A 144,179-nucleotide genomic window follows, 5' to 3' on the forward strand; every position below is an offset into this window, starting at 1 on the left:
CCTATCCTATCCTCTATCCTATCCTATCCTCTATCCTATCCTATCTTCTATCCTATCCTCTATCCTATCCTATCCTCTATCCTATCCTATCCTGTATCCTATCCTATCCTCTATACTATCCTATCCACTATCCTATCCGATCTTCTATCCTATCCTATCCTCTATCCTATCCTATCCTCTGTCCTATCCTATCCTCTATCCTATCCTATCCTCTATCCTATCCTATCCTCTATCCTATCCTATCCTCTATCCTATCCTATCCTCTATCCTATCCTATCCTTTATCCTATCCTATCCTCTATCCTATCCTATCCTCTATCCTATCCTATCCTCTATCCTATCCTATCCTCCATCCTATCCCATCCTCTATCCTATCCTATCCTCTATCCTATCCTATCCTGTATCCTACCCTATCCTTTATCCTATCCTATCCTCTATCCTATCCTATCCTCTATAATATCGTATCCTAAATCCTATCTTATCCTTTGTCCTATCCTATCCTCAATCCTATCCTATCCTCTATCCTATCGCATCCTCTATCCTATCCAATCCTCTATCCTATCCTATCCTCTATCCTATCCTATCCTCTATCCTATCCTATCCTCTATCCTATCCTATCTTCTATAATATCGTATCCTCTATAATATCGTATCCTGTGTCCTATCCTGTCCTCTTTCCTATCCTATCCTCAATCCAATCCTATCCTCTATCCTATCGTATCCTCTATCCTATCCTATCTTCTTTCCTATCCAATCCTCTATCCTATCCTATCCTCTATCCTATCCTATCCTCTATCCTATCCTATCCTCTATCCTATCCTATCCTGTATCCTATCCTATCCTCTATCCTATCCTATCCTCTATCCTATCCGATCCTCTATCCTATCCTATCCTCTATCCTATCCTATCCTCTATCCTATCCTATCCTATATCCTATCCTATCCTCTATCCTATCCTCTATCCTATCCTCTATCCTATCCTATCCTCCATAATATCGTATCCTCTATAATATCGTATCCTGTATCCTATCCTGTCCTCTTTCCTATCCTATACTATATCCTATCATATCCTCTATCCCATCCTATCCTCTATCCTATCCAATCCTCTATCCTATCCTATCCTCTATCGTCTCCTATCCTCTACGATATCCAATCCCCTATGTTATCCTCTATCCTATCCTATCCTCTATCCTATCCTATCCTGTATACTATCCTATCCTCTGTCCAATCCTATCCTCTATCCTATCCTATCCTCTATCCTATCCTATCCTCTATACTATCCTATCCTCTGTCCTATCCTATCCTCTATCCTATCCTATCCTCTATCCTATCCGATCCTCTATCCTATCCTATCCTCTATCCTATCCTATCCTCTATCCTATCCTATCCTATATCCTATCCTATCCTCTATCCTATCCTCTATCCTATCCTCTATCCTATCCTCTATCCTATCCTATCCTCCATAATATCGTATCCTCTATAATATCGTATCCTGTATCCTATCCTGTCCTCTTTCCTATCCTATACTATATCCTATCCTATGCTGTATCCTATCCCATCAACTATCCTATCCTATCCTCTATCCTATCCTATCCTATCAACTATCCTATCCTATCCTCTATCCTATCCTATCCTCTATACTATCCTATCCTCTATCCTATCCGATCTTCTATCCTATCCTATCCTCTATCCTATCCTATCCTCTGTCCTATCCTATCCTCTATCCTATCCTATCCTCTATCCTATCCTATCCTCTATCCTATCCTATCCTCTATCCTATCCTATCCTTTATCCTATCCTATGCTGTATCCTATCCCATCAACTATCCTATCCTATCCTCTATCCTATCCTATCCTATCAACTATCCTATCCTATCCTCTATCCTATCCTATCCTCTATCCTATCGCATCCTCTATCCTATCCAATCCTCTATCCTATCCTATCCTCTATCCTATCCTATCCTCTATCCTATCCTATCCTCTATCCTATCCTATCCTCTATAATATCGTATCCTCTATAATATCGTATCCTGTATCCTATCCTGTCCTCTTTCCTATCCTATCCTCAATCCAATCCTATCCTCTATCCTATCGTATCCTCTATCCTATCCTATCTTCTTTCCTATCCTATCCTCTGTCCTATCCTATCCTCTATCCTATCCTATCCTCTATCCAGTCCTATCCTCTATCCTACCCTATCCTTTATCCTATCCTATCCTCTATCCTATCCTATCCTCTATAATATCGTATCCTGTATCCTATCTTATCCTTTGTCCTATCCTATCCTCAATCCTATCCTATCCTCTATCCTATCGCATCCTCTATCCTATCCAATCCTCTATAATATCGTATCCTCTATAATATCGTATCCTGTATCCTATCCTGTCCTCTTTCCTATCCTATCCTCAATCCAATCCTATCCTCTATCCTATCGTATCCTCTATCCTATCCTATCTTCTTTCCTATCGTATCATCTATCCTATCCTATCCTCTATCCTATCCTATCCTCTATCCTATCCTATCCTCTATCCTATCCTATCCGGTATCCTATCCTATCCTCTATCCTATCCTATCCTCTATCCTATCCGATCCTCTATCCTATCCTATCCTCTATCCTATCCTATTCTCTATCCTATCCTATCCTATATCCTATCCTATCCTCTATCCTATCCTATCCTCCATAATATCGTATCCTCTATAATATCGTATCCTGTATCCTATCCTATCCTCAATCCTATCCTATCCTCTATCCTATCGCATCCTCTATCCTATCAAATCCTCTATAATATCGTATCCTCTATCCTATCCTATCCTCTATCCTATCCTATCCTCTATCCTATCCTATCCTCTATCCTATCCTATCCTGTATCCTATCCTATCCTCTATCCTATCCTATCCTCTATCCTATCCTCTATCCTATCCTATCCTCTATCCTATCCTATCCTCTATAATATCCTATCGTCTATCCCATCCTATCCTCTATCCTATCCAATCCTCTATCCTATCCTATCCTCTATCGTCTCCTATCCTCTACGCTATCCAATCCCCTATGTTATCCTCTATCCTATCCTATCCTCTATAATATCCTATCCTGTATACTATCCTATCCTCTGTCCTATCCTATCCTCTATCCTATCCTATCCTCTATCCTATCCTATCCTCTATACTATCCTATCCTCTGTCCTATCCTATCCTCTATCCTATCCTATCCTCTATCCTATCCTATCCTCTATCCTATCCTATCTTCTATCCAATCCTCTATCCTATCCTATCCTCTATCCTATCCTATCCTGTATCCTATCCTATCCTCTATACTATCCTATCCACTATCCTATCCGATCTTCTATCCTATCCTATCCTCTATCCTATCCTATCCTCTGTCCTATCCTATCCTCTATCCTATCCTATCCTCTATCCTATCCTATCCTCTATCCTATCCTATCCTCTATCCTATCCTATCCTCTATCCTATCCTATCCTTTATCCTATCCTATCCTCTATCCTATCCTATCCTCTATCCTATCCTATCCTCTATCCTATCCTATCCTCCATCCTATCCCATCCTCTATCCTATCCTATCCTCTATCCTATCCTATCCTCTATCCTACCCTATCCTTTATCCTATCCTATCCTCTATCCTATCCTATCCTCTATAATATCGTATCCTAAATCCTATCTTATCCTTTGTCCTATCCTATCCTCAATCCTATCCTATCCTCTATCCTATCGCATCCTCTATCCTATCCAATCCTCTATCCTATCCTATCCTCTATCCTATCCTATCCTCTATCCTATCCTATCCTCTATCCTATCCTATCTTCTATAATATCGTATCCTGTGTCCTATCCTGTCCTCTTTCCTATCCTATCCTCAATCCAATCCTATCCTCTATCCTATCGTATCCTCTATCCTATCCTATCTTCTTTCCTATCCAATCCTCTATCCTATCCTATCCTCTATCCTATCCTATCCTCTATCCTATCCTATCCTCTATCCTATCCTATCCTGTATCCTATCCTATCCTCTATCCTATCCTATCCTCTATCCTATCCGATCCTCTATCCTATCCTATCCTCTATCCTATCCTATCCTCTATCCTATCCTATCCTATATCCTATCCTATCCTCTATCCTATCCTCTATCCTATCCTCTATCCTATCCTATCCTCCATAATATCGTATCCTCTATAATATCGTATCCTGTATCCTATCCTGTCCTCTTTCCTATCCTATACTATATCCTATCATATCCTCTATCCCATCCTATCCTCTATCCTATCCAATCCTCTATCCTATCCTATCCTCTATCGTCTCCTATCCTCTACGATATCCAATCCCCTATGTTATCCTCTATCCTATCCTATCCTCTATCCTATCCTATCCTGTATACTATCCTATCCTCTGTCCAATCCTATCCTCTATCCTATCCTATCCTCTATCCTATCCTATCCTCTATACTATCCTATCCTCTGTCCTATCCTATCCTCTATCCTATCCTATCCTCTATCCTATCCGATCCTCTATCCTATCCTATCCTCTATCCTATCCTATCCTCTATCCTATCCTATCCTATATCCTATCCTATCCTCTATCCTATCCTCTATCCTATCCTCTATCCTATCCTCTATCCTATCCTATCCTCCATAATATCGTATCCTCTATAATATCGTATCCTGTATCCTATCCTGTCCTCTTTCCTATCCTATACTATATCCTATCCTATGCTGTATCCTATCCCATCAACTATCCTATCCTATCCTCTATCCTATCCTATCCTATCAACTATCCTATCCTATCCTCTATCCTATCCTATCCTCTATACTATCCTATCCTCTATCCTATCCGATCTTCTATCCTATCCTATCCTCTATCCTATCCTATCCTCTGTCCTATCCTATCCTCTATCCTATCCTATCCTTTATCCTATCCTATGCTGTATCCTATCCCATCAACTATCCTATCCTATCCTCTATCCTATCCTATCCTATCAACTATCCTATCCTATCCTCTATCCTATCCTATCCTCTATCCTATCCTATCCTCTCTCCTATCCTATCCTCTATCCTATCCTATCCTCTATCCTATCCTATCCTCTATCCTATCCTATCCTCTATAATATCGTATCCTGTATCCTATCCTGTCCTCTTTCCTATCCTATCCTCTATCCTATCCTATCCTCTATCCTATCCTATTCTCTATCCTATCCTATCCTCAATTCTTTCCTATGCTCTATCATCTGCTCTATCCTCTCCTATCCTCAATCCTATCCAATCCTCTATCCGATCCTATCCTCTATCCTATCCAATCGTATATCCTATCCTCTATCCTCTCCTATCCTCCATCCTATCCTATCCTCTATCCTATAATATCATCTATCCTATCCTATCCTCTATCGTCTCCTATCCTCTATGCTATCCAATCCCCTATGTTATCCTCTATAGTATCCTATCCTCTATCCTATCCTATCCTCTGTCCTATCCTATCCTCTGTCCTATCCTATCCTCTATCCTCTCCTATCCTCAATCCTATCCTATCCTCTATCCGATCCTATCCTCTATCCTATCCAATCCTATATCCTATCCTCTATCCTATCCTATCCTCCATCCTATCCTATCCTCTATCCTATAATATCATCTATCCTATCCTATCCTCTATCGTCTCCTATCCTGTATGCTATCCAATCCCCTATGTTATCCTCTATCCTATCCTATCCTCTATAATATCCTTTCCTCTATCCTATCCTCTCCTCTGTCCTGTCCTATCCTCTATCCTATCGTATCCTCTATCCTATCCTATCTTCTTTCCCATCCTATCCTCTGTCCTATCCTATCCTCTATCCTATCCTATCCTCTATCCCATCCTATCCTCTATCCTACCCTATCCTTTATCCTATCCTATCCTCTATCCTATCCTATCCTCTATAATATCGTATCCTGTATCCTATCTTATCCTTTGTCCTATCCTATCCTCAATCCTATCCTATCCTCTATCCTATCGCATCCTCTATCCTATCCAATCCTCTATAATATCGTATCCTCTATAATATCGTATCCTGTATCCTATCCTGTCCTCTTTCCTATCCTATCCTCAATCCAATCCTATCCTCTATCCTATCGTATCCTCTATCCTATCCTATCTTCTTTCCTATCGTATCCTCTATCCTATCCTATCCTCTATCCTATCCTATCCTCTATCCTATCCTATCCTCTATCCTATCCTATCCTGTATCCTATCCTATCCTCTATCCTATCCTATCCTCTATCCTATCCGATCCTCTATCCTATCCTATCCTCTATCCTATCCTATTCTCTATCCTATCCTATCCTATATCCTATCCTATCCTCTATCCTATCCTCTATCCTATCCTCTATCCTATCCTATCCTCCATAATATCGTATCCTCTATAATATCGTATCCTGTATCCTATCCTGTCCTCTTTCCTATCCTATACTATATCCTATCATATCCTCTATCCTATCCTATCCTCTATCCTATCCTATCCTCTATAATATCCTATCGTCTATCCCATCCTATCCTCTATCCTATCCAATCCTCTATCCTATCCTATCCTCTATCGTCTCCTATCCTCTACGCTATCCAATCCCCTATGTTATCCTCTATCTTATCCTATCCTCTATAATATCCTATCCTGTATACTATCCTATCCTCTGTCCTATCCTATCCTCTATCCTATCCTATCCTCTATAATATCCTATCCTGTATACTATCCTATCCTCTGTCCTATCCTATCCTCTATCCTATCCTATCCTCTATCCTATCCTATCCTCTATACTATCCTATCCTCTGTCCTATCCTATCCTCTATCCTACCCTATCCTCTATCCTATCCTATCCTCTATCCTATCCTATCTTCTATCCTATCCTCTATCCTATCCTATCCTCTATCCTATCCTATCCTGTATCCTATCCTATCCTCTATACTATCCTATCCACTATCCTATCCGATCTTCTATCCTATCCTATCCTCTATCCTATCCTATCCTCTGTCCTATCCTATCCTCTATCCTATCCTATCCTCTACCCTATCCTATCCTCTATCCTATCCTATCCTCTATCCTATCCTATCCTCTATCCTATCCTATCCTTTTTCCTATCCTATCCTCTATCCTATCCTATCCTCTATCCTATCCTATCCTCTATCCTATCCTATCCTCCATCCTATCCCATCCTCTATCCTATCCTATCCTCTATCCTATCCTATCCTCTATCCTACCCTATCCTTTATCCTATCCTATCCTCTATCCTATCCTATCCTCTATAATATCGTATCCTGTATCCTATCTTATCCTTAGTCCTATCCTATCCTCAATCCTATCCTATCCTCTATCCTATCGCATCCTCTATCCTATCCAATCCTCTATCCTATCCTATCCTCTATCCTATCCTATCCTCTATCCTATCCTATCCTCTATCCTATCCTATCCTCTATAATATCGTATCCTCTATCCTATCCTATCTTCTTTCCTATCCAATCCTCTATCCTATCCTATCCTCTATCCTATCCTATCCTCTATCCTATCCTATCCTGTATCCTACCCTATCCTCTATCCTATCCTATCCTCTATCCTATCCGATCCTCTATCCTATCCTATCCTCTATCCTATCCTATCCTCTATCCTATCCTATCCTATATCCTATCCTATCCTCTATCCTATCCTCTATCCTATCCTCTATCCTATCCTATCCTCCATAATATCGTATCCTCTATAATATCGTATCCTGTATCCTATCCTGTCCTCTTTCCTATCCTATACTATATCCTATCATATCCTCTATCCCATCCTATCCTCTATCCTATCCAATCCTCTATCCTATCCTATCCTCTATCGTCTCCTATCCTCTACGATATCCAATCCCCTATGTTATCCTCTATCCTATCCTATCCTCTATCCTATCCTATCCTCTATCCTATCCGATCCTCTATCCTATCCTATCCTCTATCCTATCCTATTCTCTATCCTATCCTATCCTATATCCTATCCTATCCTCTATCCTATCCTCTATCCTATCCTCTATCCTATCCTATCCTCCATAATATCGTATCCTCTATAATATCGTATCCTGTATCCTATCCTGTCCTCTTTCCTATCCTATACTATATCCTATCATATCCTCTATCCCATCCTATCCTCTATCCTATCCAATCCTCTATCCTATCCTATCCTCTATCGTCTCCTATCCTCTACGATATCCAATCCCCTATGTTATCCTCTATCCTATCCTATCCTCTATCCTATCCTATCCTCTATCCTATCCGATCCTCTATCCTATCCTATCCTCTATCCTATCCTATTCTCTATCCTATCCTATCCTATATCCTATCCTATCCTCTATCCTATCCTCTATCCTATCCTCTATCCTATCCTATCCTCTGTCCTATCCTATCCTCTATCCTATCCTATCCTCTATCCTATCCTATCCTCTATACTATCCTATCCTCTGTCCTATCCTATCCTCTATCCTATCCTATCCTCTATCCTATCCTATCCTCTATCCTATCCTATCTTCTATCCTATCCTCTATCCTATCCTATCCTCTATCCTATCCTATCCTGTATCCTATCCTATCCTCTATACTATCCTATCCACTATCCTATCCGATCTTCTATCCTATCCTATCCTCTATCCTATCCTATCCTCTGTCCTATCCTATCCTCTATCCTATCCTATCCTCTATCCTATCCTATCCTCTATCCTATCCTATCCTCTATCCTATCCTATCCTCTATCCTATCCTATCCTTTTTCCTATCCTATCCTCTATCCTATCCTATCCTCTATCCTATCCTATCCTCTATCCTATCCTATCCTCCATCCTATCCCATCCTCTATCCTATCCTATCCTCTATCCTATCCTATCCTATCCTCTATCCTACCCTATCCTTTATCCTATCCTATCCTCTATCCTATCCTATCCTCTATAATATCGTATCCTGTATCCTATCTTATCCTTAGTCCTATCCTATCCTCAATCCTATCCTATCCTCTATCCTATCGCATCCTCTATCCTATCCAATCCTCTATCCTATCCTATCCTCTATCCTATCCTATCCTCTATCCTATCCTATCCTCTATCCTATCCTATCCTCTATAATATCGTATCCTCTATCCTATCCTATCTTCTTTCCTATCCAATCCTCTATCCTATCCTATCCTCTATCCTATCCTATCCTCTATCCTATCCTATCCTGTATCCTACCCTATCCTCTATCCTATCCTATCCTCTATCCTATCCGATCCTCTATCCTATCCTATCCTCTATCCTATCCTATCCTCTATCCTATCCTATCCTATATCCTATCCTATCCTCTATCCTATCCTCTATCCTATCCTCTATCCTATCCTATCCTCCATAATATCGTATCCTCTATAATATCGTATCCTGTATCCTATCCTGTCCTCTTTCCTATCCTATACTATATCCTATCATATCCTCTATCCCATCCTATCCTCTATCCTATCCAATCCTCTATCCTATCCTATCCTCTATCGTCTCCTATCCTCTACGATATCCAATCCCCTATGTTATCCTCTATCCTATCCTATCCTCTATCCTATCCTATCCTCTATCCTATCCGATCCTCTATCCTATCCTATCCTCTATCCTATCCTATTCTCTATCCTATCCTATCCTATATCCTATCCTATCCTCTATCCTATCCTCTATCCTATCCTCTATCCTATCCTATCCTCCATAATATCGTATCCTCTATAATATCGTATCCTGTATCCTATCCTGTCCTCTTTCCTATCCTATACTATATCCTATCATATCCTCTATCCCATCCTATCCTCTATCCTATCCAATCCTCTATCCTATCCTATCCTCTATCGTCTCCTATCCTCTACGATATCCAATCCCCTATGTTATCCTCTATCCTATCCTATCCTCTATCCTATCCTATCCTCTATCCTATCCGATCCTCTATCCTATCCTATCCGCTATCCTATCCTATTCTCTATCCTATCCTATCCTATATCCTATCCTATCCTCTATCCTATCCTCTATCCTATCCTCTATCCTATCCTATCCTCTGTCCTATCCTATCCTCTATCCTATCCTATCCTCTATCCTATCCTATCCTCTATACTATCCTATCCTCTGTCCTATCCTATCCTCTATCCTATCCTATCCTCTATCCTATCCTATCCTCTATCCTATCCTATCTTCTATCCTATCCTCTATCCTATCCTATCCTCTATCCTATCCTATCCTGTATCCTATCCTATCCTCTATACTATCCTATCCACTATCCTATCCGATCTTCTATCCTATCCTATCCTCTATCCTATCCTATCCTCTGTCCTATCCTATCCTCTATCCTATCCTATCCTCTATCCTATCCTATCCTCTATCCTATCCTATCCTCTATCCTATCCTATCCTCTATCCTATCCTATCCTTTTTCCTATCCTATCCTCTATCCTATCCTATCCTCTATCCTATCCTATCCTCTATCCTATCCTATCCTCCATCCTATCCCATCCTCTATCCTATCCTATCCTCTATCCTATCCTATCCTCTATCCTACCCTATCCTTTATCCTATCCTATCCTCTATCCTATCCTATCCTCTATAATATCGTATCCTGTATCCTATCTTATCCTTTGTCCTATCCTATCCTCAATCCTATCCTATCCTCTATCCTATCGCATCCTCTATCCTATCCAATCCTCTATCCTATCCTATCCTCTATCCTATCCTATCCTCTATCCTATCCTATCCTCTATCCTATCCTATCCTCTATAATATCGTATCCTCTATAATATCGTATCCTGTGTCCTATCCTGTCCTCTTCCCTATCCTATCCTCAATCCAATCCTATCCTCTATCCTATCCTATCTTCTTTCCTATCCAATCCTCTATCCTATCCTATCCTCTATCCTATCCTATCCTCTATCCTATCCTATCCTCTATCCTATCCTATCCTGTATCCTATCCTATCCTCTATCCTATCCTATCCTCTATCCTATCCGATCCTCTATCCTATCCTATCCTCTATCCTATCCTATCCTCTATCCTATCCTATCCTATATCCTATCCTATCCTCTATCCTATCCTCTATCCTATCCTCTATCCTATCCTATCCTCCATAATATCGTATCCTCTATAATATCGTATCCTGTATCCTATCCTGTCCTCTTTCCTATCCTATCCTCAATCCAATCCTATCCTCTATCCTATCGTATCCTCTATCCTATCCTATCTTCTTTCCTATCGTATCCTCTATCCTATCCTATCCTCTATCCTATCCTATCCTCTATCCTATCCTATCCTCTATCCTATCCTATCCTGTATCCTATCCTATCCTCTATCCTATCCTATCCTCTATCCTATCCGATCCTCTATCCTATCCTATCCTCTATCCTATCCTATTCTCTATCCTATCCTATCCTATATCCTATCCTATCCTCTATCCTATCCTCTATCCTATCCTCTATCCTATCCTATCCTCCATAATATCGTATCCTCTATAATATCGTATCCTGTATCCTATCCTGTCCTCTTTCCTATCCTATACTATATCCTATCATATCCTCTATCCTATCCTATCCTCTATCCTATCCTATCCTCTATAATATCCTATCGTCTATCCCATCCTATCCTCTATCCTATCCAATCCTCTATCCTATCCTATCCTCTATCGTCTCCTATCCTCTACGCTATCCAATCCCCTATGTTATCCTCTATCCTATCCTATCCTCTATAATATCCTATCCTGTATACTATCCTATCCTCTGTCCTATCCTATCCTCTATCCTATCCTATCCTCTATAATATCCTATCCTGTATACTATCCTATCCTCTGTCCTATCCTATCCTCTATCCTATCCTATCCTCTATCCTATCCTATCCTCTATACTATCCTATCCTCTGTCCTATCCTATCCTCTATCCTACCCTATCCTCTATCCTATCCTATCCTCTATCCTATCCTATCTTCTATCCTATCCTCTATCCTATCCTATCCTCTATCCTATCCTATCCTGTATCCTATCCTATCCTCTATACTATCCTATCCACTATCCTATCCGATCTTCTATCCTATCCTATCCTCTATCCTATCCTATCCTCTGTCCTATCCTATCCTCTATCCTATCCTATCCTCTACCCTATCCTATCCTCTATCCTATCCTATCCTCTATCCTATCCTATCCTCTATCCTATCCTATCCTTTTTCCTATCCTATCCTCTATCCTATCCTATCCTCTATCCTATCCTATCCTCTATCCTATCCTATCCTCCATCCTATCCCATCCTCTATCCTATCCTATCCTCTATCCTATCCTATCCTCTATCCTACCCTATCCTTTATCCTATCCTATCCTCTATCCTATCCTATCCTCTATAATATCGTATCCTGTATCCTATCTTATCCTTAGTCCTATCCTATCCTCAATCCTATCCTATCCTCTATCCTATCGCATCCTCTATCCTATCCAATCCTCTATCCTATCCTATCCTCTATCCTATCCTATCCTCTATCCTATCCTATCCTCTATCCTATCCTATCCTCTATAATATCGTATCCTCTATCCTATCCTATCTTCTTTCCTATCCAATCCTCTATCCTATCCTATCCTCTATCCTATCCTATCCTCTATCCTATCCTATCCTGTATCCTACCCTATCCTCTATCCTATCCTATCCTCTATCCTATCCGATCCTCTATCCTATCCTATCCTCTATCCTATCCTATCCTCTATCCTATCCTATCCTATATCCTATCCTATCCTCTATCCTATCCTCTATCCTATCCTCTATCCTATCCTATCCTCCATAATATCGTATCCTCTATAATATCGTATCCTGTATCCTATCCTGTCCTCTTTCCTATCCTATACTATATCCTATCATATCCTCTATCCCATCCTATCCTCTATCCTATCCAATCCTCTATCCTATCCTATCCTCTATCGTCTCCTATCCTCTACGATATCCAATCCCCTATGTTATCCTCTATCCTATCCTATCCTCTATCCTATCCTATCCTCTATCCTATCCGATCCTCTATCCTATCCTATCCTCTATCCTATCCTATTCTCTATCCTATCCTATCCTATATCCTATCCTATCCTCTATCCTATCCTCTATCCTATCCTCTATCCTATCCTATCCTCCATAATATCGTATCCTCTATAATATCGTATCCTGTATCCTATCCTGTCCTCTTTCCTATCCTATACTATATCCTATCATATCCTCTATCCCATCCTATCCTCTATCCTATCCAATCCTCTATCCTATCCTATCCTCTATCGTCTCCTATCCTCTACGATATCCAATCCCCTATGTTATCCTCTATCCTATCCTATCCTCTATCCTATCCTATCCTCTATCCTATCCGATCCTCTATCCTATCCTATCCTCTATCCTATCCTATTCTCTATCCTATCCTATCCTATATCCTATCCTATCCTCTATCCTATCCTCTATCCTATCCTCTATCCTATCCTATCCTCTGTCCTATCCTATCCTCTATCCTATCCTATCCTCTATCCTATCCTATCCTCTATACTATCCTATCCTCTGTCCTATCCTATCCTCTATCCTATCCTATCCTCTATCCTATCCTATCCTCTATCCTATCCTATCTTCTATCCTATCCTCTATCCTATCCTATCCTCTATCCTATCCTATCCTGTATCCTATCCTATCCTCTATACTATCCTATCCACTATCCTATCCGATCTTCTATCCTATCCTATCCTCTATCCTATCCTATCCTCTGTCCTATCCTATCCTCTATCCTATCCTATCCTCTATCCTATCCTATCCTCTATCCTATCCTATCCTCTATCCTATCCTATCCTCTATCCTATCCTATCCTTTTTCCTATCCTATCCTCTATCCTATCCTATCCTCTATCCTATCCTATCCTCTATCCTATCCTATCCTCCATCCTATCCCATCCTCTATCCTATCCTATCCTCTATCCTATCCTATCCTCTATCCTACCCTATCCTTTATCCTATCCTATCCTCTATCCTATCCTATCCTCTATAATATCGTATCCTGTATCCTATCTTATCCTTTGTCCTATCCTATCCTCAATCCTATCCTATCCTCTATCCTATCCTATCCTCTATCGTCTCCTATCCTCTACGCTATCCAATCCCCTATGTTATCCTCTATCCTATCCTATCCTCTATAATATCCTATCCTGTATACTATCCTATCCTCTGTCCTATCCTATCCTCTATCCTATCCTATCCTCTATAATATCCTATCCTGTATACTATCCTATCCTCTGTCCTATCCTATCCTCTATCCTATCCTATCCTCTATCCTATCCTATCCTCTATACTATCCTATCCTCTGTCCTATCCTATCCTCTATCCTACCCTATCCTCTATCCTATCCTATCCTCTATCCTATCCTATCTTCTATCCTATCCTCTATCCTATCCTATCCTCTATCCTATCCTATCCTGTATCCTATCCTATCCTCTATACTATCCTATCCACTATCCTATCCGATCTTCTATCCTATCCTATCCTCTATCCTATCCTATCCTCTGTCCTATCCTATCCTCTATCCTATCCTATCCTCTACCCTATCCTATCCTCTATCCTATCCTATCCTCTATCCTATCCTATCCTCTATCCTATCCTATCCTTTTTCCTATCCTATCCTCTATCCTATCCTATCCTCTATCCTATCCTATCCTCTATCCTATCCTATCCTCCATCCTATCCCATCCTCTATCCTATCCTATCCTCTATCCTATCCTATCCTATCCTCTATCCTACCCTATCCTTTATCCTATCCTATCCTCTATCCTATCCTATCCTCTATAATATCGTATCCTGTATCCTATCTTATCCTTAGTCCTATCCTATCCTCAATCCTATCCTATCCTCTATCCTATCGCATCCTCTATCCTATCCAATCCTCTATCCTATCCTATCCTCTATCCTATCCTATCCTCTATCCTATCCTATCCTCTATCCTATCCTATCCTCTATAATATCGTATCCTCTATCCTATCCTATCTTCTTTCCTATCCAATCCTCTATCCTATCCTATCCTCTATCCTATCCTATCCTCTATCCTATCCTATCCTGTATCCTACCCTATCCTCTATCCTATCCTATCCTCTATCCTATCCGATCCTCTATCCTATCCTATCCTCTATCCTATCCTATCCTCTATCCTATCCTATCCTATATCCTATCCTATCCTCTATCCTATCCTCTATCCTATCCTCTATCCTATCCTATCCTCCATAATATCGTATCCTCTATAATATCGTATCCTGTATCCTATCCTGTCCTCTTTCCTATCCTATACTATATCCTATCATATCCTCTATCCCATCCTATCCTCTATCCTATCCAATCCTCTATCCTATCCTATCCTCTATCGTCTCCTATCCTCTACGATATCCAATCCCCTATGTTATCCTCTATCCTATCCTATCCTCTATCCTATCCTATCCTCTATCCTATCCGATCCTCTATCCTATCCTATCCTCTATCCTATCCTATTCTCTATCCTATCCTATCCTATATCCTATCCTATCCTCTATCCTATCCTCTATCCTATCCTCTATCCTATCCTATCCTCCATAATATCGTATCCTCTATAATATCGTATCCTGTATCCTATCCTGTCCTCTTTCCTATCCTATACTATATCCTATCATATCCTCTATCCCATCCTATCCTCTATCCTATCCAATCCTCTATCCTATCCTATCCTCTATCGTCTCCTATCCTCTACGATATCCAATCCCCTATGTTATCCTCTATCCTATCCTATCCTCTATCCTATCCTATCCTCTATCCTATCCGATCCTCTATCCTATCCTATCCGCTATCCTATCCTATTCTCTATCCTATCCTATCCTATATCCTATCCTATCCTCTATCCTATCCTCTATCCTATCCTCTATCCTATCCTATCCTCTGTCCTATCCTATCCTCTATCCTATCCTATCCTCTATCCTATCCTATCCTCTATACTATCCTATCCTCTGTCCTATCCTATCCTCTATCCTATCCTATCCTCTATCCTATCCTATCCTCTATCCTATCCTATCTTCTATCCTATCCTCTATCCTATCCTATCCTCTATCCTATCCTATCCTGTATCCTATCCTATCCTCTATCCTATCCGATCCTCTATCCTATCCTATCCGCTATCCTATCCTATTCTCTATCCTATCCTATCCTATATCCTATCCTATCCTCTATCCTATCCTCTATCCTATCCTCTATCCTATCCTATCCTCTGTCCTATCCTATCCTCTATCCTATCCTATCCTCTATCCTATCCTATCCTCTATACTATCCTATCCTCTGTCCTATCCTATCCTCTATCCTATCCTATCCTCTATCCTATCCTATCCTCTATCCTATCCTATCTTCTATCCTATCCTCTATCCTATCCTATCCTCTATCCTATCCTATCCTGTATCCTATCCTATCCTCTATACTATCCTATCCACTATCCTATCCGATCTTCTATCCTATCCTATCCTCTATCCTATCCTATCCTCTGTCCTATCCTATCCTCTATCCTATCCTATCCTCTATCCTATCCTATCCTCTATCCTATCCTATCCTCTATCCTATCCTATCCTCTATCCTATCCTATCCTCTATCCTATCCTATCCTGTATAATACCCTATCCTCTATCCTATCCTATCCTCTATCCTATCCGATCCTCTATCCTATCCTATCCTCTATCCTATCCTATCCTCTATCCTATCCTATCCTATATCCTATCCTATCCTCTATCCTATCCTCTATCCTATCCTCTATCCTATCCTATCCTCCATAATATCGTATCCTCTATAATATCGTATCCTGTATCCTATCCTGTCCTCTTTCCTATCCTATACTATATCCTATCATATCCTCTATCCCATCCTATCCTCTATCCTATCCAATCCTCTATCCTATCCTATCCTCTATCGTCTCCTATCCTCTACGATATCCAATCCCCTATGTTATCCTCTATCCTATCCTATCCTCTATCCTATCCTATCCTCTATCCTATCCGATCCTCTATCCTATCCTATCCTCTATCCTATCCTATTCTCTATCCTATCCTATCCTATATCCTATCCTATCCTCTATCCTATCCTCTATCCTATCCTCTATCCTATCCTATCCTCCATAATATCGTATCCTCTATAATATCGTATCCTGTATCCTATCCTGTCCTCTTTCCTATCCTATACTATATCCTATCATATCCTCTATCCCATCCTATCCTCTATCCTATCCAATCCTCTATCCTATCCTATCCTCTATCGTCTCCTATCCTCTACGATATCCAATCCCCTATGTTATCCTCTATCCTATCCTATCCTCTATCCTATCCTATCCTCTATCCTATCCGATCCTCTATCCTATCCTATCCGCTATCCTATCCTATTCTCTATCCTATCCTATCCTATATCCTATCCTATCCTCTATCCTATCCTCTATCCTATCCTCTATCCTATCCTATCCTCTGTCCTATCCTATCCTCTATCCTATCCTATCCTCTATCCTATCCTATCCTCTATACTATCCTATCCTCTGTCCTATCCTATCCTCTATCCTATCCTATCCTCTATCCTATCCTATCCTCTATCCTATCCTATCTTCTATCCTATCCTCTATCCTATCCTATCCTCTATCCTATCCTATCCTGTATCCTATCCTATCCTCTATACTATCCTATCCACTATCCTATCCGATCTTCTATCCTATCCTATCCTCTATCCTATCCTATCCTCTGTCCTATCCTATCCTCTATCCTATCCTATCCTCTATCCTATCCTATCCTCTATCCTATCCTATCCTCTATCCTATCCTATCCTCTATCCTATCCTATCCTTTTTCCTATCCTATCCTCTATCCTATCCTATCCTCTATCCTATCCTATCCTCTATCCTATCCTATCCTCCATCCTATCCCATCCTCTATCCTATCCTATCCTCTATCCTATCCTATCCTCTATCCTACCCTATCCTTTATCCTATCCTATCCTCTATCCTATCCTATCCTCTATAATATCGTATCCTGTATCCTATCTTATCCTTTGTCCTATCCTATCCTCAATCCTATCCTATCCTCTATCCTATCGCATCCTCTATCCTATCCAATCCTCTATCCTATCCTATCCTCTATCCTATCCTATCCTCTATCCTATCCTATCCTCTATCCTATCCTATCCTCTATAATATCGTATCCTCTATAATATCGTATCCTGTGTCCTATCCTGTCCTCTTTCCTATCCTATCCTCAATCCAATCCTATCCTCTATCCTATCCTATCTTCTTTCCTATCCAATCCTCTATCCTATCCTATCCTCTATCCTATCCTATCCTCTATCCTATCCTATCCTCTATCCTATCCTATCCTGTATCCTATCCTATCCTCTATCCTATCCTATCCTCTATCCTATCCGATCCTCTATCCTATCCTATCCTCTATCCTATCCTATCCTCTATCCTATCCTATCCTATATCCTATCCTATCCTCTATCCTATCCTCTATCCTATCCTCTATCCTATCCTATCCTCCATAATATCGTATCCTCTATAATATCGTATCCTGTATCCTATCCTGTCCTCTTTCCTATCCTATACTATATCCTATCATATCCTCTATCCCATCCTATCCTCTATCCTATCCAATCCTCTATCCTATCCTATCCTCTATCGTCTCCTATCCTCTACGATATCCAATCCCCTATGTTATCCTCTATCCTATCCTATCCTCTATCCTATCCTATCCTCTGTCCTATCCTATCCTCTATCCTATCCTATCCTCTATCCTATCCTATCCTCTATCCTATCCTATCCTCCATCCTATCCTATCCTCTATCCTATCCTATCCTTTATCCTATCCTATCCTCTATCCTATCCTATCCTCTATAATATCGTATCCTGTATCCTATCGCATCCTCTATCCTATACAATCCTCTATTCTATCCTATCCTCTATCCTGTCCTATCCTCTATCCTATCCAATCCTCTACCGTCTCCTATCCTGTATCCGATCCAATCCCCTATCCTCTATCCTATCCTATTATCTATCCTATCCTCTATCGTATCGTATCCTCTATCCTATCCTATCCTCTATCTTCTCCTATCCTCGATCCTATCCTATCCTCAACCCTATCCTATCCTCAATTCTATCGTATACTCCATCCTATCCTATCCGCTATCCTATCCTATCCTCTATCCTATAATATCCTCTATCCTATCCAATACTCTATCCTATCCTCTATCCTATCCTCTATCGTATCCTATCCTCTATCCTATCCTATCCTCTATCCTATCCTATCCTCCATCCTATCCCATCCTCTATCCTATCCTATCCTCTATCCTATCCTATCCACCATCCTATCCTATCCTCTATCCTATCCTATCCTCTATCCTATCCAATCCTATATCCTATCCTCTATCCTATCCTATCCTCCATCCTATCCTATCCTCTATCCTATAATATCATCTATCCTATCCTATCCTCTATCCTATCCTATCCTCTATCGTCTCCTATCCTCTATGCTATCCAATCCCCTATGTTATCCTCTATCCTATCCTATCCTCTATAATATCCTATCCTCTATCCTATCCTATCCTCTGTCCTATAATATCCTCTATCCTATCCTATCCTCTATCCTATCCTATCCTCTATCCTATCCTATCCTCTATCTTGTCCTATCCTCCATCCTATTATATCCTCTATCCTATAACATCATCTATCCTATCCTATCCTCTATCCTATCCTATCCTCTATCCTATCCTATCCTCTATCCTATCCTATCCTCTATCCTATCCTCTATCCTATCCTCTATCCTATCCTCTATCCTATCCTATCCTCTATCCTATCCTATCCTGTATCCTATCGTATCCTCTATACTATCCTATCCTCTATCCTATCCGATCTTCTATCCTATCCTATCCTCTATCCTATCCTATCCTCTGTCCTATCCTATCCTCTATCCTATCCTATCCTCTATCCTATCCTATCCTCTACCCTATCCTCTATCCTATCCTCTATCCTATCCTATCCTCCATAATATCGTATCCTCTATAATATCGTATCCTGTATCCTATCCTGTCCTCTTTCCTATCCTATACTATATCCTATCATATCCTCTATCCCATCCTATCCTCTATCCTATCCAATCCTCTATCCTATCCTATCCTCTATCGTCTCCTATCCTCTACGATATCCAATCCCCTATGTTATCCTCTATCCTATCCTATCCTCTATCCTATCCTATCCTCTATCCTATCCGATCCTCTATCCTATCCTATCCTCTATCCTATCCTATTCTCTATCCTATCCTATCCTATATCCTATCCTATCCTCTATCCTATCCTCTATCCTATCCTCTATCCTATCCTGTCCTCCATAATATCGTATCCTCTATAATATCGTATCCTGTATCCTATCCTGTCCTCTTTCCTATCCTATACTATATCCTATCATATCCTCTATCCCATCCTATCCTCTATCCTATCCAATCCTCTATCCTATCCTATCCTCTATCGTCTCCTATCCTCTACGATATCCAATCCCCTATGTTATCCTCTATCCTATCCTATCCTCTATCCTATCCTATCCTCTATCCTATCCGATCCTCTATCCTATCCTATCCCCTATCCTATCCTATTCTCTATCCTATCCTATCCTATATCCTATCCTATCCTCTATCCTATCCTCTATCCTATCCTCTATCCTATCCTATCCTCCATAATATCCTATCCTCTATAATATCCTATCGTCTATCCCATCCTATCCTCTATCCTATCCAATCCTCTATCCTATCCTATCCTCTATCGTCTCCTATCCTCTACGCTATCCAATCCCCTATGTTATCCTCTATCCTATCCTATCCTCTATAATATCCTATCCTGTATACTATCCCATCCTCTGTCCTATCCTATCCTCTATCCTATCCTATCCTCTATCCTATCCTATCCTCTATACTATCCTATCCTCTGTCCTATCCTATCCTCTATCCTATCCTATCCTCTATCCTATCCTATCCTCTATCCTATCCTATCTTCTATCCTATCCTCTACCCTATCCTATCCTCTATCCTATCCTATCCTGTATCCTATCCTATCCTCTATACTATCCTATCCACTATCCTATCCGATCTTCTATCCTATCCTATCCTCTATCCTATCCTATCCTCTGTCCTATCCTATCCTCTATCCTATCCTATCCTCTATCCTATCCTATCCTCTATCCTATCCTATCCTCTATCCTATCCTATCCTCTATCCTATCCTATCCTTTTTCCTATCCTATCCTCTATCCTATCCTATCCTCTGTCCTACCCTATCCTCTATCCTATCCTATCCTCTATCCTCTCCTATCCTCAATCCTATCCTATCCTCTATCCGATCCTATCCTCTATCCTATCCAATCCTATATCCTATCCTCTATCCTATCCTCTATCCTATCCTATCCTCCATCCTATCCTATCCTCTATCCTATAATATCATCTATCCTATCCTATCCTCTATCGTCTCCTATCCTCTATGCTATCCAATCCCCTATGTTATCCTCTATCCTATCCTATCCTCTATAATATCCTTTCCTCTATCCTATCCTCTCCTCTGTCCTGTCCTATCCTCTATCCTATCCTATCCTCTATCCTATCCTATCCTCTATCCTATCCTATCCTCTATCCTTTGGTATCCTCTATCCTATCCAATCCTCTATCCTATCCTATCCTCTATCCTATCCTATCCTCTATCCTATCCTATCCTATCCTCTATCCTATCCTATCCTCAATTCTTTCCTATGCTCTATCATCTGCTTTATCCTCTCCTATCCTCAATCCTATCCTATCTTCTATCCGATCCTATCCTCTATCCTATCCAATCCTATATCCTATCCTCTATCCTATCATATCATCTATCCTATCCTATCCTCTATCGTCTCCTATCCTCTATGCTATCCAATCCCCTATGTTATCCTCTATCCTATCCAATCCTCTACCGTCTCCTATCCTGTATCCGATCCAATCCCCTATCCTCTATCCTATCCTATTCTCTATCCTATCCTCTATCGTATCCTATCCTCTATCTTCTCCTATCCTCTATCCTATCCTATCCTCTATAATATCGTATCCTCTATAATATCGTATCCCGTATCCTATCCTGTCCTCTTTCCTATCCTATTCTCAATCCTATCCTATCCTCTATCCTTTGGTGTTCTCTATCCTATCCAATCCTCTATCCTATCCTATCCTCTATCCTATCCTATCCTCTATCCTATCCTATCCTCTATTATATCCTATCCTCTATCCTATCTTATCCTCTATCCTATCCTAACCTCCATCCTATCCTATCCTCTATCCTATCCTATCCTCCATCCTATCCTATCCTCTATCCTATAATATCATCTATCCTATCCTATTCTCTATCCTATCCTATATTCTATCCTATCCTATCTTCAATTCTTTCCTATGCTCTATCATCTGCTCTATCCTCTCCTATCCTCAATCCTATCCTATCCTCTATCCGATCCTATCCTCTATCCTATCCAATCCTATATCCTATCCTCTATCCTATCCTATCCTCCATCCTATCCTATCCTCTATCCTATAATATCATCTATCCTATCCTATCCTCTATCCTATCCTATCCTCTATCGTCTCCTATCCTCTATGCTATCCAATCCCCTATGTTATCCTCTATCCTATCCTATCCTCTATAATATCCTATCCTCTATCCTATCCTATCCTCTGTCCTATAATATCCTCTATCCTATCCTATCCTCTATCCTATCCTATCCTCTATCTTGTCCTATCCTCCATCCTATTATATCCTCTATCCTATAACATCATCTATCCTATCCTATCCTCTATCCTATCCTATCCTCTATCCTATCCTATCCTCTATCCTATCCTATCCTCTATCCTATCCTATCCTCTATCCTATCCTCTATCCTATCCTCTATCCTATCCTATCCTCTATCCTATCCTATCCTGTATCCTATCGTATCCTCTATACTATCCTATCCTCTATCCTATCCGATCTTCTATCCTATCCTATCCTCTATCCTATCCTATCCTCTGTCCTATCCTATCCTCTATCCTATCCTATCCTCTATCCTATCCTATCCTCTACCCTATCCTCTCCTCTATCCTATTCTATCCTCTATCCTATCCTATCCTTTATCCTATCCTATCCTCTATCCTATCCTATCCTCTATAATATCGTATCCTGTATCATATCGCATCCTCTATCCTATACAATCCTCTATCCTATCCTATCCTCTATCCTATCCTATCCTCTATCCTATCCAATCCTCTACCGTCTCGTATCCTGTATCCGATCCCATCCCCTATCCTCTATCCTATCCTATTATCTATCCTATCCTCTATCCTATCCTATCCTCTGTCCTATCCTATCCTCTATCCTATCCTATCCTCTATCCTATCCTATCCTCTATCCTATCCTATCCTCCATCCTATCCTATCCTCTATCCTATCCTATCCTTTATCCTATCCTATCCTCTATCCTATCCTATCCTCTATAATATCGTATCCTGTATCCTATCGCATCCTCTATCCTATACAATCCTCTATTCTATCCTATCCTCTATCCTGTCCTATCCTCTATCCTATCCAATCCTCTACCGTCTCCTATCCTGTATCCGATCCAATCCCCTATCCTCTATCCTATCCTATTATCTATCCTATCCTCTATCGTATCGTATCCTCTATCCTATCCTATCCTCTATCTTCTCCTATCCTCGATCCTATCCTATCCTCAACCCTATCCTATCCTCAATTCTATCGTATACTCCATCCTATCCTATCCGCTATCCTATCCTATCCTCTATCCTATAATATCCTCTATCCTATCCAATACTCTATCCTATCCTCTATCCTATCCTCTATCGTATCCTATCCTCTATCCTATCCTATCCTCTATCCTATCCTATCCTCCATCCTATCCCATCCTCTATCCTATCCTATCCCCTATCCTATCCTATCCACCATCCTATCCTATCCTCTATCCTATCCTATCCTCTATCCTATCCAATCCTATATCCTATCCTCTATCCTATCCTATCCTCCATCCTATCCTATCCTCTATCCTATAATATCATCTATCCTATCCTATCCTCTATCCTATCCTATCCTCTATCGTCTCCTATCCTCTATGCTATCCAATCCCCTATGTTATCCTCTATCCTATCCTATCCTCTATAATATCCTATCCTCTATCCTATCCTATCCTCTGTCCTATAATATCCTCTATCCTATCCTATCCTCTATCCTATCCTATCCTCTATCCTATCCTATCCTCTATCTTGTCCTATCCTCCATCCTATTATATCCTCTATCCTATAACATCATCTATCCTATCCTATCCTCTATCCTATCCTATCCTCTATCCTATCCTATCCTCTATCCTATCCTATCCTCTATCCTATCCTCTATCCTATCCTCTATCCTATCCTCTATCCTATCCTATCCTCTATCCTATCCTATCCTGTATCCTATCGTATCCTCTATACTATCCTATCCTCTATCCTATCCGATCTTCTATCCTATCCTATCCTCTATCCTATCCTATCCTCTGTCCTATCCTATCCTCTATCCTATCCTATCCTCTATCCTATCCTATCCTCTACCCTATCCTCTATCCTATCCTCTATCCTATCCTATCCTCCATAATATCGTATCCTCTATAATATCGTATCCTGTATCCTATCCTGTCCTCTTTCCTATCCTATACTATATCCTATCATATCCTCTATCCCATCCTATCCTCTATCCTATCCAATCCTCTATCCTATCCTATCCTCTATCGTCTCCTATCCTCTACGATATCCAATCCCCTATGTTATCCTCTATCCTATCCTATCCTCTATCCTATCCTATCCTCTATCCTATCCGATCCTCTATCCTATCCTATCCTCTATCCTATCCTATTCTCTATCCTATCCTATCCTATATCCTATCCTATCCTCTATCCTATCCTCTATCCTATCCTCTATCCTATCCTGTCCTCCATAATATCGTATCCTCTATAATATCGTATCCTGTATCCTATCCTGTCCTCTTTCCTATCCTATACTATATCCTATCATATCCTCTATCCCATCCTATCCTCTATCCTATCCAATCCTCTATCCTATCCTATCCTCTATCGTCTCCTATCCTCTACGATATCCAATCCCCTATGTTATCCTCTATCCTATCCTATCCTCTATCCTATCCTATCCTCTATCCTATCCGATCCTCTATCCTATCCTATCCCCTATCCTATCCTATTCTCTATCCTATCCTATCCTATATCCTATCCTATCCTCTATCCTATCCTCTATCCTAACCTCTATCCTATCCTATCCTCCATAATATCCTATCCTCTATAATATCCTATCGTCTATCCCATCCTATCCTCTATCCTATCCAATCCTCTATCCTATCCTATCCTCTATCGTCTCCTATCCTCTACGCTATCCAATCCCCTATGTTATCCTCTATCCTATCCTATCCTCTATAATATCCTATCCTGTATACTATCCCATCCTCTGTCCTATCCTATCCTCTATCCTATCCTATCCTCTATCCTATCCTATCCTCTATACTATCCTATCCTCTGTCCTATCCTATCCTCTATCCTATCCTATCCTCTATCCTATCCTATCCTCTATCCTATCCTATCTTCTATCCTATCCTCTACCCTATCCTATCCTCTATCCTATCCTATCCTGTATCCTATCCTATCCTCTATACTATCCTATCCACTATCCTATCCGATCTTCTATCCTATCCTATCCTCTATCCTATCCTATCCTCTGTCCTATCCTATCCTCTATCCTATCCTATCCTCTATCCTATCCTATCCTCTATCCTATCCTATCCTCTATCCTATCCTATCCTCTATCCTATCCTATCCTTTTTCCTATCCTATCCTCTATCCTATCCTATCCTCTATCCTATCCTATCCTCTATCCTATCCTATCATCCATCCTATCCCATCCTCTATCCTATCCTATCCTCTATCCTATCCTATCCTCTATCCTACCCTATCCTTTATCCTATCCTATCCTCTATCCTATCCTATCCTCTATAATATCGTATCCTGTATCCTATCTTATCCTTTGTCCTATCCTATCCTCAATCCTATCCTATCCTCTATCCTATCGCATCCTCTATCCTATCCAATCCTCTATCCTATCCTATCCTCTATCCTATCCTATCCTCTATCCTATCCTATCCTCTATCCTATCCTATCCTCTATAATATCGTATCCTCTATAATATCGTATCCTGTGTCCTATCCTGTCCTCTTTCCTATCCTATCCTCAATCCAATCCTATCCTCTATCCTATCCTATCTTCTTTCCTATCCAATCCTCTATCCTATCCTATCCTCTATCCTATCCTATCCTCTATCCTATCCTATCCTCTATCCTATCCTATCCTGTATCCTATCCTATCCTATCCTCTATCCTATCCTATCCTCTATCCTATCCGATCCTCTATCCTATCCTATCCTCTATCCTATCCTATCCTCTATCCTATCCTATCCTATATCCTATCCTATCCTCTATCCAATCCTCTATCCTATCCTCTATCCTATCCTATCCTCCATAATATCGTATCCTCTATAATATCGTATCCTGTATCCTATCCTGTCCTCTTTCCTATCCTATACTATATCCTATCATATCCTCTATACCATCCTATCCTCTATCCTATCCAATCCTCTATCCTATCCTATCCTCTATCGTCTCCTATCCTCTACGATATCCAATCCCCTATGTTATCCTCTATCCTATCCTATCCTCTATCCTATCCTATCCTGTATACTATCCTATCCTCTGTCCAATCCTATCCTCTATCCTATCCTATCCTCTATCCTATCCTATCCTCTATACTATCCTATCCTCTGTCCTATCCTATCCTCTATCCTATCCTATCCTCTATCCTATCCTATCCTCTATCCTATCCTATCTTCTATCCTATCCTCTATCCTATCCTATCCTCTATCCTATCCTATCCTGTATCCTCTCCTATCCTCTATACTATCCTATCCTCTATCCTATCCGATCTTCTATCCTATCCTATCCTCTATCCTATCCTATCCTCTGTCCTATCCTATCCTCTATCCTATCCTATCCTCTATCCTATCCTATCCTCTATCCTATCCTATCCTCTATCCTATCCTATCCTTTATCCTATCCTATGCTGTATCCTATCCCATCAACTATCCTATCCTATCCTCTATCCTATCCTATCCTATCAACTATCCTATCCTATCCTCTATCCTATCCTATCCTCTATCCTATCCTATCCTCTCTCCTATCCTATCCTCTATCCTATCCTATCCTCTATCCTATCCTATCCTCTATCCTATCCTATCCTCTATAATATCGTATCCTGTCCTCTTTCCTATCCTATCCTCTATCCTATCCTATCCTCTATCCTATCCTATTCTCTATCCTATCCTATCCTCAATTCTTTCCTATGCTCTATCATCTGCTCTATCCTCTCCTATCCTCAATCCTATCCAATCCTCTATCCGATCCTATCCTCTATCCTATGCAATCGTATATCCTATCCTCTATCCTCTCCTATCCTCCATCCTATCCTATCCTCCATCCTATCCTATCCTCTATCCTATAATATCATCTATCCTATCCTATCCTCTATCGTCTCCTATCCTCTATGCTATCCAATCCCCTATGTTATCCTCTATAGTATCCTATCCTCTATCCTATCCTATCCTCTGTCCTATCCTATCCTCTATCCTATCCTATCCTCTATCCTCTCCTATCCTCAATCCTATCCTATCCTCTATCCGATCCTATCCTCTATCCTATCCAATCCTATATCCTATCCTCTATCCTATCCTATCCTCCATCCTATCCTATCCTCTATCCTATAATATCATCTATCCTATCCTATCCTCTATCGTCTCCTATCCTCTATGCTATCCAATCCCCTATGTTATCCTCTATCCTATCCTATCCTCTATAATATCCTTTCCTCTATCCTATCCTCTCCTCTGTCCTGTCCTATCCTCTATCCTATCCTATCCTCTATCCTATCCTATCCTCTATCCTATCCTATCCTCTATCCTTTGGTATCCTCTATCCTATCCAATCCTCTATCCTATCCTATCCTCTATCCTATCCTATCCTCTATCCTATCCTATCCTATCCTCTATCCTATCCTATCCTCTATACTATCCTATCCTCTATCCTATCCTATCCTCAATTCTTTCCTATGCTCTATCATCTGCTTTATCCTCTCCTATCCTCAATCCTATCCTATCTTCTATCCGATCCTATCCTCTATCCTATCCAATCCTATATCCTATCCTCTATCCTATCATATCATCTATCCTATCCTATCCTCTATCGTCTCCTATCCTCTATGCTATCCAATCCCCTATGTTATCCTCTATCCTATCCAATCCTCTACCGTCTCCTATCCTGTATCCGATCCAATCCCCTATCCTCTATCCTATCCTATTCTCTATCCTATCCTCTATCGTATCCTATCCTCTATCTTCTCCTATCCTCTATCCTATCCTATCCTCTATAATATCGTATCCTCTATAATATCGTATCCCGTATCCTATCCTGTCCTCTTTCCTATCCTATTCTCAATCCTATCCTATCCTCTATTCTTTGGTGTTCTCTATCCTATCCAATCCTCTATCCTATCCTATCCTCTATCCTATCCTATCCTCTATCCTATCCTATCCTCTATTATATCCTATCCTCTATCCTATCTTATCCTCTATCCTATCCTAACCTCCATCCTATCCTATCTCTATCCTATCCTATCCTCCATCCTATCCTATCCTCTATCCTATAATATCATCTATCCTATCCTATTCTCTATCCTATCCTATATTCTATCCTATCCTATCTTCAATTCTTTCCTATGCTCTATCATCTGCTCTATCCTCTCCTATCCTCAATCCTATCCTATCCTCTATCCGATCCTATCCTCTATCCTATCCAATCCTATATCCTATCCTCTATCCTATCCTATCCTCCATCCTATCCTATCCTCTATCCTATAATATCATCTATCCTATCCTATCCTCTATCCTATCCTATCCTCTATCGTCTCCTATCCTCTATGCTATCCAATCCCCTATGTTATCCTCTATCCTATCCTATCCTCTATAATATCCTATCCTCTATCCTATCCTATCCTCTGTCCTATAATATCCTCTATCCTATCCTATCCTCTATCCTATCCTATCCTCTATCTTGTCCTATCCTCCATCCTATTATATCCTCTATCCTATAACATCATCTATCCTATCCTATCCTCTATCCTATCCTATCCTCTATCCTATCCTATCCTCTATCCTATCCTATCCTCTATCCTATCCTATCCTCTATCCTATCCTATCCTCTATCCTATCCTCTATCCTATCCTCTATCCTATCCTATCCTCTATCCTATCCTATCCTGTATCCTATCGTATCCTCTATACTATCCTATCCTCTATCCTATCCGATCTTCTATCCTATCCTATCCTCTATCCTATCCTATCCTCTGTCCTATCCTATCCTCTATCCTATCCTATCCTCTATCCTATCCTATCCTCTACCCTATCCTCTCCTCTATCCTATCCTATCCTCTATCCTATCCTATCCTTTATCCTATCCTATCCTCTATCCTATCCTATCCTCTATAATATCGTATCCTGTATCATATCGCATCCTCTATCCTATACAATCCTCTATCCTATCCTATCCTCTATCCTATCCTATCCTCTATCCTATCCAATCCTCTACCGTCTCCTATCCTGTATCCGATCCCATCCCCTATCCTCTATCCTATCCTATTATCTATCCTATCCTCTATCCTATCCTATCCTCTGTCCTATCCTATCCTCTATCCTATCCTATCCTCTATCCTATCCTATCCTCTATCCTATCCTATCCTCTATCCTGTCCTATCCTCTATCCTATCCAATCCTCTACCGTCTCCTATCCTGTATCCGATCCAATCCCCTATCCTCTATCCTATCCTATTATCTATCCTATCCTCTATCGTATCGTATCCTCTATCCTATCCTATCCTCTATCTTCTTCTATCCTCGATCCTATCCTATCCTCAATTCTATCGTATACTCCATCCTATCCTATCCGCTTTCCTATCCTATCCTCTATCCTATAATATCCTCTATCCTATCCAATACTCTATCCTATCCTCTATCCTATCCTCTATCGTATCCTATCCTCTATCCTATCCTATCCTCTATCCTATCCTATCCTCTATCCTATCCTATCCTCCATCCTATCCCATCCTCTATCCTATCCTATCCTCTATCCTATCCTATCCACCATCCTATCCTATCCTCTATCCTATCCTATCCTCTATCCTATCCAATCCTATATCCTATCCTCTATCCTATCCTATCCTCCATCCTATCCTATCCTCTATCCTATAATATCATCTATCCTATCCTATCCTCTATCCTATCCTATCCTCTATCGTCTCCTATCCTCTATGCTATCCAATCCCCTATGTTATCCTCTATCCTATCCTATCCTCTATAATATCCTATCCTCTATCCTATCCTATCCTCTGTCCTATAATATCCTCTATCCTATCCTATCCTCTATCCTATCCTATCCTCTATCTTGTCCTATCCTCCATCCTATTATATCCTCTATCCTATAACATCATCTATCCTATCCTATTCTCTATCCTATCCTATCCTCTATCCTATCCTATCCTCTATCCTATCCTATCCTCTATCCTATCCTATCCTCTATCCTATCCTCTATCCTATCCTCTATCCTATCCTATCCTCTATCCTATCCTATCCTGTATCCTATCGTATCCTCTATACTATCCTATCCTCTATCCTATCCGATCTTCTATCCTATCCTATCCTCTATCCTATCCTATCCTCTGTCCTATCCTATCCTCTATCCTATCCTATCCTCTATCCTATCCTATCCTCTACCCTATCCTATCCTCTATCCTATCCTATCCTCTATCCTATCCTATCCTTTATCCTATCCTATCCTCTATCCTATCCTATCCTCTATAATATCGTATCCTGTATCATATCGCATCCTCTATCCTATACAATCCTCTATCCTATCCTATCCTCTATCCTATCCTATCCTCTATCCTATCCAATCCTCTACCGTCTCCTATCCTGTATCCGATCCCATCCCCTATCCTCTATCCTATCCTATTATCTATCCTATCCTCTATCCTATCCTATCCTCTGTCCTATCCTATCCTCTATCCTATCCTATCCTCTATCCTATCCTATCCTCTATCCTATCCTATCCTCTATCCTATCCTATCCTCTATCCTATCCTATCCTTTATCCTATCCTATCCTCTATCCTATCCTATCCTCTATAATATCGTATCCTGTATCCTATCGCATCCTCTATCCTATACAATCCTCTATCCTATCCTATCCTCTATCCTGTCCTATCCTCTATCCTATCCAATCCTCTACCGTCTCCTATCCTGTATCCGATCCAATCCCCTATCCTCTATCCTATCCTATTATCTATCCTATCCTCTATCGTATCGTATCCTCTATCCTATCCTATCCTTTATCTTCTCCTATCCTCGATCCTATCCTATCCTCAACCCTATCCTATCCTCAATTCTATTGTATACTCCATCCTATCCTATCCGCTATCCTATCCTATCCTCTATCCTATAATATCCTCTATCCTATCCAATACTCTATCCTATCCTCTATCCTATCCTCTATCGTATCCTATCCTCTATCCTATCCTATCCTCTATCCTATCCTATCCTCTATCCTATCCTATCCTCCATCCTATCCAATCCTCTATCCTATCCTCTATCCTATCCTCTCCACCATCCTATCCTATCCTCTATCCTATCCTATCCTCTATCCTATCCTATCCTCTATCCTATTCTGTCCTCTTTCCAATCCTATCATCAATCCTATCCTATACTCTATCCTATCCAATCCCCTATGTTATCCCCTATCCTATCCTATCCTCTATAATATCGTATCCTCTATCATATCCTATCCTCTTTCCTATAATATCATCTATCCTATCCTATCCTCCATCCTATCCTATCCGCTATCCTATCCTATCCTCTATCCTATAATATCCTCTATCCTATCCAATACTCTATCCTATCCTCTATACTATCCTCTATCGTATCCTATCCTCTATCCTATCCTATCCTCTATCCTATCCTATCCTCTATCCTATCCTATCCTCCATCCTATCCCATCCTCTATCCTATTCTATCCTCTATCCTATCCTATCCTCTATCCTATCCTATCCTCTATCCTATCCTATCCTCTATCCTATCCTATACTCTATCCCATCCTATCCTCTATCCTACCCTATCCTTTATCCTATCCTATCCTCTATCCTATCCTCTATAATATCGTATCCTGTATCCTATCTTATCCTTTGTCCTATCCTATCCTCAATCCTATCCTATCCTCTATCCTATCGCATCCTCTATCCTATCCAATCCTCTATAATATCGTATCCTCTATAATATCGTATCCTGTATCCTATCCTGTCCTCTTTCCTATCCTATCCTCAATCCAATCCTATCCTCTATCCTATCGTATCCTCTATCCTATCCTATCTTCTTTCCTATCCTATCCTCTATCCTATCCTATCCTCTATCCTATCCTATCCTCTATCCTATCCTATCCTCTATCCTATCCTATCCTCTATCCTATCCTATCCTCTATCCTATCCAATCCTCTATCCTATCCTATCCTCTATCGTCTCCTATCCTCTACGCTATCCAATCCCCTATGTTATCCTCTATCCTATCCTATCCTCTATAATATCCTATCCTGTATACTATCCTATCCTCTGTCCTATCCTATCCTCTATCCTATCCTATCCTCTATAATATCGTATCCTGTATCCTATCGCATCCTCTATCCTATCCTATCCTCTATCCTATCCTATCCTCCATCCTATCCCATCATCTATCCTATCCTATCCTCTATCCTATCCTATCCTCTATCCTATCCTATCCTCTATCCTATCCTATCCTCTATCCTATCCTATACTCTATCCTATCCTATCCTCTATCCTATCCTATCCTTTATTCTATCCTATCCTCTATAATATCGTATCCTGTATCCTATCCTGTCCTCTTTCCTATCCTATCATCAATCCTATCGTATCCTCTATCCTATCCAATCCCCTATGTTATCCTCTATCATATCCTATCCTCTTTCCTATAATATCATCTATCCTATCCTATCCTCTATCCTATCCTATCCTCTATCCTATCATATCCTCTATCCTATCATATCCTCTATCCTATCCTATACTCTATCCTATCCTATCCACCATCCTATCCTATCCTTTATCCTATCCTATCCTCTATCCTATCCTATCCTCTATAATATCGTATCCTGTATCCTATCGCATCCTCTATCCTATACAATCCTCTATCCTATCCTATCCTCTATCCTATCCAATCCTCTACCGTCTCCTATCCTGTATCCGATCCAATCCCCTATCCTCTATCCTATCCTATTATCTATCCTATCCTCTATCGTATCGTATCCTCTATCATATCCTATCCTCTATCTTCTCCTATCCTCGATCCTATCCTATCCTCAACCCTATCCTATCCTCAATTCTATCGTATACTCCATCCTATCCTATCCGCTATCCTATCCTATCCTCTATCCTATAATATCCTCTATCCTATCCAATACTCTATCCTATCCTCTATCCTATCCTCTATCGTATCCTATCCTCTATCCTATCCTATCCTCTATCTTATCCTATCCTCTATCCTATCCTATCCACCATCCTATCCCATCCTCTATCCTATCCTATCCTCTATCCTATCATATCCTCTATCCTATCCAATCCTCTACCGTCTCCTATCCTGTATCCGATCCAATCCCCTATCCTCTATCCTATCCTGTTATCTATAATATCCTCTATCGTATCGTATCCTCTATCCTATCCTATCCTCTATCTTCTCCTATCCTCGATCCTATCCTATCCTCAACCCTATCCTATCCTCAATTCTATCGTATACTCCATCCTATCCTATCCGCTATCCTATCCTATCCTCTATCCTATAATATCCTCTATCCTATCCAATACTCTATCCTATCCTCTATCCTATCCTCTATCGTATCCTATCCTCTATCCTATCCTATCCTCTATCCTATCCTATCCTCTATCCTATCCTAACCTCCATCCTACCCCATCCTCTATCCTATCCTATTCTCTATCCTATCCTATCCTCTATCCTATCCTATCCTCTATCCTATCCTATCATCTATCCTATCCTATCCTATATCCTATCCTATCCTCTATCCTATCCTATCCTCTATCCTATCCTATTCTCTATCCTATCCAATCCTCTATCCTATCCTATCCTCTATCCTATCCTATCCTCTATCCTATCCTATCCTCTATAATATCGTATCCTGTATCCTATCCTGTCCTCTTTCCTATCCTATCCTCAATCCAATCCTATCCTCTATCCTATCGTATCCTCTATCCTATCCTATCTTCTTTCCTATCCTATCCTCTATCCTATCCTATCCTCTATAATATCGTATCCTGTATCCTATCTTATCCTCTGTCCTATCCTATCCTCAATCCTATCCTATCCTCTATCCTATCGCATCCTCTATCCTATCCAATCCTCTATCCTATCCTATCCTCTAACCTATCCTATCCTCTATCCTATCCTATCCTATCCTATATCCTATCCTATCCTCTATCCTATCCTATCCTCTATAATATCGTATCCTCTATAATATCGTATCCTGTATCCTATCCTGTCCTCTTTCCTATCCTATACTATATCCTATCATATCCTCTATCCTATCCTATCCTCTATCCTATCCTATCCTCTATCCTATCCTATCGTCTATCCCATCCTATCCTCTATCCTATCCAATCCTCTATCCTATCCTATCCTCTATCCTATCCTATCCTATATCCTATCATATCCTCTATAATATCGTATCCTCTATAATATCGTATACTCTATAATATCGTATCCTGTATCCTATCCTCTATCATAGCCTATCCTCTATCCTATCCTATCCTCTATCCTATCCTATCCTCTATCCTATCCTATCCTCTATCCTATCCTATCCTCTATCCTATCCTATCCTCTATCCTATCCTATCCTCTATCCTATCCAATCCTCTATCCTATCCTATCCCCTATCCTATCCTATCATCTATCCTATCCTATCCTATATCCTATCCTATCCTCTATCCTATCCAATCCTCTATCCTATCCTATTCTCTATCCTATCCTATCCTCTATCCTATCCTATCCTCTATCCTATCCTATCCTCTATCCTATCCTATCCTCTATCCTATCCTATCCTCTATCCTATCCTATCCTATATCCTATCCTATCCTCTATCCTATCCTATCCTCTATCCTATCCTATCCTCTATAATATCGTATCCTCTATCCTATCCTATCTTCTTTCCTATCCTATCCTCTATCCTATCCTATCCTCTATAATATCGTATCCTGTATCCTATCTTATCCTCTATCCTATCCAATCCTCTATCCTATCCTATCCTCTATCCTATCCTATCCTCTATCCTATCCTATCCTCTATCCTATGCTATCCTCTATCCTATCCTATTCTCTATCCTATCCTATCCTCTATCCTATCCAATCCTCTATCCTATCCTATCCCCTATCCTATCCTATCATCTATCCTATCCTATCCTCTATCCTATCCAATCCTCTATCCTATCCTATCCTCTATCCTATCCTATCCTCTATAATATCGTATCCTCTATAATATCGTATCCTGTATCCTATCCTGTCCTCTTTCCTATCCTATACTATATCCTATCATATCCTCTATCCTATCCTATCCTCTATCCTACCCTATCCTTTATCCTATCCTATCCTCTATCCTATCCTATCCTCTATCCTATCCTATCCTCTATCCTATCCTATCCTATATCCTATCCTATCCTCTATCCTATCCTATCCTCTATCCTATCCTATCCTCTATAATATCGTATCCTCTATAATATCGTATCCTGTATCCTATCCTGTCCTCTTTCCTATCCTATACTATATCCTATCATATCCTCTATCCTATCCTATCCTCTATCCTATCCTATCCTCTATCCTATCCTATCGTCTATCCCATCCTATCCTCTATCCTATCCAATCCTCTATCCTACCCTATCCTCTATCCTATCCTATCCTATATCCTATCATATCCTCTATAATATCGTATCCTCTATAATATCGTATCCTCTATAATATCGTATCCTGTATCCTATCCTGCCCTCTTTCCTATCCTATCCTCTATCCTATCCTCTATCATATCCTATCCTCTATCCTATCCTATCCTCTATCCTACCCTATCCTCTATCCTATCCTATTCTCTATAATATCGTATCCTCTATAATATCGTATCCTCTCTAATATCGTATCCTCTAAAATATCGTATCCTGTATTCTATCCTGTCCTCTTTCCTATCCTATCCTCAATCCAATCCTATCCTCTATCCTATCGTATCCTCTATCCTATCCTATCCTCTATCCTGTCCTATCCTCTATCCTATCCTATCCTCTATAATATCGTATCCTGTATCCTATCGCATCCTCTATCCTATACAATCCTCTATCCTATCCTATCCTCTATCCTATCCTATCCTCTATCCTATCTTATCCTCTATCCTATCCTATCCTCCATCCTATCCTATCCTCTATCCTATTCATTCCTCTACCGTCTCCTATCCTGTATCCGATCCAATCCCCTATCCTCTATCCTACCCTATCCTTTATCCTATCCTATCCTCTATCCTCTATCCTACCCTATCCTTTATCCTATCCTATCCTCTATCCTATCCTATCCTCTATAATATCGTATCCTGTATCCTACCTTATCCTCTATTATGTCCAATCCTCTATCCTATCCTATCCTCCATCCTATCCTATCCTCTATCCTATTCATTCCTCTACCGTCTCCTATCCTGTATCCGATCCAATCCCCCATCCTCTATCCTACCCTATCCTTTATCCTATCCTATCCTCTATCCTATCCTATCCTCTATAATATCGTATCCTGTATCCTATCTTATCCTCTATTATATCCAATCCTCTATCCTATCCTATCCTCTATCCTATCCTATCCTCTATCCTATCCTATCCTCTATAATATCGTATCCTGTATCCTATCGCATCCTCTATCCTATACAATCCTCTATCCTATCCTATCCTCTATCCTATCCAATACTCTATCCTATCCTCTATCCTATCCTCTATCGTATCCAATCCCCTATCCTCTATCCTATCCTATCCTCTATAATATCGTATCCTGTATCCTATCGCATCCTCTATCCTATACAATCCTCTATCCTATCCTATCCTCTATCCTATCCAATACTCTATCCTATCCTCTATCCTATCCTCTATCGTATCCAATCCCCTATCCTCTATCCTATCCTATTATCTATCCTATCCTCTATCGTATCCTATCCTCTATCCTATCCTATCCTCTATCCTATCCTATCCTTTATCCTATCCTATCCTCTATCCTATCCTATCCTCTATAATATCGTATCCTGTATCCTATCGCATCCTCTATCCTATACAATTCTCTATCCTATCCTATCCTCTATCCTGTCCTATCCTCTATCCTATCCAATCCTCTACCGTCTCCTATCCTGTATCCGATCCAATCCCCTATCCTCTATCCTATCCTACTATCTATCCTATCCTGTATCGTATCGTATCCTCTATCCTATCCTATCCTCTATCTTCTCCTATCCTCGATCCTATCCTATCCTCAACCCTATCCTATCCTCAATTCTATCGTATACTCCATCCTATCCTATCCGCTATCCTATCCTATCCTCTATCCTATAATATCCTCTATCCTATCCAATACTCTATCCTATCCTCTATCCTATCCTCTATCGTATCCTATCCTCTATCCTATCCTATCCTCTATCCTATCCTATCCTCTATCCTATCCTATCCTCCATCCTATCCCATCCTCTATCCTATCCTATCCTCTATCCTATCCTATCCACCATCCTATCCTATCCTCTATCCTATCCTATCCTCTATCCTATTCTGTCCTCTTTCCAATCCTATCAGTAATCCTATCCTATACTCTATCCTATCCAATCCCCTATGTTATCCCCTATCCTATCCTATCCTCTATAATATCGTATCCTCTATCATATCCTATCCTCTTTCCTATAATATCATCTATCCTATCCTATCCTCCATCCTATCCTATCCGGTATCCTATCCTATCCTCTATCCTATAATATCCTCTATCCTATCCAATACTCTATCCTATCCTCTATCCTATCCTCTATCGTATCCTATCCTCTATCCTATCCTATCCTCTATCCTATCCTATCCTCTATCCTATCCTATCCTCCATCCTATCCCATCCTCTATCCTATCCTATCCTCTATCCTATCCTATCCTCTATCCTATCCTATCCTCTATCCTATCCTACCCTCTATAATATCGTATCCTCTATAATATCGTATCCTGTATCCTATCCTGTCCTCTTTCCTATCCTATACTATATCCTATCATATCCTCTATCCTATCCTATCCTCTATCCTATCCTATCCTCTATCCTATCCTATCGTCTATCCCATCCTATCCTCTATCCTATCCAATCCTCTATCCTACCCTATCCTCTATCCTATCCTATCCTATATCCTATCATATCCTCTATAATATCGTTTCCTCTATAATATCGTATCCTCTATAATATCGTATCCTGTATCCTATCCTGTCCTCTTTCCTATCCTATCCTCTATCCTATCCTCTATCATATCCTATCCTCTATCCTATCCTGTCCTCTATCCTACCCTATCCTCTATCCTATCCTATTCTCTATAATATCGTATCCTCTATAATATCGTATCCTCTCTAATATCGTATCCTCTAAAATATCGTATCCTGTATTCTATCCTGTCCTCTTTCCTATCCTATCCTCAATCCAATCCTATCCTCTATCCTATCGTATCCTCTATCCTATCCTATCTTCTATCCTATCCTATCATCTATCCTATCCTATCCTCTATCCTATCCAATCCGCAATCCTATCCTATCCTCTATCCTATCCTATCCTCTATCCTATCCTATCCTCTATCCTATCCTATCCTCTATCCTACCCTATCCTCTATCCTATCCTATTCTCTATAATATCGTATCCTCTATAATATCGTATCCTCTCTAATATCGTATCCTCTAAAATATCGTATCCTGTATTCTATCCTGTCCTCTTTCCTATCCTATCCTCAATCCAATCCTATCCTCTATCCTATCGTATCCTCTATCCTATCCTATACTCTATCCTATCCTATCCTCTATCCTGTCCTATCCTCTATCCTGTCCTATCCTCTATCCTATCCTATCCTCTATAATATCGTATCCTGTATCCTATCGCATCCTCTATCCTATACAATCCTCTATCCTATCCTATCCTCTATCCTATCCTATCCTCTATCCTATTCATTCCTCTACCATCTCCTATCCTGTATCCGATCCAATCCCCTATCCTCTATCCTACCCTATCCTTTATCCTATCCTATCCTCTATAATATCGTATCCTGTATCCTACCTTATCCTCTATTATATCCAATCCTCTATCCTATCCTATCCTCCATCCTATCCTATCCTCTATCCTATTCATTCCTCCATCCTATCCTATCCTCTATCCTATTCATTCCTCTACCGTCTCCTATCCTGTATCCGATCCAATAACCTATCCTCTATCCTACCCTATCCTTTATCCTGTCCTATCCTCTATCCTATCCTATCCTCTATAATATCGTATCCTGTATCCTATCTTATCCTCTATTATATCCAATCCTCTATCCTATCCTATCCTCTATCCTATCCTAACCTCTATCCTATCCTATCCTCTATAATATCGTATCCTGTATCCTATCGCATCCTCTATCCTATACAATCCTCTATCCTATCCTATCCTCTATCCTATCCAATACTCTATCCTATCCTCTATCCTATCCTCTATCGTATCCAATCCCCTATCGTCTATCCTATCCTATTATCTATCCTATCCTCTATCGTATCGTATCCTCTATCCTATCCTATCCTCTATCTTCTCCTATCCCCGATCCTATCCTATCCTCAACCCTATCCTATCCTCAATTCTATCGTATACTCCATCCTATCCTATCCGCTATCCTATCCTATCCTCTATCCTATAATATCCTCTATCCTATCCAATACTCTATCCTATCCTCTATCCTATCCTCTATCGTATCCTATCCTCTATCCTATCCTATCCTCTATCCTATCCTATCCTCTATCCTATCCTATCCTCTATCCTATCCTATCCTCTATCCTATCCTATCCTTTATCCTATCCTATCCTCTATCCTATCCTATCCTCTATAATATCGTATCCTGTATCCTATCGCATCCTCTATCCTATACAATCCTCTATCCTATCCTATCCTCTATCCTATCCTATCCTCTATCCTATCCAATCCTCTACCGTCTCCTATCCTGTATCCGATCCAATCCCCTATCCTCTATCCTATCCTATTATCTATCCTATCCTCTATCCTATCCTATCCTCTGTCCTATCCTATCCTGTATCCTATCCTATCCTCTATCCTATCCTATCCTCTATCCTATCCTATCCTCTATCCTATCCTATCCTCTATCCTATCCTATCCTTTATCCTATCCTATCCTCTATCCTATCCTATCCTCTATAATATCGTATCCTGTATCCTATCGCATCCTCTATCCTATACAATCCTCTATCCTATCCTATCCTCTATCCTGTCCTATCCTCTATCCTATCCAATCCTCTACCGTCTCCTATCCTGTATCCGATCCAATCCCCTATCCTCTATCCTATCCTATTATCTATCCTATCCTCTATCGTATCGTATCCTCTATCCTATCCTATCCTCTATCTTCTCCTATCCTCGATCCTATCCTATCCTCAACCCTATCCTATCCTCAATTCTATCGTATACTCCATCCTATCCTATCCGCTATCCTATCCTATCCTCTATCCTATAATATCCTCTATCCTATCCAATACTCTATCCTATCCTCTATCCTATCCTCTATCGTATCCTATCCTCTATCCTATCCTATCCTCTATCCTATCCTATCCTCTATCCTATCCTATCCTCCATCCTATCCCATCCTCTATCCTATCCTATCCTCAATCCTATCCTATCCTCTATCCTATCGCATCCTCTATCCTATCCAATCCTCTATCCTATCCTATCCTCTATCCTATCCTATCCTCTATCCTATCCTATCCTCTATAATATCGTATCCTCTATAATATCGTATCCTGTATCCTATCCTGTCCTCTTTCCTATCCTATCCTCAATCCAATCCTATCCTCTATCCTATCGTATCCTCTATCCTATCCTATCTTCTTTCCTATCCAATCCTCTATCCTATCCTATCCTCTATCCTATCCTATCCTCTATCCTATCCTATTCTCTATCCTATCCTATCCTGTATCCTATCCTATCCTCTATCCTATCCTATCCTCTATCCTATCCGATCCTCTATCCTATCCTATCCTCTATCCTATCCTATCCTCTATCCTATCCTATCCTATATCCTATCCTATCCTCTATCCTATCCTCTATCCTATCCTCTATCCTATCCTCTATCCTATCCTATCCTCCATAATATCGTATCCTCTATAATATCGTATCCTGTATCCTATCCTGTCCTCTTTCCTATCCTATACTATATCCTATCATATCCTCTATCCTATCCTATCCTCTATCCTATCCTATCCTCTATCCTATCCTATCCTCTATAATATCCTATCGTCTATCCCATCCTATCCTCTATCCTATCCAATCCTCTATCCTATCCTATCCTCTATCGTCTCCTATCCTCTACGCTATCCAATCCCCTATGTTATCCTCTATCCTATCCTATCCTCTATAATATCCTATCCTGTATACTATCCTATCCTCTGTCCTATCCTATCCTATAGGATAGAGAATAGGATAGGATAGAGGATAGGGGATTGGATCGGATACAGGATAGGAGACTGTAGAGGATTGGATAGGATAGAGGATAGGATAGGATAGTGGATATTATAGGATAGAGGATAGAATAGGATGGAGGATAGGATAGGATAGAGGATAGGATAGGATAGAGGATAGGATATTATAAGGGATAGGATAGAATAGTGGATAACATAGGGGATTGGATAGCATAGGGGTAGGAGACGATAGAGGATAGGATAGGATAGAGGATAGGATAGGACAGATGATATTATAGGATAGAGGATAGGATAGGATGGAGGATAGGAGAGGATAGAGCAGATGATAGAGCATAGGAAAGAATCGAGGATAGGATAGGATAGAATATAGGATAGGATAGAGGATAGGATAGGATTGAGGATAGGAGAGGATAGAGCAGATGATAGAGCATAGGAAAGAATCGAGGATAGGATAGGATAGAATATAGGATAGGATAGAGAATAGGATAGGATAGATGATGTTATAGGATAGAGGATAGGATAGGATAGAGGATAGGATAGGATAGAGGATAGGATATTATAGAGGATAGGATAGGATAGAGGATAACATAGGGGATTGGATAGCATAGAGGATAGGAGACGATAGAGGATAGGATAGGATAGAGGATAGGATAGGATAGATGATATAATAGGATAGAGGATAGGATAGGATGGAGGATAGGATAGGATAGAGGATAGGATATAGGATTGGATAGGATAGAGGATAGGATCGGATAGAGGATAGGATAGGATTGAGGATAGGAGAGGATAGAGCAGATGTCCGAGCATAGGAAAGAATTGAGGATAGGATACTATAGAATATAGGATAGGATAGAGAATAGGATAGGATACATGATATTATAGGATAGAGACTAGGATAGGATAGAGGATAGGATAGGATAGAGGATAAGATAGGATAGAGGATAGGATAGGATAGAGGATAGGATAGGATAGAGCAGGATAGGATAGAGGATAGGATAGAGGATAGGATAGGATAGAGCAGGATAGGATAGAGGATAGGATAGAGGATAGGATAGAGGATTGGATAGGATAGAGGATATTATAGGATAGAGGATAGGATAGGATAGCGGATAGGATAGGATGGAGTATAGGATAGAATTGAGGATAGGATAGGGTTGAGGATAGGATAGGAAAGAGGACAGGATAGGATAGATAATAGGATAGGATAGAGGATAGGATAGGATAGAGGATAGGATACGATAGAGGATTGGATAGGATAGAGGATACGATAGGATAGAGGATAGGATAGGATTGAGGATAGGATAGGAAAGAGGACAGGATAGGATAGAGGATAGGATAGGATAGAGGATAGGATAGGACAGAGGATAGGATAGGATAGAGGATAGGATAGGATAGAGGATAGGATAGGATAGAGGATAGGATACGATAGAGGATTGGATTGGATAGAGGATACGATAGGATAGAGGATAGGATAGGATAGAGGATAGGATAGGATAGAGGATAGGATAAGACAGAGGATAGGATAGGATAGAGGATACGATAGGATAGAGGATATGATAGGATAGAGGATAGGATAGGATAGAGGATAGGATAGGATAGATGATATTATAGGAAAGAGGATAGGATATGATAGAGGATACGATATTACAGAGGATAGGATAGGATAGGGGATAACATAGAGGATTGGATAGGATAGAGGATAGGATAGGATTGATGATAGGATAGGAAAGAGGACAGGATAGGATACACTATACGATATTATAGAGGATATGATATTATAGAGTATAGGATAGGATAGACGATAGGATAGGATAGATGATAGGATAGGATAGAGGATAGGATAGGATAGGATAGAGGATAGGATAGAATAGAGGATAGGATATAATAGAGGATAGGATAGGATAGATGATATTATAGGAAAGAGGATAGGTTATGATATAGGATACGATATTATAGAGGATAGGATATGATAGAGGATAGGATAGGATAGAGGATAGGATAGGATAGAGGATAGGATAGGATAGAGGATAGGATAGGATAGAGGATAGGATATAGGATTGGATAGGATAGAGGATAGGATCGGATAGAGGATAGGATAGGATTGAGGATAGGAGAGGATAGAGCAGATGATAGAGCATAGGAAAGAATTGAGGATAGGATAGGATAGAATATAGGATAGGATAGAGAATAGGATAGGATACATGATATTATAGGATAGAGGATAGGATAGGATGGAGGATAGGATAGGATAGAGGATAAGATAGGATAGAGGATAGGATAGGATAGGGGATATTATAGGATAGAGGATAGGATACGATAGAGGATAGGATAGGATAGAGGATAGGATAGGATAGTATAGGATAGGGGATAGGATAGGATAGAGGATAGGATAGGATAGAGGATAGGATAGGATAGGGAATAGGATAGGATAGACGATATTATAGGAAAGAGGATAGGATATGATAGAGGATACGATATTATAGAGGATAGGATATACGATAACATAGGGGATTGGATAGGATAGAGAATAGGACAGGATAGAGGATAGGATAGGATAGAGGATAGGATACGATAGAGGATTGGATAGGATAGAGGATACGATAGGATAGAGGATAGGATAGGATTGAGGATAGGATAGGAAAGAGGACAGGATAGGATAGAGGATAGGTTAGGATAGAGGATAGGATAGGACAGAGGATAGGATAGGATAGAGGATAGGATAGGATAGAGGATAGGATACGATAGAGGATTGGAAAGGATAGAGGATACGATAGCATAGAGGATAGGATAGGATAGAGGATAGGATAGGATAGAGGATAGGATAGGATAGGATAGAGGATAGGATAGGATAGATGATATTATAGGAAAGGGGATAGGTTATGATAGAGGATACGAAATTATAGAGGATAGGATAGGATAGAGGATAGGATAGGATAGAGGATAGGATAGGATAGAGGATTGGATAGGATAGAGGATGCGATAGGATAGAGGATAGGATAGGATAGAGGATAGGATAGGATACAGGATACGATATTATAGAGGATACGATATTATAGAGGATAGGATAGGTTAGAGGATAGGATAGGATAGGATAGAGGATAGGATAGGATATAGGATAGGATAGGATAGAGGATAGGATAGGATAGAGGATAGGATAGGATAGAGGATTGGATAGGATAGAGGATACCAAAGGATAGAGGATAGGATAGGATTGAGGATAGTATAGGATATAGGATAGGATAGGATAGAGGATAGGATAGGAAAGAGGACAGGATAGTATACAGGATACGATATTATAGAGGATACGATATTATAGAAGATAGGATAGGATAGAGGATAGGATAGGATAGAGGATAACATAGGGGATTGGATAGCATAGAGGATAGGAGACTATAGAGGATAGGATAGGATAGAGGATAGGATAGGAAAGAGGACAGGATAGTATACAGGATACGATATTATAGAGGATACGATATTATCGAGGATAGGATAGGATAGAGGATAGGATAGGATAGAGGATAGGATAGGATAGAGGATAGGATAGGAGAGAGGATAGGATAGGATAGAGGATTGGATAGCATACAGGATGCGATAGGATAGAGGATTGGATAGCATACAGGATGCGATAGGATAGAGGATAGGATAGGATAGAGGATAGGATAGGATAGAGGATGCGATAGGATAGAGGATAGGATAGGATAGAGGATAGGATAGGATAGAGGATAGGATAGGATAGAGGATATTATTGGACAGAGGATAGGATAGGATAGAGGATAGGATATTATAGAGGATAGGATAGGATAGAGGATAACATAGGGGATTGGATAGCATAGAGGATAGGAGACGATAGAGGATAGGATAGGATAGAGGATAGGATAGGATAGATGATATTATAGGATAGAGGATGGAGGATAGGATAGGATAGAGGATAGGATATAGGATTGGATAGGATAGAGGATAGGATAGGATAGAGGATATTATAGGATAGAGGATAGGATAGGATGGAGGATAGGATAGGATAGAGGATAAGATAGGATAGAGGATAACATAGGGGATTGGATAGGATAGAGGATAGGAGACCATAGAGGATAGGATAGGATTGATGATAGGATAGGAAAGATTACAGGATAGGATACAGGATACGATATTATAGAGGATACGATATTATAGAGGATAGGATAGGATAGAGGATAGGATAGGATAGAGGATAGGATAGGATAGAGGATAGGATAGGATGGAGGATAGGATAGGATATAGGATAGGATAGGATAGAGGATAGGATAGGATAGAGGATAGGATAGGATAGAGGATAGGATAGGACAGAGGATAGGATAGCATAGAGGATAGGAGACGATAGAGGATAGGATAGGATAGAGGATAGAATAGGATAGATGATATTATAGGATAGAGGATAGGATAGGATGGAGGATAGGATAGGATAGAGGATAGGATATAGGATTGGATAGGATAGAGGATAGGATCGGATAGAGGATAGGATAGGATTGAGGATAGGAGAGGATAGAGCAGATGATAGAGCATAGGAAAGAATTGAGGATAGGATAGGATAGAATATAGGATAGGATAGAGAATAGGATAGGATAGATGATGTTATAGGATAGAGGATAGGATAGGATAGAGGATAGGATAGGATAGACGATAGGATAGGATAGATGATAGGATAGGATAGAGGATAGGATAGGATAGGATAGAGGATAGGATAGAATAGAGGATAGGATATAATAGAGGATAGGATAGGATAGATGATATTATAGGAAAGAGGATAGGTTATGATATAGGATAGGATAGAGGATAGGATAGAGTATTGGATAGGATAGAGGATATTATAGGATAGAGGATAGGATAGGATAGCGGATAGGATAGGATGGAGTATACGATAGAATTGAGGATAGGATAGGGTTGATGATAGGATAGGATCGAGGATAGGAGAAGATAGAGGATAGGATAGGATAGAGGATACGATACGATAGAGGATAGGATAGAGAATAGGATAGGATAGAGGATAGGGGATTGGATCGGATACAGGATAGGAGACTGTAAAGGATTGGATAGGATAGAGGATAGGATAGGATAGTGGATATTATAGGATAGAGGATAGAATAGGATGGAGGATAGGATAGGATAGAGGATAGGATAGGATAGAGGATAGGATATTATAGAGGATAGGATAGAATAGAGGATAACATAGGGGATTGGATAGCATAGGGGATAGGAGACGATAGAGGATAGGATAGGATAGAGGATAGGATAGGATAGATGATATTATAGGATAGAGGATAGGATAGGATGGAGGATAGGAGAGGATAGAGCAGATGATAGAGCATAGGAAAGAATCGAGGATAGGATAGGATAGAATATAGGATAGGATAGAGGATAGGATAGGATTGAGGATAGGAGAGGATAGAGCAGATGATAGAGCATAGGAAAGAATCGAGGATAGGATAGGATAGAATATAGGATAGGATAGAGAATAGGATAGGATAGATGATGTTATAGGATAGAGGATAGGATAGGATAGAGGATAGGATAGGATAGAGGATAGGATAGGATAGATGATATTATAGGAAAGAGGATAGGATATGATAGAGGATACGATATTATAGAGGATAGGATAGGATAGAGGATAGGATAGGATAGAGGATAGGATAGGATACAGGATAGGATAGGATAGAGGATAGGATAGGATACAGGATAGGATAGGATAGTGGATAGGATAGGATAGAGGATAGGATAGGATAGAGGATAGGATAGGATAGAGGATAGGATACGATAGAGGATAGGATAGGATAGAGGATAGGATAGGATAGTATAGGATAGGGGATAGGATATGATAGAGGATAATATATTATAGAGGATAGGATAGACGATAACATAGGGGATTGGATAGGATAGAGAATAGGACAGGATAGAGGATAGGATAGGATAGAGGATAGGATACGATAGAGGATTGGATAGGATAGAGGATACGATAGGATAGAGGATAGGATAGGATAGAGGATAGGATAGGATAGATGATATTATAGGATAGAGGATGGAGGATAGGATAGGATAGAGGATAGGATATAGGATTGGATAGGATAGAGGATAGGATAGGATAGAGGATATTATAGGATAGAGGATAGGATAGGATGGAGGATAGGATAGGATAGAGGATAAGATAGGATAGAGGATAACATAGGGGATTGGATAGGATAGAGGATAGGAGACCATAGAGGATAGGATAGGATTGATGATAGGATAGGAAAGATTACAGGATAGGATACAGGATACGATATTATAGAGGATACGATATTATAGAGGATAGGATAGGATAGAGGATAGGATAGGATAGAGGATAGGATAGGATGGAGGATAGGATAGGATATAGGATAGGATAGGATAGAGGATAGGATAGGATAGAGGATAGGATAGGATAGAGGATAGGATATAGGATTGGATAGGATAGAGTATAGGATAGGATGGAGGATAGGATAGGATAGAGGATAGGATATAGGATTGGATAGGATAGAGGATAGGATAGGATAGGATAGAGGATAGGATAGGATAGAGGATACGATATTATAGAGGATAGGATAGGATAGAGGATAACATAGGGGATTGGATAGCATAGAGGATAGGAGACGATAGAGGATAGGATAGGATAGATGATATTATAGGATAGAGGATAGGATAGGATGGAGGATAGGATAGGATAGAGGATAGGATATAGGATTGGATAGGATAGACGATAGGATAGGATGGAGGATAGGATAGGATAGAGGATAGGATATAGGATTGGATAGGATAGAGGATAGGATAGGATAGAGGATAGGATAGGATAGAGGATATGATAGGATAGAGGATAGGATAGGATAGAGGATAGGACAGGATAGAGGATAGTATAGGATAGAGGATAGGATAGGATAGAGGATAGGATAGGATAGAGGATAGGATAGGACAGAGGATAGGATAGGATACAGGATACGATATTATAGAGGATACGATATTATAGAGGATAGGATAGGATAGAGGATAGGATAGGATAAAGGATAGGATAGAATAGAGGATAGGATAGAGGATAGGATGGAGGATTGGATAGGATAGAGGATATTATAGGATAGAGGATAGGATAGGATTGATGATAGGATAGGAAAGAGGACAGGATAGGATACAGGATACGATATTATAGAGGATATGATATTATAGAGGATACGATATTATAGAGGATAGGATAGGATAGAGGATAGGATAGGATAGAGAATAGGAAAGGATAGAGGATAGGATAGGATAGAGGATAGGATAGGATAGACGATAGGATAGGATAGAGGGTAGGATAGGATAGAGGATAGGATAGGATAGAGGGTAGGATAGGATAGAGGATAGGATAGGACAGAGGATAGGATAGGATAGAGGATAGGATAGGATAGAGGATAGGATAGGATAGAGGATAGGATAGAGGATAGCATAGAGGATTGGATAGGATAGAGGATATTATAGGATAGAGGATAGCATAGGATAGCGGATAGGATACGGATAGAGGATAGGATAGGATAGAGGATAGGATAGGACAGAGGATAGGATAGGATACAGGATACGATATTATAGAGGATACGATATTATAGAGGATACGATATTATAGAGGATAGGATAGGATAGAGGATAGGATAGGATAGAGGATAGGATAGGATAGAGGATAGGATAGGATAGAGGATAGGATAGAGGATAGGATAGAGGATTGGATAGGATAGAGGATATTATAGGATAGAGGATAGGATAGGATAGCGGATAGGATACGGATAGAGGATAGGATAGGATAGAGGATAGGATAGAGGATAGGATAGAGGATTGGATAGGATAGAGGATATTATAGGATAGAGGATAGGATAGGATAGCGGATAGGATACGGATAGAGGATAAGATAGGATAGAGGATAACATAGGGGTTTGGATAGGATAGAGGAGAGGAGACCATAGAGGATAGGACAGGATTGATGATAGGATAGGAAAGATTACAGGATAGGATACAGGATACGATATTATAGAGGATAGGATAGGATAGAGGATAGGATAGGATAGAGGATAGGATAGGATAGAGGATAGGATAGGATATAGGATAGGATAGGATAGAGGATAGGATAGGATAGAGGATAGGATAGGATTGAGGATAGGATAGGATTGAGGATAGGATAGGAAAGAGGACAGGATAGTTTACAGGATACGATATTATAGAGGATAGGATAGGATAGAGGATAGGATAGGATAGAGGATAGGATAGGATAGAGGATAGGATAGGAGAGAGGATAGGATAGGACAGAGGATAGGATAGGATAGAGGATAGGATAGGATAGAGGATAGGATAGGATAGAGGATAGAGGATAGAGGATAGAGGATAGGATAGGATAGTTGATAGGATAGGATAGGATAGTTGATAGGATAGGATACAGGATAGGATAGGATAGAGGATAGGATAGGATAGAGGATAGGATAGGATAGAGGATATGATAGGATAGAGGATAGGATAGGATAGAGGATAGGATAGGATAGAGGATAGGATAGGATAGAGGATAGGATAGGATAGAGGATAGGATAGGATAGAGGATAGGATAGGATATAGGATAGGATAGGATAGAGGATAGGATAGGATAGAGGATAGGATAGGATTGAGGATAGGATAGGATAGAGGATAGGATAGGATAGAGGATAGGATAGGATAGAGGATAGGATAGGATAGAGGATAGGATAGGATAGGGAATAGGATAGGATAGACGATATTATAGGAAAGAGGATAGGATATGATAGAGGATACGATATTATAGAGGATAGGATATACGATAACATAGGGGATTGGATAGGATAGAGAATAGGACAGGATAGAGGATAGGATAGGATAGAGGATAGGATACGATAGAGGATTGGATAGGATAGAGGATACGATAGGATAGAGGATAGGATAGGATTGAGGATAGGATAGGAAAGAGGACAGGATAGGATAGAGGATAGGTTAGGATAGAGGATAGGATAGGACAGAGGATAGGATAGGATAGAGGATAGGATAGGATAGAGGATAGGATACGATAGAGGATTGGAAAGGATAGAGGATACGATAGCATAGAGGATAGGATAGGATAGAGGATAGGATAGGATAGAGGATAGGATAGGATAGGATAGAGGATAGGATAGGATAGATGATATTATAGGAAAGGGGATAGGTTATGATAGAGGATACGAAATTATAGAGGATAGGATAGGATAGAGGATAGGATAGGAAATAGGATAGGATAGGATAGAGGATTGGATAGGATAGAGGATGCGATAGGATAGAGGATAGGATAGGATAGAGGATAGGATAGGATACAGGATACGATATTATAGAGGATACGATATTATAGAGGATAGGATAGGTTAGAGGATAGGATAGGATAGGATAGAGGATAGGATAGGATATAGGATAGGATAGGATAGAGGATAGGATAGGATAGAGGATAGGATAGGATAGAGGATTGGATAGGATAGAGGATACCAAAGGATAGAGGATAGGATAGGATTGAGGATAGTATAGGATATAGGATAGGATAGGATAGAGGATAGGATAGGAAAGAGGACAGGATAGTATACAGGATACGATATTATAGAGGATACGATATTATAGAAGATAGGATAGGATAGAGGATAGGATAGGATAGAGGATAACATAGGGGATTGGATAGCATAGAGGATAGGAGACTATAGAGGATAGGATAGGATAGAGGATAGGATAGGAAAGAGGACAGGATAGTATACAGGATACGATATTATAGAGGATACGATATTATAGAGGATAGGATAGGATAGAGGATAGGATAGGATAGAGGATAGGATAGGATAGAGGATAGGATAGGAGAGAGGATAACATAGGGGATTGGATAGCATAGAGGATAGGAGACTATAGAGGATAGGATAGGATAGAGGATAGGATAGGAAAGAGGACAGGATAGTATACAGGATACGATATTATAGAGGATACGATATTATAGAGGATAGGATAGGATAGAGGATAGGATAGGATAGAGGATAGGATAGGATAGAGGATAGGATAGGAGAGAGGATAGGATAGGATAGAGGATTGGATAGCATACAGGATGCGATAGGATAGAGGATTGGATAGCATACAGGATGCGATAGGATAGAGGATAGGATAGGATAGAGGATAGGATAGGATAGAGGATGCGATAGGATAGAGGATAGGATAGGATAGAGGATAGGATAGGATAGAGGATAGGATAGGATAGAGGATATTATTGGACAGAGGATAGGATAGGATAGAGGATAGGATATTATAGAGGATAGGATAGGATAGAGGATAACATAGGGGATTGGATAGCATAGAGGATAGGAGACGATAGAGGATAGGATAGGATAGAGGATAGGATAGGATAGATGATATTATAGGATAGAGGATGGAGGATAGGATAGGATAGAGGATAGGATATAGGATTGGATAGGATAGAGGATAGGATAGGATAGAGGATATTATAGGATAGAGGATAGGATAGGATGGAGGATAGGATAGGATAGAGGATAAGATAGGATAGAGGATAACATAGGGGATTGGATAGGATAGAGGATAGGAGACCATAGAGGATAGGATAGGATTGATGATAGGATAGGAAAGATTACAGGATAGGATACAGGATACGATATTATAGAGGATACGATATTATAGAGGATAGGATAGGATAGAGGATAGGATAGGATAGAGGATAGGATAGGATAGAGGATAGGATAGGATGGAGGATAGGATAGGATATAGGATAGGATAGGATAGAGGATAGGATAGGATAGAGGATAGGATAGGATAGAGGATAGGATAGGACAGAGGATAGGATAGCATAGAGGATAGGAGACGATAGAGGATAGGATAGGATAGAGGATAGAATAGGATAGATGATATTATAGGATAGAGGATAGGATAGGATGGAGGATAGGATAGGATAGAGGATAGGATATAGGATTGGATAGGATAGAGGATAGGATCGGATAGAGGATAGGATAGGATTGAGGATAGGAGAGGATAGAGCAGATGATAGAGCATAGGAAAGAATTGAGGATAGGATAGGATAGAATATAGGATAGGATAGAGAATAGGATAGGATAGATGATGTTGTAGGATAGAGGATAGGATAGGATAGAGGATAGGATAGGATAGACGATAGGATAGGATAGATGATAGGATAGGATAGAGGATAGGATAGGATAGGATAGAGGATAGGATAGAATAGAGGATAGGATATAATAGAGGATAGGATAGGATAGATGATATTATAGGAAAGAGGATAGGTTATGATATAGGATACGATATTATAGAGGATAGGATATGATAGAGGATAGGATAGGATAGAGGATAGGATAGGATAGAGGATAGGATGGGATAGAGGATAGGATAGGATAGAGGATAGGATATAGGATTGGATAGGATAGAGGATAGGATCGGATAGAGGATATGATAGAATTGAGGATAGGATAGGGTTGAGGATAGGATAGGAAAGAGGACAGGATAGGAAAGAGGATAGGATAGGATAGAGGATAGGATAGGATAGATGATAGGATATGATAGAGGATAGGATAGGATAGAGGATAGGATAGAGGAGAGTATAGAGGATTGGATAGGATAGAGGATAGGATAGGATACAGGATAGGATAGGATAGTGGATAGGATAGGATAGAGGATACGATATTATAGAGGATAGGATAGGATAGAGGATAGGATAGGATAGAGGATAGGATAGGATAGAGGATAGGATAGGATAGAGGATAGGATAGGATACAGGATAGGATAGGATAGTGGATAGGATAGGATAGAGGATAGGATAGGATAGAGGATATTATAGGATAGAGGATAGGATACGATAGAGGATAGGATAGAGGATAGGATAGAGTATTGGATAGGATAGAGGATATTATAGGATAGAGGATAGGATAGGATAGCGGATAGGATAGGATGGAGTATACGATAGAATTGAGGATAGGATAGGGTTGATGATAGGATAGGATCGAGGATAGGAGAAGATAGAGGATAGGATAGGATAGAGGATACGATACGATAGAGGATAGGATAGAGAATAGGATAGGATAGAGGATAGGGGATTGGATCGGATACAGGATAGGAGACTGTAAAGGATTGGATAGGATAGAGGATAGGATAGGATAGTGGATATTATAGGATAGAGGATAGAATAGGATGGAGGATAGGATAGGATAGAGGATAGGATAGGATAGAGGATAGGATATTATAGAGGATAGGATAGAATAGAGGATAACATAGGGGATTGGATAGCATAGGGGATAGGAGACGATAGAGGATAGGATAGGATAGAGGATAGGATAGGATAGATGATATTATAGGATAGAGGATAGGATAGGATGGAGGATAGGAGAGGATAGAGCAGATGATAGAGCATAGGAAAGAATCGAGGATAGGATAGGATAGAATATAGGATAGGATAGAGGATAGGATAGGATTGAGGATAGGAGAGGATAGAGCAGATGATAGAGCATAGGAAAGAATCGAGGATAGGATAGGATAGAATATAGGATAGGATAGAGAATAGGATAGGATAGATGATGTTATAGGATAGAGGATAGGATAGGATAGAGGATAGGATAGGATAGAGGATAGGATAGGATAGATGATATTATAGGAAAGAGGATAGGATATGATAGAGGATACGATATTATAGAGGATAGGATAGGATAGAGGATAGGATAGGATAGAGGATAGGATAGGATACAGGATAGGATAGGATAGAGGATAGGATAGGATACAGGATAGGATAGGATAGTGGATAGGATAGGATAGAGGATAGGATAGGATAGAGGATAGGATAGGATAGAGGATAGGATACGATAGAGGATAGGATAGGATAGAGGATAGGATAGGATAGTATAGGATAGGGGATAGGATATGATAGAGGATAATATATTATAGAGGATAGGATAGACGATAACATAGGGGATTGGATAGGATAGAGAATAGGACAGGATAGAGGATAGGATAGGATAGAGGATAGGATACGATAGAGGATTGGATAGGATAGAGGATACGATAGGATAGAGGATAGGATAGGATAGAGGATAGGATAGGATAGATGATATTATAGGACAGAGGATGGAGGATAGGATAGGATAGAGGATAGGATATAGGATTGGATAGGATAGAGGATAGGATAGGATAGAGGATATTATAGGATAGAGGATAGGATAGGATGGAGGATAGGATAGGATAGAGGATAAGATAGGATAGAGGATAACATAGGGGATTGGATAGGATAGAGGATAGGAGACCATAGAGGATAGGATAGGATTGATGATAGGATAGGAAAGATTACAGGATAGGATACAGGATACGATATTATAGAGGATACGATATTATAGAGGATAGGATAGGATAGAGGATAGGATAGGATAGAGGATAGGATAGGATGGAGGATAGGATAGGATATAGGATAGGATAGGATAGAGGATAGGATAGGATAGAGGATAGGATAGGATAGAGGATAGGATATAGGATTGGATAGGATAGAGTATAGGATAGGATGGAGGATAGGATAGGATAGAGGATAGGATATAGGATTGGATAGGATAGAGGATAGGATAGGATAGGATAGAGGATAGGATAGGATAGAGGATACGATATTATAGAGGATAGGATAGGATAGAGGATAACATAGGGGATTGGATAGCATAGAGGATAGGAGACGATAGAGGATAGGATAGGATAGATGATATTATAGGATAGAGGATAGGATAGGATGGAGGATAGGATAGGATAGAGGATAGGATATAGGATTGGATAGGATAGACGATAGGATAGGATGGAGGATAGGATAGGATAGAGGATAGGATATAGGATTGGATAGGATAGAGGATAGGATAGGATAGAGGATAGGATAGGATAGAGGATATGATAGGATAGAGGATAGGATAGGATAGAGGATAGGACAGGATAGAGGATAGTATAGGATAGAGGATAGGATAGGATAGAGGATAGGATAGGATAGAGGATAGGATAGGACAGAGGATAGGATAGGATACAGGATACGATATTATAGAGGATACGATATTATAGAGGATAGGATAGGATAGAGGATAGGATAGGATAAAGGATAGGATAGAATAGAGGATAGGATAGAGGATAGGATGGAGGATTGGATAGGATAGAGGATATTATAGGATAGAGGATAGGATAGGATTGATGATAGGATAGGAAAGAGGACAGGATAGGATACAGGATACGATATTATAGAGGATATGATATTATAGAGGATACGATATTATAGAGGATAGGATAGGATAGAGGATAGGATAGGATAGAGAATAGGAAAGGATAGAGGATAGGATAGGATAGAGGATAGGATAGGATAGACGATAGGATAGGATAGAGGGTAGGATAGGATAGAGGATAGGATAGGATAGAGGGTAGGATAGGATAGAGGATAGGATAGGACAGAGGATAGGATAGGATAGAGGATAGGATAGGATAGAGGATAGGATAGGATAGAGGATAGGATAGAGGATAGCATAGAGGATTGGATAGGATAGAGGATATTATAGGATAGAGGATAGCATAGGATAGCGGATAGGATACGGATAGAGGATAGGATAGGATAGAGGATAGGATAGGACAGAGGATAGGATAGGATACAGGATACGATATTATAGAGGATACGATATTATAGAGGATACGATATTATAGAGGATAGGATAGGATAGAGGATAGGATAGGATAGAGGATAGGATAGGATAGAGGATAGGATAGGATAGAGGATAGGATAGAGGATAGGATAGAGGATTGGATAGGATAGAGGATATTATAGGATAGAGGATAGGATAGGATAGCGGATAGGATACGGATAGAGGATAGGATAGGATAGAGGATAGGATAGAGGATAGGATAGAGGATTGGATAGGATAGAGGATATTATAGGATAGAGGATAGGATAGGATAGCGGATAGGATACGGATAGAGGATAAGATAGGATAGAGGATAACATAGGGGTTTGGATAGGATAGAGGAGAGGAGACCATAGAGGATAGGACAGGATTGATGATAGGATAGGAAAGATTACAGGATAGGATACAGGATACGATATTATAGAGGATAGGATAGGATAGAGGATAGGATAGGATAGAGGATAGGATAGGATAGAGGATAGGATAGGATATAGGATAGGATAGGATAGAGGATAGGATAGGATAGAGGATAGGATAGGATTGAGGATAGGATAGGATTGAGGATAGGATAGGAAAGAGGACAGGATAGTTTACAGGATACGATATTATAGAGGATAGGATAGGATAGAGGATAGGATAGGATAGAGGATAGGATAGGATAGAGGATAGGATAGGAGAGAGGATAGGATAGGACAGAGGATAGGATAGGATAGAGGATAGGATAGGATAGAGGATAGGATAGGATAGAGGATAGAGGATAGAGGATAGAGGATAGAGGATAGGATAGGATAGTTGATAGGATAGGATAGGATAGTTGATAGGATAGGATACAGGATAGGATAGGATAGAGGATAGGATAGGATAGAGGATAGGATAGGATAGAGGATATGATAGGATAGAGGATAGGATAGGATAGAGGATAGGATAGGATAGAGGATAGGATAGGATAGAGGATAGGATAGGATAGAGGATAGGATAGGATAGAGGATAGGATAGGATATAGGATAGGATAGGATAGAGGATAGGATAGGATAGAGGATAGGATAGGATTGAGGATAGGATAGGATTGAGGATAGGATAGGAAAGAGGACAGGATAGTTTACAGGATACGATATTATAGAGGCTACGATATTATAGAGGATAGGATAGGATAGAGGATAGGATAGGATAGAGGATAGGATAGGATAGAGGATAGGATAGGATAGAGGATAGGATAGGAGAGAGGATAGGATAGGACAGAGGATAGGATAGGATAGAGGATAGGATAGGATAGAGGATAGGATAGGATAGAGGATAGAGGATAGAGGATAGGATAGGATAGTTGATAGGATAGGATAGGATAGTTGATAGGATAGGATACAGGATAGGATAGGATAGAGGATAGGATAGGATAGAGGATAGGATAGGATAGAGGATAGGATAGGATAGAGGATAGGATAGGATAGAGGATAGGATAGGATAGAGGATAGGATAGGATAGAGGATAGGATAGGATAGAGGATAGGATAGGATAGAGCATAGGATAGGATAGAGGATAGGATAGGATAGAGGATAGGATAGGATAGAGGATAGGATGTAGATTTGGATAAGATAGAGGATAGGATCGGATAGAGGATAGGATAGGATTGAGGATAGGAGAGGATAGAGCAGATGATAGAGCATAGGCAAGAATTGAGGATAGGATAGGATTGAATATAGGATAGGATAGAGAATAGGATAGGATAGATGATGTTATAGGATAGAGGATAGGATAGGATGGAGGATAGGACAGGATAGAGGATAGGATAGGATAGAGGATAGGATAGGATAGAGGATATTATAGGACAGAGGATAGGATAGGATAGAGGATAGGATAGGATAGAGGATAACATAGGGGATTGGATAGGATAGAGGATAGGAGACGATAGAGGACATGATAGGTTTGATGATAGGATAGGAAAGAGGACAGAATAGGATACTGGATACGATATTATAGAGGATACGATATTATAGAGGATAGGATAGGATAGAGGATAGGATAGAATAGAGGATAAGATAGGATAAAGCAGGATAGGATAGAGCAGGATAGGATAGAGGATAGGATAGAGGATAGGATAGAGGATAGGATAGAGGATAGGATAGAGGATTGGATAGGATAGAGGATAGGATAGGATAGATGATAGAATAGGATAGAGGATAGGATAGGATAGGGAATAGGATAGGATAGACGATATTATAGGAAAGAGGATAGGATATGATAGAGGATTGGATAGGATAGAGGATAGGATAGGATAGAGGATAGGATAGGATAGAGGATAGGATAGGATAGACGATAGGATAGGATAGAGGATAGGATAGGATAGAGGATAGGATAGGATAGATCATAGGATAGGATAGAGGATAGGATAGGATAGAGGATAAGATAGGATAGAGGATAGGATAGGATAGAGAATAGGATAGGATAGAGGATAGGATAGGATAGAGGATAGGATAGGATATAGGATAGGATAGGATAGAGGATAGGATAGGATAGAGGATAGGATAGGATAGAGGATAGGACAGGATAGAGGATAGGATAGGATAGAGGATAGGATAGGATAGAGGATAGGATAGGATAGATGATAGGATAGGACAGAGGATAGGATAGGATACAGGATACGATATTATAGAGGATACGATATTATAGAGGATACGATATTATAGAGGATAGGATAGGATGGAGGATAGGATAGGATAGAGGATAGGATAGGATAGAGGATAGGATAGGATAGAGGATAGGATAGAGGATAGGATAGAGGATTGGATAGGATAGAGGATATTATAGGATAGAGGATAGGATAGGATAGCGGATAGGATACGGATAGAGGATAGGATAGGATAGAGGATAGGATAGAGGATAGGATAGAGGATTGGATAGGATAGAGGATATTATAGGATAGAGGATAGGATAGGATAGCGGATAGGATACGGATAGAGGATAAGATAGGATAGAGGATAACATAGGGGATTGGATAGGATAGAGGAGAGGAGACCATAGAGGATAGGACAGGATTGATGATAGGATAGGAAAGATTACAGGATAGGATACAGGATACGATATTATAGAGGATAGGATAGGATAGAGGATAGGATAGGATAGAGGATAGGATAGGATAGAGGATAGGATAGGATATAGGATAGGATAGGATAGAGGATAGGATAGGATAGAGGATAGGATAGGATTGAGGATAGGATAGGATTGAGGATAGGATAGGAAAGAGGACAGGATAGTTTACAGGATACGATATTATAGAGGATAGGATAGGATAGAGGATAGGATAGGATAGAGGATAGGATAGGATAGAGGATAGGATAGGAGAGAGGATAGGATAGGACAGAGGATAGGATAGGATAGAGGATAGGATAGGATAGAGGATAGGATAGGATAGAGGATAGAGGATAGAGGATAGAGGATAGGATAGGATAGTTGATAGGATAGGATAGGATAGTTGATAGGATAGGATACAGGATAGGATAGGATAGAGGATAGGATAGGATAGAGGATAGGATAGGATAGAGGATAGGATAGGATAGAGGATAGGATAGGATAGAGGATAGGATAGGATAGAGGATAGGATAGGATAGAGGATAGGATAGGATAGAGGATAGGATAGGATAGAGGATAGGATAGGATATAGGATAGGATAGGATAGAGGATAGGATAGGATAGAGGATAGGATAGGATTGAGGATAGGATAGGATTGAGGATAGGATAGGAAAGAGGACAGGATAGTTTACAGGATACGATATTATAGAGGCTACGATATTATAGAGGATAGGATAGGATAGAGGATAGGATAGGATAGAGGATAGGATAGGATAGAGGATAGGATAGGATAGAGGATAGGATAGGAGAGAGGATAGGATAGGACAGAGGATAGGATAGGATAGAGGATAGGATAGGATAGAGGATAGGATAGGATAGAGGATAGAGGATAGAGGATAGGATAGGATAGTTGATAGGATAGGATAGGATAGTTGATAGGATAGGATACAGGATAGGATAGGATAGAGGATAGGATAGGATAGAGGATAGGATAGGATAGAGGATAGGATAGGATAGAGGATAGGATAGGATAGAGGATAGGATAGGATAGAGGATAGGATAGGATAGAGGATAGGATAGGATAGAGGATAGGATAGGATAGAGGATAGGATGTAGATTTGGATAAGATAGAGGATAGGATCGGATAGAGGATAGGATAGGATTGAGGATAGGAGAGGATAGAGCAGATGATAGAGCATAGGCAAGAATTGAGGATAGGATAGGATAGAATATAGGATAGAATAGAGAATAGGATAGGATAGATGATGTTATAGGATAGAGGATAGGATAGGATGGAGGATAGGACAGGATAGAGGATAGGATAGGATAGAGGATAGGATAGGATAGAGGATATTATAGGACAGAGGATAGGATAGGATAGAGGATAGGATATTATAGAGGATAGGATAGGATAGAGGATAACAAAGGGGATTGGATAGCATAGAGGATAGGAGACGATAGAGGATAGGATAGGATAGAGGATAGGATAGGATAGATGATATTATAGGATAGAGGATAGGTTAGGATGGAGGATAGGATAGGATAGAGGATAGGATATAGGATTGGATAGGATAGAGGATAGGATCGGATAGAGGATTGGATAGGATTGAGGATAGGAGAGGATAGAGCAGATGATAGAGCATAGGAAAGAATTGAGGATAGGATAGGATAGAATATAGGATAGGATAGAGAATAGGATAGGATAGAGGATAGGATAGGATAGAGGATAGGATAGGATATAGGATAGGATAGGATAGAGGATAGGATAGGATAGAGGATAGGATAGGATAGAGGGTTGGATAGGATAGAGGATACCAAAGGATAGAGGATAGGATAGGATTGAGGATAGGATAGGAAAGAGGACAGGATAGGATACAGGATACGATATTATAGAGGATACGATATTATAGAGGATAGGATAGGATAGAGGATAGGATAGGATAGAGGATAGGATAGGATAGAGGATAGGATATAGGATATGATAGGATAGAGGATAGGATCGGATAGAGGATAGGATAGGATTGAGGATAGGAGAGGATAGAGCAAATGATAGAGCATAGTAAAGAATTGAGGATAGGATAGGATAGAATATAGGATAGGATAGAGAATAGGATAGGATAGAGGATAGGATAGGATAGAGGATAGGATAGGATATAGGATAGGATAGGATAGAGGATAGGATAGGATAGAGGATAGGATAGGATAGAGGATTGGATAGGATAGAGGATACCAAAGAATAGAGGATAGGATAGGATTGAGGATAGGATAGGATTGAGGATAGGATAGGAAAGAGGACAGGATAGTATACAGGATACGATATTATAGAGGATACGATATTATAGAGGATAGGATAGGATAGAGGATAGGATAGGATAGAGGATAGGATAGGATAGAGGATAGGATAGGAGAGAGGATAGGATAGGACAGAGGATAGGATAGGATAGAGGATAGGATAGGATAGAGGATAGGATAGGATAGAGGATAGAGGATAGGATAGGATAGTTGATAGGATAGGATAGTTGATAGGATAGGATACAGGATAGGATAGGATAGAGGATAGGATAGGATAGAGGATAGGATAGGATAGAGGATAGGATAGGATAGAGGATAGGATAGGATAGAGGATAGGATAGGATAGAGGATAGGATAGGATAGAGGATAGTATATAGGATTGGATAGGATAGAGGATAGGATCGGATAGAGGATAGGATAGGATTGAGGATAGGAGAGGATAGAGCAGATGATAGAGCATAGGCAAGAATTGAGGATAGGATAGGATAGAATATAGGATAGGATAGAGAATAGAATAGGATAGATGATGTTATAGGATAGAGGATAGGATAGGATGGAGGATATTACAGGATAGAGGATAGGATAGGATAGAGGATAGGATAGGATAGAGGATAGGATAGGATAGAGGATAGGATAGGATAGAGGATATTATAGGACAGAGGATAGGATAGGATAGAGGATAGGATATTATAGAGGATAGGGTAGGATAGAGGATAACAAAGGGGATTGGATAGCATAGAGGATAGGAGACGATAGAGGATAGGATAGGATAGAGGATAGGATAGGATAGATGATATTATAGGATAGAGGATAGGATAGATGATATTATAGGATAGAGGATAGGATAGGATGGAGGATAGGATAGGATAGAGGGTAGGATATAGGATTGGATAGGATAGAGGATAGGATAGGATAGAGGATAGGATAGGATAGAGGGTAGGACAGGATAGAGGATAGGATCGGATAGAGGATAGGATAGGATTGAGGATAGGAGAGGATAGAGCAGATGATAGAGCATAGGAAAGAATTGAGGTTAGGATAGGATAGAATATAGGATAGGATAGATGATATTATACGATAGAGGATAGGATAGGATGGAGGATAGGATAGGATAGAGGATAGGATATAGGATTGGATAGGATAGAGGATAGGATAGGATAGAGGATAGGATAGGATAGAGGATAGGATAGGATAGAGGATAGGATAGGATGGAGGATAGGATCGGATAGAGGATAGTATAGGATTGAGGATTGGAGAGGATAGAGCAGATGATAGAGCATAGGAAAGAATTGAGGATAGCATAGGATAGAATATAGGATAGGATAGATGATATTATAGGATAGAGGATAGGATAGGATGGAGGATAGGATAGGATAGAGGATAGGATATAGGATTGGATAGGATAGAGGATAGGATAGGATAGAGGATAGGATAGGATAGAGGATAGGAAAGGATAGAGGATAGGATAGGATGGAGGATTGGATAGGATAGAGGATGCGATAGGATAGAGGATAGGATAGGATAGAGGATAGGATAGGATAGAGGATAGTAGAGGATAGAGAATAGGATCGGATAGAGGATAGGATAGGATTGAGGATAGGAGAGGATAGAGGATAGGATAGAGGATAGGATAGAGGAATGGATAGGATAGAGGATATTATAGGATAGAGGATAGGATAGGATGGAGGATAGGATAGGATAGAGGATAGGATAGGATAGAGGATAGGATAGGATAGAGGATAGGATAGGATGGAGGATAGGATAGGATATAGGATAGGATAGGATAGAGGATAGGATAGGGTAGAGGATAGGATAGGATAGATGATAGGATAGGACAGAGGATAGGATAGGATAGAGGATAGGATATTATAGAGGATAGGATATAGGATTGGATAGGATGGAGGATAGGATTGGATAGAGGATAGGATAGGATTGAGGATAGGAGAGGATAGAGGATAGGAGAGGATAGAGTATAGGATAGGATAGAGGATAGGATAGGATAGCGGATAGGATAGTATGGAGTATACGATAGAATTGAGGATAGGGTAGGGTTGAGGATAGGATAGGATAGAGGATAGGATAGGATAGAGGATAGGATAGGATAGAGGATTGGATAGGCTAGAGGATGCGATAGGATAGAGGATAGGATAGGATAGAGGATAGGATAGGATAGAGGATAGGACAGGATAGAGGATAGGATATGATAGAGGATAGGATAGGATAGAGGATAGGATAGGATAGAGGATAGGATATAATACAGGATACGATATTATAGAGGATACGATATTATAGAGGATAGGATAGGATAGAGGATAGGATAGGATAGAGGATATTATAGGACAGAGGATAGGATAGGATAGAGGATAGGATATTATAGAGGATAGGATAGGATAGAGGATAACAAAGGGGATTGGATAGCATAGAGGATAGGAGACGATAGAGGATAGGATAGGATAGAGGATAGGATAGGATAGATGATATTATAGGATAGAGGATAGGTTAGGATGGAGGATAGGGTAGGATAGAGGATAGGATATAGGATTGGATAGGATAGAGGATAGGATCGGATAGAGGATTGGATAGGATTGAGGATAGGAGAGGATAGAGCAGATGATAGAGCATAGGAAAGAATTGAGGATAGGATAGGATAGAATATAGGATAGGATAGAGAATAGGATAGGATAGAGGATAGGATAGGATAGAGGATAGGATAGGATATAGGATAGGATAGGATAGAGTATAGGATAGGATAGAGGATAGGATAGGATAGAGGGTTGGATAGGATAGAGGATACCAAAGGATAGAGGATAGGATAGGATTGAGGATAGGATAGGAAAGAGGACAGGATAGGATACAGGATACGATATTATAGAGGATACGATATTATAGAGGATAGGATAGGATAGAGGATAGGATAGGATAGAGGATAGGATAGGATAGAGGATAGGATAGGATAGAGGATAGGATATAGGATATGATAGGATAGAGGATAGGATCGGATAGAGGATAGGATAGGATTGAGGATAGGAGAGGATAGAGCAAATGATAGAGCATAGGCAAGAATTGAGGATAGGCTAGGATAGAATATAGGATAGGATAGAGAATAGGATAGGATAGAGGATAGGATATAGGATTGGATAGGATAGAGGATAGGATCGGATAGAGGATTGGATAGGATTGAGGATAGGAGAGGATAGAGCAGATGATAGAGCATAGTAAAGAATTGAGGATAGGATAGGATAGAATATAGGATAGGATAGAGAATAGGATAGGATAGAGGATAGGATAGGATAGAGGATAGGATAGGATATAGGATAGGATAGGATAGAGGATAGGATAGGATAGAGGATAGGATAGGATAGAGGATTGGATAGGATAGAGGATACCAAAGAATAGAGGATAGGATAGGATTGAGGATAGGATAGGATTGAGGATAGGATAGGAAAGAGGACAGGATAGTATACAGGATACGATATTATAGAGGATACGATATTATAGAGGATAGGATAGGATAGAGTATAGGATAGGATAGAGGATAGGATAGGATAGAGGATAGGATAGGAGAGAGGATAGGATAGGACAGAGGATAGGATAGGATAGAGGATAGGATAGGATAGAGGATAGGATAGGATAGAGGATAGAAGATAGGATAGGATAGTTGATAGGATAGGATAGTTGATAGGATAGGATACAGGATAGGATAGGATAGAGGATAGGATAGGATAGAGGATAGGATAGGATAGAGGATAGGATAGGATAGAGGATAGGATAGGATAGAGGATAGGATAGGATAGAGGATAGGATAGGATAGAGGATAGGATAGGATAGAGGATAGTATATAGGATTGGATAGGATAGAGGATAGGATCGGATAGAGGATAGGATAGGATTGAGGATAGGAGAGGATAGAGCAGATGATAGAGCATAGGCAAGAATTGAGGATAGGATAGGATAGAATATAGGATAGGATAGAGAATAGAATAGGATAGATGATGTTATAGGATAGAGGATAGGATAGGATGGAGGATATTACAGGATAGAGGATAGGATAGGATAGAGGATAGGATAGGATAGAGGATAGGATAGGATAGAGGATAGGATAGGATAGAGGATATTATAGGACAGAGGATATGATAGGATAGAGGATAGGATATTATAGAGGATAGGGTAGGATAGAGGATAACAAAGGGGATTGGATAACATAGAGGATAGGAGACGATAGAGGATAGGATAGGATAGAGGATAGGATAGGATAGATGATATTATAGGATAGAGGATAGGATAGGATGGAGGATAGGATAGGATAGAGGATAGGAGAAGATAGAGGATAGGATAGGATAGAGGATAGGATACGATAGAGGATAACATAGGGGATTGGATAGCATAGAGGATAGGAGACGATAGAGGATAGGATAGGATAGAGGATAGGATAGGATAGATGATATTATAGGATAGAGGCTAGGATAGGATGGAGGATAGGATAGGATAGAGGATAGGATATAGGATTGGATAGGATAGAGGATAGGATCGGATAGAGGATAGGATATGATTGAGGATAGGAGAGGATAGAGCAGATGATAGATCATAGGAAAGAATTGAGGATAGGATAGGATAGAATATAGGATAGGATAGATGATATTATAGGATAGAGGATAGGATAGGATGGAGGATAGGATAGGATAGAGGGTAGGATATAGGATTGGATAGGATAGAGGATAGGATAGGATAGAGGATAGGATAGGATAGAGGGTAGGACAGGATAGAGGATAGGATCGGATAGAGGATAGGATAGGATTGAGGATAGGAGAGGATAGAGCAGATGATAGAGCATAGGAAAGAATTGAGGTTAGGATAGGATAGAATATAGGATAGGATAGATGATATTATACGATAGAGGATAGGATAGGATGGAGGATAGGATAGGATAGAGGATAGGATATAGGATTGGATAGGATAGAGGATAGGATAGGATAGAGGATAGGATAGGATAGAGGATAGGATAGGATAGAGGATAGGATAGGATGGAGGATAGGATCGGATAGAGGATAGTATAGGATTGAGGATAGGAGAGGATAGAGCAGATGATAGAGCATAGTAAAGAATTGAGGATAGGATAGGATAGAATATAGGATAGGATAGAGAATAGGATAGGATAGAGGATAGGATAGGATAGAGGATAGGATAGGATATAGGATAGGATAGGATAGAGGATAGGATAGGATAGAGGATAGGATAGGATAGAGGATTGGATAGGATAGAGGATACCAAAGAATAGAGGATAGGATAGGATTGAGGATAGGATAGGATTGAGGATAGGATAGGAAAGAGGACAGGATAGTATACAGGATACGATATTATAGAGGATACGATATTATAGAGGATAGGATAGGATAGAGGATAGGATAGGATAGAGGATAGGATAGGATAGAGGATAGGATAGGAGAGAGGATAGGATAGGACAGAGGATAGGATAGGATAGAGGATAGGATAGGATAGAGGATAGGATAGGATAGAGGATAGAGGATAGGATAGGATAGTTGATAGGATAGGATAGTTGATAGGATAGGATACAGGATAGGATAGGATAGAGGATAGGATAGGATAGAGGATAGGATAGGATAGAGGATAGGATAGGATAGAGGATAGGATAGGATAGAGGATAGGATAGGATAGAGGATAGGATAGGATAGAGGATAGTATATAGGATTGGATAGGATAGAGGATAGGATCGGATAGAGGATAGGATAGGATTGAGGATAGGAGAGGATAGAGCAGATGATAGAGCATAGGCAAGAATTGAGGATAGGATAGGATAGAATATAGGATAGGATAGAGAATAGAATAGGATAGATGATGTTATAGGATAGAGGATAGGATAGATGATATTATAGGATAGAGGATAGGATAGGATGGAGGATAGGATAGGATAGAGGGTAGGATATAGGATTGGATAGGATAGAGGATAGGATAGGATAGAGGATAGGATAGGATAGAGGGTAGGACAGGATAGAGGATAGGATCGGATAGAGGATAGGATAGGATTGAGGATAGGAGAGGATAGAGCAGATGATAGAGCATAGGAAAGAATTGAGGTTAGGATAGGATAGAATATAGGATAGGATAGATGATATTATACGATAGAGGATAGGATAGGATGGAGGATAGGATAGGATAGAGGATAGGATATAGGATTGGATAGGATAGAGGATAGGATAGGATAGAGGATAGGATAGGATAGAGGATAGGATAGGATAGAGGATAGGATAGGATGGAGGATAGGATCGGATAGAGGATAGTATAGGATTGAGGATTGGAGAGGATAGAGCAGATGATAGAGCATAGGAAAGAATTGAGGATAGCATAGGATAGAATATAGGATAGGATAGATGATATTATAGGATAGAGGATAGGATAGGATGGAGGATAGGATAGGATAGAGGATAGGATATAGGATTGGATAGGATAGAGGATAGGATAGGATAGAGGATAGGATAGGATAGAGGATAGGAAAGGATAGAGGATAGGATAGGATGGAGGATTGGATAGGATAGAGGATGCGATAGGATAGAGGATAGGATAGGATAGAGGATAGGATAGGATAGAGGATAGGAGAGGATAGAGGATAGGATCGGATAGAGGATAGGATAGGATTGAGGATAGGAGAGGATAGAGGATAGGATAGAGGATAGGATAGAGGAATGGATAGGATAGAGGATATTATAGGATAGAGGATAGGATAGGATGGAGGATAGGATAGGATAGAGGATAGGATAGGATAGAGGATAGGATAGGATAGAGGATAGGATAGGATGGAGGATAGGATAGGATATAGGATAGGATAGGATAGAGGATAGGATAGGGTAGAGGATAGGATAGGATAGATGATAGGATAGGACAGAGGATAGGATAGGATAGAGGATAGGATATTATAGAGGATAGGATATAGGATTGGATAGGATGGAGGATAGGATTGGATAGAGGATAGGATAGGATTGAGGATAGGAGAGGATAGAGGATAGGAGAGGATAGAGTATAGGATAGGATAGAGGATAGGATAGGATAGCGGATAGGATAGTATGGAGTATACGATAGAATTGAGGATAGGGTAGGGTTGAGGATAGGATAGGATAGAGGATAGGATAGGATAGAGGATAGGATAGGATAGAGGATTGGATAGGCTAGAGGATGCGATAGGATAGAGGATAGGATAGGATAGAGGATAGGATAGGATAGAGGATAGGACAGGATAGAGGATAGGATATGATAGAGGATAGGATAGGATAGAGGATAGGATAGGATAGAGGATAGGATATAATACAGGAGACGATATTATAGAGGATACGATATTATAGAGGATAGGATAGGATAGAGGATAGGATAGGATAAAGGATAGGATAGGATAAAGGATAGGATAGGATAGAGGATAGGAGAGGATAGAGTATAGGATAGGATAGAGGATAGGATAGGATAGCGGATAGGATAGTATGGAGTATACGATAGAATTGAGGATAGGATAGGGTTGAGGATACTATAGGATAGAGGATAGGAGAAGATAGAGGATAGGATAGGATAGAGGATAGGATACGATAGAGGATAGGATAGAGAATAGGATAGGATAGAGGGTAGGGGATTGGATCGGATACAGGATAGGAGACGGTAGAGGATTGGATAGGATAGAGGATAGGATAGGATAGAGGATATTATAGGATAGAGGATAGGATAGGATGGAGGATAGGATAGGATAGAGGATAAGATAGGATGGAGGATAACATAGGGGATTGGATAGGATAGAGGATAGGAGACCATAGAGGATAGGATAGGATTGATGATAGGATAGGAAAAATTACAGGATAGGATACATTATACGATATTATAGAGGATACGATATTATAGAGGATAGGATAGGATAGAGGATAGGATAGGATAGAGGATAGGATAGGATGGAGGATAGGATAGGATATAGGATAGGATAGGATAGAGGATAGGATAGGATAGAGGATAGGATAGGGGATTGGATAGCATAGAGGATACGAGACGATAGAGGATAGGATATGATAGAGGATAACATAGGGGATTGGATAGCATAGAGGATAGGAGACGATAGAGGATAGGATAGGATAGATGATATTATAGGATAGAGGATAGGATAGGATGGAGGATAGGATAGGATAGAGGATAGGATATAGGATTGGATAGGATAGAGGATAGGATCGGATAGAGGATAGGATAGGATTGAGGATAGGAGAGGATAGAGCAGATGATAGAGCATAGGAAAGAATTGAGGATAGGATAGGATAGAATATAGGATAGGATAGATGATATTATAGGATAGAGGATAGGATAGGATGGAGGATAGGATAGGATAGAGGATAGGATATAGGATTGGATAGGATAGAGGATAGGATAGGATAGAGGATAGGATAGGATAGAGGATAGGATAGAGGATAGGATAGGATAGGATAGAGGATAGGATAGGATAGAGGATAGGATAGGATAGAGGATAGGATAGGATAGAGGATAGGATAGGATAGAGGATAGGATAGGATAGAGGATAGGATAGGATAGAGGATAGGATAGGATAGAGGATAGGATAGGATAGAGGATAGGATAGGATAGAGGATAGGATAGGATAGAGGATAGGATAGGATAGAGGATAGGATAGGATAGAGGATAGGATAGGATAGAGGATAGGATAGGATTGAGGATAGAATAGTAAAGATGACAGGATAGGATACAGGATACGATATTATAGAGGATACGATATGATAGAGGATAGGACAGGATAGAGGATAGTATAGGATAGAGGATAGGATAGGATAGAGGATAGGATAGGATAGAGGATAGGATAGGACAGAGGATAGGATAGGATACAGGATACGATATTATAGAGAATACGATATTATAGAGGATAGGATAGGATAGAGGATAGGATAGGATAAAGGATAGGATAGGATAGAGGATAGGATAGAGGATAGGGTGGAGGATTGGATAAGATAGAGGATATTATAGGATAGAGGATAGGATAGGATAGCGGATAGGATACGGATAGAGGATAGGATAGGATAGAGGATAGGATAGAGGATAGGATAGAGGATAGGATAGAGGATTGGATAGGATAGAGGATATTATAGGATAGAGGATAGGATAGGATAGCGGATAGGATAGGATGGAGTATAGGAAAGGATAGAGGATATGTTAGGATAGAGGATAGGATACGATAGTGGATAGGATAGAGGATAGGATAGAGTATTGGATAGGATAGAGGATATTATAGGATAGTGGATAGGATAGGATAGCGGATAGGATAGGATGGAGTATACGATAGAATTGAGGATAGGATAGGGTTGAGGATAGGATAGGATCGAGGATACGATACGATAGAGTATAGGATAGAGAATAGGATAGGATAGAGGATACGATACGATAGAGGATAGGATAGAGAATAGGATAGGATAGAGGATATTATAGGATAGAGGATAGAATAGGATGGAGGATAGGATAGGATAGAGGATAGGATAGGATTGAGGATTGGATAGGATAGAGGATAGGATAGGATAGAGGATAGGATAGGATAGAGGATATGTTAGGATAGAGGATAGGATAGTTTAGAGGATAGGATAGGATAGATGATATTATAGGAAAGAGGATAGGATATGATAGAGGATACGATATTATAGAGGATAGGATAGGATAGAGGATAGGATAGGATAGAGAATAGGATAGGATAGAGGATAGGATAGGATAGAGGATAGAATAGAGAATAGGATAGGATAGAGGATATTATAGGATAGAGGATAGAATAGGATGGAGGATAGGATAGGATAAAGGATAGGATAGGATAGAGGATAGGATAGGATAGAGGATAGGATAGGATAGAGGATAGGATAGGATATAGGATAGGATAGGATAGAGGATAGGATAGGATAGAGGATAGGATAGGATAGATGATTGGATAGGATAGAGGATACCAAAGGATAGAGGATAGGATAGGATTGAGGATAGGATAGGAAAGAGGACAGGATAGGATACAGGATACGATATTATAGAGGATACGATATTATAGAGGATAGGATAGGATAGAGGATAGGATAGGATAGAGGATAGGATAGGATAGAGGATAGGATAGGATAGAGGATAGGATAGGATAGAGGATAGGATAGGACAGAGGATAGGATAGGATAGAGGATAGGATAGGATAGAGGATAGGATAGAGGATTGGATAGGATAGAGGATATTATAGGATAGAGGATAGGATAGGATAGCGGATAGGATACGGATAGAGGATAGGATAGGATAGAGGATAGGATAGAGGATAGGATAGAGGATTGGATAGGATAGAGGATATTATAGGATAGAGGATAGGATAGGATAGAGGATAGGATAGGGTAGAGGATAGGATAGGATAGAGGATAGGATTGGATATAGGATAGGATAGGATAGGATAGAGGATAGGATAGGATAGAGGATAGGATAGGATAGAGGATAGGACAGGATAGAGGATAGGATAGGATAGAGGATAGGATAGGATAGAGGATAGGATAGGATTGAGGATAGGATAGTAAAGATGACAGGATAGCATACAGGATACGATATTATAGAGGATAGGATAGGATAGAGGATAGGATAGGATAGGGTAGAGGATAGGATAGGATAGAGGATAGGATACGGATAGAGGATAGGATAGGATAGAGGATAGGATAGAGGATTGGATAGGATAGAGGATATTATAGGATAGAGGATAGGATAGGATGGAGGATATAATAGGATAGAGGATAAGATAGGATAGAGGATAGGATAGGATAGAGGTTAGGATAGGATAGGATAGAGGACTGGATAGGATAGAGGATAGGATAGGATTGAGGATAGGATAGTAAAGATGACAGGATAGGATACAGGATACGATATTATAGAGGATACGATATTATAGAGGATAGGATAGGATAGAGGATAGGGTAGGATAGAGGATAGGATAGGATAGAGGATAGGATAGGATGGAGGATAGGATGGAGGATAGGATAGGATATAGGATATAGGATAGGATAGAGGATAGGATAGGATAGAGGATAGGATAGGGTAGAGGATAGGATAGGATAGAGGATAGGATACGGATAGAGGATAGGATAGGATAGAGGATAGGATAGAGGATAGGATAGAGGATTGGATAGGATAGAGGATATTATAGGATAGAGGATAGGATAGGATGGAGGATAGGATAGGATAAAGGATAAGATAGGATAGAGGATAACATAGGGGATTGGATAGGATAGAGGATAGGAGACCATAGAGGATAGGATAGGATTGATGATAGGATAGGAAAGATTACAGGATAGGATACAGGATACGATATTATAGAGGATACGATATTATAGAGGATAGGATAGGATAGAGCATAGGGTAGGATAGAGGATAGGATAGGATAGAGGATAGGATAGGATGGAGGATAGGATAGGATATAGGATATAGGATAGGATAGAGGATAGGATAGGATAGAGGATAGGATAGGATAGATGATAGGATAGGACAGAGGATAGGATAGGATAGAGGATAGGATATTATAGAGGATAGGATATAGGATTGGATAGAGGATTGGATAGGATAGAGGATATTATAGGATAGAGGATAGGATAGGATAGCGGATAGGATAGGATGGAGTATAGGATAGGATAGAGGATATGTTAGGATAGAGGATAGGATACGATAGTGGATAGGATAGAGGATAGGATAGAGTATTGGATAGGATAGAGGATATTATAGGATAGTGGATAGGATAGGATAGCGGATAGGATAGGATGGAGTATACGATAGAATTGAGGATAGGATAGGGTTGAGGATAGGATAGGATCGAGGATACGATACGATAGAGTATAGGATAGAGAATAGGATAGGATAGAGGATACGATACGATAGAGGATAGGATAGAGAATAGGATAGGATAGAGGATATTATAGGATAGAGGATAGAATAGGATGGAGGATAGGATAGGATAGAGGATAGGATAGGATAGAGGATTGGATAGGATAGAGGATAGGATAGGATAGAGGATAGGATAGGATAGAGGATAGGATAGGATATAGGATAGGATAGGATAGAGGATAGGATAGGATAGAGGATAGGATAGGATAGATGATTGGATAGGATAGAGGATACCAAAGGATAGAGGATAGGATAGGATTGAGGATAGGATAGGAAAGAGGACAGGATAGGATACAGGATACGATATTATAGAGGATACGATATTATAGAGGATAGGATAGGATAGAGGATAGGATAGGATAGAGGATAGGATAGGATAGAGGATAGGATAGGACAGAGGATAGGATAGGATAGAGGATAGGATAGGATAGAGGATAGGATAGAGGATTGGATAGGATAGAGGATATTATAGGATAGAGGATAGGATAGGATAGCGGATAGGATACGGATAGAGGATAGGATAGGATAGAGGATAGGATAGAGGATAGGATAGAGGATTGGGTAGGATAGAGGATATTATAGGATAGAGGATAGGATAGGATAGAGGATAGGATAGGGTAGAGGATAGGATAGGATAGAGGATAGGATTGGATATAGGATAGGTTAGGATAGGATAGAGGATAGGATAGGATAGAGGATAGGATAGGATAGAGGATAGGACAGGATAGAGGATAGGATAGGATAGAGGATAGGATAGGATAGAGGATAGGATAGGATTGAGGATAGGATAGTAAAGATGACAGGATAGGATACAGGATACGATATTATAGAGGATACGATATTATAGAGGATAGGATAGGATAGAGGATAGGATAGGGTAGAGGATAGGATAGGATAGAGGATAGGATACGGATAGAGGATAGGATAGGATAGAGGATAGGATAGAGGATTGGATAGGATAGAGGATATTATAGGATAGAGGATAGGATAGGATGGAGGATATAATAGGATAGAGGATAAGATAGGATAGAGGATAGGATAGGATAGAGGTTAGGATAGGATAGGATAGAGGATTGGATAGGATAGAGGATAGGATAGGATTGAGGATAGGATAGTAAAGATGACAGGATAGGATACAGGATACGATATTATAGAGGATACGATATTATAGAGGATAGGATAGGATAGAGGATAGGGTAGGATAAAGGATAGGATAGGATAGAGGATAGGATAGGATGGAGGATAGGATAGGATATAGGATATAGGATAGGATAGAGGATAGGATAGGATAGAGGATAGGATAGGGTAGAGGATAGGATAGGATAGAGGATAGGATACGGATAGAGGATAGGATAGGATAGAGGATAGGATAGAGGATAGGATAGAGGATTGGATAGGATAGAGGATATTATAGGATAGAGGATAGGATAGGATGGAGGATAGGATAGGATAGAGGATAAGATAGGATAGAGGATAACATAGGGGATTGGATAGGATAGAGGATAGGAGACCATAGAGGATAGGATAGGATTGATGATAGGATAGGAAAGATTACAGGATAGGATACAGGATACGATATTATAGAGGATACGATATTATAGAGGATAGGATAGGATAGAGCATAGGGTAGGATAGAGGATAGGATAGGATAGAGGATAGGATAGGATGGAGGATAGGATAGGATATAGGATATAGGATAGGATAGAGGATAGGATAGGATAGAGGATAGGATAGGATAGATGATAGGATAGGACAGAGGATAGGATAGGATAGAGGATAGGATATTATAGAGGATAGGATATAGGATTGGATAGGATAGAGGATAGGATTGGATAGAGGATAGGATAGGATTGAGGATAGGAGAGGATAGAGGATAGGAGAGGATAGAGTATAGGATAGGATAGAGGATAGGATAGGATAGCGGATAGGATAGTATGGAGTATACGATAGAATTGAGGATAGGATAGGGTTGAGGATAGGATAGGATAGAGGATAGGATAGGATAGAGGATAGGATAGGATAGAGGATTGGATAGGCTAGAGGATGCGATAGGATAGAGGATAGGATAGGATAGAGGATAGGATAGGATAGAGGATAGGACAGGATAGAGGATAGGATAGGATAGAGGATAGGATAGGATAGAGGATAGGATAGGATAGAGGATAGGATAGGTTACAGGATACGATATTATAGAGGATACGATATTATAGAGGATAGGATAGGATAGAGGATAGGATAGGATAAAGGATAGGATAGGATAAAGGATAGGATAGGATAGAGGATAGGAGAGGATAGAGTATAGGATAGGATAGAGGATAGGATAGGATAGCGGATAGGATAGTATGGAGTATACGATAGAATTGAGGATAGGATAGGGTTGAGGATATTATAGGATAGAGGATAGGAGAAGATAGAGGATAGGATAGGATAGAGGATAGGATACGATAGAGGATAGGATAGAGAATAGGATAGGATAGAGGGTAGGGGATTGGATCGGATACAGGATAGGAGACGGTAGAGGATTGGAGAGGATAGAGGATAGGATAGGATAGAGGATATTATAGGATAGAGGATAGGATAGGATGGAGGATAGGATAGGATAGAGGATAAGATAGGATAGAGGATAGGAGACCATAGAGGATAGGATAGGATTGATGATAGGATAGGAAAGATTACAGGATAGGATACATTATACGATATTATAGAGGATACGATATTATAGAGGATAGGATAGGATAGAGGATAGGATAGGATAGAGGATAGGATAGGATGGAGGATAGGATAGGATATAGGATAGGATAGGATAGAGGATAGGATAGGATAGAGGATAGGATAGGGGATTGGATAGCATAGAGGATACGAGACGATAGAGGATAGGATAGGATAGAGGATAACATAGGGGATTGGATAGCATAGAGGATAGGAGACGATAGAGGATAGGATAGGATAGACAATAGAATAGGATAGATGATATTATAGGATAGGGGATAGGATATAGGATTGGATAGGATAGAGGATAGGATCGGATAGAGGATAGGATAGGATTGAGGATAGGAGAGGATAGAGCAGATGATATAGCATAGGAAAGAATTGAGGATAGGATAGGATACAATATAGGATAGGATAGAGAGTAGGATAGGATAGATGATGTTATAGGATAGAGGATAGGATAGGATGGAGGATAGGACAGGATAGAGGATAGGATAGGATAGAGGATAGGATAGGATAGAGGATAGGATAGGACAGAGGATAGGATAGGATAGAGGATAGGATAGGATAGAGGATAGGATAGGATAGAGGATAGGATAGAGGATAGGATAGAGGATTGGATAGGATAGAGGATATTATAGGATAGAGGATAGGATAGGATAGCGGATAGGATACGGATAGAGGATAGGATAGGATAGAGGATAGGATAGAGGATAGGATAGAGGATTGGATAGGATAGAGGATATTATAGGATAGAGGATAGGATAGGATAGAGGATAGGATAGGGTAGAGGATAGGATAGGATAGAGGATAGGATTGGATATAGGATAGGATAGGATAGGATAGAGGATAGGATAGGATAGAGGATAGGATAGGATAGAGGATAGGACAGGATAGAGGATAGGATAGGATAGAGGATAGGATAGGATAGAGGATAGGATAGGATTGAGGATAGGATAGTAAAGATGACAGGATAGGATACAGGATACGATATTATAGAGGATACGATATTATAGAGGATAGGATAGGATAGAGGATAGGATAGGGTAGAGGATAGGATAGGATAGAGGATAGGATACGGATAGAGGATAGGATAGGATAGAGGATAGGATAGAGGATTGGATAGGATAGAGGATATTATAGGATAGAGGATAGGATAGGATGGAGGATATAATAGGATAGAGGATAAGGTAGGATAGAGGATAGGATAGGATAGAGGTTAGGATAGGATAGAGGATAGGATAGGATAGATGATAGGATAGGACAGAGGATAGGATAGGATAGAGGATAGGATATTATAGAGGATAGGATATAGGATTGGATAGGATAGAGGATAGGATTGGATAGAGGATAGGATAGGATTGAGGATAGGAGAGGATAGAGGATAGGAGAGGATAGAGTATAGGATAGGATAGAGGATAGGATAGGATAGCGGATAGGATAGTATGGAGTATACGATAGAATTGAGGATAGGATAGGGTTGAGGATAGGATAGGATAGAGGATAGGATAGGATAGAGGATAGGATAGGATAGAGGATTGGATAGGCTAGAGGATGCGATAGGATAGAGGATAGGATAGGATAGAGGATAGGATAGGATAGAGGATAGGACAGGATAGAGGATAGGATAGGATAGAGGATACGATAGGATAGAGGATAGGATAGGATAGAGGATAGGATAGGATACAGGATACGATATTATAGAGGATACGATATTATAGAGGATAGGATAGGATAGAGGATAGGATAGGATAAAGGATAGGATAGGATAAAGGATAGGATAGGATAGAGGATAGGAGAGGATAGAGTATAGGATAGGATAGAGGATAGGATAGGATAGCGGATAGGATAGTATGGAGTATACGATAGAATTGAGGATAGGATAGGGTTGAGGATACTATAGGATAGAGGATAGGATAGGATAGAGAATAGGATAGGATAGAGGGTAGGGGATTGGATCGGATACAGGATAGGAGACGGTAGAGGATTGGAGAGGATAGAGGATAGGATAGGATAGAGTATATTATAGGATAGAGGATAGGATAGGATGGAGGATAGGATAGGATAGAGGATAAGATAGGATAGAGGATAGGAGACCATAGAGGATAGGATAGGATTGATGATAGGATAGGAAAGATTACAGGATAGGATACATTATACGATATTATAGAGGATACGATATTATAGAGGATAGGATAGGATAGAGGATAGGATAGGATAGAGGATAGGATAGGATGGAGGATAGGATAGGATATAGGATAGGATAGGATAGAGGATAGGATAGGATAGAGGATAGGATAGGGGATTGGATAGCATAGAGGATACGAGACGATAGAGGATAGGATAGGATAGAGGATAACATAGGGGATTGGATAGCATAGAGGATAGGAGACGATAGAGGATAGGATAGGATAGACAATAGAATAGGATAGATGATATTATAGGATAGGGGATAGGATATAGGATTGGATAGGATAGAGGATAGGATCGGATAGAGGATAGGATAGGATTGAGGATAGGAGAGGATAGAGCAGATGATATAGCATAGGAAAGAATTGAGGATAGGATAGGATAGAATATAGGATAGGATAGAGAGTAGGATAGGATAGATGATGTTATAGGATAGAGGATAGGATAGGATGGAGGATAGGACAGGATAGAGGATAGGATAGGATAGAGGATAGGATAGAGGATAGGATAGAGGATTGGATAGGATTGAGGATAGGATAGTAAAGATGACAGGATAGGATACAGGATACGATTTTATAGAGGATACGATATTATAGAGGATAGGATAGGATAGAGGATAGGATAGGGTAGAGGATAGGATAGGATAGAGGATAGGATACGGATAGAGGATAGGATAGGATAGAGGATAGGATAGAGGATTGGATAGGATAGAGGATATTATAGGATAGAGGATAGGATAGGATGGAGGATATAATAGGATAGAGGATAAGGTAGGATAGAGGATAGGATAGGATAGAGGTTAGGATAGGATAGAGGATAGGATCGGATAGAGGATTGGATAGGATTGAGGATAGGAGAGGATAGAGCAGATGATAGAGCATAGTAAAGAATTGAGGATAGGATAGGATAGAATATAGGATAGGATAGAGAATAGGATAGGATAGAGGATAGGATAGGATAGAGGATAGGATAGGATATAGGATAGGATAGGATAGAGGATAGGATAGGATAGAGGATAGGATAGGATAGAGGATTGGATAGGATAGAGGATACCAAAGAATAGAGGATAGGATAGGATTGAGGATAGGATAGGATTGAGGATAGGATAGGAAAGAGGACAGGATAGTATACAGGATACGATATTATAGAGGATACGATATTATAGAGGATAGGATAGGATAGAGGATAGGATAGGATAGAGGATAGGATAGGATAGAGGATAGGATAGGAGAGAGGATAGGATAGGACAGAGGATAGGATAGGATAGAGGATAGGATAGGATAGAGGATAGGATAGGATAGAGGATAGAGGATAGGATAGGATAGTTGATAGGATAGGATAGTTGATAGGATAGGATACAGGATAGGATAGGATAGAGGATAGGATAGGATAGAGGATAGGATAGGATAGAGGATAGGATAGGATAGAGGATAGGATAGGATAGAGGATAGGATAGGATAGAGGATAGGATAGGATAGAGGATAGGATAGGATAGAGGATAGGATAGGATAGAGGATAGTATATAGGATTGGATAGGATAGAGGATAGGATCGGATAGAGGATAGGATAGGATTGAGGATAGGAGAGGATAGAGCAGATGATAGAGCATAGGCAAGAATTGAGGATAGGATAGGATAGAATATAGGATAGGATAGAGAATAGAATAGGATAGATGATGTTATAGGATAGAGGATAGGATAGGATAGAGGATAGGATAGGATAGAGGATAGGATAGGACAGAGGATAGGATAGGATAGAGGATAGGATAGGATAGAGGATAGGATAGAGGATTGGATAGGATAGAGGATATTATAGGATAGAGGATAGGATAGGATAGCGGATAGGATACGGATAGAGGATAGGATAGGATAGAGGATAGGATAGAGGATAGGATAGAGGATTGGATAGGATAGAGGATATTATAGGATAGAGGATAGAATAGGATAGAGGATAGGATAGGGTAGAGGATAGGATAGGATAGAGGATAGGATTGGATATAGGATAGGATAGGATACGATAGAGGATAACATAGGGGATTGGATAGCATAGAGGATAGGAGACGATAGAGGATAGGATAGGATAGAGGATAGGATAGGATAGATGATATTATAGGATAGAGGCTAGGATAGGATGGAGGATAGGATAGGATAGAGGATAGGATATAGGATTGGATAGGATAGAGGATAGGATCGGATAGAGGATAGGATATGATTGAGGATAGGAGAGGATAGAGCAGATGATAGAGCATAGGAAAGAATTGAGGATAGGATAGGATAGAATATAGGATAGGATAGATGATATTATAGGATAGAGGATAGGATAGGATGGAGGATAGGATAGGATAGAGGGTAGGATATAGGATTGGATAGGATAGAGGATAGGATAGGATAGAGGATAGGATAGGATAGAGGGTAGGACAGGATAGAGGATAGGATCGGATAGAGGATAGGATAGGATTGAGGATAGGAGAGGATAGAGCAGATGATAGAGCATAGGAAAGAATTGAGGTTAGGATAGGATAGAATATAGGATAGGATAGATGATATTATACGATAGAGGATAGGATAGGATGGAGGATAGGATAGGATAGAGGATAGGATATAGGATTGGATAGGATAGAGGATAGGATAGGATAGAGGATAGGATAGGATAGAGGATAGGATAGGATGGAGGATAGGATCGGATAGAGGATAGTATAGGATTGAGGATTGGAGAGGATAGAGCAGATGGTAGAGCATAGGAAAGAATTGAGGATAGCATAGGATAGAATATAGGATAGGATAGATGATATTATAGGATAGAGGATAGGATAGGATGGAGGATAGGATAGGATAGAGGATAGGATATAGGATTGGATAGGATAGAGGATAGGATAGGATAGAGGATAGGATAGGATAGAGGATAGGAAAGGATAGAGGATAGGATAGGATGGAGGATTGGATAGGATAGAGGATGCGATAGGATAGAGGATAGGATAGGATAGAGGATAGGATAGGATAGAGGATAGGAGAGGATAGAGGATAGGATCGGATAGAGGATAGGATAGGATTGAGGATAGGAGAGGATAGAGGATAGGATAGAGGATAGGATAGAGGAATGGATAGGATAGAGGATATTATAGGATAGAGGATAGGATAGGATGGAGGATAGGATAGCATAGAGGATAGGATAGGATAGAGGATAGGATAGGATAGAGGATAGGATAGGATGGAGGATAGGATAGGATAGAGGATAGGATAGGGTAGAGGATAGGATAGGATAGATGATAGGATAGGACAGAGGATAGGATAGGATAGAGGATAGGATATTATAGAGGATAGGATATAGGATTGGATAGGATGGAGGATAGGATTGGATAGAGGATAGGATAGGATTGAGGATAGGAGAGGATAGAGGATAGGAGAGGATAGAGTATAGGATAGGATAGAGGATAGGATAGGATAGCGGATAGGATAGTATGGAGTATACGATAGAATTGAGGATAGGGTAGGGTTGAGGATAGGATAGGATAGAGGATAGGATAGGATAGAGGATAGGATAGGATAGAGGATTGGATAGGCTAGAGGATGCGATAGGATAGAGGATAGGATAGGATAGAGGATAGGATAGGATAGAGGATAGGACAGGATAGAGGATAGGATATGATAGAGGATAGGATAGGATAGAGGATAGGATAGGATAGAGGATAGGATATAATACAGGATACGATATTATAGAGGATACGATATTATAGAGGATAGGATAGGATAGAGGATAGGATAGGATAAAGGATAGGATAGGATAAAGGATAGGATAGGATAGAGGATAGGAGAGGATAGAGTATAGGATAGGATAGAGGATAGGATAGGATAGCGGATAGGATAGTATGGAGTATACGATAGAATTGAGGATAGGATAGGGTTGAGGATACTATAGGATAGAGGATAGGAGAAGATAGAGGATAGGATAGGATAGAGGATAGGATACGATAGAGGATAGGATAGAGAATAGGATAGGATAGAGGGTAGGGGATTGGATCGGATACAGGATAGGAGACGGTAGAGGATTGGATAGGATAGAGGATAGGATAGGATAGAGGATATTATAGGATAGAGGATAGGATAGGATGGAGGATAGGATAGGATAGAGGATAAGATAGGATGGAGGATAACATAGGGGATTGGATAGGATAGAGGATAGGAGACCATAGAGGATAGGATAGGATTGATGATAGGATAGGAAAAATTACAGGATAGGATACATTATACGATATTATAGAGGATACGATATTATAGAGGATAGGATAGGATAGAGGATAGGATAGGATAGAGGATAGGATAGGATGGAGGATAGGATAGGATATAGGATAGGATAGGATAGAGGATAGGATAGGATAGAGGATAGGATAGGGGATTGGATAGCATAGAGGATACGAGACGATAGAGGATAGGATATGATAGAGGATAACATAGGGGATTGGATAGCATAGAGGATAGGAGACGATAGAGGATAGGATAGGATAGATGATATTATAGGATAGAGGATAGGATAGGATGGAGGATAGGATAGGATAGAGGATAGGATATAGGATTGGATAGGATAGAGGATAGGATCGGATAGAGGATAGGATAGGATTGAGGATAGGAGAGGATAGAGCAGATGATAGAGCATAGGAAAGAATTGAGGATAGGATAGGATAGAATATAGGATAGGATAGATGATATTATAGGATAGAGGATAGGATAGGATGGAGGATAGGATAGGATAGAGGATAGGATATAGGATTGGATAGGATAGAGGATAGGATAGGATAGAGGATAGGATAGGATAGAGGATAGGATAGGATAGAGGATAGGATAGGATAGAGGATAGGATAGGATAGAGGATAGGATAGGATAGAGGATAGGATAGGATAGAGGATAGGATAGGATAGAGGATAGGATAGGATAGAGGATAGGATAGGATAGAGGATAGGATAGGATAGAGGATAGGATAGGATAGAGGATAGGATAGGATAGAGGATAGGATAGGATAGAGGATAGGATAGGATAGAGGATAGGATAGGATAGAGGATAGGATAGGATAGAGGATAGGATAGGATAGAGGATAGGATAGGATTGAGGATAGAATAGTAAAGATGACAGGATAGGATACAGGATACGATATTATAGAGGATACGATATGATAGAGGATAGGACAGGATAGAGGATAGTATAGGATAGAGGATAGGATAGGATAGAGGATAGGATAGGATAGAGGATAGGATAGGACAGAGGATAGGATAGGATACAGGATACGATATTATAGAGAATACGATATTATAGAGGATAGGATAGGATAGAGGATAGGATAGGATAAAGGATAGGATAGGATAGAGGATAGGATAGAGGATAGGGTGGAGGATTGGATAAGATAGAGGATATTATAGGATAGAGGATAGGATAGGATAGCGGATAGGATACGGATAGAGGATAGGATAGGATAGAGGATAGGATAGAGGATAGGATAGAGGATAGGATAGAGGATTGGATAGGATAGAGGATATTATAGGATAGAGGATAGGATAGGATAGCGGATAGGATAGGATGGAGTATAGGAAAGGATAGAGGATATGTTAGGATAGAGGATAGGATACGATAGTGGATAGGATAGAGGATAGGATAGAGTATTGGATAGGATAGAGGATATTATAGGATAGTGGATAGGATAGGATAGCGGATAGGATAGGATGGAGTATACGATAGAATTGAGGATAGGATAGGGTTGAGGATAGGATAGGATCGAGGATACGATACGATAGAGTATAGGATAGAGAATAGGATAGGATAGAGGATACGATACGATAGAGGATAGGATAGAGAATAGGATAGGATAGAGGATATTATAGGATAGAGGATAGAATAGGATGGAGGATAGGATAGGATAGAGGATAGGATAGGATTGAGGATTGGATAGGATAGAGGATAGGATAGGATAGAGGATAGGATAGGATAGAGGATATGTGAGGATAGAGGATACGATAGGATAGAGGATAGGATAGGATAGATGATATTATAGGAAAGAGGATAGGATATGATAGAGGATACGATATTATAGAGGATAGGATAGGATAGAGGATAGGATAGGATAGAGAATAGGATAGGATAGAGGATAGGATAGGATAGAGGATAGAATAGAGAATAGGATAGGATAGAGGATATTATAGGATAGAGGATAGAATAGGATGGAGGATAGGATAGGATAAAGGATAGGATAGGATAGAGGATAGGATAGGATAGAGGATAGGATAGGATAGAGGATAGGATAGGATATAGGATAGGATAGGATAGAGGATAGGATAGGATAGAGGATAGGATAGGATAGATGATTGGATAGGATAGAGGATACCAAAGGATAGAGGATAGGATAGGATTGAGGATAGGATAGGAAAGAGGACAGGATAGGATACAGGATACGATATTATAGAGGATACGATATTATAGAGGATAGGATAGGATAGAGGATAGGATAGGATAGAGGATAGGATAGGATAGAGGATAGGATAGGATAGAGGATAGGATAGGATAGAGGATAGGATAGGACAGAGGATAGGATAGGATAGAGGATAGGATAGGATAGAGGATAGGATAGAGGATTGGATAGGATAGAGGATATTATAGGATAGAGGATAGGATAGGATAGCGGATAGGATACGGATAGAGGATAGGATAGGATAGAGGATAGGATAGAGGATAGGATAGAGGATTGGATAGGATAGAGGATATTATAGGATAGAGGATAGAATAGGATAGAGGATAGGATAGGGTAGAGGATAGGATAGGATAGAGGATAGGATTGGATATAGGATAGGATAGGATAGGATAGAGGATAGGATAGGATAGAGGATAGGATAGGATAGAGGATAGGACAGGATAGAGGATAGGATAGGATAGAGGATAGGATAGGATAGAGGATAGGATAGGATTGAGGATAGGATAGTAAAGATGACAGGATAGCATACAGGATACGATATTATAGAGGATAGGATAGGATAGAGGATAGGATAGGATAGGGTAGAGGATAGGATAGGATAGAGGATAGGATACGGATAGAGGATAGGATAGGATAGAGGATAGGATAGAGGATTGGATAGGATAGAGGATATTATAGGATAGAGGATAGGATAGGATGGAGGATATAATAGGATAGAGGATAAGATAGGATAGAGGATAGGATAGGATAGAGGTTAGGATAGGATAGGATAGAGGACTGGATAGGATAGAGGATAGGATAGGATTGAGGATAGGATAGTAAAGATGACAGGATAGGATACAGGATACGATATTATAGAGGATACGATATTATAGAGGATAGGATAGGATAGAGGATAGGGTAGGATAGAGGATAGGATAGGATGGAGGATAGGATAGGATATAGGATAGGATAGGATAGATGATAGGATAGGACAGAGGATAGGATAGGATAGAGGATAGGATATTATAGAGGATAGGATATAGGATTGGATAGAGGATTGGATAGGATAGAGGATATTATAGGATAGAGGATAGGATAGGATAGCGGATAGGATAGGATGGAGTATAGGATAGGATAGAGGATATGTTAGGATAGAGGATAGGATACGATAGTGGATAGGATAGAGGATAGGATAGAGTATTGGATAGGATAGAGGATATTATAGGATAGTGGATAGGATAGGATAGCGGATAGGATAGGATGGAGTATACGATAGAATTGAGGATAGGATAGGGTTGAGGATAGGATAGGATCGAGGATACGATACGATAGAGTATAGGATAGAGAATAGGATAGGATAGAGGATACGATACGATAGAGGATAGGATAGAGAATAGGATAGGATAGAGGATATTATAGGATAGAGGATAGAATAGGATGGAGGATAGGATAGGATAGAGGATAGGATAGGATAGAGGATTGGATAGGATAGAGGATAGGATAGGATAGAGGATAGGATAGGATAGAGGATAGGATAGGATATAGGATAGGATAGGATAGAGGATAGGATAGGATAGAGGATAGGATAGGATAGATGATTGGATAGGATAGAGGATACCAAAGGATAGAGGATAGGATAGGATTGAGGATAGGATAGGAAAGAGGACAGGATAGGATACAGGATACGATATTATAGAGGATACGATATTATAGAGGATAGGATAGGATAGAGGATAGGATAGGATAGAGGATAGGATAGGATAGAGGATAGGATAGGATAGAGGATAGGATAGGACAGAGGATAGGATAGGATAGAGGATAGGATAGGATAGAGGATAGGATAGAGGATTGGATAGGATAGAGGATATTATAGGATAGAGGATAGGATAGGATAGCGGATAGGATACGGATAGAGGATAGGATAGGATAGAGGATAGGATAGAGGATAGGATAGAGGATTGGGTAGGATAGAGGATATTATAGGATAGAGGATAGGATAGGATAGAGGATAGGATAGGGTAGAGGATAGGATAGGATAGAGGATAAGATTGGATATAGGATAGGTTAGGATAGGATAGAGGATAGGATAGGATAGAGGATAGGATAGGATAGAGGATAGGACAGGATAGAGGATAGGATAGGATAGAGGATAGGATAGGATAGAGGATAGGATAGGATTGAGGATAGGATAGTAAAGATGACAGGATAGGATACAGGATACGATATTATAGAGGATACGATATTATAGAGGATAGGATAGGATAGAGGATAGGATAGGGTAGAGGATAGGATAGGATAGAGGATAGGATACGGATAGAGGATAGGATAGGATAGAGGATAGGATAGAGGATTGGATAGGATAGAGGATATTATAGGATAGAGGATAGGATAGGATGGAGGATATAATAGGATAGAGGATAAGATAGGATAGAGGATAGGATAGGATAGAGGTTAGGATAGGATAGGATAGAGGATTGGATAGGATAGAGGATAGGATAGGATTGAGGATAGGATAGTAAAGATGACAGGATAGGATACAGGATACGATATTATAGAGGATACGATATTATAGAGGATAGGATAGGATAGAGGATAGGGTAGGATAAAGGATAGGATAGGATAGAGGATAGGATAGGATGGAGGATAGGATAGGATATAGGATATAGGATAGGATAGAGGATAGGATAGGATAGAGGATAGGATAGGGTAGAGGATAGGATAGGATAGAGGATAGGATACGGATAGAGGATAGGATAGGATAGAGGATAGGATAGAGGATAGGATAGAGGATTGGATAGGATAGAGGATATTATAGGATAGAGGATAGGATAGGATGGAGGATAGGATAGGATAGAGGATAAGATAGGATAGAGGATAACATAGGGGATTGGATAGGATAGAGGATAGGAGACCATAGAGGATAGGATAGGATTGATGATAGGATAGGAAAGATTACAGGATAGGATACAGGATACGATATTATAGAGGATACGATATTATAGAGGATAGGATAGGATAGAGCATAGGGTAGGATAGAGGATAGGATAGGATAGAGGATAGGATAGGATGGAGGATAGGATAGGATATAGGATATAGGATAGGATAGAGGATAGGATAGGATAGAGGATAGGATAGGATAGATGATAGGATAGGACAGAGGATATGATAGGATAGAGGATAGGATATTATAGAGGATAGGATATAGGATTGGATAGGATAGAGGATAGGATTGGATAGAGGATAGGATAGGATTGAGGATAGGAGAGGATAGAGGATAGGAGAGGATAGAGTATAGGATAGGATAGAGGATAGGATAGGATAGCGGATAGGATAGTATGGAGTATACGATAGAATTGAGGATAGGATAGGGTTGAGGATAGGATAGGATAGAGGATAGGATAGGATAGAGGATAGGATAGGATAGAGGATTGGATAGGCTAGAGGATGCGATAGGATAGAGGATAGGATAGGATAGAGGATAGGATAGGATAGAGGATAGGACAGGATAGAGGATAGGATAGGATAGAGGATAGGATAGGATAGAGGATAGGATAGGATAGAGGATAGGATAGGATACAGGATACGATATTATAGAGGATACGATATTATAGAGGATAGGATAGGATAGAGGATAGGATAGGATAAAGGATAGGATAGGATAAAGGATAGGATAGGATAGAGGATAGGAGAGGATAGAGTATAGGATAGGATAGAGGATAGGATAGGATAGCGGATAGGATAGTATGGAGTATACGATAGAATTGAGGATAGGATAGGGTTGAGGATATTATAGGATAGAGGATAGGAGAAGATAGAGGATAGGATAGGATAGAGGATAGGATACGATAGAGGATAGGATAGAGAATAGGATAGGATAGAGGGTAGGGGATTGGATCGGATACAGGATAGGAGACGGTAGAGGATTGGAGAGGATAGAGGATAGGATAGGATAGAGGATATTATAGGATAGAGGATAGGATAGGATGGAGGATAGGATAGGATAGAGGATAAGATAGGATAGAGGATAGGAGACCATAGAGGATAGGATAGGATTGATGATAGGATAGGAAAGATTACAGGATAGGATACATTATACGATATTATAGAGGATACGATATTATAGAGGATAGGATAGGATAGAGGATAGGATAGGATAGAGGATAGGATAGGATGGAGGATAGGATAGGATATAGGATAGGATAGGATAGAGGATAGGATAGGATAGAGGATAGGATAGGGGATTGGATAGCATAGAGGATACGAGACGATAGAGGATAGGATAGGATAGAGGATAACATAGGGGATTGGATAGCATAGAGGATAGGAGACGATAGAGGATAGGATAGGATAGACAATAGAATAGGATAGATGATATTATAGGATAGGGGATAGGATATAGGATTGGATAGGATAGAGGATAGGATCGGATAGAGGATAGGATAGGATTGAGGATAGGAGAGGATAGAGCAGATGATATAGCATAGGAAAGAATTGAGGATAGGATAGGATAGAATATAGGATAGGATAGAGAGTAGGATAGGATAGATGATGTTATAGGATAGAGGATAGGATAGGATGGAGGATAGGACAGGATAGAGGATAGGATAGGATAGAGGATAGGATAGGATAGAGGATAGGATAGGACAGAGGATAGGATAGGATAGAGGATAGGATAGGATAGAGGATAGGATAGGATAGAGGATAGGATAGAGGATAGGATAGAGGATAGGATAGAGGATTGGATAGGATAGAGGATATTATAGGATAGAGGATAGGATAGGATAGCGGATAGGATACGGATAGAGGATAGGATAGGATAGAGGATAGGATAGAGGATAGGATAGAGGATTGGATAGGATAGAGGATATTATAGGATAGAGGATAGGATAGGATAGAGGATAGGATAGGGTAGAGGATAGGATAGGATAGAGGATAGGATTGGATATAGGATAGGATAGGATAGGATAGATGATAGGATAGGATAGAGGATAGGATAGGATAGAGGATAGGACAGGATAGAGGATAGGATAGGATAGAGGATAGGATAGGATAGAGGATAGGATAGGATTGAGGATAGGATAGTAAAGATGACAGGATAGGATACAGGATACGATATTATAGAGGATACGATATTATAGAGGATAGGATAGGATAGAGGATAGGATAGGGTAGAGGATAGGATAGGATAGAGGATAGGATACGGATAGAGGATAGGATAGGATAGAGGATAGGATAGAGGATTGGATAGGATAGAGGATATTATAGGATAGAGGATAGGATAGGATGGAGGATATAATAGGATAGAGGATAAGGTAGGATAGAGGATAGGATAGGATAGAGGTTAGGATAGGATAGAGGATAGGATAGGATAGATGATAGGATAGGACAGAGGATAGGATAGGATAGAGGATTAGATATTATAGAGGATAGGATATAGGATTGGATAGGATAGAGGATAGGATTGGATAGAGGATAGGATAGGATTGAGGATAGGAGAGGATAGAGGATAGGAGAGGATAGAGTATAGGATAGGATAGAGGATAGGATAGGATAGCGGATAGGATAGTATGGAGTATACGATAGAATTGAGGATAGGATAGGGTTGAGGATAGGATAGGATAGAGGATAGGATAGGATAGAGGATAGGATAGGATAGAGGATTGGATAGGCTAGAGGATGCGATAGGATAGAGGATAGGATAGGATAGAGGATAGGATAGGATAGAGGATAGGACAGGATAGAGGATAGGATAGGATAGAGGATAGGATAGGATAGAGGATAGGATAGGATAGAGGATAGGATAGGATACAGGATACGATATTATAGAGGATACGATATTATAGAGGATAGGATAGGATAGAGGATAGGATAGGATAAAGGATAGGATAGGATAAAGGATAGGATAGGATAGAGGATAGGAGAGGATAGAGTATAGGATAGGATAGAGGATAGGATAGGATAGCGGATAGGATAGTATGGAGTATACGATAGAATTGAGGATAGGATAGGGTTGAGGATACTATAGGATAGAGGATAGGAGAAGATAGAGGATAGGATAGGATAGAGGATAGGATACGATAGAGGATAGGATAGAGAATAGGATAGGATAGAGGGTAGGGGATTGGATCGGATACAGGATAGGAGACGGTAGAGGATTGGAGAGGATAGAGGATAGGATAGGATAGAGTATATTATAGGACAGAGGATAGGATAGGATGGAGGATAGGATAGGATAGAGGATAAGATAGGATAGAGGATAGGAGACCATAGAGGATAGGATAGGATTGATGATAGGATAGGAAAGATTACAGGATAGGATACATTATACGATATTATAGAGGATACGATATTATAGAGGATAGGATAGGATAGAGGATAGGATAGGATAGAGGATAGGATAGGATGGAGGATAGGATAGGATATAGGATAGGATAGGATAGAGGATAGGATAGGATAGAGGATAGGATAGGGGATTGGATAGCATAGAGGATACGAGACGATAGAGGATAGGATAGGATAGAGGATAACATAGGGGATTGGATAGCATAGAGGATAGGAGACGATAGAGGATAGGATAGGATAGACATTAGAATAGGATAGATGATATTATAGGATAGGGGATAGGATATAGGATTGGATAGGATAGAGGATAGGATCGGATAGAGGATAGGATAGGATTGAGGATAGGAGAGGATAGAGCAGATGATATAGCATAGGAAAGAATTGAGGATAGGATAGGATAGAATATAGGATAGGATAGAGAGTAGGATAGGATAGATGATGTTATAGGATAGAGGATAGGATAGGATGGAGGATAGGACAGGATAGAGGATAGGATAGGATAGAGGATAGGATAGAGGATAGGATAGAGGATTGGATAGGATAGAGGATATTATAGGATAGAGGATAGGATAGGATAGAGGATAGGATAGGGTAGAGGATAGGATAGGATAGAGGATAGGATTGGATATAGGATAGGATAGGATAGGATAGAGGATAGGATAGGATAGAGGATAGGATAGGATAGAGGACAGGACAGGATAGAGGATAGGATAGGATAGAGGATAGGATAGGATAGAGGATAGGATAGGATAGAGGATAGGATAGAGGATTGGGTAGGATAGAGGATATTATAGGATAGAGGATAGGATAGGATGGAGGATATAATAGGATAGAGGATAAGGTAGGATAGAGGATAGGATAGGATAGAGGTTAGGATAGGATAGAGGATAGGATAGGATAGATGATAGGATAGGACAGAGGATAGGATAGGATAGAGGATAGGATATTATAGAGGATAGGATATAGGATTGGATAGGATAGAGGATAGGATTGGATAGAGGATAGGATAGGATTGAGGATAGGAGAGGATAGAGGATAGGAGAGGATAGAGTATAGGATAGGATAGAGGATAGGGTAGGATAGCGGATAGGATAGTATGGAGTATACGATAGAATTGAGGATAGGATAGGGTTGAGGATACTATAGGATAGAGGATAGGAAAAGATAGAGGATAGGATAGGATAGAGGATAGGATACGATAGAGAATAGGATAGAGAATAGGATAGGATAGAGGGTAGGGGATTGGATCGGATACAGGATAGGAGACGGTAGAGGATTGGATAGGATAGAGGATAGGATAGGATAGAGGATATTATAGGATAGAGGATAGGATAGGATGGAGGATAGGATAGGATAGAGGATAAGATAGGATAGAGGATAACATAGGGGATTGGATAGGATAGAGGATAGGAGACCATAGAGGATAGGATAGGATAGAGGATAGGATAGAGGATAGGATAGAGGATTGGATAGGATAGAGGATATTATAGGATAGAGGATAGGATAGGATGGAGGATAGGATAGGATAGAGGATAAGATAGGATAGAGGATAACATAGGGGATTGGATAGGATAGAGGATAGGAGACCATAGAGGATAGGATAGAGGATTGGATAGGATAGAGGATATTATAGGATAGAGGATAGGATAGGATGGAGGATAGGATAGGATAGAGGATAAGATAGGATAGAGGATAACATAGGGGATTGGATAGGATAGAGGATAGGAGACCATAGAGGATAGGATAGGATTGATGATAGGATAGGAAAGATTACAGGATAGGAAACAGGATACGATATTATAGAGGATACGATATTATAGAGGATAGGATAGGATAGAGCATAGGGTAGGATAGAGGATAGGATAGGATAGAGGATAGGATAGGATGGAGGATAGGATAGGATATAGGATATAGGATAGGATAGAGGAGAGGATAGGATAGAGGATAGGATAGGATAGATGATAGGATAGGACAGAGGATAGGATAGGATAGAGGATAGGATATTATAGAGGATAGGATATAGGATTGGATAGGATAGAGGATAGGATTGGATAGAGGATAGGATAGGATTGAGGATAGGAGAGGATAGAGGATAGGAGAGGATAGAGTATAGGATAGGATAGAGGATAGGATAGGATAGCGGATAGGATAGTATGGAGTATACGATAGAATTGAGGATAGGATAGGGTTGAGGATAGGATAGGATAGAGGATAGGATAGGATAGAGGATAGGATAGGATAGAGGATTGGATAGGCTAGAGGATGCGATAGGATAGAGGATAGGATAGGATAGAGGATAGGATAGGATAGAGGATAGGACAGGATAGAGGATAGGATAGGATAGAGGATAGGATAGGATAGAGGATAGGATAGGATAGAGGATAGGATAGGATACAGGATACGATATTATAGAGGATACGATATTATAGAGGATAGGATAGGATAGAGGATAGGATAGGATAAAGGATAGGATAGGATAAAGGATAGGATAGGATAGAGGATAGGAGAGGATAGAGTATAGGATAGGATAGAGGATAGGATAGGATAGCGGATAGGATAGTATGGAGTATACGATAGAATTGAGGATAGGATAGGGTTGAGGATACTATAGGATAGAGGATAGGAGAAGATAGAGGATAGGATAGGATAGAGGATAGGATACGATAGAGGATAGGATAGAGAATAGGATAGGATAGAGGGTAGGGGATTGGATCGGATACAGGATAGGAGACGGTAGAGGATTGGAGAGGATAGAGGATAGGATAGGATAGAGGATAACAGAGGGGATTGGATAGCATAGAGGATAGGAGACGATAGAGGATAGGATAGGATAGACAATAGAATAGGATAGATGATATTATAGGATAGGGGATAGGATAGGATGGAGGATAGGACAGGATAGAGGATAGGATAGGATAGAGGATAGGATAGGATAGAGGATAGGATAGGACAGAGGATAGGATAGGATAGAGGATAGGATAGGATAGAGGATAGGATAGGATAGAGGATAGGATAGGACAGAGGATAGGATAGGATAGAGGATAGGATAGGATAGAGGATAGGATAGGATAGAGGATAGAGGATAGGATAGGATAGAGGATAGGATAGAGGATAGGATAGAGGATTGGATAGGATAGAGGATATTATAGGATAGAGGATAGGATAGGATGGAGGATAGGATAGGATAGGGGATAGGATATAGGATTGGATAGGATAGAGGATAGGATAGGATAGAGGATAGGATAGGATAGAGGATAAGAAAGGATAGAGGATAGGATAGGATGGAGGATTGGATAGGATAGAGGATGCGATAGGATAGAGGATAGGATAGGATAGAGGATAGGATAGGATAGAGGATAGGACAGGATAGAGGATAGGATCGGATAGAGGATAGGATAGGATTGAGGATAGGAGAGGATAGAGGATAGGATAGAGGATAGGATAGAGGAATGGATAGGATAGAGGATATTATAGGATAGAGGATAGGATAGGATGGAGGATAGGATAGGATAGAAGATAGGATAGGATAGAGGATAGGATAGGATAGAGGATAGGATAGGATGGAGGATAGGATAGGATATAGGATAGGATAGGATAGAGGATAGGATAGGGTAGAGGATAGGATAGGATAGATGATAGGATAGGACAGAGGATAGGATAGGATAGAGGATAGGATATTATAGAGGATAGGATATAGGATTGGATAGGATGGAGGATAGGATTGGATAGAGGATAGGATAGGATTGAGGATAGGAGAGGATAGAGGATAGGATAGTATGGAGTATACGATAGAATTGAGGATAGGGTAGGGTTGAGGATAGGATAGGATAGAGGATAGGATAGGATAGAGGATAGGATAGGATAGAGGATAGGATAGGATAGAGGATAGGATAGGATAGAGGATAGGACAGGATAGAGGATAGGATAGGATAGAGGATAGGATAGGATAGAGGATAGGATAGGATAGAGGATAGGATATAATACAGGATACGATATTATAGAGGATACGATATTATAGAGGATAGGATAGGATAGAGGATAGGATAGGATAAAGGATAGGATAGGATAAAGGATAGGATAGGATAGAGGATAGGAGAGGATAGAGTATAGGATAGGATAGAGGATAGGATAGGATAGCGGATAGGATAGTATGGAGTATACGATAGAATTGAGGATAGGATAGGGTTGAGGATACTATAGGATAGAGGATAGGAGAAGATAGAGGATAGGATAGGATAGAGGATAGGATACGATAGAGGATAGGATAGAGAATAGGATAGGATAGAGGGTAGGGGATTGGATCGGATACAGGATAGGAGACGGTAGAGGATTGGATAGGATAGAGGATAGGATAGGATAGAGGATATTATAGGATAGAGGATAGGATAGGATGGAGGATAGGATAGGATAGAGGATAAGATAGGATGGAGGATAACATAGGGGATTGGATAGGATAGAGGATAGGAGACCATAGAGGATAGGATAGGATTGATGATAGGATAGGAAAAATTACAGGATAGGATACATTATACGATATTATAGAGGATACGATATTATAGAGGATAGGATAGGATAGAGGATAGGATAGGATAGAGGATACGATATGATAGAGGATAGGACAGGATAGAGGATAGTATAGGATAGAGGATAGGATAGGATAGACGATAGGATAGGATAGAGGATAGGATAGGACAGAGGATAGGATAGGATACAGGATACGATATTATAGAGAATACGATATTATAGAGGATAGGATAGGATAGAGGATAGGATAGGATAAAGGATAGGATAGGATAGAGGATAGGATAGAGGATAGGGTGGAGGATTGGATAAGATAGAGGATATTATAGGATAGAGGATAGGATAGGATAGCGGATAGGATACGGATAGAGGATAGGATAGGATAGAGGATAGGATAGAGGATAGGATAGAGGATAGGATAGAGGATTGGATAGGATAGAGGATATTATAGGATAGAGGATAGGATAGGATAGCGGATAGGATACGATGGAGTATAGGATAGGATAGAGGATATGTTAGGATAGAGGATAGGATACGATAGTGGATAGGATAGAGGATAGGATAGAGTATTGGATAGGATAGAGGATATTATAGGATAGTGGATAGGATAGGATAGCGGATAGGATAGGATGGAGTATACGATAGAATTGAGGATAGGATAGGGTTGAGGATAGGATAGGATCGAGGATACGATACGATAGAGTATAGGATAGAGAATAGGATAGGATAGAGGATACGATACGATAGAGGATAGGATAGAGAATAGGATAGGATAGAGGATATTATAGGATAGAGGATAGAATAGGATGGAGGATAGGATAGGATAGAGGATAGGATAGGATAGAGGATTGGATAGGATAGAGGATAGGATAGGATAGAGGATAGGATAGGATAGAGGATATGTTAGGATAGAGGATAGGATAGGATAGATGATATTATAGGAAAGAGGATAGGATATGATAGAGGATACGATATTATAGAGGATAGGATAGGATAGAGGATAGGATAGGATAGAGAATAGGATAGGATAGAGGATAGGATAGGATAGAGGATAGAATAGAGAATAGGATAGGATAGAGGATATTATAGGATAGAGGATAGAATAGGATGGAGGATAGGATAGGATAAAGGATAGGATAGGATAGAGGATAGGATAGGATAGAGGATAGGATAGGATAGAGGATAGGATAGGATAGATGATTGGATAGGATAGAGGATACCAAAGGATAGAGGATAGGATAGGATTGAGGATAGGATAGGAAAGAGGACAGGATAGGATACAGGATACGATATTATAGAGGATACGATATTATAGAGGATAGGATAGGATAGAGGATAGGATAGGATAGAGGATAGGATAGGATAGAGGATAGGATAGGATAGAGGATAGGATAGGATAGAGGATAGGATAGGACAGAGGATAGGATAGGATAGAGGATAGGATAGGATAGAGGATAGGATAGAGGATTGGATAGGATAGAGGATATTATAGGATAGAGGATAGGATAGGATAGCGGATAGGATACGGATAGAGGATAGGATAGGATAGAGGATAGGATAGAGGATAGGATAGAGGATTGGATAGGATAGAGGATATTATAGGATAGAGGATAGGATAGGATAGAGGATAGGATAGGGTAGAGGATAGGATAGGATAGAGGATAGGATTGGATATAGGATAGGATAGGATAGGATAGAGGATAGGATAGGATAGAGGATAGGATAGGATAGAGGATAGGACAGGATAGAGGATAGGATAGGATAGAGGATAGGATAGGATAGAGGATAGGATAGGATTGAGGTTAGGATAGTAAAGATGACAGGATAGGATACAGGATACGATATTATAGAGGATACGATATTATAGAGGATAGGATAGGATAGAGGATAGGATAGGATAGGGTAGAGGATAGGATAGGATAGAGGATAGGATACGGATAGAGGATAGGATAGGATAGAGGATAGGATAGAGGATTGGATAGGATAGAGGATATTATAGGATAGAGGATAGGATAGGATGGAGGATATAATAGGATAGAGGATAAGATAGGATAGAGGATAGGATAGGATAGAGGTTAGGATAGGATGGAGGATAGGATAGGATATAGGATATAGGATAGGATAGAGGATAGGATAGGATAGAGGATAGGATAGGGTAGAGGATAGGATAGGATAGAGGATAGGATACGGATAGAGGATAGGATAGGATAGAGGATAGGATAGAGGATAGGATAGAGGATTGGATAGGATAGAGGATATTATAGGATAGAGGATAGGATAGGATGGAGGATAGGATAGGATATAGGATAAGATAGGATAGAGGATAACATAGGGGATTGGATAGGATAGAGGATAGGAGACCATAGAGGATAGGATAGGATTGATGATAGGATAGGAAAGATTACAGGATAGGATACAGGATACGATATTATAGAGGATACGATATTATAGAGGATAGGATAGGATAGAGCATAGTGTAGGATAGAGGATAGGATAGGATAGAGGATAGGATAGGATGGAGGATAGGATAGGATATAGGATATAGGATAGGATAGAGGATAGGATAGGATAGAGGATAGGATAGGATAGATGATAGGATAGGACAGAGGATAGGATAGGATAGAGGATAGGATATTATAGAGGATAGGATATAGGATTGGATAGAGGATTGGATAGGATAGAGGATATTATAGGATAGAGGATAGGATAGGATAGCGGATAGGATAGGATGGAGTATAGGATAGGATAGAGGATATGTTAGGATAGAGGATAGGATACGATAGTGGATAGGATAGAGGATAGGATAGAGTATTGGATAGGATAGAGGATATTATAGGATAGTGGATAGGATAGGATAGCGGATAGGATAGGATGGAGTATACGATAGAATTTATGATAGTATAGGGTTGAGGATAGGATAGGATCGAGGATACGATACGATAGAGTATAGGATAGAGAATAGGATAGGATAGAGGATACGATACGATAGAGGATAGGATAGAGAATAGGATAGGATAGAGGATATTATAGGATAGAGGATAGAATAGGATGGAGGATAGGATAGGATAGAGGATAGGATAGGATAGAGGATTGGATAGGATAGAGGATAGGATAGGATAGAGGATAGGATAGGATAGAGGATATGTTAGGATAGAGGATAGGATAGGATAGATGATATTATAGGAAAGAGGATAGGATATGATAGAGGATACGATATTATAGAGGATAGGATAGGATAGAGGATAGGATAGGATAGAGAATAGGATAGGATAGAGGATAGGATAGGATAGAGGATAGAATAGAGAATAGGATAGGATAGAGGATATTATAGGATAGAGGATAGAATAGGATGGAGGATAGGATAGGATAAAGGATAGGATAGGATAGAGGATAGGATAGGATAGAGGATAGGATAGGATAGAGGATAGGATAGGATATAGGATAGGATAGGATAGAGGATAGGATAGGATAGAGGATAGGATAGGATAGATGATTGGATAGGATAGAGGATACCAAAGGATAGAGGATAGGATAGGATTGAGGATAGGATAGGAAAGAGGACAGGATAGGATACAGGATACGATATTATAGAGGATACGATATTATAGAGGATAGGATAGGATAGAGGATAGGATAGGATAGAGGATAGGATAGGATAGAGGATAGGATAGGATAGAGGATAGGATAGGACAGAGGATAGGATAGGATAGAGGATAGGATAGGATAGAGGATAGGATAGAGGATTGGATAGGATAGAGGATATTATAGGATAGAGGATAGGATAGGATAGCGGATAGGATACGGATAGAGGATAGCATAGGATAGAGGATAGGATAGAGGACAGGATAGAGGATTGGATAGGATAGAGGATATTATAGGATAGAGGATAGGATAGGATAGAGGATAGGATAGGGTAGAGGATAGGATAGGATAGAGGATAGGATTGGATATAGGATAGGATAGGATAGGATAGAGGATAGGATAGGATAGAGGATAGGATAGGATAGAGGATAGGACAGGATAGAGGATAGGATAGGATAGAGGATAGGATAGGATAGAGGATAGGATAGGATTGAGGATAGGATAGTAAAGATGACAGGATAGGATACAGGATACGATATTATAGAGGATACGATATTATAGAGGATAGGATAGGATAGAGGATAGGATAGGGTAGAGGATAGGATAGGATAGAGGATAGGATACGGATAGAGGATAGGATAGGATAGAGGATAGGATAGAGGATTGGATAGGATTGAGGATATTATAGGATAGAGGATAGGATAGGATGGAGGATATAATAGGATAGAGGATAAGATAGGATAGAGGATAGGATAGGATAGAGGTTAGGATAGGATAGGATAGAGGATTGGATAGGATAGAGGATAGGATAGGATTGAGGATAGGATAGTAAAGATGACAGGATAGGATACAGGATACGATATTATAGAGGATACGATATTATAGAGGATAGGATAGGATAGAGGATAGGGTAGGATAGAGGATAGGATAGGATAGAGGATAGGATAGGATGGAGGATAGGATAGGATATAGGATATAGGATAGGATAGAGGATAGGATAGGATAGAGGATAGGATAGGGTAGAGGATAGGATAGGATAGAGGATAGGATACGGATAGAGGATAGGATAGGATAGAGGATAGGATAGGATAGAGGATAGGATAGGGTAGAGGATTGGATAGGATAGAGGATATTATAGGATAGAGGATAGGATAGGATGGAGGATAGGATAGGATAGAGGATAAGATAGGATAGAGGATAACATAGGGGATTGGATAGGATAGAGGATAGGAGACCATAGAGGATAGGATAGGATTGATGATAGGATAGGAAAGATTACAGGATAGGATACAGGATACGATATTATAGAGGATACGATATTATAGAGGATAGGATAGGATAGAGCATAGGGTAGGATAGAGGATAGGATAGGATAGAGGATAGGATAGGATGGAGGATAGGATAGGATATAGGATATAGGATAGGATAGAGGATAGGATAGGATAGAGGATAGGATAGGATAGATGATAGGATAGGACAGAGAATAGGATAGGATAGAGGATAGGATATTATAGAGGATAGGATATAGGATTGGATAGGATAGAGGATAGGATTGGATAGAGGATAGGATAGGATTGAGGATAGGAGAGGATAGAGGATAGGAGAGGATAGAGTATAGGATAGGATAGAGGATAGGATAGGATAGCGGATAGGATAGTATGGAGTATACGATAGAATTGAGGATAGGATAGGGTTGAGGATAGGATAGGATAGAGGATAGGATAGGATAGAGGATAGGATAGGATAGAGGATTGGATAGGCTAGAGGATGCGATAGGATAGAGGATAGGATAGGATGGAGGATAGGATAGGATAGAGGATAAGATAGGATAGAGGATAGGAGACCATAGAGGATAGGATAGGATTGATGATAGGATAGGGAAGATTACAGGATAGGATACATTATACGATATTATAGAGGATACGATATTATAGAGGATAGGATAGGATAGAGGATAGGATAGGATAGAGGATAGGATAGGATGGAGGATAGGATAGGATATAGGATAGGATAGGATAGAGGATAGGATAGGATAGAGGATAGGATAGGGGATTGGATAGCATAGAGGATACGAGACGATAGAGGATAGGATAGGATAGAGGATAACATAGGGGATTGGATAGCATAGAGGATAGGAGACGATAGAGGATAGGATAGGATAGACAATAGAATAGGATAGATGATATTATAGGATAGAGGATAGGATATAGGATTGGATAGGATAGAGGATAGGATCGGATAGAGGATAGGATAGGATTGAGGATAGGAGAGGATAGAGCAGATGATATAGCATAGGAAAGAAGTGAGGATAGGATAGGATAGAATATAGGATAGGATAGAGAGTAGGATAGGATAGATGATGTTATAGGATAGAGGATAGGATAGGATGGAGGATAGGACAGGATAGAGGATAGGATAGGATAGAGGATAGGATAGGATAGAGGATAGGATAGGATAGAGGATAGGATAGGACAGAGGATAGGATAGGATAGAGGATAGGGTAGGATAGTGGATAGGATAGGATAGAGGATAGGATAGAGGATAGGATAGAGGATTGGATAGGATAGAGGATATTATAGGATAGAGGATAGGATAGGATAGCGGATAGGATACGGATAGAGGATAGGATAGGATAGAGGATAGGATAGAGGATAGGATAGAGGATTGGATAGGATAGAGGATATTATAGGATAGAGGATAGGATAGGATAGAGGATAGGATAGGGTAGAGGATAGGATAGGATAGAGGATAGGATTGGATATAGGATAGGATAGGATAGGATAGAGGATAGGATAGGATAGAGGATAGGATAGGATAGAGGATAGGACAGGATAGAGGATAGGATAGGATAGAGGATAGGATAGGATAGAGGATAGTATAGGATTGAGGATAGGATAGTAAAGATGACAGGATAGGATACAGGATACGATATTATAGAGGATACGATATTATAGAGGATAGGATAGGATAGAGGATAGGATAGGGTAGAGGATAGGATAGGATAGAGGATAGGATAGGATAGAGGATAGGATAGAGGATAGGATAGAGGATTGGATAGGATAGAGGATATTATAGGATAGAGGATAGGATAGGATGGAGGATAGGATAGGATAGAGGATAAGATAGGATAGAGGATAACATAGGGGATTGGATAGGATAGAGGATAGGAGACCATAGAGGATAGGATAGGATTGATGATAGGATAGGAAAGATTACAGGATAGGATACAGGATACGATATTATAGAGGATGCGATATTATAGAGGATAGGATAGGATAGAGGATAGGGTAGGATAGAGGATAGGATAGGATAGAGGATAGGATAGGATGGAGGATAGGATAGGATATAGGATAGGATAGGATAGAGGATAGGATAGGATAGAGGATAGGATAGGATAGATGATAGGATAGGACAGAGGATAGGATAGGATAGAGGATAGGATATTATAGAGGATAGGATATAGGATTGGATAGGATAGAGGATAGGATTTTATAGAGTATAGGATAGGATTGAGGATAGGAGAGGATAGAGGATAGGAGAGGATAGAGTATAGGATAGAATAGAGGATAGGATAGGATAGCGGATAGGATAGTATGGAGTATACGATAGAATTGAGGATAGGATAGGGTTGAGGATAGGATAGGATAGAGGATAGGATAGGATAGAGGATAGGATAGGATAGAGGATTGAATAGGCTAGAGGATGCGATAGGATAGAGGATAGGATAGGATAGAGGATAGGATAGGATAGAGGATAGGACAGGATAGAGGATAGGATAGGATAGAGGATAGGATAGGATAGAGGATAGGATAGGAAAGAGGATAGGATAGGATACAGGATACGATATTATAGAGGATACGATATTATAGAGGATAGGAGAGGATAGAGGATAGGAGAGGATAGAGGATAGGATAGGATAGCGGATAGGATAGTATGGAGTATACGATAGAATTGAGGATAGGATAGGGTTGAGGATACTATAGGATAGAGGATAGGAGAAGATAGAGGATAGGATAGGATGGAGGATAGGATACGATAGAGGATAGGATAGAGAATAGGATAGGATAGAGGGTAGGGGATTGGATCGGATACAGGATAGGAGACGGTAGAGGATTGGATAGGATAGAGGATAGGATAGGATAGAGGATATTATAGGATAGAGGATAGGATAGGATTGAGGATAGGATAGGATAGAGGATAAGATAGGATAGAGGATAACATAGGGGATTGGATAGGATAGAGGATAGGAGACCATAGAGGATAGGATAGGATTGATGATAGGATAGGAAAGATTACAGGATAGGATACATTATACGATATTATAGAGGATACGATATTATAGAGGATAGGATAGGATAGAGGATAGGATAGGATAGAGGATAGGATAGGATGGAGGATAGGATAGGATATAGGATAGGATAGGATAGAGGATAGGATAGGATAGAGGATAGGATAGGGGATTGGATAGCATAGAGGATACGAGACGATAGAGGATAGGATAGGATAGAGGATAACATAGGGGATTGGATAGCATAGAGGATAGGAGACGATAGAGGATAGGATAGGATAGACAATAGAATAGGATAGATGATATTATAGGATAGAGGATAGGATATAGGATTGGATAGGATAGAGGATAGGATCGGATAGAGGATAGGATTGGATTGAGGATAGGAGAGGATAGAGCAGATGATATAGCATAGGAAAGAATTGAGGATAGGATAGGATAGAATATAGGATAGGATAGAGAGTAGGATAGGATAGATGATGTTATAGGATAGAGGATAGGATAGGATGGAGGATAGGACAGGATAGAGGATAGGATAGGATAGAGGATAGGATAGGATAGAGGATAGGATAGGATGGAGGATAGGATAGGACAGAGGATAGGATAGAGGATAGGATATTATAGAGGATAGGATAGGATAGAGGATAACATAGGGGATTGGATAGCATAGAGGATAGGAGACGATAGAGGATAGGATAGGATAGATGATATTATAGGATAGAGGATAGGATAGGATGGAGGATAGGATAGGATAGAGGATAGGATAGGATAGCGGATAGGATACGGATAGAGGATAGGATAGGATAGAGGATAGGATAGAGGATAGGATAGAGGATAGGATAGAGGATTGGATAGGATAGAGGATATTATGGGATAGAGGATAGGATAGGATAGCGGATAGGATAGGATGGAGTATAGGATAGGATAGAGGATAGGGTGGAGGATTGGATAGGATAGAGGATATTATAGGATAGAGGATAGGATAGGATAGCGGATAGGATACGGATAGAGGATAGGATAGAGGATAGAGGATAGGATAGAGGATAGGATAGAGGATAGGATAGAGGATTGGATAGGATAGAGGATATTATGGGATAGAGGATAGGATAGGATAGCGGATAGGATAGGATGGAGTATAGGATAGGATAGAGGATATGATAGGATAGAGGATAGGATACGATAGTGGATAGGATAGAGGATAGGATAGAGTATTGGATAGGATAGAGGATATTATAGGATAGTGGATAGGATAGGATAGCGGATAGGATAGGATGGAGTATACGATAGAATTGAGGATAGGATAGGGTTGAGGATAGGATAGGATCGAGGATACGATACGATAGAGTATAGGATAGAGAATAGGATAGGATAGAGGATACGATACGATAGAGGATAGGATAGAGAATAGGATAGGATAGAGGATATTATAGGATAGAGGATAGAATAGGATGGAGGATAGGATAGGATAGAGGATAGGATAGGATAGAGGATTGGATAGGATAGAGGATACCAAAGGATAGAGGATAGGATAGGATTGAGGATAGGATAGGAAAGAGGACAGGATAGGATAGAGGATAGGATAGGATAGAGGATAGAATAGAGAATAGGATAGGATAGAGGATATTATAGGATAGAGGATAGAATAGGATGGAGGATAGGATAGGATAGAGGATAGGATAGGATAGAGGATAGGATAGGATAGAGGATAGGATAGGATAGAGGATAGGATAGGATATAGGATAGGATAGGATAGAGGATAGGATAGGATAGAGGATAGGATAGGATAGAGGATACCAAAGGATAGAGGATAGGATAGGATTGAGGATAGGATAGGAAAGAGGACAGGATAGGATACAGGATACGATATTATAGAGGATACGATATTATAGAGGATACGATATTATAGAGGATACGATATTATAGAGGATAGGATAGGATAGAGGATAGGATAGGATAGAGGATAGGATAGGATAGAGGATAGGATAGGACATAGGATAGGATAGGATAGAGGATAGGATAGGATAGAGGATAGGATAGGATAGAGGATAGGATAGAGGATAGGATAGAGGATTGGATAGGATAGAGGATATTATAGGATAGAGGATAGGATAGGATAGCGGATAGGATACGGATAGAGGATAGGATAGGATAGAGGATAGGATAGAGGATTGGATAGGATAGAGGATATTATAGGATAGAGGATAGGATAGGATAGAGGATAGGATAGGATAGAGGATAGGATAGTATAGAGGATAGGATAGGATAGAGGATAGGATAGGATAGAGGATAGGATAGGATATAGGATAGGATAGGATAGAGGATAGGATAGAGGATAGGATAGGATAGAGGATAGGACAGGATAGAGGATAGGATAGGATAGAGGATAGGATAGGATAGAGGATAGGATAGGATAGAGGATAGGATAGGACAGAGGATAGGATAGGATACAGGATACGATATTATAGAGGATACGATATTATAGAGGATAGGATAGGATAGAGGATAGGATAGGATAAAGGATAGGATAGGATAGAGGATAGGATAGAGGATAGGATGGAGGATTGGATAGGATAGAGGATATTATAGGATAGAAGATAGGATAGGATAGCGGATAGGATACGGATAGAGGATAGGATAGGATAGAGGATAGGATAGGATAGAGGATAGGATAGAGGATAGGATAGAGGATAGGATAGAGGATAGGATAGAGGATTGGATAGGATAGAGGATATTATAGGATAGAGGATAGGATAGGATAGCGGATAGGATAGGATGGAGTATAGGATAGAATTGAGGATAGGATAGGGTTGAGGATAGGATAGGATGGAGGATTGGATAGGATAGAGGATGCCATAGGATAGAGGATAGGATAGGATAGAGGATAGGATAGGATAGAGGATAGGACAGGATAGAGGATAGGATAGGATAGAGGATAGGATAGGATAGAGGATAGGATAGGATAGAGGATAGGATAGGGTAGAGGATAGGATAGGATAGAGGATAGGATACGGATAGAGGATAGGATAGAGGATAGGATAGGATAGAGGATAGGATAGAGGATTGGATAGGATAGAGGATATTATAGGATAGAGGATAGGATATTATAGAGGATAGGATAGGATAGAGGATAGGATAGGATAGAGGATAGGATAGGATAGAGGATAGGATAGGATGGAGGATAGGATAGGATATTGGATAGGATAGGATAGAGGATAGGATAGGATAGAGGATAGGATAGGACAGAGGATAGGATAGGATACAGGATACGATATTATAGAGGATACGATATTATAGAGGATAGGATAGGATAGAGGATAGGATAGGATAAAGGATAGGATAGGATAGAGGATAGGATAGAGGATAGGATGGAGGATTGGATAGGATAGAGGATATTATAGGATAGAAGATAGGATAGGATAGCGGATAGGATACGGATAGAGGATAGGATAGGATAGAGGATAGGATAGGATAGAAGATAGGATAGAGGATAGGATAGAGGATAGGATAGAGGATAGGATAGAGGATTGGATAGGATAGAGGATATTATAGGATAGAGGATAGGATAGGATAGCGGATAGGATAGGATGGAGTATAGGATAGAATTGAGGATAGGATAGGGTTGAGGATAGGATAGGATGGAGGATTGGATAGGATAGAGGATGCCATAGGATAGAGGATAGGATAGGATAGAGGATAGGATAGGATAGAGGATAGGACAGGATAGAGGATAGGATAGGATAGAGGATAGGATAGGATAGAGGATAGGATAGGATAGAGGATAGGATAGGGTAGAGGATAGGATAGGATAGAGGATAGGATACGGATAGAGGATAGGATAGGATAGAGGATAGGATAGAGGATAGGATAGAGGATTGGATAGGATAGAGGATATTATAGGATAGAGGATAGGATATTATAGAGGATAGGATAGGATAGAGGATAGGATAGGATAGAGGATAGGATAGGATAGAGGATAGGATAGGATGGAGGATAGGATAGGATATTGGATAGGATAGGATAGAGGATAGGATAGGATAGAGGATAGGATAGGATAGATGATAGGATAGGACAGAGGATAGGATAGGATAGAGGATAGGATATTATAGAGGATAGGATATAGGATTGGATAGGATAGAGGATAGGATTGGATAGAGGATAGGATAGGATTGAGGATAGGAGAGGATAGAGCAGATGATAGAGCATAGGAAAGAATTGAGGATAGGATAGGATAGAATATAGGATAGGATAGAGAATAGGATAGGATAGATGTTGTTATAGGATAGAGGATAGGATAGGATGGAGGATAGGACAGGATAGAGGATAGGATAGGATAGAGGATAGGATACAATAGAGGATAGGATAGGATAGAGGATTGGATAGGCTAGAGGATGCGATAGGATAGAGGATAGGATAGGATAGAGGATAGGATAGGATAGAGGATAGGACAGGATAGAGGATAGGATAGGATAGAGGATAGGATAGGATAGAGGATAGGATAGGATACAGGATACGATATTATAGAGGATACAATATTATAGAGGATAGGATAGGATAGAGGATAGGATAGGATAAAGTATAGGATAGGATAAAGGATAGGATAGGATAGAGGATAGGAGAGGATAGAGTATAGGATAGGATAGAGGATAGGATAGGATAGCGGATAGGATAGTATGGAGTATACGATAGAATTGAGGATAGGATAGGGTTGAGGATAGGATAGGATAGAGGATAGGAGAAGATAGAGGATAGGATAGGATAGAGGATAGGATACGATAGAGGATAGGATAGAGAATAGGATAGGATAGAGGATAGGATAGGATAGAGGATAGGATAGGATAGAGGATAGGATAGGACAGAGGATAGGATAGGATACAGGATACGATATTATAGAGGATACGATATTATAGAGGATAGGATAGGATAGAGGATAGGATAGGATAAAGGATAGGATAGGATAGAGGATAGGATAGATCATATGATGGAGGATTGGATAGGATAGAGGATATTATAGGATAGAAGATAGGATAGGATAGCGGATAGGATACGGATAGAGGATAGGATAGGATAGAGGATAGGATAGAGGATAGGATAGAGGATAGGATAGAGGATTGGATAGGATAGAGGATATTATAGGATAGAGGATAGGATAGGATGGAGGATAGGATAGGATAGAGGATAAGATAGGATAGAGGATAACGTAGGGGATTGGATAGGATAGAGGATAGGAGACGATAGAGGACAGGATAGGATTAATGACAGGATAGGAAAGATTAAAGGATAGGATACAGGATACGATATTATAGAGGATACGATATTATAGAGGATAGGATAGGATAGAGGATAGGATAGGATAGAGGATAGGATAGGATAGAGGATAGGATAGGATAGAGGATAGGATAGGACAGAGGATAGGATAGGATAGAGGATAGGATAGGATATAGGATAGGATAGGATAGGATAGGATAGGATAGGATAGAAGATTGGATAGGATAGACGATAGGATAGGATAGAGGATAGGACAGGATAGAGGATAGGATAGGATAGAGGATAGGACAGGATAGAGGATAGGATAGGATAGAGGATAGGATAGGACAGAGGATAGGATAGGATACAGGATACGATATTATAGAGAATACGATATTATAGAGGATAGGATAGGATAGAGAATACGATATTATAGAGGATAGGATAGGATAGAGGATTGGATAGGATAGAGGATAGGATAGGACAGAGGATAGGATAGGATAGAGGATATGATAGGATAGAGGATAGGATACGATAGAGGATATGATAGGATAGAGGATAGGATACGGTAGAGGATAGGATAGAGGATAGGATAGAGTATTGGATAGGATAGAGGATATTATAGGATAGTGGATAGGATAGGATAGCGGATAGGATAGGATGGAGTATACGATAGAATTGAGGATAGGATAGGGTTGAGGATAGGATATGATCGAGGATACGATACGATAGAGTATAGGATAGGATTAATGATAGGATAGGAAAGATTACAGGATAGGATACAGGATACGATATTATAGAGGATAGGATAGGATAGGATATAGGATAGGATAGGATAGGATAGGATAGGATAGAGGATTGGATAAGATAGAGGATAGGATAGGATAGAGGATAGGACAGGATAGAGGATAGGATAGGACAGAGGATAGGATAGGATACAGGATACGATATTATAGAGAATACGATATTATAGAGGATAGGATAGGATAGACAATAGAATAGGATAGATGATATTATAGGATAGAGGATAGGATATAGGATTGGATAGGATAGAGGATAGGATCGGATAGAGGATAGGATAGGATTGAGGATAGGATAGGATAGAGGATAGGACAGGATAGAGGATAGGATAGGATAGAGGATAGGATAGGATAGAGGATAGGATAGGATACAGGATACGATATTATAGAGGATACAATATTATAGAGGATAGGATAGGATAGAGGATAGGATAGGATAAAGTATAGGATAGGATAAAGGATAGGATAGGATAGAGGATAGGAGAGGATAGAGTATAGGATAGGATAGAGGATAGGATAGGATAGCGGATAGGATAGTATGGAGTATACGATAGAATTGAGGATAGGATAGGGTTGAGGATAGGATAGGATAGAGGATAGGAGAAGATAGAGGATAGGATAGGATAGAGGATAGGATACGATAGAGGATAGGATAGAGAATAGGATAGGATAGAGGGTAGGGGATTGGATCGGATACAGGATAGGAGACGGTAGAGGATTGGATAGGATAGAGGATAGGATAGGATAGAGGATATTATAGGATAGAGGATAGGATAGGATGGAGGATAGGATAGGATAGAGGATAAGATAGGATAGAGGATAACATAGGGGATTGGATAGGATAGAGGATAGGAGACCATAGAGGATAGGATAGGATTGATGATAGGATAGGAAAGATTACAGGATAGGATACATTATACGATATTATAGAGGATACGATATTATAGAGGATAGGATAGGATAGAGGATAGGATAGGATAGAGGATAGGATAGGATGGAGGATAGGATAGGATATAGGATAGGATAGGATAGAGGATAGGATAGGATAGAGGATAGGATAGGGGATTGGATAGCATAGAGGATACGAGACGATAGAGGATAGGATAGGATAGAGGATAACATAGGGGATTGGATAGCATAGAGGATAGGAGACGATAGAGGATAGGATAGGATAGACAATAGAATAGGATAGATGATATTATAGGATAGAGGATAGGATATAGGATTGGATAGGATAGAGGATAGGATCGGATAGAGGATAGGATAGGATTGAGGATAGGAGAGGATAGAGCAGATGATAGAGCATAGGAAAGAATTGAGGATAGGATAGGATAGAATATAGGATAGGATAGAGAGTAGGATAGGATAGATGATGTTATAGGATACAGGATAGGATAGGATGGAGGATAGGACAGGATATAGGATGGGATAGGATAGAGGATAGGATAGGATAGAGGATGGGATAGGATGGAGGATAGGATAGGACAGAGGATAGGATAGAGGATAGGATATTATAGAGGATAGGATAGGATAGAGGATAACATAGGGGATTGGATAGCATAGAGGATAGGAGACGATAGAGGATAGGATAGGATAGATGATATTATAGGATAGAGGATAGGATAGGATGGAGGATAGGATAGGATAGAGGATAGGATATAGGATTGGATAGGATAGAGGATAGGATCGGATAGAGGATAGGAGAGGATTGAGGATAGGAGAGGATAGAGCAGATGATAGAGCATAGGAAAGAATTGAGGATAGGATAGGATAGAATATAGGATAGGATAGAGGATAGGATAGGATGGAGGATAGGATAGGATAGAGGATAGGATATAGGATTGGATAGGATAGAGGATAGGATAGGATAGAGGATAGGATAGGATAGAGGATAGGATAGGATAGAGGATAGGATAGGATAGAGGATAGGATAGGATAGAGGATAGGATAGGATAGGATAGAGGATTGGATAGGATAGAGGATAGGATAGGATTGAGGATAGAATAGTAAAGATGACAGGGTAGGATACAGGATACGATATTATAGAGGATACGATATTATAGAGGATAGGACAGGATAGAGGATACTATAGGATAGAGGATAGGATAGGATAGAGGATAGGATAGGATAGAGGATAGGATAGGACAGAGGATAGGACAGGATACAGGATACGATATTATAGAGGATACGATATTATAGAGGATAGGATAGGATAGAGGATAGGATAGGATAAAGGATAGGATAGGATAGAGGATAGGATAGAGGATAGGATGGAGGATTGGATAGGATAGAGCATATTATAGGATAGAGGATAGGATAGGATAGAGGATAGGATAGGATAGAGGATAGGATAGGATAGAGGATAGGATAGGATAGAGGATAGGATAGGATAGAGGATAGGATAGGATATAGGATAGGATAGGATAGAGGATAGGATAGAGGATAGGATAGGATAGAGGATAGGATAGGATAGAGGATAGGACAGGATAGAGGATAGGATAGGATAGAGGATAGGATAGGATAGAGGATAGGATAGGATAGAGGATAGGATAGAGGATAGGATAAAGGATTGGATAGGATAGAGGATATTATAGGATAGAGGATAGGATAGGATAGAGGATAGGATAGGATAGAGGATAGGATAGGATAGAGGATAGGATAGGATAGGATAGAGGATAGGATAGGATATAGGATAGGATAGGATAGAGGATAGGATAGAGGATAGGATAGGATAGAGGATAGGACAGGATAGAGGATAGGATAGGATAGAGGATAGGATAGGATAGAGGATAGGATAGGATAGAGGATAGGATAGGACAGAGGATAGGATAGGATACAGGATACGATATTATAGAGGATACGATATTATAGAGGATAGGATAGGATAGAGGATAGGATAGGATAAAGGATAGGATAGGATAGAGGATAGGATAGATCATATGATGGAGGATTGGATAGGATAGAGGATATTATAGGATAGAAGATAGGATAGGATAGCGGATAGGATACGGATAGAGGATAGGATAGGATAGAGGATAGGATAGAGGATAGGATAGAGGATAGGATAGAGGATTGGATAGGATAGAGGATATTATAGGATAGAGGATAGGATAGGATAGCGGATAGGATAGTATGGAGTATACGATAGAATTGAGGATAGGATAGGGTTCAGGATAGGACAGGACAGAGGATAGGAGAAGATAGAGGATAGGATAGGATAGAGGATAGGATACGATGGAGGATAGGATAGAGAATAGGATGGGATAGAGGATAGGGGATTGGATCGGATACAGGATAGGAGACGGTAGAGGATTGGATAGGATAGAGGATATTATAGGATAGAGGATAGGATAGGATGGAGGATAGGATAGGATAGAGGATAAGATAGGATAGAGGATAACATAGGGGATTGGATAGGATAGAGGATAGGAGACGATAGAGGACAGGATAGGATTAATGACAGGATAGGAAAGATTAAAGGATAGGATACAGGATACGATATTATAGAGGATAGGATAGGATAGAGGATAGGATAGGATAGAGGATAGGATAGGATAGAGGATAGGATAGGATAGAGGATAGGATAGGATAGAGGATAGGATAGGACAGAGGATAGGATAGGATAGAGGATAGGATAGGATATAGGATAGGATAGGATAGGATAGGATAGGATAGGATAGAAGATTGGATAGGATAGACGATAGGATAGGATAGAGGATAGGACAGGATAGAGGATAGGATAGGATAGAGGATAGGACAGGATAGAGGATAGGATAGGATAGAGGATAGGATAGGACAGAGGATAGGATAGGATACAGGATACGATATTATAGAGAATACGATATTATAGAGGATAGGATAGGATAGAGAATACGATATTATAGAGGATAGGATAGGATAGAGGATTGGATAGGATAGAGGATAGGATAGGACAGAGGATAGGATAGGATAGAGGATATGATAGGATAGAGGATAGGATACGATAGAGGATATGATAGGATAGAGGATAGGATACGGTAGAGGATAGGATAGAGGATAGGATAGAGTATTGGATAGGATAGAGGATATTATAGGATAGTGGATAGGATAGGATAGCGGATAGGATAGGATGGATTATACGATAGAATTGAGGATAGGATAGGGTTGAGGATAGGATATGATCGAGGATACGATACGATAGAGTATAGGATAGGATTAATGATAGGATAGGAAAGATTACAGGATAGGATACAGGATACGATATTATAGAGGATAGGATAGGATAGGATATAGGATAGGATAGGATAGGATAGGATAGGATAGAGGATTGGATAAGATAGAGGATAGGATAGGATAGAGGATAGGACAGGATAGAGGATAGGATAGGACAGAGGATAGGATAGGATACAGGATACGATATTATAGAGAATACGATATTATAGAGGATAGGATAGGATAGACAATAGAATAGGATAGATGATATTATAGGATAGAGGGTAGGATATAGGATTGGATAGGATAGAGGATAGGATCGGATAGAGGATAGGATAGGATTGAGGATAGGAGAGGATAGAGGATATGTTAGGATAGAGGATAGGATAGGATAGAGGATAGGTTAGGATAGATGATATTATAGGAAAGAGGATAGGATTCGATAGAGGATACGATATTATAGAGGATAGGATAGGATAGGGGATAACATAGGGGATTGGATAGGATAGAGGATAGGATAGGATTGATGATAGGATAGGAAAGAGGACAGGTTAGGATACAGGATACGATATTATAGAGGATATGATATTATAGAGGATAGGATAGGATAGAGGATAGGATAGGATAGAGGATAGGATAGGATAGAGGATAGGATAGGATAGAGGATAGGATAGGATAGAGGATAGGATAGGACAGAGGATAGGATAGGATACAGGATACGATATTATAGAGGATACGATATTATAGAGGATAGGATAGGATAGAGGATAGGATAGGGTAAAGGATAGGATAGGATAGAGGATAGGCTAGAGGATAGGATAGAGGATTGGATAGGATAGAGGATATTATAGGATAGAGGATAGGATAGGATAGCGGATAGGATACGGATAGAGGATAGGATAGGATAGAGGATAGGATAGAGGATTGGATAGGATAGAGGATATTATAGGATAGAGGATAGGATAGGATAGCGGATAGGATAGGATGGAGTATAGGATAGAATTGAGGATAGGATAGGGTTGAGGATAGGATAGGAAAGAGGACAGGATAGGATAGAGGATAGGATAAGATAGAGGATAGGATAGGATAGAGGATAATATAGCGGATTGGATAGGATAGAGGATAGGAGACGATAGAGGATAGGATAGGATTAATGATAGGATAGGAAAGTTTACAGGATAGGATACAGGATACGATATTATAGAGGATACGATATTATAGAGGATAGGATAGGATAGAGGATAGGATAGGGTAGAGGATAGGATAGGATACAGGATAGGATACGGAAGGAGGACAGGATAGGATAGAGGATAGGATAGAGGATAGGATAGAGGATTGGATAGGATAGAGGATATTATAGGATAGAGGATAGGATAGGATAGCGGATAGGATAGTATGGAGTATACGATAGAATTGAGGATAGGATAGGGTTGAGGATAGGATAGGATAGAGGATAGGAGAAGATAGAGGATAGGATAGGATAGAGGTTAGGATACGATAGAGGATAGGATAGAGAATAGGATAGGATAGAGGATAGGGGATTGGATCGGATACAGGATAGGAGACGGTAGAGGATTGGATAGGATAGAGGATATTATAGGATAGAGGATAGGATAGGATGGAGGATAGGATAGGATAGAGGATAGGATAGGATAGAGGATAGGATAGGATAGAGGATAGGATAGGATAGAGGATAGGATAGTATGGAGGATAGGATAGGATATAGGATAGTATGGAGGATAGGATAGGATATAGGATAGGATAGGATAGAGGATAGGATAGAGGATAGGATAGGATAGAGGATAGGATAGGATAGAGGATAGGACAGGATAGAGGATAGGATAGGATAGAGGATAGGATAGGATAGAGGATAGGATAGGATAGAGGATAGGATAGGACAGAGGATAGGATAGGATACAGGATACGATATTATAGAGGATACGATATTATAGAGGATAGGATAGGATAGAGGATAGGATAGGATAAAGGATAGGATAGGATAGAGGATAGGATAGAGGATAGGATGGAGGATTGGATAGGATAGAGGATATTATAGGATAGAAGATAGGATAGGATAGCGGATAGGATACGGATTGAGGATAGGATAGGATAGAGAATAGGATAGAGGATAGGATAGAGGATAGGATAGAGGATTGGATAGGATAGAGGATATTATAGGATAGAGGATAGGATAGGATAGCGGATAGGATAGGATGGAGTATAGGATAGAATTGAGGATAGGATAGGGTTGAGGATAGGATAGGAAAGAGGACAGGATAGGATACAGGATAGGATAGGATAGAGGATAGGATAGGATAGAGGATAGGATAGAGGATAGGATAAAGGATTGGATAGGATAGAGGATATTATAGGATAGAGGATAGGATAGGATAGAAGATAGGATAGGATAGGATAGAGGATAGGATAGGATAGAGGATAGGATAGGATAGGATAGAGGATAGGATAGGATATAGGATAGGATAGGATAGAGGATAGGATAGAGGATTGGATAGGATAGAGGATATTATAGGATAGAGGATAGGATAGGATAGTGGATAGGATACGGATAGAGGATAGGATAGGATAGAGGATAGGATAGAGGATAGGATAAAGGATTGGATAGGATAGAGGATATTATAGGATAGAGGATAGGATAGGATAGAGGATAGGATAGGATAGAGGATAGGATAGGATAGAGGATAGGATAGGATAGGATAGAGGATAGGATAGGATATAGGATAGGATAGGATAGAGGATAGGATAGAGGATAGGATAGGATAGAGGATAGGATAGGATAGAGGATAGGACAGGATAGAGGATAGGATAGGCTAGAGGATAGGATAGGATAGAGGATAGGATAGGATAGAGGATAGGATAGGACAGAGGATAGGATAGGATACAGGATACGATATTATAGAGGATACGATATTATAGAGGATAGGATAGGATAGAGGATAGGATAGGATAAAGGATAGGATAGGATAGAGGATAGGATAGAGGATAGGATAGAGGATTGGATAGGATAGAGGATATTATAGGATAGAGGATAGGATAGGATAGCGGATAGGATACGGATAGAGTATAGGATAGGATAGAGGATAGGATAGAGGATTGGATAGGATAGAGGATATTATAGGATAGAGGATAGGATAGGATAGCGGATAGGATAGGATGGAGTATAGGATAGAATTGAGGATAGGATAGGGTTGAGGATAGGATAGGAAAGAGGACAGGATAGGATAGAGGATAGGATAAGATAGAGGATAGGATAGGATAGAGGATAATATAGCGGATTGGATAGGATAGAGGATAGGAGACGATAGAGGATAGGATAGGATTAATGATAGGATAGGAAAGTTTACAGGATAGGATACAGGATACGATATTATAGAGGATACGATATTATAGAGGATAGGATAGGATAGAGGATAGGATAGGGTAGAGGATAGGATAGGATACAGGATAGGATACGGAAGGAGGACAGGATAGGATAGAGGATAGGATAGAGGATAGGATAGAGGATTGGATAGGATAGAGGATATTATAGGATAGAGGATAGGATAGGATAGCGGATAGGATAGTATGGAGTATACGATAGAATTGAGGATAGGATAGGGTTGAGGATAGGATAGGATAGAGGATAGGAGAAGATAGAGGATAGGATAGGATAGAGGATAGGATACGATAGAGGATAGGATAGAGAATAGGATAGGATAGAGGATAGGGGATTGGATCGGATACAGGATAGGAGACGGTAGAGGATTGGATAGGATAGAGGATATTATAGGATAGAGGATAGGATAGAATGGAGGATAGGATAGGATAGAGGATAGGATAGGATAGAGGATAGGATAGGATAGAGGATAGGATAGAGGATAGGATAGGATAGAGGATAGGATAGGATAGAGGATAGGATAGGATAGAGGATAGGATAGGACAGAGGATAGGATAGGATACAGGATACGATATTATAGAGGATACGATATTATAGAGGATAGGATAGGATAGAGGATAGGATAGGATAAAGGATAGGATAGGATAGAGGATAGGATAGAGGATAGGATGGAGGATTGGATAGGATAGAGGATATTATAGGATAGAAGATAGGATAGGATAGCGGATAGGATACGGATTGAGGATAGGATAGGATAGAGAATAGGATAGAGGATAGGATAGAGGATAGGATAGAGGATTGGATAGGATAGAGGATATTATAGGATAGAGGATAGGATAGGATAGCGGATAGGATAGGATGGAGTATAGGATAGAATTGAGGATAGGATAGGGTTGAGGATAGGATAGGAAAGAGGACAGGATAGGATACAGGATAGGATAGGATAGAGGATAGGATAGGATAGAGGATAGGATAGAGGATAGGATAAAGGATTGGATAGGATAGAGGATATTATAGGATAGAGGATAGGATAGGATAGAGGATAGGATAGGATAGAGGATAGGATAGGATAGAGGATAGGATAGGATAGGATAGAGGATAGGATAGGATATAGGATAGGATAGGATAGAGGATAGGATAGAGGATTGGATAGGATAGAGGATATTATAGGATAGAGGATAGGATAGGATAGTGGATAGGATACGGATAGAGGATAGGATAGGATAGAGGATAGGATAGAGGATAGGATAAAGGATTGGATAGGATAGAGGATATTATAGGATAGAGGATAGGATAGGATAGAGGATAGGATAGGATAGAGGATAGGATAGGATAGAGGATAGGATAGGATAGAGGATAGGATAGGATAGGATAGAGGATAGGATAGGATATAGAATAGGATAGGATAGAGGATAGGATAGAGGATAGGATAGGATAGAGGATAGGATAGGATAGAGGATAGGACAGGATAGAGGATAGGATAGGATAGAGGATAGGATAGGATAGAGGATAGGATAGGATAGAGGATAGGATAGGACAGAGGATAGGATAGGATACAGGATACGATATTATAGAGGATACGATATTATAGAGGATAGGATAGGATAGAGGATAGGATAGGATAAAGAATAGGATAGGATAGAGGATAGGATAGAGGATAGGATAGAGGATTGGATAGGATAGAGGATATTATAGGATAGAGGATAGGATAGGATAGCGGATAGGATACGGATAGAGGATAGGATAGGATAGAGGATAGGATAGAGGATTGGATAGGATAGAGGATATTATAGGATAGAGGATAGGATAGGATAGCGGATAGGATAGGATGGAGTATAGGATAGAATTGAGGATAGGATAGGGTTGGGGATAGGATAGGAAAGAGGACAGGATAGGATAGAGGATAGGATAAGATAGAGGATAGGATAGGATAGAGGATAATATAGCGGATTGGATAGGATAGAGGATAGGAGACGATAGAGGATAGGATAGGATTAATGATAGGATAGGAAAGTTTACAGGATAGGATACAGGATACGATATTATAGAGGATACGATTTTATAGAGGATAGGATAGGATAGAGGATTGGATAGGATAGAGGATAGGATAGGACAGAGGATAGGATAGGATAGAGGATATGATAGGATAGAGGATAGGATACGATAGAGGATAGGATAGAGGATAGGATAGAGTATTGGATAGGATAGAGGATATTATAGGATAGTGGATAGGATAGGATAGCGGATAGGATAGGATGGAGTATACGATAGAATTGAGGATATGATAGGGTTGAGGATAGGATATGATCGAGGATACGATACGATAGAGTATAGCATAGAGAATAGGATAGGATAGAGGATACGATACGATAGAGGATAGGATAGAGAATAGGATAGGATAGAGGATATTATAGGATAGAGGATAGAATAGGATGGAGGATAGGATAGGATAGAGGATAGGATAGGATAGAGGATAGGATAGTATAGAGGATTGGATAGGATAGAGGATAGGAGAGGATAGCGGATAGGATAGTATGGAGTATACGATAGAATTGAGGATAGGATAGGGTTGAGGATAGGATAGGATAGAGGATAGGAGAAGGTAGAGGATAGGATAGGATAGAGGATAGGATACGATGGAGGATTGGATAGAGAATAGGATAGGATAGAGGATAACATAGGGGATTGGATAGGATAGAGGATAGGAGACGATAGAGGATAGGATAGGAAAGATTACAGGATAGGATACAGGATACGATATTATAGAGGATAGGATAGGATAGAGGATAGGATAGGATAGAGGATAGGATAGGATAGAGGATAGGATAGGATAGAGGATAGGATAGGATAGGATAGAGGATAGGATAGGATAGAGGATAGGATAGGATAGAGGAAAGGATAGGATAGAGGATAGGATAGGATATAGGATAGGATAGGATAGGATAGGATAGAGGATTGGATAGGATAGAGGATAGGATAGGATAGAGGATAGGACAGGATAGAGGATAGGATAGGATAGAGGATAGGATAATATAGAGGATAGGATAGGATAGAGGATAGGACAGGACAGAGGATATTATAGGATAGAGGATAGGATAGGATGGAGGATAGGATAGGATAGAGGATAAGATAGGATAGAGGATAACATAGGGGATTGGATAGGATAGAGGATAGGAGACGATAGAGGATAGGATAGGATTAATGATAGGATAGGAAAGATTACAGGATAGGTTACAGGATACGATATTATAGATGATACGATATTATAGAGGATAGGATAGGATGGAGGATAGGATAGGATAGAGGATAGGATAGGATAGAGGATAGGATAGGATAGAGGATAGGATAGGATGTAGGATAGGATAGGATAGAGGATAGGATAGGATAGAGGATAGGATAGGATAGAGGATAGGATAGGATAGAGGATAGGATAGGATAGAGGATAGGATAGGGTTGAGGATAGGATATGATCGAGGATACGATACGATAGAGTATAGCATAGAGAATAGGATAGGATAGAGGATACGATACGATAGAGGATAGGATAGAGAATAGGATAGGATAGAGGATATTATAGGATAGAGGATAGAATAGGATGGAGGATAGGATAGGATAGAGGATAGGATAGGATAGAGGATAGGATAGTATAGAGGATTGGATAGGATAGAGGATAGGAGAGGATAGCGGATAGGATAGTATGGAGTATACGATAGAATTGAGGATAGGATAGGGTTGAGGATAGGATAGGATAGAGGATAGGAGAAGGTAGAGGATAGGATAGGATAGAGGATAGGATACGATGGAGGATTGGATAGAGAATAGGATAGGATAGAGGATAACATAGGGGATTGGATAGGATAGAGGATAGGAGACGATAGAGGATAGGATAGGATTAATGATAGGATAGGAAAGATTACAGGATAGGATACAGGATACGATATTATAGAGGATAGGATAGGATAGAGGATAGGATAGGATAGAGGATAGGATAGGATAGAGGATAGGATAGGATAGAGGATAGGATAGGATAGGATAGAGGATAGGATAGGATAGAGGATAGGATAGGATAGAGGAAAGGATAGGATAGAGGATAGGATAGGATATAGGATAGGATAGGATAGGATAGGATAGAGGATTGGATAGGATAGAGGATAGGATAGGATAGAGGATAGGACAGGATAGAGGATAGGATAGGATAGAGGATAGGATAATATAGAGGATAGGATAGGATAGAGGATAGGACAGGACAGAGGATATTATAGGATAGAGGATAGGATAGGATGGAGGATAGGATAGGATAGAGGATAAGATAGGATAGAGGATAACATAGGGGATTGGATAGGATAGAGGATAGGAGACGATAGAGGATAGGATAGGATTAATGATAGGATAGGAAAGATTACAGGATAGGTTACAGGATACGATATTATAGATGATACGATATTATAGAGGATAGGATAGGATGGAGGATAGGATAGGATAGAGGATAGGATAGGATAGAGGATAGGATAGGATAGAGGATAGGATAGGATGTAGGATAGGATAGGATAGAGGATAGGATAGGATAGAGGATAGGATAGGATAGAGGATAGGATAGGATAGAGGATAGGATAGGATAGAGGATAGGATAGGATAGAGGATAGGATAGGATAGAGGATAGGATAGGATATAGGATAGGATAGGATAGGATAGGATAGGATAGAGGATTGAATAGGATAGAGGATAGGATAGGGTAGAGGATAGGACAGGATAGAGGATAGGATAGGATAGAGGATAGGATAGAGGATAGGATAGGATAGAGGATAGGATAGGACAGAGGATAGGATAGGATAGAGGATATGATAGGATAGAGGATAGGATACGATAGAGGATAGGATAGAGGATAGGATAGAGTATTGGATAGGATAGAGGATATTATAGGATAGTGGATAGGATAGGATAGCGGATAGGATAGGATGGAGTATACGATAGAATTGAGGATATGATAGGGTTGAGGATAGGATATGATCGAGGATACGATACGATAGAGTATAGCATAGAGAATAGGATAGGATAGAGGATACGATACGATAGAGGATAGGATAGAGAATAGGATAGGATAGAGGATATTATAGGATAGAGGATAGAATAGGATGGAGGATAGGATAGGATAGAGGATAGGATAGGATAGAGGATAGGATAGTATAGAGGATTGGATAGGATAGAGGATAGGAGAGGATAGCGGATAGGATAGTATGGAGTATACGATAGAATTGAGGATAGGATAGGGTTGAGGATAGGATAGGATAGAGGATAGGAGAAGGTAGAGGATAGGATAGGATAGAGGATAGGATACGATGGAGGATTGGATAGAGAATAGGATAGGATAGAGGATAACATAGGGGATTGGATAGGATAGAGGATAGGAGACGATAGAGGATAGGATAGGATTAATGATAGGATAGGAAAGATTACAGGATAGGATACAGGATACGATATTATAGAGGATAGGATAGGATAGAGGATAGGATAGGATAGAGGATAGGATAGGATAGAGGATAGGATAGGATAGAGGATAGGATAGGATAGGATAGAGGATAGGATATAATAGAGGATAGGATAGGATAGAGGAAAGGATAGGATAGAGGATAGGATAGGATATAGGATAGGATAGGATAGGATAGGATAGAGGATTGGATAGGATAGAGGATAGGATAGGATAGAGGATAGGACAGGATAGAGGATAGGATAGGATAGAGGATAGGATAATATAGAGGATAGGATAGGATAGAGGATAGGACAGGACAGAGGATATTATAGGATAGAGGATAGGATAGGATGGAGGATAGGATAGGATAGAGGATAAGATAGGATAGAGGATAACATAGGGGATTGGATAGGATAGAGGATAGGAGACGATAGAGGATAGGATAGGATTAATGATAGGATAGGAAAGATTACAGGATAGGTTACAGGATACGATATTATAGATGATACGATATTATAGAGGATAGGATAGGATGGAGGATAGGATAGGATAGAGGATAGGATAGGATAGAGGATAGGATAGGATAGAGGATAGGATAGGATGTAGGATAGGATAGGATAGAGGATAGGATAGGATAGAGGATAGGATAGGATAGAGGATAGGATAGGATAGAGGATAGGATAGGATAGAGGATAGGATAGGATAGAGGATAGGATAGGATAGAGGATAGGATAGGATATAGGATAGGATAGGATAGGATAGGATAGGATAGAGGATTGAATAGGATAGAGGATAGGATAGGGTAGAGGATAGGACAGGATAGAGGATATGATAGGATTGAGGATAGGATAGAGGATAGGATAGGATAGAGGATTGGATAGGATAGAGGATAGGATAGGACAGAGGATAGGATAGGATAGAGGATATGATAGGATAGAGGATAGGATACGATAGAGGATAGGATAGAGGATAGGATAGAGTATTGGATAGGATAGAGGATATTATAGGATAGTGGATAGGATAGGATAGCGGATAGGATAGGATGGAGTATACGATAGAATTGAGGATAGGATAGGGTTGAGGATAGGATATGATCGAGGATACGATACGATAGAGTATAGGATAGGATTAATGATAGGATAGGAAAGATTACAGGATAGGATACAGGATACGATATTATAGAGGATAGGATAGGATAGGATATAGGATAGGATAGGATAGGATAGGATAGGATAGAGGATTGGATAAGATAGAGGATAGGATAGGATAGAGGATAGGACAGGATAGAGGATAGGACAGGATAGCGGATAGGATAGGATGGAGTATACGATAGAATTGAGGATAGGATAGGATAGAGGATAGGATAGGATAGAGGATTGGATAGGATAGAGGATAGGATAGGACAGAGGATAGGATAGGATAGAGGATATGATAGGATAGAGGATAGGATACGATAGAGGATAGGATAGAGGATAGGATAGAGTATTGGATAGGATAGAGGATATTATAGGATAGTGGATAGGATAGGATAGCGGATAGGATAGGATTTAGTATACGATAGAATTGAGGATAGGATAGGGTTGAGGATAGGATATGATCGAGGATACGATACGATAGAGTATAGGATAGAGAATAGGATAGGATAGAGGATACGATACGATAGAGGATAGGATAGAGAATAGGATAGGATAGAGGATATTATAGGAAAGAGGATAGGATAGTATAGAGGATTGGATAGGATAGAGGATAGGATAGGATAGAGGATAGGATAGGATATAGGATAGGATAGGATAGGATAGGATAGAGGACTGGATAGGATAGAGGATAGGATAGGATAGAGGATAGGACAGGATAGAGGATAGGATAGGATAGAGAATAGGATAGGATAGAGGATAGGATAGGATAGAGGATAGGATAGGACAGAGGATAGGATAGGATACAGGATACGATATTATAGAGGATACGATATTACAGAGGATAGGATAGGATAGAGGATAGGATTGGATAAAGGATAGGATAGGATAGAGGATAGGATAGATGATTGGATAGGATAGAGGATACCAAAGGATAGAGGATAGGATAGGATTGAGGATAGGATAGGAAAGAGGACAGGATAGGATACAGGATCCGATATTATAGATGATACGATATTATAGAGGATACAATATTATAGAGGATAGGATAGGATAGAGGATAGGATAGGATAGAGGATAGGATAGGATAGAGGATAGGATAGGATAGGATATAGGATAGGATAGGATAGAGGATAGGATAGGATAGAGGATAGGATAGGATAGAGGATAGGATAGGATAGAGGATAGGATAGGATAGAGGATAGGATAGGATAGAGGATAGGATAGGATAGAGGATAGGATAGGATAGAATAGAGGATAGGAGACCATAGAGGGTAGGATAGGATTGATGATAGGATAGGAAAGATTACAGGATAGGATACAGGATACGATATTATAGAGGATACGATATTATAGAGGATAGGATAGGATATAGGATAGGATAGGATAGAGGATAGGATAGGATAGGATAGAGGATAGGATAGGATAGAGGATAGGATAGGATAGAGGATAGGAGAGGATAGATGATAGGATAGGACAGAGGATAGGATAGGATAGAGGATAGGATATTATAGAGGATAGGATATAGGATTGGATAGGATAGAGGATAGGATTGGATAGAGGATAGGATAGGATTGAGGATAGGAGAGGATAGAGCAGATGATAGAGCATAGGAAAGAATTGAGGATAGGATAGGATAGAATATAGGATAGGATAGAGAATAGGATAGGATAGATGTTGTTATTGGATAGAGGATAGGATATGATGGAGGATAGGACAGGATAGAGGATAGGATAGGATAGAGGATAGGATAGGATAGAGGATAGGATAGGATAGAGGATTGGATAGGCTAGAGGATGCGATAGGATAGAGGATAGGATAGGATAGAGGATAGGATAGGATAGAGGATAGGACAGGATAGAGGATAGGATAGGATAGCGGATAGGATAGTATGGAGTATACGATAGAATTGAGGATAGGATAGGGTTGAGGATAGGATAGGATAGAGGATAGGAGAAGATAGAGGATAGGATAGGATAGAGGATAGGATACGATAGATTATAGGATAGAGAATAGGATAGGATAGAGGGTAGGGGATTGGATCGGATACAGGATAGGAGACGGTAGAGGATTGGATAGGATAGAGGATAGGATAGGATAGAGGATATTATAGGATAGAGGATAGGATAGGATGGAGGATAGGATAGGATAGAGGATAAGATAGGATAGAGGATAACATGGGGGATTGAATAGGATAGATGATAGGAGACCATAGAGGATAGGATAGGATTGATGATAGGATAGGAAAGATTACAGGATAGGATACATTATACGATATTATAGAGGATACGATATTATAGAGGATAGGATAGGATAGAGGATAGGATAGGATAGAGGATAGGATCAGGATGGAGGATAGGATAGGATATAGGATAGGATAGGATAGAGGATAGGATAGGATAGAGGATAGGATAGGGGATTGGATAGCATAGAGGATACGAGACGATAGAGGATAGGATAGGATAGAGGATAACATAGGGGATTGGATATCATAGAGGATAGGAGACGATAGAGGATAGGATAGGATAGACAATAGAATAGGATAGATGATATTATAGGATAGAGGATAGGATATAGGATTGGATAGGATACAGGATAGGATCGGATAGAGGATAGGATAGGATTGAGGATAGGAGAGGATAGAGCAGATGATAGAGCATAGGAAAGAATTGAGGATAGGATAGGATAGAATATAGGATAGGATAGATGATATTATAGGATAGAGGATAGGATAGGATGGAGGATAGGATAGGATAGAGGATAGGATATAGGATTGGATAGGATAGAGGATAGGATAGGATAGAGGATAGGATAGGATAGAGGATAGGATAGGATAGAGGATAGGATAGGACAGAGGATAGGATAGGATACAGGATACGATATTATAGAGGATACGATATTATAGAGGATACAATATTATAGAGGATAGGATAGGATAGAGGATAGGATAGGATAGAGGATAGGATAGGATAGAGGATAGGATAGGATAGAGGATAGGATAGGACAGAGGATAGGATAGGATAGAGGATAGGACAGGATAGAGGATAGGATAGGATAGAGGATAGGATAGGATAGAGGATAGGATAGGATAGAGGATAGGAGAGGATAGAGGATAGGACAGGATAGAGGATAGGATAGGATAGAGGATAGGATAGGATAGAGGATAGGATAGGATAGAGGATAGGATAGGATAGAGGATAGGATAGGATGGAGGATTGGATAGGATAGAGGATGCGATAGGATAGAGGATAGGATAGGATAGAGGATAGGATAGGATAGAGGATAGGACAGGATAGAGGATAGGATAGGATAGAGGATAGGATAGGATAGAGGATAGGATAGGATAGAGGATAGGATAGGATAGAGGATAGGATAGGATAGAATAGAGGATAGGAGACCATAGAGTGTAGGATAGGATTGATGATAGGATAGGAAAGATTACAGGATAGGATACAGGATACGATATTATAGAGGATAGGATAGGATATAGGATAGGATAGGATAGAGGATAGGATAGGATAGAGGATAGGATAGGATACAGGATACTATAGTATAGAGGATACGATATTATAGAGGATAGGATAGGATAGAGGATAGGATAGGATAAAGGATAGGATAGGATAAAGGATAGGATAGGATAGAGGATAGGAGAGGATAGAGTATAGGATAGGATAGAGGATAGGATAGAATAGGATAGCGGATAGGATAGTATGGAGTATACGATAGAATTGAGGATAGGATAGGGTTGAGGATAGGATAGGATAGAGGATAGGAGAAGATAGAGGATAGGATAGGATAGAGGATAGGATACGATAGATTATAGGATAGAGAATAGGATAGGATAGAGGGTAGGGGATTGGATCGGATACAGGATAGGAGACGGTAGAGGATTGGATAGGATAGAGGATAGGATAGGATAGAGGATATTATAGGATAGAGGATAGGATAGGATGGAGGATAGGATAGGATAGAGGATAAGATAGGATAGAGGATAACATAGGGGATTGGATAGGATAGATGATAGGAGACCATAGAGGATAGGATAGGATTGATGATAGGATAGGAAAGATTACAGGATAGGATACATTATACGATATTATAGAGGATACGATATTATAGAGGATAGGATAGGATAGAGGATAGGATAGGATAGAGGATAGGATCAGGATGGAGGATAGGATAGGATATAGGATAGGATAGGATAGAGGATAGGATAGGATAGAGGATAGGATAGGGGATTGGATAGCATAGAGGATACGAGACGATAGAGGATAGGATAGGATAGAATAGAGGATAGGAGACCATAGAGGGTAGGATAGGATTGATGATAGGATAGGAAAGATTACAGGATAGGATACAGGATACGATATTATAGAGGATACGATATTATAGAGGATAGGATAGGATATAGGATAGGATAGGATAGAGGATAGGATAGGATAGGATAGAGGATAGGATAGGATAGAGGATAGGATAGGATAGAGGATAGGAGAGGATAGATGATAGGATAGGACAGAGGATAGGATAGGATAGAGGATAGGATATTATAGAGGATAGGATATAGGATTGGATAGGATAGAGGATAGGATTGGATAGAGGATAGGATAGGATTGAGGATAGGAGAGGATAGAGCAGATGATAGAGCATAGGAAAGAATTGAGGATAGGATAGGATAGAATATAGGATAGGATAGAGAATAGGATAGGATAGATGTTGTTATTGGATAGAGGATAGGATATGATGGAGGATAGGACAGGATAGAGGATAGGATAGGATAGAGGATAGGATAGGATAGAGGATAGGATAGGATAGAGGATTGGATAGGCTAGAGGATGCGATAGGATAGAGGATAGGATAGGATAGAGGATAGGATAGGATAGAGGATAGGACAGGATAGAGGATAGGATAGGATAGCGGATAGGATAGTATGGAGTATACGATAGAATTGAGGATAGGATAGGGTTGAGGATAGGATAGGATAGAGGATAGGAGAAGATAGAGGATAGGATAGGATAGAGGATAGGATACGATAGATTATAGGATAGAGAATAGGATAGGATAGAGGGTAGGGGATTGGATCGGATACAGGATAGGAGACGGTAGAGGATTGGATAGGATAGAGGATAGGATAGGATAGAGGATATTATAGGATAGAGGATAGGATAGGATGGAGGATAGGATAGGATAGAGGATAAGATAGGATAGAGGATAACATGGGGGATTGAATAGGATAGATGATAGGAGACCATAGAGGATAGGATAGGATTGATGATAGGATAGGAAAGATTACAGGATAGGATACATTATACGATATTATAGAGGATACGATATTATAGAGGATAGGATAGGATAGAGGATAGGATAGGATAGAGGATAGGATCAGGATGGAGGATAGGATAGGATATAGGATAGGATAGGATAGAGGATAGGATAGGATAGAGGATAGGATAGGGGATTGGATAGCATAGAGGATACGAGACGATAGAGGATAGGATAGGATAGAGGATAACATAGGGGATTGGATATCATAGAGGATAGGAGACGATAGAGGATAGGATAGGATAGACAATAGAATAGGATAGATGATATTATAGGATAGAGGATAGGATATAGGATTGGATAGGATACAGGATAGGATCGGATAGAGGATAGGATAGGATTGAGGATAGGAGAGGATAGAGCAGATGATAGAGCATAGGAAAGAATTGAGGATAGGATAGGATAGAATATAGGATAGGATAGATGATATTATAGGATAGAGGATAGGATAGGATGGAGGATAGGATAGGATAGAGGATAGGATATAGGATTGGATAGGATAGAGGATAGGATAGGATAGAGGATAGGATAGGATAGAGGATAGGATAGGATAGAGGATAGGATAGGACAGAGGATAGGATAGGATACAGGATACGATATTATAGAGGATACGATATTATAGAGGATACAATATTATAGAGGATAGGATAGGATAGAGGATAGGATAGGATAGAGGATAGGATAGGATAGAGGATAGGATAGGATAGAGGATAGGATAGGACAGAGGATAGGATAGGATAGAGGATAGGACAGGATAGAGGATAGGATAGGATAGAGGATAGGATAGGATAGAGGATAGGATAGGATAGAGGATAGGAGAGGATAGAGGATAGGACAGGATAGAGGATAGGATAGGATAGAGGATAGGATAGGATAGAGGATAGGATAGGATAGAGGATAGGATAGGATAGAGGATAGGATAGGATGGAGGATTGGATAGGATAGAGGATGCGATAGGATAGAGGATAGGATAGGATAGAGGATAGGATAGGATAGAGGATAGGACAGGATAGAGGATAGGATAGGATAGAGGATAGGATAGGATAGAGGATAGGATAGGATAGAGGATAGGATAGGATAGAGGATAGGATAGGATAGAATAGAGGATAGGAGACCATAGAGTGTAGGATAGGATTGATGATAGGATAGGAAAGATTACAGGATAGGATACAGGATACGATATTATAGAGGATAGGATAGGATATAGGATAGGATAGGATAGAGGATAGGATAGGATAGAGGATAGGATAGGATACAGGATACTATAGTATAGAGGATACGATATTATAGAGGATAGGATAGGATAGAGGATAGGATAGGATAAAGGATAGGATAGGATAAAGGATAGGATAGGATAGAGGATAGGAGAGGATAGAGTATAGGATAGGATAGAGGATAGGATAGAATAGGATAGCGGATAGGATAGTATGGAGTATACGATAGAATTGAGGATAGGATAGGGTTGAGGATAGGATAGGATAGAGGATAGGAGAAGATAGAGGATAGGATAGGATAGAGGATAGGATACGATAGATTATAGGATAGAGAATAGGATAGGATAGAGGGTAGGGGATTGGATCGGATACAGGATAGGAGACGGTAGAGGATTGGATAGGATAGAGGATAGGATAGGATAGAGGATATTATAGGATAGAGGATAGGATAGGATGGAGGATAGGATAGGATAGAGGATAAGATAGGATAGAGGATAACATAGGGGATTGGATAGGATAGATGATAGGAGACCATAGAGGATAGGATAGGATTGATGATAGGATAGGAAAGATTACAGGATAGGATACATTATACGATATTATAGAGGATACGATATTATAGAGGATAGGATAGGATAGAGGATAGGATAGGATAGAGGATAGGATCAGGATGGAGGATAGGATAGGATATAGGATAGGATAGGATAGAGGATAGGATAGGATAGAGGATAGGATAGGGGATTGGATAGCATAGAGGATACGAGACGATAGAGGATAGGATAGGATAGAGGATAACATAGGGGATTGGATAGCATAGAGGATAGGAGACGATAGAGGATAGGATAGGATAGACAATAGAATAGGATAGATGATATTATAGGATAGAGGATAGGATATAGGATTGGATAGGATACAGGATAGGATCGGATAGAGGATAGGATAGGATTGAGGATAGGAGAGGATAGAGCAGATGATAGAGCATAGGAAAGAATTGAGGATAGGATAGGATAGAATATAGGATAGGATAGAGAGTAGGATAGGATAGATGATGTTATAGGATACAGGATAGGATAGGATGGAGGATAGGACAGGATAGAGGATAGGATAGGATAGAGGATAGGATAGGATAGAGGATAGGATAGGATGGAGGATAGGATAGGACAGAGGATAGGATAGAGGATAGGATATTATAGAGGATAGGATAGGATAGAGGATAACATAGGGGATTGGATAGCATAGAGGATAGGAGACGATAGAGGATAGGATAGGATAGATGATATTATAGGATAGAGGATAGGATAGGATGGAGGATAGGATAGGATAGAGGATAGGATATAGGATTGGATAGGATAGAGGATAGGATAGGATAGAGGATAGGATAGGATAGAGGATAGGATAGGATAGAGGATAGGATAGGACAGAGGATAGGATAGGATACAGGATACGATATTATAGAGGATACGATATTATAGAGGATACAATATTATAGAGGATAGGATAGGATAGAGGATAGGATAGGATAGAGGATAGGATAGGATAGAGGATAGGATAGGATAGAGGATAGGATAGGACAGAGGATAGGATAGGATAGAGGATAGGACAGGATAGAGGATAGGATAGGATAGAGGATAGGATAGGATAGAGGATAGGATAGGATAGAGGATAGGATAGGATAGAGGATAGGACAGGATAGAGGATAGGATAGGATAGAGGATAGGATAGGATAGAGGATAGGATAGGATAGAGGATAGGATAGGATAGAGGATAGGATAGGATGGAGGATTGGATAGGATAGAGGATGCGATAGGATAGAGGATAGGATAGGATAGAGGATAGGATAGGATAGAGGATAGGACAGGATAGAGGATAGGATAGGATAGAGGATAGGATAGGATAGAGGATAGGATAGGATAGAGGATAGGATAGGATAGAGGATAGGATAGGATAGAATAGAGGATAGGAGACCATAGAGTGTAGGATAGGATTGATGATAGGATAGGAAAGATTACAGGATAGGATACAGGATACGATATTATAGAGGATAGGATAGGATATAGGATAGGATAGGATAGAGGATAGGATAGGATAGAGGATAGGATAGGATACAGGATACTATAGTATAGAGGATACGATATTATAGAGGATAGGATAGGATAGAGGATAGGATAGGATAAAGGATAGGATAGGATAAAGGATAGGATAGGATAGAGGATAGGAGAGGATAGAGTATAGGATAGGATAGAGGATAGGATAGAATAGGATAGCGGATAGGATAGTATGGAGTATACGATAGAATTGAGGATAGGATAGGGTTGAGGATAGGATAGGATAGAGGATAGGAGAAGATAGAGGATAGGATAGGATAGAGGATAGGATACGATAGATTATAGGATAGAGAATAGGATAGGATAGAGGGTAGGGGATTGGATCGGATACAGGATAGGAGACGGTAGAGGATTGGATAGGATAGAGGATAGGATAGGATAGAGGATATTATAGGATAGAGGATAGGATAGGATGGAGGATAGGATAGGATAGAGGATAAGATAGGATAGAGGATAACATAGGGGATTGGATAGGATAGATGATAGGAGACCATAGAGGATAGGATAGGATTGATGATAGGATAGGAAAGATTACAGGATAGGATACATTATACGATATTATAGAGGATACGATATTATAGAGGATAGGATAGGATAGAGGATAGGATAGGATAGAGGATAGGATCAGGATGGAGGATAGGATAGGATATAGGATAGGATAGGATAGAGGATAGGATAGGATAGAGGATAGGATAGGGGATTGGATAGCATAGAGGATACGAGACGATAGAGGATAGGATAGGATAGAGGATAACATAGGGGATTGGATAGCATAGAGGATAGGAGACGATAGAGGATAGGATAGGATAGACAATAGAATAGGATAGATGATATTATAGGATAGAGGATAGGATATAGGATTGGATAGGATACAGGATAGGATCGGATAGAGGATAGGATAGGATTGAGGATAGGAGAGGATAGAGCAGATGATAGAGCATAGGAAAGAATTGAGGATAGGATAGGATAGAATATAGGATAGGATAGAGAGTAGGATAGGATAGATGATGTTATAGGATACAGGATAGGATAGGATGGAGGATAGGACAGGATAGAGGATAGGATAGGATAGAGGATAGGATAGGATAGAGGATAGGATAGGATGGAGGATAGGATAGGACAGAGGATAGGATAGAGGATAGGATATTATAGAGGATAGGATAGGATAGAGGATAACATAGGGGATTGGATAGCATAGAGGATAGGAGACGATAGAGGATAGGATAGGATAGATGATATTATAGGATAGAGGATAGGATAGGATGGAGGATAGGATAGGATAGAGGATAGGATATAGGATTGGATAGGATAGAGGATAGGATCGGATAGAGGATAGGATAGGATTGAGGATAGGAGAGGATAGAGCAGATGATAGAGCATAGGAAAGAATTGAGGATAGGATAGGATAGAATATAGGATAGGATAGATGATATTATAGGATAGAGGATAGGATAGGATGGAGGATAGGATAGGATACAGGATAGGATATAGGATTGGATAGGATAGAGGATAGGATAGGATAGAGGATAGGATAGGATAGAGGATAGGATAGGATAGAGGATAGGATAGGATAGAGGATAGGATAGGATAGAGGATAGGATAGGATAGAGGATTGGATAGGATAGGGGATAGGATAGGATAGAGGATAGGATAGAATAGGATAGAGGATTGGATAGGATAGAGGATAGGATAGGATTGAGGATAGAATAGTAAAGATGACAGGATAGGATACAGGATACGATATTATACAGGATACGATATTATAGAGGATAGGACAGGATAGAGGATAGTATAGGATAGAGGATAGGATAGGATAGAGGATAGGATAGGATAGAGGATAGGATAGGACAGAGGATAGGATAGGATACAGGATACGATATTATAGAGGATACGATATTATAGAGGATACGATATTATAGAGGATAGGATAGGATAGAGGATAGGATAGGATAAAGGATAGGATAGGATAGAGGATAGGATACGATAGAGGATAGGATAGAGAATAGGATAGGATAGAGGATAGGGGATTGGATCGGATACAGGATAGGAGACGGTAGAGGATTGGATAGGATAGAGGATATTATAGGATAGAGGATAGGATAGGATGGAGGATAGGATAGGATAGAGGATAGGATAGGATAGAGGATAGGATAGGATAGAGGATAGGATAGAGGATAGGATAGAGGATTGGATAGGATAGAGGATAGAATACGATAGAGGATAGGATAGAGAATAGGATAGGATAGAGGATAGGGGATTGGATCGGATACAGGATAGGAGACGGTAGAGGATTGGATAGGATAGAGGATATTATAGGATAGAGGATAGGATAGGAGAGAGGATAGGATAGGGTAGAGGGTAGGATAGGATAGAGGATAGGATAGGATAGGATAGAGGATAGGATAGGATAGAGGATAGGATAGGATAGAGGATAGGATAGGATAGAGGATAGGATAGGATAGAGGATAGGATAGGATAGAGGATAGGATAGGATATAGGATAGGATAGGATAGGATAGGATAGGATAGAGGATTGAATAGGATAGAGGATAGGATAGGATACAGGATAGGACAGGATAGAGGATAGGATAGGATAGAGGATAGGATGGAGGATAGGATAGAGGATAGGATAGAGGATAGGATAGGATAGAGGATAGGATAGGACAGAGGATAGGATAGGATACAGGATACGATATTATAGAGAATACGATATTATAGAGGATAGGATAGGATAGAGGATAGGATAGGATAAAGGATAGGATAGGATAGAGGATAGGATAGAGGATAGGATAGAGGATTGGATAGGATAGAGGATATTATAGGATAGAGGATAGGATAGGATAGCGGATAGGATAGGATGGAGTATAGGATAGAATTGAGGATAGGATAGGGTTGAGGATAGGATAGGAAAGATGACAGGATAGGATAGAGGATAGGATAGGATAGAGGATAGGATAGGATAGAGTATAGGATAGGATATAGGTTAGGATAGCATAGAGGATAGGATAGGATAGAGGATAGGATAGGATAGAGGATTGGATAGGATAGAGGATAGGATAGGACAGAGGATGGGATAGGATAGAGGATATGATAGGATAGAGGATAGGATACGATAGAGGATAGGATAGAGGATAGGATAGAGTATTGGATAGGATAGAGGATATTATAGGATAGTGGATAGGATAGGATAGCGGATAGGATAGGATGGAGTATACGATAGAATTGAGGATAGGATAGGGTTGAGGATAGGATATGATCGAGGATACGATACGATAGAGTATAGGATAGGATTAATGATAGGATAGGAAAGATTACAGGATAGGATACAGGATACGATATTATAGAGGATAGGATAGGATAGGATATAGGATAGGATAGGATAGGATAGGATAGAGGATTGGATAGGATAGAGGATAGGATAGGATAGAGGATAGGACAGGATAGAGGATAGGACAGGATAGAGGATAGGATAGGATAGAGGATAGGATAGGATAGAGGATAGGATAGGATAGATGATAGGATAGGACAGAGGATAGGATAGGATACATGATACGATATTATAGAGAATACGATATTATAGAGGATAGGATAGGATAGAGGATAGGATAGGATAAAGGATAGGATAGGATAGAGGATAGGATAGAGGATAGGATAGAGGATTGGATAGGATAGAGGATATTATAGGATAGAGGATAGGATAGGATAGCGGATAGGATACGGATAGAGGATAGGATAGGATAGAGGATAGGATAGAGGATAGGATAGAGGATTGGATAGGATAGAGGATATTATAGGATAGAGGATAGGATAGGATAGCGGATAGGATAGGATGGAGTATAGGATAGAATTGGGGATAGGATAGGGTTGAGGATAGGATAGGAAAGAGGATATGATACGATAGAGGATAGGATAGAGAATAGGATAGGATAGAGGATATTATAGGATAGAGGATAGGATAGTATAGAGGATTGGATAGGATAGAGGATAGGATAGGATAGAGGATAGGATAGGATATAGGATAGGATAGGATAGGATAGGATAGAGGACTGGATAGGATAGAGGATAGGATAGGATAGAAGATAGGACAGGATAGAGGATAGGATAGGATAGAGGATAGGATAGGACAGAGGATAGGATAGGATAGAGGATAGGATAGGATAGCGGATAGGATAGGATTTAGTATACGATAGAATTGAGGATAGGATAGGGTTGAGGATAGGATATGATCGAGGATACGATACGATAGAGTATAGGATAGAGCATAGGATAGGATAGAGGATATGATACGATAGAGGATAGGATAGAGAATAGGATAGGATAGAGGATATTATAGGATAGAGGATAGGATAGTATAGAGGATTGGATAGGATAGAGGATAGGATAGGATAGAGGATAGGATAGGATATAGGATAGGATAGGATAGGATAGGATAGAGGACTGGATAGGATAGAGGATAGGATAGGATAGAAGATAGGACAGGATAGAGGATAGGATAGGATAGAGGATAGGATAGGACAGAGGATAGGATAGGATACAGGATACGATATTATAGAGGATACGATATTATAGAGGATAGGATAGGATAGAGGATAGGATAGGATAAAGGATAGGATAGGATAGAGGATAGGATAGAGGATTGGTTAGGATAGAGGATATTATAGGATAGAGGATAGGATAGGATAGCGGATAGGATACGGATAGAGGATAGGATAGGATAGAGGATAGGATAGAGGATAGGATAGAGGATTGGATATTATAGAGGATATTATAGGATAGAGGATAGGATAGGATAGCGGATAGGATAGGATGGAGTATAGGATAGAATTGAGGATAGGATAGGGTTGAGGATAGGATAGGAAAGAGGACAGGATAGGATAGAGGATAGGATAGGATAGAGGATAGGATAGGATAGAGGATAGTATAGGATAGAGGATAGGATAGGATATAGGATAGGATAGGATAGAGGATAGGATAGGATAGAGGATAGGATAGGATAGCGGATAGGATAGTATGGAGTATACGATAGAATTGAGGACAGGATAGGGTTGAGGATAGGATAGGATAGAGGATAGGAGAAGATAGAGGATAGGATAGGATAGAGGATAGGATACGATGGAGGATAGGATAGTGAATAGCATAGGATAGAGGATAGGGGATTGGATCGGATACAGGATAGGAGACGGTAGAGGATTGGATAGGATAGAGGATATTATAGGATAGAGGATAGGATAGGATGGAGGATAGGATAGGATAGAGGATAAGATAGGAAAGAGGATAGGATAGGACAGAGGATAGGATAGGATACAGGATAAGATAGAGGATAGGATAGAGGATTGGATAGGATAGAGGATATTATAGGATAGAGGATAGGATAGGATAGCGGATAGGATACGGATAGATGATAGGATAGGATAGAGGATAGGATAGAGGATAGGATAGAGGATTGGATAGGATAGAGGATATTATAGGATAGAGGATAGGATAGGATAGCGGATAGGATAGGATGGAGTATAGGATAGAATTGAGGATAGGATAGGGTTGAGGATAGGATAGGAAAGATGACAGGATAGGATAGAGGATAGGATAGGATAGAGGATAGGATAGGATAGAGTATAGGATAGGATATAGGATAGGATAGCATAGAGGATAGGATAGGATAGAGGATAGGATAGGATAGAGGATTGGATAGGATAGAGGATAGGATAGGACAGAGGATGGGATAGGATAGAGGATATGATAGGATAGAGGATAGGATACGATAGAGGATAGGATAGAGGATAGGATAGAGTATTGGATAGGATAGAGGATATTATAGGATAGTGGATAGGATAGGATAGCGGATAGGATAGGATGGAGTATACGATAGAATTGAGGATAGGATAGGGTTGAGGATAGGATATGATCGAGGATACGATACGATAGAGTATAGGATAGGATTAATGATAGGATAGGAAAGATTACAGGATAGGATACAGGATACGATATTATAGAGGATAGGATAGGATAGGATATAGGATAGGATAGGATAGGATAGGATAGAGGATTGGATAGGATAGAGGATAGGATAGGATAGAGGATAGGACAGGATAGAGGATAGGACAGGATAGAGGATAGGATAGGATAGAGGATAGGATAGGATAGAGGATAGGATAGGATAGAGGATAGGATAGGTCAGAGGATAGGATAGGATACAGGATACGATATTATAGAGAATACGATATTATAGAGGATAGGATAGGATAGAGGATAGGATAGGATAAAGGATAGGATAGGATAGAGGATAGGATAGAGGATAGGATAGAGGATTGGATAGGATAGAGGATATTATAGGATAGAGGATAGGATAGGATAGCGGATAGGATACGGATAGAGGATAGGATAGGATAGAGGATAGGATAGAGGATAGGATAGAGGATTGGATAGGATAGAGGATATTATAGGATAGAGGATAGGATAGGATAGCGGATAGGATAGGATAGAGGATAGGATAGGATAGAGGATAGGACAGGATAGAGGATAGGATAGGATAGAGGATAGGATAGGATAGAGGATAGGATAGGACAGAGGATAGGATAGGATACAGGATACGATATTATAGAGGATACGATATTATAGAGGATAGGATAGGATAGAGGATAGGATAGGATAGAGGATAGGATAGGATAGAGGATAGGATAGGATAGATGATATTATAGGAAAGAGGATAGGATATGATAGAGGATACGATATTATAGAGGATAGGATAGGGGATAACATAGGGGATTGGATAGGATAGAGGATAGGATAGGATTGATGATAGGATAGGAAAGAGGACAGGATAGGATACAGGTTACGATATTATAGAGGATATGATATTATAGAGGATAGGATAGGATAGAGGATAGGATAGGATAGAGGATAGGATAGGATAGAGGATAGGATAGGATATAGGATAGGATAGGATAGAGGATAGGATAGGATAGAGGATAGGATAGGATAGATGATTGGATAGGATAGAGGATACCAAAGGATAGAGGATAGGATAGGATTGAGGATAGGATAGGAAAGAGGACAGGATAGGATACAGGATCCGATATTATAGAGGATACGATATTATAGAGGATACGATATTATAGAGGATAGGATAGGATAGAGGATAGGATAGGATAGATAGTAGGATAGGATAGAGGATAGGATACGGATAGAGGATAGGATAGGATAGAGGATAGGATAGGATAGAGGATAGGATAGGATAGACTATAGGATAGGATAGAGGATAGGATAGGATAGCGGATAGGATAGGATAGAGGATAGGATAGGATAGAGGATAGGATACGATATAGGATTGGATAGGATAGAGGATACCAAAGGATAGAGGATAGGATAGGAGTGAGGATAGGATAGGAAAGAGGACAGGATAGGATACAGGATACGATATTATAGAGGATATGATAGGATAGAGGATAGGATAGGATAGAGGATAGGATAGGATAGAGGATAGGATAGGACAGAGGATAGGATAGGATAGAGAATAGGATAGGATAGAGGATAGGGGATTGGATCGGATACAGGATAGGAGACGGTAGAGGATTGGATAGGATAGAGTATATTATAGGATAGAGGATAGGATAGGATGGAGGATAGGATAGGATAGAGGATAGGATAGGATAGAGGATAGGATAGGATAGAGGATAGGATAGGATATAGGATAGGATAGCATAGAGGATAGGATAGGATAGAGGATAGGATAGGATACAGGATACGATATTATAGAGGATACGATATTATAGAGGATAGGATAGGATAGAGGATAGGATAGAGGATAGGATAGAGGATTGGATAGGATAGAGGATATTATAAGATAGAGGATAGGATAGGATAGCGGATAGGATACGGATAGAGGATAGGATAGGATAGAGGATAGGATAGAGGATAGGATAGAGGATTGGATAGGATAGAGGATATTATAGGATAGAGGATAGGATAGGATAGCGGATAGGATAGGATGGAGTATAGGATATAATTGGGGATAGGATAGGGTTGAGGATAGGATAGGAAAGAGGTCAGGATAGGATAGAGGATAGGATAGGATAGAGGATAGGATAGGATAGAGGATAGGATAGGATATAGGATAGGAGAAGATAGAGGATAGGATAGGATAGAGGATAGGATACGATAGAGGATAGGATAGAGAATAGGATAGGATAGAGGATAGGGGATTGGATCGGATACAGGATAGGAGACGGTAGAGGATTGGATAGGATAGAGGATATTATAGGATAGAGGATAGGATAGGATGGAGGATAGGATAGGATAGAGGATAGGATAGGATAGAGGATAGGGTAGGATAGAGGATAGGATAGAGGATAGGTTAGAGGATTGGATAGGATAGAGGATATTATAGGATAGAGGATAGGATAGGATAGCGGATAGGATAGTATGGAGTATACGATAGAATTGAGGACAGGATAGGGTTGAGGATAGGATAGGATAGAGGATAGGAGAAGATAGAGGATAGGATAGGATAGAGGATAGGATACGATGGAGGATAGGATAGTGAATAGCATAGGATAGAGGATAGGGGATTGGATCGGATACAGGATAGGGGACGGTAGAGGATTGGATAGGATAGAGGATATTATAGGATAGAGGATAGGATAGGATGGAGGATAGGATAGGATAGAGGATAAGATAGGATAGAGGATAACATAGGGGATTGGATAGGATAGAGGATAGGAGACGATAGAGGATAGGATAGGATTAATGATAGGATAGGAAAGATTACAGGATAGGATACAGGATACGATATTATAGAGGATAGGATAGGATAGAGGATAGGATAGGATAGAGGATAGGATAGGATAGAGGATAGGATAGGATAGAGGATAGGATAGGATAGAGGATAGGATAGGATAGGATAGAGGATAGGATAGGATAGAGGATAGGATAGGATAGAGGATAGGATAGGATAGAGGATAGGATAGGATATAGGATAGGATAGGATAGGATAGGATAGGATAGAGGATTGAATAGGATGGAGGATAGGATAGGATAGAGGATAGGACAGGATAGAGGATAGGATAGGATAGAGGATAGGATAGAGGATAGGATAGGATAGAGGATAGGATAGGACAGAGGATAGGATAGGATACAGGATACGATATTATAGAGAATACGATATTATAGAGGATAGGATAGGATAGAGGATAGGATAGGATAAAGGATAGGATAGGATAGAGGATAGGATAGAGGATAGGATAGAGGATTGGATAGGATAGAGGATATTATAGGATAGAGGATAGGATAGGATAGCGGATAGGATACGGATAGATGATAGGATAGGATAGAGGATAGGATAGAGGATAGGATAGAGGATTGGATAGGATAGAGGATATTATAGGATAGAGGATAGGATAGGATAGCGGATAGGATAGGATGGAGTATAGGATAGAATTGAGGATAGGATAGGGTTGAGGATAGGATAGGAAAGAGGACAGGATAGGATAGAGGATAGGATAGGATAGAGGATAGGATAGGATAGAGTATAGGATAGGATATAGGATAGGATAGCATAGAGGATAGGATAGGATAGAGGATAGGATAGGATAGAGGATTGGATAGGATAGAGGATAGGATAGGTCAGAGGATGGGATAGGATAGAGGATATGATAGGATAGAGGATAGGATACGATAGAGGATAGGATAGAGGATAGGATAGAGTATTGGATAGGATAGAGGATATTATAGGATAGTGGATAGGATAGGATAGCGGATAGGATAGGATGGAGTATACGATAGAATTGAGGATAGGATAGGGTTGAGGATAGGATATGATCGAGGATACGATACGATAGAGTATAGGATAGGATTAATGATAGGATAGGAAAGATTACAGGATAGGATACAGGATACGATATTATAGAGGATAGGATAGGATGGGATATAGGATAGGATAGGATAGGATAGGATAGAGGATTGGATAGGATAGAGGATAGGATAGGATAGAGGATAGGACAGGATAGAGGATAGGACAGGATAGAGGATAGGATAGGATAGAGGATAGGATAGGATAGAGGATAGGATAGGATAGAGGATAGGATAGGACAGAGGATAGGATAGGATACAGGATACGATATTATAGAGAATACGATATTATAGAGGATAGGATAGGATAGAGGATAGGATAGAGGATTGGATAGGATAGAGGATATTATAGGATAGAGGATAGGATAGGATAGCGGATAGGATACGGATAGAGGATAGGATAGGATAGAGGATAGGATAGAGGATAGGATAGAGGATTGGATAGGATAGAGGATATTATAGGATAGAGGATAGGATAGGATAGCGGATAGGATAGGATGGAGTATAGGATAGAATTGGGGATAGGATAGGGTTGAGGATAGGATAGGAAAGAGGACAGGATAGGATAGAGGATAGGATAGGATAGAGGATAGGATAGGATAGAGGATAGGATAGGATATATGATAGGATAGCATAGAGGATAGGATAGGATAGAGGATAGGATAGGATAGAGGATTGGATAGGATAGAGGATAGGATAGGACAGAGGATAGGATAGGATAGAGGATATGATAGGATAGAGGATAGGATACGATAGAGGATAGGATAGAGGATATTATAGGATAGTGGATAGGATAGGATAGCGGATAGGATAGGATTTAGTATACGATAGAATTGAGGATAGGATAGGGTTGAGGATAGGATATGATCGAGGATACGATACGATAGAGTATAGGATAGAGAATAGGATAGGATAGACGATACGATACGATAGAGGATAGGATATAGAATAGGATAGGATAGTGGATATTATAGGATAGAGGATAGGATAGTATAGAGGATTGGATAGGATAGAGGATAGGATAGGATAGAGGATAGGATAGGATATAGGATAGGATAGGATAGGATAGGATAGAGGACTGGATAGGATAGAGGATAGGATAGGATAGAGGATAGGACAGGATAGAGGATAGGATAGGATAGAGGATAGGATAGGATAGAGGATAGGATAGGACAGAGGATAGGATAGGATACAGGATACGATATTATAGAGGATACGATATTATAGAGGATAGGATAGGATAGAGGATAGGATAGGATAAAGGATAGGATAGGATAGAGGATAGGATAGAGGATTGGATAGGATAGAGGATATTATAGGATAGAGGATAGGATAGGATAGCGGATAGGATACGGATAGAGGATAGGATAGGATAGAGGATAGGATAGGATAGAGGATAGGATAGGATAGAGGATAGGATAGAGGATAGGATAGAGGATAGGATAGAGGATT

The sequence above is a fragment of the Halictus rubicundus genome, unplaced genomic scaffold (genome assembly GCF_050948215.1).
Source record: "Halictus rubicundus isolate RS-2024b unplaced genomic scaffold, iyHalRubi1_principal scaffold0026, whole genome shotgun sequence".
Classification (NCBI taxonomy): Eukaryota; Metazoa; Arthropoda; class Insecta; order Hymenoptera; family Halictidae; genus Halictus; species Halictus rubicundus.